We start from the raw sequence: 143,694 nt of genomic DNA, 5'->3' as shown, positions 1-143,694 counted from the left end.
TGGCCTGTAAATGGTAGACTATAGGCCTATTGGAAAAGTATAAACGCCTAATGCTATAAATAGACAAATGTTAGGCTATAGACGTGACAGGCCAACTTGTAAATTGGAGATATTTATTTGTATCGGTGTGCAATTTGTTTGTCAGTTTCAAGAGAAAATGTAAATAAAGATAGCTGACTAAAAAGGTATTACGAAATAGCCTTCATTGTAACCATGGTGCTGAGTGTTTTTTAAACCGCAGAATAATTTGAAAGCAATTATCTATTCAAATTATTTATCAAATGATTAGGCCTACCTCAAGCAACATTTTTAAAAGTAATACTAAGAAATTACTAATTTGTCTATAAAAAATATATATTTTCTTGGTTTTTCTCTCCCCGAAACTGTATGATGTTTCATTTTATTGTTTTTATTTTATTAGGCCTATATATTAATTCTTAAAATGAAAACACACCCATCAGCCAATCAATAAATAAATTACTACCATGACGCTTGATGCAAGAGAATAATCAATAATTTAATTAATTTGACTGGATTAGATTTCTAACTTCAGAAAATAAAATTCTAGGCTATTGATCTATTCATCAATGAAAAGTCTGGATCATATTCATGTAACTTACAACTTAAGACAGTACAGGTGTTTTTAGTCAATACATGAGCGAGCCAATAAATCCGATAGTCATATAACTTGATAATCAATTGTGGATGTACTTTTAGTTGTGGATGACGCATACTTTAGAATTCAATCAAACGCATTGTGTTCGAAACGTCATTAACCGCGCATTGGGCCTATGTTTGCTGAAGTCGTGTCAATAAAACCCATACTTCCCTAATAAATGTGTCATTTTGGAAAGCAAACTTATATTTGCGATCCAATTTTGATCCAATATTTTTGATGAGGTCCAAAAGACATATCAACTGCGTTGAATGACAGGTTGACATCAACAGAGGCTCAACATGTAACCCAGGGGTTCACTTAGGTGCCAAAAGAGCGCGTATATAAGATACTTACCCATTTAGAAATGAATCTTTTTGTGTCCTAATATTTTTTATTTTATTCTAAAAGTATAGCAGCATATTTTACATTAACTTTATTCAGTCATTAGCCTACGAATGCATCCTAAATGTCAGGGTCAGAACAACTTTGTGCACTTATGCTTTTATGGCTTACACAATTTTCTAGTCATTTGACTTTAGTTTTGAATTATTTGACAGTTTAATATTACACTTGGACGGCCTATAGGCAATATAATATGTTGCACGTAGGCTATTTGTAACCAGTCAAACAATTAAAAAACATTTAGAATCAAACGCCCAATAAGATAAACAATTAGCCTAAATTACTGTACTTCGGTTCACACTGGTCTCAATTCAATTAAAGCAATATATTATAATACATCGCAGATAGATTTTGCCCTAGCCTAGGCTAACAATTGAAGAGTATCGACTTTTCGATGCATCGAGTTTTCAGATTAAAACACACGTGTGCAGCCAGGTGCAGCTGTTGGCTAAAGTTATGGCATAAATGTTATCAACATAAGGGTCTTCGATAAAACAACATTTTGGAGTTGTTTTAGCTTAGTTCATTTAGCTTAGTTCAGTGTGTGTGTGTGCGTGCGTGCGTGTGTGTGTTCGTGCGTGTGTGCATATTTGTTGATGTTTAGCCTAATCAATATAGGAATCTTGCATATTTATAAATGTAGACCTTAAAATCACAACGCTATTATAGTTAGAATAATTACAGGCATCCATTCTTTATGTTAATGACATTATCTTATTGCTAATGTTTGCTTCCCGAAAGAGGGAAAAACGTTTTAATATGCAACATTCTACTCGACGGGTTAGAAGGGTCGATATAGTTTCGCTTTGTTTTACTCCATAGGCTCTGGTACACATCTTAAACTAACTTTGTAGGAGTTCTGTAAAGTTTGAACAATAGCATTAGGCTACTCAACAACTGACTTTCCTTGTGCAGCTGGTAACATAGGCCTACAGGAACAAATGAGTGCATTAGCATTAAACACAGTCAAATTGGTCTTGTGTACCTAAAACCCCAAAGTTGTATGAAGAAAAATGTCTCTTGTCAAAGGTAATGTGATATAAATATTGCCTTTAGGTCATGGTTACAATCTCACCGTATTCCTCCTGGTCAATAAAATATTTAGAGGCATCTTTTTGTTGCATAACTTTAAAGCCACAGTCTGGGATTTGGGAAGCTGTTCACCAGTCATTTAATGATCTTAAAGGCCCAATGCAGCCGTTTTCGTATCAATCTCAAAAAATCTGATTAACAATTAAGTACCTTACTGTAATATATTAAAATGGGCAAAGCTTTTTTAGCAAAAAACTATTTCTCAAGCAAGAATTTTGCTAGGTCTGTCTGGGAGTGGTCTGAGTGGGGAGGGGAAAACTGAAAACTAGCTGTTATTGGCAGAGAGGTTTGGAACTCTCTTTCTTATTTGTCTATTATCTATTATTATTTGTCTGTAAACCAATGTATGACGTCACCATGGAAAGCCCATAATCCCACTCTGTCACAGTTCTTGTGTCTTGAGCGGTGTTTGAATTTGAGAGGGGTTACATTTCCCTAGCCCCATCCCTCAGCTGTATACCAAAACAAGTGTCAGGGACCCCATTTTGTTTCTTTTTCAAATCCCAGAATATAGTTTTAAAGAATCAATGCATGGTACCTACTGAAATTATACAATTTTTAAAAACTATTTATGATTCTTCTACAACAAATCTAATAGAATATCAGAAAAGATTCTGATTGCGCAACACCACACGTTTTATTGCAACCTATTGCGGCTAATGCCTTTTGATTGTCTTGTGATACCTATGACTATGTTGATGCGATATCGTTTGGATCTTGCATATTCTATTTGATTTTCTATTCTACCTATAGTTAAACAGATTTGATTCCAAAGCAAACTCACATGAACACCCCCTCTCCCCCTCTTTCTTCCTGATCCCCCTCCTTCTCTCGCTTATCTTCTCTCTCTCTCTATCCCTCTCTCTTCTCTCTCTATCCCTCTCTCTTCTCTCTCTATCCCTCTCTCTTCTCTCTCTATCCCTCTCTCTTCTCTCTCTGTCTCTCTCTCATGCTCTATCCCCCCTCCCCCCCACACACACACATTCACACAAACAAACCCTGCCGTTCTATCATCTCCCTCCTTGCATGCCCTCCACACCTTTCAGTCCCGCTTGGAATAAAAACCCATTTCTCAGAAACATTCATAACCATCTTATGAATTCCCTAATCATAACTGCTTAACAATGTATGACCATTTGCCACTGTGCATTAGAGATACCACTTATGAAACATTTACATGTAGATTAGCATCATACGTACTGTTCTATTTTCTACCATGATGATGCTTGCCTTGGCCTGTCAGCATGAGAGTGTGTGTCTCTTACAGCCAAGAGTGTATGAGTCTTTGCAGGTCAGCTCAGTGTCGTCCAGTCGGTGCTGTTTAGAGTTTCAAGCCATCAGCGTCTCTCTCGTCTGTTTGCCTGTCAGGTCAGCACCTGCATCCATTTTCCCCTCCTCTCCCATCCTCCGTTCCGCAGCCGCAGCCTGCTCCGGAGCTCTCCTCTCCTCAAATTATCCCCTGCTTTCCGTTCCTTGTCCTGTTTTTTTAATCCATTCTGCATCCTCTGCCTGAGCTCTGTCTCCCTGCTTGCGGCAGGGCTCTTCTGTGTCCCAGCTGCATATGTGCGTCTCTCTCCTGCCTACCGGTTCTCTCCCTTCTCTCTTTAATCAGCATGTTAATAAGAAAGGTAACTAATCAATACATTCAATGGCCTGGCCTGGCGATTGATACTATCTCAAACACCCCCCTCACTCTCCCCAGCCAAACACACACACACAAACACACAAGAGTTCAAGCACTCTTGCAACAGGGGCTCTCTGTGGTAATTGTAATAAATGATCATTTTCCAAATGTTTGGTGCAAATTTGTCACATCAATCTAATTACACAGAGTGAAAGGCTGACTTTTCTTTCTCACTGTTTCTTTTTTCTCTTCCCTATCAGTGAACTTCACATTTGGATGTCCGTACTGGAGCTCTTAACTGCCCATATTCTTCCTTTTTCTGTAGGCTGGTACTGTAGTGTTGTTTCAGTTATTCGGGCAGGGAGGCCTACAGAATCCTCAGGGCAGAAAAAGGTTGGTCTCAGAAGGGATACAAATGTTTAAGAGAAAATCTACTCATACAGCTCAGGGCTTTTAAAAAAAGAGGAAAGAACATCCTGCCTTGTACCAAAGCAAATGCATAACCACATTCCCACCCCCCACTATTATTAATAGAAAGAAAAACTTCCAAAACCGTCCTCAGGATATGGACTCAAACACAGAAATAAAACATGTCTCTGCAACTACTGAGGCTCACATGAGAGACATGGCAGAAGATAAAGGGAAAGGATTCATGCAGGGAGGAGACAATGCTACATTGGCAACTCTACAATACAAGGTGGCCTTTTATGGCTGACAGTATGGGCTTATCCCCCTGACCTTAACCCAATGTGGTTTTGCCTTCTGGTAACTTCACTGCCGAGGCCAGAATGGTGTAGATCCTTTTACATCTGTCTGTGAGTTGAAATGTTTCCCCCCCCCCTCCGTATCATTTGACCCTCTCACGGTGTGCAATCAATAAGAACAAGGCTGCAATGGTACCTATTGTATGAATTATAACTGACAATGTGTTCTGAATCTATTGTAAATATTTTTTATTATCATTGAGTCAAGATAATAACTATATTTTTAGTTGGGGTAACATATATTTGTACCGTACAATGTATTTTAGAGCTGAGAGTTTTAAATGATTAAATAACCTGTCCTAAGGGTCTCGTCTTATTCGTTTTTTGACCATTTTAGAACAGAATTGAGGTATTATAAATTCCCACTTCAGATTGTTGTGTTATGTGGATGGAGGGTGATTGTTATTACATTGGTTTAGAAACACCACAAAGGAAACTGAAGCCTAATATAATGTCCCCATAATGTTTATACATTTTACGTGCATTTCTAATAAACAGTGGCCACTGTTTAGTCTGGATAGAAAAGCACTTACATTGTATTTGAAACATGCATGTTTGAAACCTTAAAAGGCTGAAGAGAACATTACTAAATGTCCAGTAAATAGCTACCTTCTGGTTGCTTGTACATTTGGGGAATTGTTCTTATATCAACAGTTTCCAGGTAAATGGCTGATCAACAGAATCCAGGCAATGGGTAGGTATCAAACCTGCCTCAGCCATGTTTATGCAATATCCTTGCTTACAAACAACCTGCACATTCATGTCTGATTCAGAAAACTGGAAGCATCTACTTGAGAGGGGGGAGTCCATGTTGTATTGATGTATCCTAACCCATTCTGCAAAGGTATTAGACCAGGGTGGAAAACCTATGCTGCATAAACACTGCAATGCGTATTCAATTGATTTGAGCCGAATGTACAGAAAGCTGTGAATATCACTGGGAGATTCCACATCTAAGGCATTAAACGCCTTATAACACATATTCATGCTTTGCAGGATACCTCTATAGCCCATATAGCCTATATCCTGTTTCATTGCATTATCTGCATGTCCGAAGCCTCCCACAGGGGCTCAGAATGACCACTGGCCCCAGTGACCCTCAGCTCTGCTGTCACCCTTCATCATCTTGTGCTCCATCTTGGATGGTGTGGTCACCTAGCAACGGAGGCCAGGGTTCGCGGCTCATGGACCAGAGGCTATTGGGAAATTAATCGATACTCCTCAGCCAAACTCAGCTCATCCCCTTCCCCCCCTTATTATGGCCAAATGAGACGAGGCAGTTCTCACTTTTCTATACCTCTATTTGTGAGGATATCCTGTTACAGGACAAGAAATGGCTCTGCTTGCCAACGGCCTTCAACGAGGATGCTTATCTATGTATCTGTCCCTTCATCCAAGGGACAAAGAAAGCACATTTTTTTCACATTTTTTTCTGTTCAATTCATGAAATCGTATTAAACAACTCTCCGATATGAACACACCAATAAAGCAGAATTAATAAATACTAATAGGATGTTGGATTGGGAAATAAAGGTGAAGCTGAGGTTAGGTATATACTGTAGCTAGTGCTATCTAGCAATCCAGATCTGTTTTGCAGGATCCCTATTTATTATGAAGGTCCCCAACCTTTATATTCAGGCAAGGGTCAGTCACCTTTGATCCCCTCAGACCATACTGGGAGGATGGGCAAAATTCGATCACCTTAAACAGTTTAAGACAGAAGGGCAGAGAAGGAGAGGATGATGAAAGGTTGGGGGGAGGGCAGAGGAGTAGGAGGAGGAGGAGGGGTAACAAACCAGTGCTAATCTGTTCCCTGATCAGAGCCATCAAACTGAATGGGGAGAGTAAAGTAGATCTGGTAGTCCATCTGTGATGATTTACCTCCATTGTTTTCCACACTAAAAAGAGGAACACCATTTCCCCATCCCTGAACAAATGATTTCAGGATTCAGAGATTTCACCCTAAAATCACTGCAGCCGATGTTGAACATTTTAATATGGTTCTGATCATATCTATGTCTCACATGTGGAATACATGTGTGACAAACAGAAACTATCTTCATAGGACAGAGTATTCACAGTCATTAAGTGCAGATGGAGCACAGTAATAGTTGTAATGCTGAAAGCAACAAAGCATTGTATTAGACTGCAGATGCACACACCGAGGCAGCTGTGGCAGTAGCCATCTTTTGGAGGTTCTCCACAGATTAGGCAAACAGATTTCGTAACTTTTGTTGGTCATCCCGATAAGAGGATGCCGCATACACACAGATGGCTGTCCAGCGCGTGGCCGGAGGTGGGCCGTGAAATGACCCCCCAGCTGGACACTGTGGACAGGTCACTGATCTCCAATCCCTTCCTTTTGAGCCAGCTGCCATTGGGCCATGCTAATGGTGAACCCCTCCCCCTCAGAGGCCAGGCCACAGGGAGTGTCCAGCTGCACCCCACTCCCCGGCCTTTCACTGGACACCATAGAGCCTGAGGGGGTGGGGTCCCACAGGAGAGGCAGATGAGAGCAACAGCCACAAGGATGAAGCATGGGCATGACAAGAGAAGAGAAAATAACCTTTAAACCATAAAACTGAGGAGACGCCTCTGGAAACTGGTGAGACAGTATGTGTTTGTGTGAGAGTGCGGCTCCCATTGTCCCTGTTAAATGTCCAGTTGAGGATAGAATGGTGGATGATACAGAATGGATGGAGGAGCTCTGGAAAAGGCATTGGCTAAGCGACACATTCCATTTGGATGTGTCTGCTGCTAATGTGATGCTCTTACGACCAGTGCTGTTTCTAGTTTGATGACTTGGCATGGGCCCATCCTGTACAGGGGGTGGTAGCTCTACTGAGCTGGAGCCTGGCTGCCTACTGAGAGAAAGCTTTTGGGTTTGGTTGCCTGGAGTAATGTCGATAAATCAATAGGACACACGTCACTGCAGGCCTGAGAAGCCACATGAAACTGTCATTGATCGGAATAAGGTGTAGCGGAGGAGAGAAGGCTTGAGGGGCTGAACCGAGGTGTTGGGATGGGAGGTACGAGGAGTCGAGAACCCGACCCCCACAATGAAGGCCTGGGTCAAAGGTCAAGGCAGTGGCCAGTAGCCCCTGAACAACTCTGCAGAGCCACGTGCCCATCAACACCACTATGTCACAGCTTACAAAACAGGAACAGCCTCTCCTACCCTGCTCCCTCCCTCCATCTCAGCAATACAATGCAATGGTGCACTCTGACCCACTACTTGACTACCTGGCACTGTACAATACAAATGTAGCATATAATGTTACATTGTAGTTGTTTTCACTGAAATAGATCATGTAATAGTGTCAGGAAATACATAATCATTTAGGAATTTGCATGTGATTTAATTTGATGCAATTTTCATTAACAGAAAGCTGCATGAACTTAAACCAAACTAGATTGAAGGAAAAATATTTTTAAAAAGGCCCTCAAAATACAGTACATGGTTTTCCACCACTGTTTCCTCCGACTCAATGTCCATGACCGCAGCATTGTACACCAGATCCACTGTAGCAAGTCCCCACAACCAATTCCCCTCTCCTCCTGCATTTTCAGCAGTAGCTTCGATTGTCAATCAATACAACAACACATGATCAACACAGGCCAGATCATGATATCCATCCCCCTCACTTAGGGCGGACCAGTGGAGCACCAGGAGCCAATGAGTCCCTTGTTTAAAGTGTGATAAGTTCAATGCACACTACAGACAGACAAGAGTATGTCTGGTGTCAAGTTCTCTTGACATTCTGTCTGGCTCTGGTGCAGCGTTTTGATCTTCAGTGCTGACCAGGAGGAAAGCGTAGGCAATCCCTCAACCACTCCCTCTCTCTCTCTCATCCTATTTCTCTCTGCTCTCTGGCCTTGCCCCTATTTTTGCTCATGGTGAGCTAATGGCCAGCACATTGATCATGCTTGCTCGACCTCCAAATTGAGGTCAACAACGAAAGAAGCCCTCTCCAATGTCAGGAAACAACTGCTGATTTCAACAGTACTATGTGCATTATTAGCTTTTCTGAAATAATCAAATGTATTTTAGTTTTTTTCTATTACCACATGAAACCCCTATCGTTAAATATCTGTCCCATTACTATTTTCTTATTTCGGCCTACTCAAAGGTATTACACATTGTATCATTTATTTAAAAGTGGAATATATATAAATTCCAACATCGTTGCAATTATTTCCCGGACACTTTCATTATCACCATAGGTATATGAAATAGGCAGGTGTAAATAAATACATGGCAGTCTCTGTCCTTGCTCTGCGAGTTTCCATGGAAACGGCTGATAGAGTATCTTATCGATTGGGTGTCCAGTCTGAATTGTGTAGCCCTCTGAACCGACTTTTTTTCTGCAGTGATGGGCGTGGATCAATATCCCAATATTGTATGCTTTTCTCGCCTTCCGTCCTCCATAATAGCAAAAGATAGAACAAATAACTGGACAATGTCAGAGATACTATTTCTAGAAAACTCTAATGATCAACTGAAATGCTTCAATGTACATTCAAACGAGCATTGAAATGCATTTTATCTAAATGTGTAAGTTTTCGGGGGCAGAATAATGTTCGCACAGCCCTCAACATTCTGTCACAGCATAATAATCATAAGCATAATCACCCATTTCCTTTAGTCTCAATATTTACGCATAGCCTACAGTCAGGGTGCATTCACCCAAATTTGTAGCCATATTTACCCAAATTGTCTCTCTATAGTCGAATGAGTATATTTAACCAACTGCTAAATAAAAGTCTATTCATCTCTTGTAAACATAATGGTGTGAGAGGAGCCGCAGCGGACCTGGGGGAGCTCATTTAAATCCTGCCTGAGGGATCCCCCCAGCCAGGGGTCATGGTTGAAGTCATGGAGCATCGGATTTAAAGGTGGGCGCTCCTCAAGGTGTCTCTGTCGCCCCGAGGCACGGTCATCACAATTCCTAGATAGGTGGAAATGGAAGTGCAGAGTGGACAAAGGCTTTTGGACACTTCTAGAAATGTTAGCCAATGAGCTTGGTGATGGTCAACCACCTTCAATAAAAGCACCTTGTCCTTACCAATACACTATAGGCTTGTACTGTTTCACAATTCATCTGGTCTCCAAACCAAAAGAATTTCATGACCTATTGATATGGGGGGGGGAATTATTATTGTAGTGTCAGTTTCATTCAGTGTGAGGCTGCTAATAAACAGACAGATATGCTATTAGGTTTTGAAAAATATAGTAAAATAATATGGCCTATTTTACTTCCATCATGTCATGTAGTCAGTCAAAGTAGGTTATGGATGTCAATGTTTACAACAAAGAAAGGGAACATAGAATGCATAGAAGCGGGCTGTCGGTGGTTTGTAAGTTTGTAAGTGGACTGGTGCTGCTTATTTTTTCTTGTCCAGTACCAACCTGATATATATACAGTCTCTCCCCACACAGAGATGTCAATATGTTTGGTCTTCACTGGGTGGAATGCGCCCTCAGGCTCCCATATGAAATTAGCTGACCATTCCCATGTTGGTTCCTTTCATGCCCCCTCTTAATGCTGTATATACTATTGTATCAATAATTCAGCCACAATTTAGTTGTAGTTGTGCCACATGTTATGGGGTCAATTGTAATGGTTAGATTGGACTGTATGCCCCATATATTGTCTAGACAGAACCTTTGTGGCAAAGCCATATCTTAGAAAAAAGTAGAACCATTTAGGTTCTTCGGGTTTGTCCCCATAGGGGAACCCTTTTTGGTCCTAGGTAGAACCCTTTGCAGAGGGTTCTACTTATAACCCTCTATGTAGGGTTCTTCACAGAACCCTCAGTTTTTTTAAATTTTTTATTTCACCTTAATTTAACCAGGTAGGCCAGTTGAGAACAAGTTCTCATTTACAACTACAACCTGGCCAAGATAAAGCAAAGCAGTGCGACAAAAACAACACCACAGAGTTACACATGGGATGAACAAATGTACAGTCAATAACACAATAGCAACATCTGTATACAGTATGTGCAAATGAAGTAAGGAGGTAAGGCAATAAATAGGCCATAATTACAATTGAGCAATTAACACTGGAGTGATAGATGTGCAGATGAGGATGTGCAAGTAGAAATACTGGTGTGCAAAAAAACAGAAAAACAAAAACAAATATGGGATGAGGTAGGTAGTTGGTTGGATGGGCTATTTACAGATGGTCTGTGTACAGCTGCAGCGATCGGTAAGCTGCTCTGACACCTGATGCTTAAAGTTAGTGAGGGAGATATAAGTCTCCAACTTCAGTGATTCTTGCAATTCGTTCATTGGCAGCAGAGAACTGGAAGGAAAGGCGGCCAAAAGAGGTGTTGGCTTTGGGGATGACGAGTAAAATATACCTGCTGGAGCGCGTGCTATGGGTGGGTGTTGCTATGGTGACCAGTGAGCTGAGATAAGGCGGAGGTTTACTGAGCAAAGACTTATAGATGACCTGGAGCCAGTGGGTTTGAGGATGAATATGTAGCGAGGACCAGCTAACGAGAGCATACAGGTCACAGTGGTGGGTAGTATATGGGGCTTTGGTGACAAAACGGATGGCACTGTGATAGACTGCATCCAATTTGCTGAGTAGAGTGTTGGAGGCTATTTTGTAAATGATAGTCAGTTTTACGAGGGTATGTTTGGCAGCATGAGTGAAGGAGGCTTTGTTGCAAAATAGGAAGCCAATTCTAGATTTAATTTTGGATTGGAGATGCTTAATATGAGTCTGGAAGGAGAGTTTACAGTCTACCCAGACGCCTAGGTATTTATAGTTGTCCACATATTCTAAGTCAGAACCCTCCAGAGTAGTGATGCTAGTCGGGCGGACGGGTGCGTGCAGTGATCGGTTGAAGAGCGTGCATTTCATTTTACTAGGGTTTAAGAGCAGTTGGAGGCCACAGAAGGAGTGTTGTATGGCATTGAAGCTTGTTTGGAGGTTTGTTAACACAGTCTCCAAAGAAGGGCCAGATGTATACAGAATGGTGTGGTCTGCGTAGAGGTGGATCAAAGAATTGCCCGTAACAAGTGCGACATCGTTGATAACAGCAGAGGTGTATTTAGAGGGCAAGTTGGTCAGGATGATATCTATGAGGGTGCCCATGGTTACGGATTTAGGGTTGTACCTGGTAGGTTCCTTGATAATTTGTGTGAGATTTAGGGAATCTAGCTTAGACTGGAGGATGGACAGGGTGGTAAACATATCCCAGTTTAGGTCACCTAACAGTACGAACTCTGACAATAGATGGGGACAATCAATTCACATATGGTGTCTAGTGCACAGCTGGGAGCTGAGGGGGGTCTATAACAAGCGGCAACAGTGATGGACTTATTTCTGGAGAGATGGATTTTTAAAAGTAGAAGCTCAAACTGTTTGGGCATAGACCTGGATAGTATGACAGAACTCTGCAGGCTACCTCTACAGTAGATTGCAACTCCGCCCCCTTTAGCAGTTCTATCTTGACGGAAAATGTTGTAATTGGGGATGGAAATTTCAGAATATTTGGTGGCCTTCCCAAGCTTTCAAACACGGCTAGGACATCAGGGTTTGCGGAGTGTTAAAGCAGTGAATAAAGCAGACTTAGGAAGGAGGCTTCTGATGTTAACATGCATGAACCCAAGGCTTTTACGGGTAGAGAAGTCAACAAATGAGAGCGTCTGGGGACACACAGGGCCTGGGTTAACCTCTACATCACCAGAGGAACAGAGGAGGAGTAGGATGAGGGTACGGCTAAAGGCTATAAGAACTGGTCCTCTAGTGCAAGAATAAAGGGAGCAGATTTCTGGGAGTGGTAGGGTAGATTCAGGGCATAATGTACAGACAAGAGTATGGTAGGGTGCGAGTACAGTGGAGGTAAACCTAGGCATTGAGTGACGATGAGAGAGATTGCATCTCTGGATGCGCCAGTTAAGCTAGGTACGGTCTCTGCATGTGTGGGTGGTGGGACAAAGGAGCTATCTGAGGCATGTTCAGCGGGACTAGGGGCTCCGCAGTAAAATAAAACAATGAGAGCTACCCTAAACAACAGTATACAAGGCATATTGACATTAGAGAGACCACCCAGACCAGTCGTGATGGATTGGCAGGGCTACATGTCAACAAAGGGTCCAGGCCAATTGCCAAGGGAGGTATTGTAGTTGGTGTACTTCGTTTGCTAGCCGGGAGATGGGCCTAGCTCGAGGCTAACTGGTGCTTGCTTCTGGACAAGGGCATTAGCCACAATAGCCACTCGGTAGCAGCAAGCTAGCTGTGATGATCCGGTGTAATGGTCCAGAGCTTGCGGCAAGAATCCGGTAATGTAGTCCGGTATGTAGTGGAATAAAGCAGTCCAATATGCTCAGGGCTGATATCGCGCTGTGCAGACCGGCAGGTATTATCCGGGCTAAAGTGGCTGGTGTCTGAGCTAGAGGTAAAGACCGCTAACAGTGGCTAACAATGACTAAATAGCTAGTAGCTAAATAGCTGGCTAGCTTCTGATGGCTAGCTTCTGATGGAGGTTCCAGTTATAAGGTCTAAAAAATAGCAGTTCTGTACCACATTGGGTGAGGCGGGTTGCAGGAAGGTATATTTAATCTGAAAATTGAAAAAATAGATTGAAATATATAGAAATGTAATATTTTTTTTAATGAATATTTACACGGGACTAAAACAAACACGTCTTACTGCTACGCCATCTTGGTTAGTTCTAGGTAGAACCCTCTATGAACGGTTCCACCTTTCTTATTAGCCTTTCAAATGTAACCTTTTATGACAATATCTTACATATATCATATATCAAGGCTTTTCATTGAGGGACTCATTATACCCTAACACGGTGGTATTATGAAACTAATGGTTTACATGCCACATCACTAGATTTTTTACATTTTAGTAATTTTGCAGACGCTATTATCCAGAGAGACTCACAGTAGCGAGTGCATACATTTTCATACTTTAAAAAAACATTTCACGCTGGTCCCCCATAGGTATTGAACCCACAAGTCTGTTTTTCAAGTACCATGCTCTACCGACTGAGCCACACAGGACCATTGTGCTGGCTTGCAAAGTGATCTCTAATTCCTATTAGAATCCAGCCAGAGTGAGAATATCCAACAATTTGAACTTTTAATCACCGGCAACCTGCATTCAGAATGACTGCCAAGGTAGGGGAGATTGATAAAAGAGACTAATGAAATCATCTCAACTGGAACAGCCATCTCAGTAATGGGTGCATTAAATCCTAATCGGATTTGATTAGTTTAGAAAAATGTATCTTATTTATCTTTGTGTAGCATAAGATCAATCAATCAATCAATGTACATGCAAAAACACAGATACTGAAACAAACAATTCTAAAAATCAACCTGCAATAGCGCATGCTAGAAAATATGATAATGATGGGAATGGTTGTAACGGCTCTCGTTGGTAGAAGGAAGAGTGGAAAGTGTTCATGATTTTTATTTTCAAAAAACACTCAAACAAAATAACAAACGTGAAAAAGAAAGTGCACAGTTCTGTCAGGTACAGACACTAAAAAGAAAACAAGATCCCACAAAACCCAAAAGGAAAATGACAACTTTTATGTGGTCCCCAATCAGAGACAACGATAGACAGCTGCCTCTGATTGGGAACCACACAAGTCCAAACACAAAGAAATAGAAAACATAGACTTTCCCACCCGAGTCACACCCTGACCTAACCAAACATAGAGAATAATAAGGATCTCTAAGGTCAGGGCGTGACAATGGTTTTGAGTATTTTACTCTACACAGAGTAAAAATGACACAATCACACACTTACACACTTATTAACACCAACACTCAGGATATTTAAAACTGAAATATCTTATTCGCATAAGTATTCAGACCCTTTGACATGAGACTCGAAATTGAGCTCAAGTGCATCCTGTTTCCATTGATCATCCTTGAGATGTTTCTACAACTTGATTGGATTCCACCTGTGGTAAATTCAATTGATTGGACATGATTTGGATTTAGAAAGGCACACAACTGTCTATATACGGTTCACAGTTAACAGTGCATGCCAGAGCAAAAACCAAGTCATGAGGCCGAAGGAATTGTCCGTAGAGCTCTGAAACAGGACTGTGTCGAGGCACAGATCTGGGCAGGGGTACCAAAGAACACAGTGGCCTCTATCATTCTTAAATGAAAGACGTTTGGAACCACTAAGACTCTTCCTAGAGCTGGCCGCCTGGCCAAACTGAGCAATTGGGGGAGAAGGGCCTTGGTCAGGGAGGTGACCGAGAAGACAATCATCACTCTGACAGAGATCTAGAGTTCCTCTGTGGAGATGGGAGAACCTTCCAGAAGGACAACCATCTCTGCAGCACTCCACCTATCAGGCCTTTATGGTAGAGTGGCCAGACGGAAGCCACTCAGTAAAAGGCACATTACATTTACATACATTTAAGTCATTTAGCAGACGCTCTTATCCAGAGCGACTTACAAATTACATGACAGCCACTTGGAGTTTGCCAAAAGGCCCCTAAAGTCTCTCAGACCATGAGAAATAAGATTCTCTGGTCTGATGAAACCAAGATGGAACACTTTGGCCTGAATACCAACTGTCATGTCTGGAGGAAACCTGGCACCATCCCTGCATGGTGGTGGAAGCTGTGGGGATGTTTTTCAGCGGCAGGGATTGGGAGACTAGTCGGGATTGAGGCAAAGATGAACGGAGCAAAGTACAGAGAGATCTTTGATGAAAACTTGCTCCGGAGTGCTTAGGACCTCAGACTGAGACAAAGGTTCTCCATCAGTAGTACAACCTTAAGCACACAGCCAAGACAATGCAGGAAGGGCTTCGGGACAAGTCTCTGAATGTTCTTGAGTGCCCAGCCAGACTCCCCATCTAACCTGACAGAGCTTGAGAGAATTGTTTCAGTATGATATGTTAGATAAAGGAATAAAGACAGACACCAATGTCAGGTTCAATAGCCTTGTTTGTGCATTGTACAAATCCCTACAACTGGAGTCCGGGGAACAGTCCGGCTAGTCTGTCAGGTTCAATAGCCTTGTTTGTGCATTGTACAAATCCCTACAACTGGAGTCCGGGGAACAGTCCGGCTAGTCGATTACCTATCAACTAGACTCCGTAACAAGAATCTGCATAGACGAATGGGAGAAAATCCCCAAATGCAGGTGTGCGTCATACCCAAGAAGACTCGAGGCTGTAATCGCTGCCAAAGGTGCTTCAACAAAGTACTGAGTAAAGGGTCTGAAAACGTATATAAATGTGATATTTCATTTTTGATCAAAAATTTGACTTAGCAAATATTTCTAAAAACTTGTTTTTGCTTTGTCATTATGGGTTATTGTGTGTAGATTGATGAGAAGAAAAAAACAATTTAATACATTTTAGAATAAGGCTGTAACGTAACAAAATGTGGAAAAAGTCAAGGGGTCTGAATACTTTCCGAAGGCAGTGTAGCTACAGTTTAAAACATTATCATACCTATCCTTTTAATAAACTCTAAAGCGTTAAAGTTTAAACATTGAGATAAACACTAATGCTTAGGCACTATTTAAAATATATATATTTTTAAATACAATGAAAACATATTCAGATTCAGAAGTGTTCTTGCCTTCCAAAGAATCCTTTTTCCAAAAACGTTTTTTAGGATGAGAAAGGTTCTAGGTTGAACTCTTTTCCTTACAAAGAATCCTCATCTTCCAAAAAGGGTTCTTCAGATGAAGATGGTTCTTGGTTGAACCCTATCCCTCTGCAAATAACCCTTTTCAACACCTTTTTTCTAAGAGTGTATGAGCTTCACGCTAAAGTGGCTGGTCAAATTCATTGTAGGCCATACTGTGCTTTGTGGCACGGTTCTGACACCAAGTAGCTGAGCCTGAGGTCCATGCTCCATAAAGGAGCAAAAGGCTGAGAGTGTGTCATATGAACATACTTAACTTGGGATGTATCCACTATCCACAGGACTTGTGGGTCCAGACAGGTCTCAGGGGTTCTTCCTATGCCATCTCCATTCCTGTGTTGGAGACTTGCCGTTATCTGGGCGGCTACCTCAGCTCCGGGTGGTTACTGTTAGCTCCACACACTACAACAGAAATGGAAATCACTGTAGTGTTTGTGCGTGCTGGATGGGAGGAGGGAGAAAGAGGAGGAAAGTGTCTGCCCTCGCATCCCGCTGAGATGAAAACCCTTCAGCCTGGAGAGGAGGAAACGCTACCAGGGCAGAAGTCAGCCTCCCCGGGCCTCGGCATGTGGGAGAGAAGGAGAATCAAGGAGTCAAACTTTTCTCACCCTCCAGCAGATTGTGTGTTAGCTGTCAAAGTGAGAACCTGGTGCTAAACTTCAGCTGCTCAGCTTCATTTGTACATGCAAACGGAACTTCCTGAACATACTACAGTTTACTATAGAATACTACAGTACTTACTATAGAATTCTGTATTAAACTGTAGTATACTGTACAATACTATACTACATACTAGTATCCCTCGATCATGTATAGTACTTAGTATAGAATTTGTAGTATACTGTAGAATACTATAGTAAATACTACAGTATTATCCACAAATAAACACTGTAATAAATACTACAGTTTTTGTCAGCAAAAACACTACAGTCCGCAAAAAAAAAAAAAAAACTATAGTAAATACTACAGTATTTCATTCATTCATTGCATACACCCTGCCCATTCCCCTCGCCCATAAGACAATTTGCGCCACCCATATATTGTGTTCCTTAGAGCAGAATCTCTGAACTATCCTTTCAGAAGCCCGTCCTACCTACTTACAGATTATGGACAATTTCTCCAGTAGGTTTCCTCAAGGAGATAGCCTCCACTTCTATATCACAGATAATAAAAACATATGTTTTTTTACTGTAATGACCCCCAAAACACTACAGTAAATACTACAGTATACTGTACGACATCCCCCCAAAACACTATAGAAAATACTACTGTATGCTACAGTCCGCAAAAGCACTACAGTCATTATTTAAGCAATAAGACCTGGGGGCGTGTGGTATATGGTCAATATACCATGGCTAAGGGCAGTTCCTAAGCATGACGCAACACGGAGTGCCTGGACACAGCCCTTAGCCGTAGTATATTGGACATATATCACAAACCCCCGAGGTGCCTTATTGCTATTATAAACTGTTTACCAATATAATTAAGGCAGTTTTGTCATACCTGTGGTATAAGGTCTGATATACCACTGCTGTCAGCCAATCAGCATTCAGGGCTCGAACCACCCAGTTTATAACATAGTATATACTACTATTTTTTTCACTAGAGTATTTATACTATAGTAAACTGTAAATACTATAGTATAATACAATAAATACAAAAGAAGTCTGCAAAAACATTCCTACCATAGTATACACGATTGTCTTTTTTCATGTGGGATGTACTGTATGTTCAGTTTTCTACAGTAATGCATTAAAGAAGGCGTAGCCTACACCTTCAAGGGCTTTACTGCGTGTTAGATCTGTGCTGGCCCTGTTGTCATGGCTCTATAAAACTGGTATAAGGGATGTCACCCAAGTCATCTGACCATCAGCATGCGTTCCCCTGCCTAGCCTTGGGTACTGTAGGTACAGCAGTCAGTAGTTATTCATCATCCGTAATGTTAACGATTACAGCATGTCGATAGCAAACCCAGGAGTTAAATGAGTTTGTGCATTCAGCTACGCCTGTGCTTGCAGTTCAAGGTCATTCCCTTGATCCTGACAGAGGGATGATTCTCGGCTATGTTAGAAGCACACACATCTCGCCCAAGGTCAAGTGTGCCACTATTTAGAACAAATAGATACATGAAACACTCAATCTTGTGAGTGGGTAAAGAGTGGCCTCAGACCTTGGCCAGGGTGAAGTCACCAGCCACTCATAGATTTTGTTCGTTGCTTGTATTTCAAGTTGAAGTTGGTCTCGTCAGTTGGCCTTTTACGTTTCCAAGTTGGGTTGAATGTAATTCAATGGAAAAGTTTGCATAGATTTTGTCACGTTTAAGGACATGCTAGAGTGCAATGTGCAGAACGATCTCAAAGGCTCCAGGTGACATATAGAGCATTTTTCATGCACCTGCTGACCAAATGTATATCCGAATTCCTTAAAGCTTTTCAACAAAACGTACCATGACCAGGACTGCTTTTTCATAAGGATAAAAGCATTGTGTTTAACCAAGTTGGACAGGCAGTTCACGTGGCGAGAGGATACACTTGATTTGGAGTCAGTTAGCAGCTCATGCCTATCGTAATGGACAATGGTGAGGGCAAGTGTCTCTCCCTCCCTCCCCTTTCTCTCCTGGCGTGTTCCCCCCAGAGACACGAGCCTGGCCAGGCGCTCTGATGACCAAGCGTGACATTTAAAGCCCTGCCCTCCGGTGGCTTTGGGGGAGGGTGAGGTCCATCTGAGCACAGAGAAAAGGGGTACAAGGCAGAAGCTCTCCCTTCAATCTGCCCTTCTCCTCCCTCCCACTCCCGCAGAAATCCTCAGTGTCAGAACTCAGCCATTGTAAGTGTCCTGAACTGAAGAAAGGGCCTTTGGTAAACAATTCAGCTGTCTACTTGGATCACAATGGAAGCACATCTTTGAGCATCTGTTTCAAGTAGGTAACACTACTGCTCAACACTGACCATGTACACAGATTCAATCTCATAATCTGTTCTCCCTGGAAACACCTGCTCACATGGAATCTTATTTAACTTATTTTATGCAAATCAAATAGGAATAGGCTATCACTCTGCAGACAGTGCTTTCTATGGCATCACAAAACAAATCATTTTAGAGAGTTTCATTTGTGATTCAAATGTAATGCAGTTGGAAGTGAATACAGTGGAGAAATAAATAAACCTGTTCATTGGTGCAAGTACATGGAAGTATTTGTCAATAGTTACATAGGCCTACAGATACTGCATCCTTTATCATTTTGGCCTGAGTCTCATAATATTCTGTAGCAGCCTATCACCCCCTTGTGGTCATTTTCAAAACTACCAAACTGCAAATTACAGTATAGTATGTTTTTGAAATACTTTTGTAATACATATTATTTATACTAGTTTAGAGCTATTCAGTGTGTTTTTCTCTAATTTAGTTCACGGCTCCCCTATGGTTTATTTTTGCAGACTTTAATCAATATATATCAGGCTTACCCTCAAATTGTTGTTATTGTTCATAGTCATGCTCAGATACAATGTCATCTATATTCAGAGGAGACTCCCCCAGTTTCCTTTTACCTTATAGCAAAGAGATCACATCAGCCACGATGCTCTGTTGAAAAACTGCTAATCAGCTAGGAAACATTTGCTGCCCTTCTGGCAAGGTCGAAGGGGTCACGGTCCCTGGCTGAATGTCCAGTCCTCTCCCCCGCTCGCCTCTAAACCCCAACCGCCTCTGGGGCCCACAGGCCCTGCAGGCATAATCCTAGCACCCCCTACATGCAGCCTGAGAGTCTTTCTAATCTAAGGCCCAGGGATGGGCCAGTCCATCCGTCTATCAGTCCCTCTGTCTGTTTGTCTGACAGGGCTTCCCTCCTCATCACACGAACCGCATCGGCCGGGTTCATATTGACTCAGAGACCCGGGCCTTGGCTCCACATAGGGGGAGAGACAGCCTCTGAAACCAGCCTCATGTTTGACCAGCTGATTGATCTGTTAACTCTTGCCATTCGATGTGTGTCCCTGAATTTAATTTCAGAATTCATTTCTTGTTTGAGGGAGTGGAGGTAAGTAGCATTGTAATTCAGATGTTGTCTGCTGATGTTGGCGTGTCGTTTTTGATTAATTTGTGCACTTTACCTCATTGGAGTAGGCTGAAGAGCTTCACTCATACTGTATTTTCTCTGATGTGTCACACACCTGATATACACTGCAATTCAGCTTTTAGACACTAATGTGTACAACAGCAAATAAACCTTACTATAAACTACACATTAAAACTGTAGCTACATTTTAAGTCCCATCAATGCCGTAGTAGCCAGTTGCCAATAATTACTAAGCAGTGGAGGCTGGTGAAGGGAGGACGGCTCATTGTAATGACTGGAATGGAGTGGCTGGAATGAAACACGTTTCCATGTGTTCACTCCATTCCAGCCATTACTATGAGCCGTCCTCCCTTCACCAGCCTCCACTGTTACCAAGCGATTGGAGTTAACCTTAAATTATAAAAGCCACCTGTTCAATGTGCACTATTAGATTAAGTATTGGTTAGAATAATCAACCTGGATACAGGTACTGTAACTACAATATAGTATAACATGACTAGAGAGACTTTCTTATTGTCATTTTATGACAGTGGGCTGTCGATATAATAAAAACAGTTGAAAAATGCTTTTCACAGCTCATTCAGATTGTCAATTTGCTGCTATGTGTGTATTGTCAAAGGCGCAGAGGGCATTGCACTAGATTTTGCAGTCCATTCCACTTTCCACTTGAATGTTATCTCCAGTGCCCATAAAAACAAGAGACAATGAAATGAGGTTATTCTCCAGTGTCGAAGACAAGCCCTGTTTGGATGTAGGAGCTGATTTGATGGACTCTCCCGCTCCCACCAGCCGATGTGGTGGAGAGAAGAGAGGGCCTGTTTGGATATGCATCACAAAGGCTTCCTGCAGTATTGATCTGCAGTGGGTTAAGGCAGTCTATCAGCAAATGTCCCTCTCTGGGAAAAATAACAGCTGATTAAAAACACACAGCAGCCTGGCAGAAGGCTGCTGATGGTCGGTTATCTCAGCCCAAAGGTCAGTGTGTACAGAAATAATCCACTTTCACTTAACAGCTTAATTTAAGTCACACCTCATGCAAATGCTGCCATTTGGCAGTCCCTTTATTTAAGGTTGGCTATTATTTAATAAGGTTATACGGTATTGTAGATTTTTTTGCGCTCATGCTAACAGCATCAGGTCTTGCAGACAGGAAGCTGAAGCTCTTTGATCTTGAATTGTAGCAAGAACTTTTTCCAACCACGACACTAAAACAGGTGCACCCAGGTTTGCTGCTGATGGAAGCAGTTATATCTGAGGTTCAGCACTAGTGTGTAGAACTCTCTGCTCTTAACGATACAGACCAAAATTACAAACCTTTTTCAAAACTGAGAAAAGGCACTTTAATTTATTAGAAACTTACATTTAATCAAATAACTTACAACTGGAGGGTACTGTATATTGATACATTATATAACAACACAAAATATAAACACAATTTTGCACAGTGTAAAGTTCATGGTAATCATAAAACAAACTAAATTTAAAAAACAGTATTGTCACAATAAAAATGCCATCCTTTGAAATAAATAAAACTGTGAGTTTCGCACTTCACAGACCCCAATATACAATTGTAGAAAATACATTTCCCCCAGTCTCCATATCACACACTAGCATGAAACTCAATAATGAAAAAAAAAATTATAAACATAAACAAGGTGGACTAGAAAGAACCATTTCCTTTATCCTTTCCATTGTAACAACAGAATGCAGCAGTACTATGGTGGTGTTGGCCGTGGGCACTACACCTTTCCTTTAAAACAACTAAAAAAGACTAGAGATTTTGCCCATGCAAATTAGAAAATCGGTTCTTGTCTTGAAAGGTATCTTATAGGTAAAGTGGAAAGGTCAGAGGTCAGTAGCGTTCCTTGGGTTCGCTGAACTTGCGTTTCTTCGACACAGAGGCCTGGACATCCTGACTGCAGGGGAACTCGAACTGCGATATCTGCTAATCAGAGAGTGACAGACAGTTTACTAACTAATGCAAGACTCTAAAATGAATAATGATTGCCAAACAATATTCTGTATACATCTAGATGGGATGGATTGAATGAGTCATATTGACTTGTTAAAAAACATGTAGGTCAGGGAACTTTTATCTTTAAAAGACAATTTGCACATTATTATCAGACAATTTGCACATTATTATCACTCCTGTGAGTATGTGACAAATAAAATTTGATTTGATTTGAAGACTGGGGGATGAAATCTATGATGCTCGAGGGGGGGTGTCTCCCACCATTTTGTCTTCGATGGGAGAGGGCTTCTTCTTGCTGACGCTGTGCACCTCAGTCTTAGCCTTTCTCTCCTGCACACACACAGACCAAAGACAGTAAATCACAGAATGCAGGGAAGTGCTTGTGAAGCTAGTCCCATAGATATACAGTTGAAGTCGGAGGTTTACATACAACTTAGCCAAATACATTTAAACTCAGTTTTTCACAATTCCTGACATTTAGTTCTAGTAAAAATTCCCTGTCTTAGGTCAGTTAGGATCACCACTTTATTTTAAGAATGTGAAATGTCAGAATAATAGTAGAGAAATTATTCATTTCAGAATGTATTTATTTCATCACATACCCAGTAGGTCAGAAGTTTACACACACTCGATTAGTATTTGGTAGCATTGCCTTGAAATTGTTAAACTTGGGGTCAAACGTTTCGGGTAGGCTTCCACAAGCTTCCCACAATAAGTTGGGTGAATTTTGGCCCATTCCTCCTGACAGACCTGGTGTAACTGAGTCAGGTTTGTAGGCCTCCTTGCTCGCACACACTTTTTCAGTTCTGACCTCAAATGTTCTATAGAATTGAGGTCAGGGCTTTGTGATGGCCACTCCAATACCTTGACTTTGTTGTCCTTAAGCCATTTTGCCACAACATTGGAAGTTCAATTTTTGTTTCATCAGACCAGAGGACATTTTTCCAAAAAGTACGATCTTTGTCCCCATGTGGAAACCTTGGTCTGGCTGTTTTATGGCGGTTTTGGAGCAGTGGCTTCTTCCTTGTTGAGAGGCCTTTCAGGTTATGTCGATATAGGACTCGTTTTACTTTGGATATCAATAGTTTTGTACCTGTTTCCTCCAGCATCTTCACAAGGTCCTTTGCTGTTGTTCTGGGATTGATTTGCACTTTTCGCACCAAAGTACATTAATCTCTAGGAGACAGAACGCATCTCCTTCCTGAGCGGTATGACGGCTGCGTGGTCCCATGGTGTTTATACTTGCGTACTATTGTTTGTACAGATGAACGTGGTACCTTCAGGCATTTGGAAATTGCTCCCAAGGATGAACCAGACTTGTGGAGGTCTTATTTTTCTGAGGTCTTGGCTGATTTCTTTTGATTTTCCCATGATGTCAAGCAAAGAGGCACTGAGTTGGAAGGTAGGCCTTGAAATACATCCACAGGTACACCTTCAATTGAATCAAATGATGTCAATTAGACTATCAGAAGCTTCTAAAGACGTGACGTAATTTTCTGGAATTTTACAAGCCGTTTAAAGGCACAGTCAACTTAGGTATGTAAACTTCTGACCCACAGAATTATAAGTGAAATAATTTGTCTGTAAACAATTGTTGGAAAAATTACTTGTGTCATGCACAAAGTAGATGTCTTAACCGACTTACCAAAACTATAGTTTGTTAACAAGAAATTTGTGGAGTGGTTGAAAAACGAGTATTAATGACTCCAACCTAAGTGTATTTAAACTTCCGACTTCAACTGTACATCCTTCGTGGTCATTTTTACATTACGCTATACAAAAATGTCTTCCATTTGAACAGGGCCAGTAGGAGTTAGATAGGGTTGTATGTTTTGGGGGGCACTGACCAGGGTGGACCTGGTGACGCGTCCGCTCCTGGTCCTCTTAATGGCCACTTCCAGGTCAGATGTCCTCTTTACCAAAGTATCCATCTGAGACAGACAGGTCAATCAAACGACAGACCGTTACCTTCACAACTGGAGCAGCACCTATATTACTTTATATTCATACAGTACTATCCCACCTATATATTTGTATTGTTCTGTATTGGCATTTGCTTGATACAAAGGCCTATCTTAGTTGTGACTATGCAGAATGTACATTTTACTGTTATTTTACCTGAGAGTTCTCTGTGCTCTCCTCACACACCTCCATCTTCTCCTGGCAGTTCACCTGGACCTCTTTGAGCATCAAACATGATGAAAACACAATAAAACCAAACATGGATTTCAGACTGCATTTGACTTATTAAAAGAGAAAATAGCACTACTGTTATCATGTTCAGCGAAACTGCTTTATACTAAGATTTGAGAGAGGAGGTCCTACCGGAATTGTCCAAGTAAAGGTCGTTGTCCGGATTTTCCATTACTTTTATCATGCGAGTCTAAAAGTAGAAACCCCAATAAAAATGTTAGACTATAGGTACATCCTATGGGATGGACAGCAACACCCCCTACTGGGTTAAAACAATAGCGCCATGCCATCGGCACCCAGTCAAATTAGCCTAGAGGCCTCAAGTCTCACCTGCTGACTGCTGATCTTGGTCACTGTCCCTTCCTCCATCTTCAGCTCCCACTTGTCCCTCATGCAGATTGTCTGCTCGTCATCGACCTACAGAGAAAAGGGGACAGCTGTTAATCAACGTGTCACCTGCCAGTCTGGTTTACATTACTCTGACTAGTTATTTCCCCCCTTTCCTTCATACCTGCTCCAGCCTTTCTCTCTCTGTGGTCACGTCCACCTTCAGGGTGTGGAAGGGAGTGACCACCTCACCCATGGTCAGGTTGACAGGCTCCTTCTCAAACTGCATGCTATCGCCGTCCCCCTCCATGAAGCCTGGGGGTTGGTAGTCCTGGGGAGTGACTGAGATATATACACACATGCAAACACACACACAAACACTTTATGTGTTAAAAAAACAAACATATACTTGTTATACCCTATGAAAGTTGCGCTTCAATTTTACTTCTGTACTCCGCCCGGGTTTTGTAGGCTAAGAATGGGCTTAAAATGTTTATTGTCAAATTCATAAAAACGCGGTCATTTAAGATATATATTAAAGTGTTTTTGTATATATTTATATACCATATGCCGGTTTTCAACGTATTTGACGCTCAAGAAGCGGAAAAGTTACAACCGTTTCATTTGAACTACACACACAAACTACAAATCAAAAGGCAGTAGTTGGCAACTTTCAGTGAAAAACACTCCCAGCTAATCTAATATAAAACACATCAAAAAGCCTGGAACTAACAGGTTGTTACCTTCCTGTAAGTCCTCAGCTCAAACAGGCATGCTCCAGCATGCTAACAACGCTGCAGGAGATGTAGTTCAAATTAGACTTTTCTAACTTTCGTGATGTGTCTTACTTATTCAGCTTCAAATATTTTGATAAAAGGCATCGGGTATGAGCAAATCAATACACAATTAAAAACTGGGTGGTTCGAGCCCTGAATGTTGATTGGCTGAAAGCCATGGTATACCATGGGTATGACAAAACATTTATATTTACTGCTCTAATTAGGTTGGTAACCAGTTTATAATAGCATTAAGGTACAATGGGGGTTGTGCTAGGACACAGCCCTTAGCTGTGGTATATTGGCCATATACCACACCCCCTCGGGCCTTATTGCTTAAATATACACTCAGTATACAAAACACCTGCTCTTTCCATGACATATACTGACCAGGTGAAAGCTATGATGCCTTACTGTAACTTGTTAAATTCCCTACAATCAATGTAGATGAAGGGAGGGTGACAGGTTAAACAAAGGATTTTGAAGCCTTGAGACGATTGAGACATGGATTGTGTATGTGTGCCATTCAGAGGGTGAATAGAAAATACGAAAGATTGAAGTGCCTTTGAATGGAGTATGGTAGTAGGTGCCAGGCACACCGGATTGTGTCAAGAACTGTAATGCTGTTTCCGTGTGTATTAAGAATGGTCCACTAGGGCCTCCCGGGTGGCGCAGTGGTTAAGGGCGCTGTACTGTCGCGGTCAGGACAGAGCCTGGGCAGTACAGGCTCTGTCGTAACCGGCCGCGACCGGAGGTCCGTGGGGCGACGCACAATTGGCCTAGCGTCGTCCGGGTTAGGGAGGGTTTGGCCGGTAGGGAAATCCTTATCTCATCGCGCACCAGCGACCCCTGTGGCGGGCCGGGCGCAGTGCGCGCTAACCAAGGTTGCCAGGTGTACGGTGTTTCCTCCGACACATTGGTGTGGCTGGCTTCCGGGTTGGATGGCGCTGTGTTAAGAAGCAGTGCGGCTTGGTTGGGTATCGGAGGACGCATGACTTTCAACCTTCGTCTCTCCCGAGACCGTACGGGAGTTGTAGCGATGAGACAAGAGTGTAGCTCTAAAAAAAACAATTGGATACCATGAAATTGGGGAGAAAAAGGAAAAACATCCAGCCAACTTGACACAATTGTGGAAAGCATTGGAGTCAACATGGGCCAGCATCCCCGTGGAATGCTTTCGACACCTTGTAGAGTCCATGCCCCAATGATTTGAGGCTGTTCTGAGGTCAATGGGGTGTTCCTAATGTTTGGTATACTCAGTGTAATTAAATGAATTTGATCATATAATCTTGGAGCCCATTTAAAAGACCCAGGACATTACCCCGGAAGTATGATGTCATTTGCGCAGCGTACTGCGTCACATCATCCCCATCATTGTTTGGTCTTTACCGTCGTCATAGTAAGAGAGTTTCATGTTGAGACAGACATTGTCTGGCAGAGGACCCAGGTTCTGCATCAGTGTGTAGAGTTTACGCACCAGGAGGATGCTGGACTTTTTTGTGTTGCTGCAAGCCATCTTTTCCAGATTCTTGCTGTTTTTGCTAAAACAAGAATAAATGTAAACATTTTTAGACAATTAAAAGTTTCTTTCTTCAATGTTTCTCAATGAAATTCTGCCATGTTATCATTATGTTATACACATTAGGGTTGAATATTTTCCCGGTATTTTACAAATGTTCCATCCCGAGAATAAATCACTTTTGTGAAGCCGGTAATTCCTGCCAAAACCGGATGTGTCATTCAAAAGCATTACAAAGCATATAAATAGACCTATGTCTGGATTTTATTATAGCTTTGATCGAAAATTCATGCCTGATGCAACCTAAACCTGATTAAATACATTTTATGAGCCCTACATTAAAGACATTTAATGAGCCCAAGCCCAAAAACGCCCAAATGATTGTACCGTTATCCAATACAGCTACTGAACATTACATAAGACAGAAAAACATAAAAGCACATAGATGTAACTAGCTATATGCTCTCTTTGGTAAATAAATTAAACAAGCTCCAGTAATCTTTTTGAGTGTGAACTGTATTACTCTACTGCATTGTTTACACTGTATTATATGGGCTAGAATTACACACCTTGTTCAAACCATGATAAAGCAGGGAGAGAACATGTGATTCTGGTGCAGCACATGCAGCCTACAAAGTTACAAGTATAGGCTAGTGAATTTGATTGAAATTTTTCATAATATTTCCCCTAATGTTATTAGCCTACCTCCTCTTTCTCTCTCTAGTGTTGCTTCATTCCTTCCTTGCTTTCAACAGTTAAATTAAACAAGTGTTGTTGTCCTTATCTTCATCATTCTAATGACATGCTTGAATAATATAGGACTAGAATGAGATGCAAAAGCCTTTCACTTCTCTTCACGAGGATTGGATGGTTATGGGTCTGCATAATTAACTGCTATAGCCTACCCCCATCCCGCGTTCACTCTTCTTTCAAACTACCCAAGAGTTCTATTAGCTGCTGTATTTAACATTCGGCAAACAAGAGCTTGTGTCCCTCTTTGAATAGTCTATTGGTATAAGAAATCCAAAAAAAAAGACATTTCCAGCAAGCTATTCTAGTCTAGCTTTTCCTGCATGGGACTCCAAGAGCTAAGGAACATTTTTTTACAGAGTCCAACAGAGCACAGGTGCTTGTGTATTGCGCAAGAGACCGAGGATATAAGTTAGAAACTTATTATGCATTACCCGTCATTCATTACATAAATATAAGAATAATACTGCATTTGGATGTATTTCCTGAAAGAGGTAGGTTAGCACATCTAGAGTGCATTCGAGAACTTTTCAGACCCCTTGAGTTCACTTCTTTTCTTTTCCTCATCAATCTACGCACAATACCCCATAATGACAAAGCGAAAACAGTTTTATTAAAATTTTGGCAAACTTATTAGAAAACCCCCCAGAAATACCTTATTTACATAAGTATTCAGACCCTTTGCCATGAAACTTGAAATTGAGCTCAGGTGCATCCTGTTTCCATTGATCATCCTTGTGATGTTTCTACAACTTGATTGGAGTCCACCTGTGGTAAATTCAAGTGATTGGACATGATTTGGAAATGCAAACACCTGCCAATATAAGGTCCTACAGTTGACAGTGCATGTCAGAGCAAAAACCAAGCCATGAGGTCGAGTTCCGAGACAGGATTGTGTCTGTTCCGAGACAGGATTGTGGTACAGATCTGGGGAAGGGTACCAAAAAATGTCAACAGCATTAAAGGTCCCCAAGAGGACAATATCATTCTTAAATGGAAGAAGTTTGGAACCTCTTATTGACATAACCTGAAAGGCCGCTCAACAAGGAAGAAGCCACTGCTCCAAAACCGCCATAAAACAGCCAGACTACGGTTTCCCCATGGGGACTAAGATCGTACTCCCGGTCGTGGCCGGCTACGACAGAGCCTGGACTCGAACCCAGAATCTCTAGTGGCACAGCTAGACCACTACTACAGCGCCTTAGACCACTACACCACTCGGGAGGCATGGGCACCGGTTAGTTGAGGTAATATGTACATGCAGGTGGAGTTATTAAAGTGACTATGGATAGATGATAAACACAGAGTAGCAGCGGAGTAAGAGAGGAGGAGGGGGGGGGGGGGCAATGCAAATAGTCTGGGTAGCCATTTGATTAGACGTTCAGGAGTCTTATGGCTTGGGGGTAGAAGCTGTTTAGAAGCTGTCTAGACTTGACGCTCCGGTACCACTTGCTGTGCAGTAGCAGAGAGAACAGTCTATAACTAGGGTGACTGGAGTCTTTGACAATTTTTAGGGTCTTCCTCTGACACTGCCTGGTATAGAGGTCCTGGATGGCAGGGAGCTTGGCCCCAGTGATGTACTGGGCCGTTCGCACTACCCTCTGTAGTGCCTTGCGGTTGGAGGCCGAGCAGTTGCCATACCAGGCAGTGATGCAACCAGTCAGGATGCTCTCGATGGTGCAGCTGTAGAACCTTTTGAGGATCTGAGGACCCATGCCAGATCTTTTCAGTCTCCTGAGGGGGAGTAGGTTTTGTCGTGCCCTCTTCATGACGGCAGCGTAGCCTAGTGGTTAGAGCGTTGGACTAGTAACCGGAAGGTTGCGAGTTCAAACCCCCGAGCTGACAAGGTACAAATCTGTCGTTCTGCCCCTGAACAGGCAGTTAACCCACTGACATCAGTCAGGAAGTTAAAGCTTGGTCGCAAATGTGTCTTACAAATGGACAATGACCCCAAGCATACTTCCAAAGTTGTGTCAAAATGGCTTAAGGACAACAAAGTCAAGGTATTGGAATGGCCATCACAAAGCCCTGACCTCAATCCTAGAGAACGTTTGTGGGCATAACTGAAAAAGCGTGTGGGAGCAAGGAGGCCTACAAACCTGACTCAGTTACCCCAGCTCTCTCAGGAAGAATGGGCCAAATTAAACAATTTAAAGGCAAGGTATGTAAACTTCTGCCCCACTGGGAATGTGATGAAGGAAATAAAAGCTAAAATAAATCATTTCTCTACTATTATTCTGACATTTCACATTCTTAAAATAAAGTGGTGATCCTAACTGACCTAAAACTGAATTTTACTGGGATTAAATGTCAGGAATTGTGAAAAACTTGAGTTTAAATGTATTTGGCAAAGGTGTATGTAAACTTCCGACTTCAACTGTATGTAAATGTGATATTTCCTGCCTGTACTTTAGCCTATCGGATTTCCTGTTATCAACCTATTGCCTGATCCCCCGGACGACGTTACTAGCCTTTTCCCTGCCTGTACTGTTGCCTTTTTTGGATCCCCTGTGTATGACCTTCTGCTTGCCCCTGGACCCAGCTACCTGCCTCCTCCTGTGGTCCTTCACAAATAAACACCTGCTGCGCCCTGCGCTTGAAACCAGCTCTGTCTCCCGTCGTGTTCATTACAGTTCTAAATACTTTCCAAATGCACTGTATATATAGGCCTATATATATCAATCTTGAACACGATTATCTATTTTGGATGCAATTTGAATGGAATTGATGGAGAGAGAGAAAGACAGTGAGAAAGTGTTCACTCATGCACTGATTTAAAGAAACGATATAGGAGTGTTTTAAACTCTGCAATCAAAAAAAAAAAAAAACTTTACAATAAAAAAACAAGGTGATCCCCGAACGCCAGATGGTGATGTGCAAATTAGATGTGCATTCGGTCTTTATATTACTGTAGTGTAGGCTATGCTGCAGAAAATGTAGGTCTACCGATCACAATAAAAAAAAGTTACCAAGGGAAGGTCTACATACTGAGATGGGCTGTCGGTTCCCACCCTGAGAGTTGATGATTCATTATGCAGTGACCAGAGGGAAGGCCTTACAGAATCCAGATTTAGACATTGTATATAATTTAACAGTTCCATTTCACGTCATGCTGTTCATATAAATAATTTATTATAATTTACCGGTTTCTCAGTTATTTATCCCGGGAAAAGGGAGTGGTTTTGGGCAGTAAATCTCAGTAACCGGGTTCCTGCCATTCAACCCTAATACACATTCACAAAGCTATACCTTTCAAAGTCAATTTTGGGTCCCTTTTCAGTGTATTGGACTTTGAACTGGTAGCATTCAGTAACCTTCTGCAAAACGCAAAGAAAGACCAGTGTCACAATGAGAAAATAAATATACTGTAGTTTGTTCTAGTGCAGAGAATCAAAGCATTACTATGATCGATACCTAAGGGGTTAAAAAGTTGTCTATTACCTTTGGATTATCTGGGTCTGTGTATATCTATAGAAAGTGGAAGGATACAAACTTTAGCAACTTAAAATGCTTTATATGCTGAAGAAAATATTTGATGAGATATACTCACAGACATAACGACCGTCCGCAACTGTTGGAATACAAGACATTCATTATATGTAATTAATTAACATTAATAACATGTAGATAATAAATAAACAACTAAATGCTAGTGTCTCACTTACGTATTTTCTCTGAAGGGCATCAAAGCATCCCTGCATCCTGGGAGGTGTATAAAATAGTCTTAATTAATCAACCCTGAATAAATAATCTAACCAGGATAAAGGGAAAGGATTTGGCCACAGAGAAAACACTGTACTGGAATTTCCCCACTGAGGCTTGGTGGTGTATACTAACCACTGTACAATCTGACTGGCACCAGGGCAGGTGCGTTCCTCCCTGAGGATCATAACTTTCTGCTCTGTGGCATAGAGACAAGAAAGTGTAAGTCTACTTCTTGAAGATGTTGGCTAGCTACAAACGTTGTTCACATGCCATGGTAGTAATACTAGTTGATAACAAGTTGTCAAATCTACAAAATAAAGATTAATTATAAGCCAAATAGCTAGCTATCAAGGTAAACGCTATGTTGAAATATGTAGCTAGTTAGCTAAGTACTAGTTTACACAGATAGATACAGAAATATTTTATACTAATCTGGCTAGCTAATTTAGCTAACTAGCTATCTACATTACATTTGCTAGCTAACGTAGCTAGCAGCAATACACACAGCCACTGATGTCACTGACTTTACTCTACAACCTATTGTGATTAGTATGAAATTGCATAGCTCACATAGCTAGCTATTACTACCTAGATAGAGCGCAGTCACACAACCTGTTTTTTTGGTTAAAAAATAACTACCAAAAACAAGTTAGCTAGCTAATTTACTAAGAAACTGTTGGATGTTGGGTCAAACTCGCGCCAGACGCACAGTTACCCGCCAAAAAGGACAGCTAAAGTAGCCAATCAGAGGGCAGCCTTAGATAACGTACATTTTCTTGCCACCACAACATACATTGCGTGAATAGAGATATCAAAGGTAGTGATATGTCCTGGCCGAGGTAAACATCAGTTTTAAATGAAGGTGTTTATGTTGCGGCACTGTATGGAATTTGCTCTGTTGTTGGTGTAGTTTGATGCAACGCTGCGCACAAATTGAATATCCGCACTCTATTGGACACAGCCCTGTCAATCAGCATTTCTCTACGAGTAGTAGCATTTCATTGGCTCTCTTGGTATCTAATACAGCGTGTTTCCTTATACAATTGGTTACTGTATATGTCTGTCACAAATGGCAAACCCACACGACGACGTCAGAAATTATTTAGCCTTTTTTTTTTGTCGACGAGTCTTGTTCACAAGAGGCAGGTTAGATTTGTGGAAGCTAGAGGAGCACCCCTGCATACATTCTAACCTGCGTTTTCAAGCAAATCGGACTTCCAGTCCATTATAGCTGCGTAATGTCGTCCGAAAATCTATCAGATACTCAAATGGAATATGAGGATGAAAAACAGGTGGGTTTAATATCATGACTCTATCTTGAGTTTGTCAGTTAGCTATAACGCTAGCTCTGTTTGTTGTAACGCGTTACAAGTAACGTGTTTGAATTGATTGCTAGCTAGTTAGCTTTCGTTATGGCATCAAACCTGTAAACGTCTCTTTTACCAACAATGACAGTGTGTATATATGTTTTGGAAAGGTTTTGAGTAAGATGTACGTGGCTCCCGATAATCAATAATAACATAGGTACTGTATTATTGAGTTATTTATTGAGTTTTCCCTTGTGCCATTGGCTCGCTGGTCCATAGGTTACGAGATATGTCTGGGCCTCATTGGTCTATCCTGACACAGCAGTAGTTGAGGTTGAGTCTACCGGCGTTCGATACTGTCATGCAAACAATAATATTGTAGCCTATCCTTTGAAATCTGTGTTTTAATGGAAACCAGGGTTAATCATCACAGTCACTTATGTGCTAGCTGATCAGTCACACAAAGCTTACAAGGATGTATAAGCTAGATCTATTGATTCATACTCGTTTTCAGTCCTATATACTTTGTGAATGTTATTTAAAGTGTGGCACTGATATTAGGCATAGTTGTATATAATATAGGCATATCTATATCAATATGTGACATCTATCAAATGGAGTACGTTTGAAAAGGCACTTGTACATGCAGCATCCTGAGTGGATGCTGGTGAAGGTCAGAGGTCTATTGACAAACCCACTGGTCATATCAATATGCATTGACTAGCATGTCTACATAGGGAGGTTACTGATGCTATACTTTGTCTTATCAATGATAGTGGGTGCTAATAATACAATGGTATTTTGATACAATGACAAGAAGAGAAACCGGTCATGTGAGAAAATATAATTTCATGGTAGCTAGCTACTATGGGTCTAGTCTAGCAGTTTGGAACTGTTTGAGGGAGTGGAAAGTATCCGGTCCACTCTTGCATTTTCCCTCATTGGGCCTGAATATAGTAACCTTTACACTTTTGTTATGGATCCAATTGATCAGTAACAGAATCTGTTCATTGGATTCTCTACCCTGAGCCACTTATTGTCCCTGCCCCTGCTGGCTTTGCATTCACTGTCCTCTACATTGAATGGCAGATATTCTCATGTACTTAAATTGCAGTGTTTTGTGGGTTTCTCAATGTTTTCTTAGCTTTATTTAGCCAGATAAGTCAGAATGTGTTGTAAGTTAACAATGGGCAATTCCATGTTAACAGTGATGCTGAGACTCATATGTTTCCAATTAAAATGTATGCCAAACAAAAAAACAATGATTGCACAGTTAAAAAAGCATGCATCCACAAGGACTACTTTTTAAGTTTCCAAAAAAATTGACAAAAACACATTTACTTGAAGAACAATGCAGATACAAACAGTATGACGGGTTGTGTTTGTGCTGTAATTATGTTACCAAACTTTGCATCTGCACTGTTCTGTAAGTACATGGTTTTTTTTTGTAAAAGAAATGTGGACATTTTTGAAAGTAGTCTTTCTGCATAGAGTTGTATGGTTTATTTAACTTTGCAATCATTTGATTTTTCACTTTAAAATGTCAAACAAAAACCGTCTCCGCTTCACTCTGTTACTGTGGAATTGCCCCAATAGAGAATGTTTTGCTTACTTCTGCTCAAAGTCTATCTGGACTGTGGGCAATAACAAGGTGTGTCTTGTTAACCCACTTTTCACTGGCATCTGTCCATGGACTCCACACTGGCAGTAAAGGGTAAACCAGTTTGTCTAGTGCAGGAGTTGCCTCCAGTAAATACACCTTACAAAAAGCTTTAGCATGAAGGTGTCATGTGAAAACTAGAACCACTCTGCAAGCTCTGTGTACCTAGACTTTGGTCTGCAATTACTCAAGGCCTGTTTCTGTATAATATTTTTTTCAATAACCATAAAGTAAGGCCACACTTGGCTTGTACATATTTGCAGACAAATGGCTTTATGAGGGGAAAACAATTTGTTTTTATGGCACCAATAACATGTCAGTGATGGGGAAACTGGTAACAAGGCTGTTTTGTCCACATCAGCTGAAGAAAAGTGTGTGAGAGGGGGAAATAATGGATTTGAACTGCTTTCTAGTCACAATTCTTACTCAATCATAACACTCGTCTTCTGTGTGAGTTGTTCATCGCAGGCAACCATGAGGGCGTGAGAGATAGTGTTGCAGGAGAGCATGCAGAGAGTGACTCATACTATGAAGACGCTTCAACTCCCTCAACTCATTTTCATGGCGTTAGCCCACTTCACAGCTGAATATGAGTAGGGTTAGGCTATATGATTCAGATGCAATCCTTTCTGAAGAGCACAGTGCCAGCCCAGTAACCTAGTTGTTTTGTCATCATCAGACCATCTTATAACCTTCTTATTCGTTTTAATTTCACAAGTTCAGTGAAATGTCCTTGTAACCTCAAACCCCAACAATGCTGTAATCAATAACAATGTAATACGAAAAATAATATAGGGTAGAACATAAACACACAAGAAATGGAAATAAGAACACGAGGAAGTAATAAGCATAATATATACAGGATCAGTCAGTTCCAGTACCATATTTACATTGTGCAGGGATACTGGAGTGATAGAGGTAGATAATTGTAGAGGTAAGGTGACAAGGCATCAGGACATGTTACTGCATATCACAAGGCGTTGGACAGTTAAATGGAGAATGTCTATTTTAAAAGCCTATGCTTGTTCTTCTCTGCGCATCATGGCTGACATTTTGATGACGCATATATAGGTGTAGGCTACATAGGCCTATTGTTTAGATGTTTCTCCTCTTTAGCTAAATTCCTTGCACGTAGCAAGTAGTACCCATATGACGGCACATCAAAATGTTTTCTTTGTCTGGACAGGACTCTCAGGAAAAGAATGCCAACCTTGTGAAGGGCGAAGAGGTCAAGCTGAAGGCCAAGTACCCCGGCCTGGGCCAGAAGCCTGGAGGCTCCGACTTCCTCATGAAGAGGCTACAGAAAGGGGTAGGTGGAACGCTTCTCCCGGCGAGCCACAGATAATGCATGCTTTTGATTCAACATGTTAGTGACGTGCTAGGCTGGAACAAATGCCGACAGACCCTTGTTGACCACTTGACTAGGAAATCGCATAGGCTTAGAATATTCTTCTTTAAGACATATCGATACGTTCTGCATTCATGAGGATCTCAGATTGCCTTGTTGTGCCTGTGGCAGTAGCTATGTTCCAATTAACTTGTCCAGTGATACTATTATTATTTTTTGTCCACATTTTAGAGAGTTCACAAAGAAAATAGATGTGACAATTACCTTCTACGGTGCATTTCCATAGAACTATCTTATGTCATTAAAAACAGCTATACTTAATGACCTCGCACCTATAAAAAAAATATACTTTTCCGCGAAAACCTAGTGTCAACTAACAATATAGTGGTTGAGGTGTTTCCATGACCCATTTAGGCAAATTGTCGTCAATCTATTAAAGAGCATTCTCTATGCCCTCCTACATACAGTGGGGGGAAAAAGTATTTAGTCAGCCACCAATTGTGCAAGTTCTCCCACTTAAAAAGATGAGGCCTGTAATTTTCATCATAGGTTCACTTCAAAATGATTAGACAATCACAATTTATTCCAAAAACATTGTTTCCATTTATCATTTGTCGCAATAAAGTTAGACAAAATAAAATCCACCCCTGTTGAATGGATAAAAATGTTGTCGATCTTTAGAACGTTTCTCCTATATGACACGTCACGTCGCAAAGATTTTTTTTGGCGAGATTGCTTTTGGTGAATAAACCGGCGTCAATGGAAACCTGCCAATTAACTTTAACTAGCAGATCTACTCCAGACAACCATAATTGAATTCCTTCTTTCTTGCCCCCACATAGCAAAAATACTTTGACTCAGGTGACTACAACATGGCCAAGGCCAAGATGAAGAACAAACAGCTGCCCGTGGCGGGCCCTGACAAGAACCTTGTCACAGGGGACCACATTCCCACGCCACAGGACCTGCCCCAGAGGAGGTCCTCCTTGGTGACCAGCAAACTAGCAGGCTAGCCTAGCCTCCACCCATCCACCAGGCCCCCAGCTAACGTTCCTCACCTGTCCCCCAACAATGCCCACCCCTAGTCATCTCCAGGCTCTACTTGGCTTTAACATATCGGGGAGAGCTGTGAAAGTCAGTACATATTGCTTGTATGTGGGTAGGGTGGGGAGGTGAGCTGGGACCTTTTCTACCATCTCTCCACACAGCTCTGCCCTCTGCGCACTCTGCTCTACCGCCTCCCTTATGTCTTGGTTTGGTGTTCAGAGGTACATAAAGTAGATGTGCCATCGGGGAGGCTGAGTTTAATGCACTTTGTATTATGTACAGTTCGTTTTTGCATCCCGAACGACACCAAAATATATTGTTGACGAGGGAGTTAGGAACCATGATCGCTCCACATTTTTCGATGTTGTGTTCTCGTCAAAGCTGGGGGTAGATGTTTGCATATTTTGCTTGCACACCAAATCTGGGAGGGAAGGGAACCATGGTGAAGTATCCAAAGGAATGGAGTGGTAATCAGAGGGAAATGTGGAAACTGATTTGAGGTTTCCTTTATCTCATGTTTTGTCAAACAAAAATCCAAGGTCATCCACGCTGACCTGAACGAACGGATATGAAACTGCACATTTTCTGCTCATGTCGCTTTAATTCTTGACTCCCTGTTGCTTTTCTTTTTCTAAATATGCTGCATGATTGTAACATGTAACAAAATGTGCAAATTTGGAGGGGTTAGATGACTCATAGGAAGTAGCAAGCAACCAAATGGAGCCCTGGAATGTCCATGGTCACTCTCCACACCTTCCTTCCTTCCCTCTCAATGTCCTGACAATCCACACACTGTCTGAAGGCTGCCCATGGCGAAAGCAATGGCAAAGCAAACTAAATACCCATTTATCATTTTAAGGCTGGGAAAATAAGCAACTGTATAATACTCACGTTAAATCTCAGTTCTGTGGCTATTACATCACATCAAAAAGCCTAAATGATTTGTAGGGGATCAATTCAGTGTATATTTCTGTATTGTGTTAAGAAATTTGACATTTGGTATGATTTGTGTCTTTTATAATGGGTTGTTTGTTCATTGTCACGCATTAGCCATTTACTACAATCTGGCTCTTCACTGTTAATGGCAGTTCCTGTTGAGAAACTCTTCCAGTAACAGAAGATTACTGCCTAGTTCCCAATTACATTAGTTGCTAAACCTCTCCTCGGTCTCTCCTTCAAATTCAACGTAGCAGGAGCCTCACAGCGTACTGCTAAAGCATATAGCCTCACGTATTTACATTCTAAATAAAAAAATCTGTGGTCAGTAATGGGGTAAACAGTCGGCCACCTGATAAACAGGCAGCCTGACTGGCCCCTGGCTCACACACACCTAACTGGAACACACAGCATGCTTTAGGGATATGCTCACTTGACACATGGCAAAGGGAAGGGATTTTATGACATGAGGAGAGGGGGAAAATTGTGTGTGTATTTAGTTGACCCTGCTCACACCTGTTGGGATGGCTCAACTTGCAAAATAATTATGGTCAGGGGTGTGTTAGATAAATCATACAAAAGTAAAGGCTAGTCGTCCTATCTCAATGAATCACACACTCCACACAAATGATAAAATACACACTTGATCACTCCCATCTTGGCAGCTTTTGAATATTAGACACGGACCTGTGTCCTATTGCAGGGAAGAAGATAGTGTGTTTGTCTGGGTTAGTATGAATGTGCTGCTGTTCTCTGTCCCAGCGGGTGTAAATAGACTTGGGGGTTGAGGATATTTTTTCTTTCTGTTGATTTCACTACTTGTAGTTCAATGTTTCCTTTCTCCTGTCGGTGAAAACACTACTTCTGCTTTTTCTTTTTACGACAGAGACCTTCATCTGTATAATATGAATGTGTAAATGCTGCTGATTCAGTCGATGACAAATCTTAAACTGAGATATTACCCTATAAAGAAAGCCTGTCCCAGGATTCAAACAATTGGACCCACTCCTACCATGAATAATGTCTGCCAATTGGAGACTGACTAACCCCTCCAGGGTTGGGGGTATAATTCCATTTCGATTAGGATATGAATTGAAATTCTACCCATGCCCAATGCAATCCATTTTGGGAACTGGCCAGCAGGAGTTGAAATTTAATTGACCCCAACTTGTTACTTGAATTTGAACAGAAAGACCATTCAGAATCCTAAATAATTGTAGCTTGCCATTGCAGGCTTAAAAAGTGTCCTAATATAATTGGATATGCTGCTGAAATTAAGGTTGTTGAAACAACAGAGGAATTCTTGATTGCTATGTTTTTGTGCACTGTCTGGCTTTGTATGGAGCAATGCAATGAGGGATATAGCAGGGTATGTTAAAATACCATGTCTCCTGTTCAACCATAAGTATGTGCCAGAATGTAAACAAATGAAAATGACTGTGCTGCTTACTGAAACTGTTTTTGGTTTTGCATACAATGAATCTGTTTTAGTGTTCTCTTACATAACTACAACAAAAGTTTATCCTGGCCCAAGATAACTGCAGGGATATCTGGAGCACCCTTGCTCCCAATAACTGGGGGTTTACTTAGGATATGTGTATTGTGGTGCTGGAGACGAAACAAAAGATTGATTTTAAGAAATTAGAAAGTACATGAGTACTAATAATGTTTGTTGTGTGGAAGTAGTGGAGCAAATTTGTCAGTATTTGAAATAAACTTTTACATGAATATGAATTACTTTGGGCTATTTTCAAATATCTTCTCACATTAAATCAAATCAAATGTTATTTGTCACATACACATGGTTAGCAGATGTTAATGTGAGTGTAGCGAAATGCTTGTGCTTCTAGTTCCGACAATGCAGTAATAACCAACGAGTAATCTAGCTAACAATTCCAAAACTACTACCTTATACACACAAGTGTAAAGGGATAAAGATATATGAATGAGTGATGGTACAGAGCGGCATAGGCAAGATGCAGTAGATGGTATCGAGTACAGTATATACATATGAGATGAGTATGTAAACAAAGTGGCAGAGTTTAGTGGCTAGTGATACATGTATTACATAAAGATGCAGTAGATGATATGGAGTACAGTATATACGTATACATATGAGTATGTAAACATTCTATTAAGTAGCATTGTTTAAAGTGGCTAGTGATATATTTTACATCAATTCCCATTATTAAAGTGGCTGGAGTTGAGTCAGTGTGTTTGCAGCAGCCACTCAATGTTAGTGGTGGCTGTTTAACAGTCTGATGGCCTTGAGATAGAAGCTGTTTTTCAGTCTCTCGGTCCCAGCATTATTGATTTGATCACCAGTGCTGGTGAAGTTTACATTAGAAACCAATAACCAACCAACTGTCTCTAGCTACAGTAATCTTTACAACCACAAAGGGCAGGATACCGCCACTTTATGTTGATAAATGACAAAGTCTAGGATCACCGTTTTATATGTTGATAAATGAGTCTATATTACAACCCGTCATTGGCCACTAGGGGACAGCAGAACTCCGCATTCACTATCAATGGTCTCTGAAGGGCTACAGCAAAGTCTACATAAATATGTATTATTTATCTGTACCGCTCAATGCAGAGAAATTCATTTTTATATCTTCTCTTCGTGGAGGTATTTATCTGAATGTTAATGGAAAACCATCCCAGATAGAATTGTGAAACTACTTCAAGGAAGAAGTGGCTGTTCCACTGGATGTCATAAGGTGAAAGCACCAATTTGTAAGTCGCTCTGGATAAGAGCGTCTGCTAAATGACTTAAATGTAAATGTAAATGTAAGGGGAGACCCAATGGAGGAGGCAGAGTCGAAAGTCATCGAAGTCCCTCCCACTTCCCCTCCCTCTTAACTACACGACAAAAGGTTGGTCATTTCCTCTTCGGGCTCACTGTTGTACTTAGCAGTCAATGATGTGGGATATTTGAGCAACAAAGTAGCTAAGCGCTAGCTTTTCGTAAAATAACTGCTAGAATCGTACTTTTATTTTTCAAACTCTTGTTTCCTAACCTTTAGATAAAGTCAAGATGAGTCTGTCGAAGTCGATTACACGAGCCACAACTACGATGTTGAATTTTCAAAATGGAGTCGTTGGAGGCTCTTTGTACTATATCGGCGAGACTGGGGCTGTACGTGCTGGGGCGTCACCGAAGTCAAAAGTGGATACTGATTTGGGTAATGGGACTGGCGACACTCCACCACGACCCACGAAGTTAGGAATGAATGTCGTGAAAAGCAACGTCCTGGGTAATCATTTGTCAGACCGAAGCAACAATGACGACTCTGACGGTTCTTTGCCCTGCACTCCTCAGATGGCGTCAGAATGTGGGCCTGAACTATCGAATTGTCAATCGGGCGATGAAGTATTGGAACATGATACAATACAACTAATTGAAAACGTATTGATGGACTATACAGGACTGTCTCCGTCTCGTTGTAAGCAAAGCAAGGCTCTTACGACGATGAAGCAAGTGGTGAAGGATATAATAGCAAAGCACCGATACGCATACAATGGTACGTAGATTTACAGTAATCATCTCTATAGATCCAAATCACTGGCACTACTTAGCTAAGTAACTGTATAGTCTGTTTTAAAGATGGTATTGAGCTCATAATGCGTTAACTTGGTTAATAACAGAGAAATATTATCAGGAATGTGGTTAGTTCGTTTTTACTCAGACTTATTTTTATTTTTTTAGGTATGATCGCCAAACTTGACTTAGATGACCGATGCGATGACATGAGTTTCATCAATTCTGTGGCCACGACCCTGTTCAGTGATGGGACCACGAACTGGGGTCGCATCGCCAGCCTGGTGGCATTTGGAGCAGTAGTGAGCCAGCACTTGAAGGAGATGGGCAGGGGACACTGCATTGAGTCGGTGGGCCAAAAGATCTCCACATACCTCCTCTCTGACCAAAGGGACTGGCTGGTCAAAAACAATGCTTGGGTGAGTCTTCTATGTGGCCCATGCGTCATTGGCTCACATCTTCAAATCTAAATGAGGACGTTTAATCTTATTTAGCCTACTTGTCCAGTAGCTAATCATAAACCTAACTCTGTATTTTTGTCTCTTACTCAGAATGGATTTGTAGCGTTCTTTCATGTGCAAGATCCAGAGTCCTCAGTAAGGAACACCCTCATAGCCTTTGCTGGATTTGCTGGGCTTGGGGCAACACTCGCCATGTTGATCAGGTGAATTGAACTATAAAAGACATCTTACTTTTTTCAACAAAGAAAATGGACTATTCCCGCAAGTTCTCTGACATCCTTAATATCACCATGATTGGAATGACTACCCAATGATGTCCTGTTTAGTCAAAGAAGAGGGTCAGTCTGTTGGATTATAGTGGCGGACTGAATTGGGACAGTGCTTTGGTGTCAAGCTCAAGTTAGTTATCATGTTTTGGTGCTGTTTTTTTTGTTGTTTGAGTGGCTATTTGAGGATATTTGGTAGTTGTTGGGACAGTCTCCAAATATATTCATCTGACTACTTAAATCTAACGGACTTGTTAAAAAGCTTTTATTTAATGTAAAAAGTACAGACATTTTATTTTTGTAATAAATGTATAGAAACAGTTAATTAATCTGCAAATTTTCAACTCACTCTTTTAAGTAATCAAGATGGAAAAGCCTTAGCTAATAGCTATACTTCACAATGGCAAAGTTCCACCTCTGACCATAAAGTTGGCTCAAATGACTTGTGATATTAGTCATACATGTACAAATGGGGATTGGTGTAAGAAAGGCAGAATCTGCATTGAACTGACCAATAAGGGCCTTAGAATTCAACTAAGGTATACCCAGTTTATGGGCATTGAAAATGTAAAGTTCTTACAGCAGGGAAGACTGTATTCTACATGCAATTAATTGCCTTACATGCATGTCATCTCGCCTACGCCCAATTCGTAGGATCATATTGCTGTTCCTTGGGGTAGATTTGCCAGTGATGCCTGGCATTGCATTTGCGTGGATGTAATGTGACTTCCTGGTTAAGGAAATCTTGTGGCTTGTTGCACTGGGAGGGGGAAGGGGGAACCTATTTTAAAGTCAGTTCAAAATTCCACTCAAGACTATGCTGATTTTGTATTTGAAGCGTTTCATTTCCAAGTTATATCCATGTAAATGCAATGTGCTCACAGGTTTAAGTTTTGAATATGAGCTTAAAGATTGCAAATGGTATCTGGCATTGGTTCAATAGAGGCAAGATGGTCTGCACTGTAAATGTGTACAGCAGTTCCATCTAACAAACTAGCACTAACCCTGATGCATCTTGCTGGCAAATTCCTTTAATCTCCTGAAGTTATATGATTAAAGGATAAAATCATGCAACTTTTGTGACTGCAATGAATAAAGACTGACTTTATTCACTTTGTGGCAGCAATTGTCTGAAAGCAGAAGTTTGGCTGTCAACTTTGAGACTACTTCTCAGAAGGGGGGTTGTGAAAAGACAGCAGTGACATCTGCACTGTGCTAGTTTCTGGTGATAAAGTAACCACATACACAAATTAATTCCTGTGTTGTACATAGTCATCTACACACATGCAGTCAAACATGTTTATTCGCACCATACCCCCTGGACATACACTAAGGTTATTTCCTAGAAATGAAGCTTCTGTGGTAACCATGCCTATATGTGTGTCATAGGCAGGCCACCACTGTATCGCTGCAGCCTCAGTTGTCAGAAACATAATTATTAAATTAAGACTGCCAGAACCCGTTGGGTGTCAATAAAATAAGTTGACAGTAGTCCAAAGATCTTTTACACTTTAGAGATGTTTCCACAAATTGCATCTGACAGTTCATTCTGCACCACAATCATAGCATTGCAACAGTTGAAGCAAATATTAACCACATCCTTTGTTGCTCACACTAATTTACCAGCTAGAGAATTGCTTCTGCATACCAAAGCAGTATTTTATCTCCGAGTGCCACAGGTGAGATGCATCCAGTCTCAATTTATTTAATGATGTGCAAATTTAAAATGACATGACATTGTAACCCTCTTGCGCATAGGCCATAAAATGGCTGATTTGAGCGACAGCCCGGAAATACCACACTTCTCCTTTTGCATATGTGTCCGTCACTGATGTATAGAAAGGTCAGAACCAGACTGGTTATTGTAGATAACGCTTTCCCCTGAAGCTTAAGGAGAACTGGAGCAGATCGTGGGCTAATGGCGGAAGGAAGCATAGGTTAGCAATATACAATCTAATCAGGCATGCTTTTAGACAGCTATGGAAATCAGCCACAGAGCAGGTATTGTTTGACTTCTGCTGGGCCGAGCAAAGTTGGAGATATCACAGGGTAGTGGCGGAAGTTGAGAGGAAATTTGAGTTCACTTTTGTTTGCGCTCTGCCTCATAAGAACCGTTCTCCAAATGTAGTATGTGTAACTCATGAGGTTGTCAATGAGAAAATGACATCTGTAGAAGACTCACTAGTCTCACCTAGGCTAATCTTGCAACAAATTCACATTACCTGTGTCAGAGCATGCCGTACTTCAGATAAAGAGAATTTTCTTTGGTAATGAGAAGTGGTATGGAAACAACCAATATGCTAGAGTAAACATACAATGTACTTTAATTTCATGTGAACAAGGTTGTGCAGGAGGCCTGCAGCTATATCAAGCCTCAATTAAGGGAACCCTTTCAAAGGGTTATGTTGCGCTTAGTCATTAATGATCACTCTGTGTGTGGTAGTTCTGTTTGTTCAGATCTCTTTTGTCGTCTCTGGTTACAGCACAAACACACCCATAGAGGTCTTATGAGGAATCACGGTAGGCCCTCTCCATGGTGACTAATGCTCACTTCAGACCTCCCCTAATCCTCCTGCTAATGAAGTTGGCAACCACCGTGGTTACCATCATCAAAGGGCTAGTTAAAGTGGGCCTTGCCAGGCACTAGCTACATCAGGCCTGGGCAACTCCAGTCCTCATGGACCTTATTGGTGTCACACTTTTGAATCAGTCCCAGCTAACACACCTGACTCTAATCATGATCTTCAGTTAAATGCAATTAGTTTAAATCAGGTGTGTTTGCTCGGGATGGGGGGAAATTGTGACACCAATCAGGTCCCCGAGGACTGGAGTTGCTGAGGCAGCCACGTATTACACCATAAAAATAGATTGATAGTAAGCACAAATCACATATGACACCGTAACTAAACTGTTATTTCAGAGTGGATTATTTTTTTTAAGGTAAAGAGTAGTTCCCACAGGCATATGGCGCCAGGATAAAGTGTCTAAAGGCGCCCGCATGCTTCACATCCGGAACAGTTTGTGCTAATGACATTTTTATTTTATCTTCGACAAGGGTTTTATCATCTGTGCAAATTTCTCGCGGCAACCCGAATTTTGGTCACCGAAGTCTATGCCTTTTTGTTTGTCATTGGTCAACAGTAGGGATTCTTCAATTACGTGTTTGTCATTCAACTATAAACTACTTGTTTTCATCCCCCAAAAATGACTTCAGAAATACTTCACCAACACGACTAAAATATTAACTTTGCAGAAACACCTAAGTTAATAAAATGTATTGAGTCATCTTAGATCAATTCTGACTATTTTGAGAAAGTGTGTATCAGCTTTAAAAGTCTGATAGACTTTGATCAGCTTTAATATTGCGGATAGATTGATGGAAGCAACAATGTAATTGTCTGCATAATTTCCAATCCCCCATATTTTTGGGATATATATATATATATATATATATGCATGCTATGTCGTCTCAAGATGGGCAAACGGTGTTGCCACGTTTCTCGTTTTTCTAGCAAAGGTTTAAGGGTGTATGCGAGCACATTCGTTCAGTTCAACTAGCCAAGTTCTGCTGACGTGTGTGGAAGGAAGTCTTAGGCCAGTTGAAATGGCTGAGGGGCATAATTGTGGGGGTTTCTTGCATTTGGAATTATATTATACTTCTATCACACTATGCCACAATAAATATAAAGTTCAAATGCCGAGACTCAGAGACCATTGAGTACTTTTGAAATGACAGGTTGGCGGGAAATCTGTAGCCTATCTCCGCTGCGTTGTATCAGCACAATGGACAGCGTCCTATAGACTACAGCAAGGCCATTTTGGTAATGAATATAGGCTACAAGATTGATATGGTAATTCACCTATTACAACAGCCTATGTGAATGCAGCAGTACACATGCTGAAAGTAGTAGCCTAGTTATTCATGCATGCAAACAAAAATACTGAATAGCAGTTTGGCTTAGAATACCGACACAACTGGGAATGCAAACGAATGAATGCGATCAGAACAAAACAACCGTACCAAGTAGGCCTAGTAAACAAAAAATCAGATCGATAATCGCATGGCACGGCAGGTAGCCTAGTGGTTAAGCGTTGAACTGAAAATCATGCCGCTCATTAGTACAACAACCCGAAATGTAGCTATACCCAGCGGTGTTATTTGGATTCTTACATTGGAATTATATTAAATTCTGCATTAACCAAGTATTCCAACCACTCTCTTTCTATGAACCAGTTGCTATTCAATTAATGTTTTTGGACAGAATACCTGTGGCTAGGGTACAAGCATTTCGCTACACTCGCATTAACATCTGCTAACCATGTGTATGTGACAAATACAATTTGATTTGATGATTTGATTTAGGGTAGGATTTTACACTCTTAGAAAAAATTATTCCAATACGGTTCTTTGGCTGTCCCCTTAGGAGAAACCTTTTTGGTTTAAGGTCAAACCCTTTTGGTGTTCATGTAGAACCCTCTGTGGAAAGGGTTTTACATGGAACCCAAAAGGGGTTTTCAAAGAGTTCTCCTATGGGGAAAGCAGAAGAACCATTTTATGTTCTAGATAGTCTACACCACTAGAGGGATATCTTCAACCCACCAACTTACCAGGCTGAGTATAGCCCACGAAGATCTCCGCCACGGCACAACTCAAGGGGGGCGCCAACCCAGACAGGAAGACCACGTCAGTGACTCAACCCACTCAAGTGACGCACCCCTCCTAGGGACGGCATGGAAAAGCACCAGTAAGCCAGTGACTCAGCCCCTGTAATAGGGTTAGAGGCAGAGAATTCCAGTGGAGAGAGGGGAACCAGCCAGGTGGAGACAGCAAGGGCGGTTTGTTGCTCCAGAGCCTTTCCGTTCAACTTCACACTCCTGGGCCAGACAGTCTATAGGACCTGCTGAAGAGATGAGTCTTCAGTAAAAACTTAAAGGTTGAGACTGAGTCTGCGTCTCTCACATGTGTAGGCAGACCATTCCATAAAAATTGAGCTCTATAGGAGAAGGCCCTGCCTCTTGTTATTTGCTTAGAAATTCTAGGGACAATTAGGAGGCCTGCGTCTTGTGACCGTAGTGTAGGTATGTAAGGCAGGACCAAATCGGAAAGATCGGTAGGAGCAAGTCCATGTAATGCTTTGTAGGTTAGCAATAAAACCTTGAAATCAGCCCTTGCCTTAAAATAAAGCCAGTGTAGGGAGGCTAGCACTGGAGTAAAATGATCAAATTTGTTGGTTCTAGTCAGCATTCTAGCAGCCGTATTTAGCACTAACTGAAGTTTATTTAGTGCTTTATCCGGGTAGCCGGAAAGTAGAGCATTGCTGTAGTCTAACCTAGAAGTAACAAAAGCATGGATACATTTTTCTGCATCATTTTTGGACAGAAAGTTAGATTTTTGCAAGGTTACGTAGATGGAAATAAACTGTCCTTGAAACAGTCTTTATATGTTCGTCAAAAGAGACATCGGGGTCCAGAGTAACACCGAGGTCCTTCAGTTTTATTTGAGACGACTATACAACCATCAAGATGAATTGTCAGATTCAACAGAAGATCTCTGTTTCTTGGGACCTAGAACAAGCTTCTCTGTCCGAGTTTAAAAGTAGAACGTTTGCAGCCATCCACTTCCTTAAGTCTGAAACACAGGCTTCTAGCAAGGGCCATTTTGGGGCTTCACCATGTTTCATTGAAATGTACAGCTGTGTGTCATCCGCATAGCAGTGAAAGTTAACATTGTTTCCGAATGACATCCCCAAGAGGTAAAATATATAGTGGTCCTAAAACGGAACCTTGAGGAACACTGAAATTTACAGTTGATTTGTCAGGACAAACCATTCACAGAGACAAACTGATATCTTTCCGACAGATAAGATCTAAACCAGGCCAGAACTTGTCCGTGTAGACCAATTTGGGTTTCCAATCTCTCCAAAAGAATGTGATCAATGGTATCAAAAGCAGCACTAAGGTCTAGGAGCACGAGTACAGATGCAGAGCCTCGGGCTGACGCCATTAAAATGTAATTTACCACCCTCACAAGTGCAGTCTCAGTGCTATGATGGGGTCTAAAACCAGACTGAAGCATTTCGTATACATTGTTTGTCTTCAGGAAGGCAGTGAGTTGCTGTGCAACAGCTTTTTCAAAAAAAGTTGAGAGGAATGGAAGATTTGATATAGGCCGATAGTTTTTTATAATTTCTGGTTCAAGTTTTTGCTTTTTCAGGAGAGGCTTTATTACTGCGACTTTTAGTGAGTTTGGTACACATCCGGTGGATAGAGAGCCGTTTATTATGTTCAACATAGGAGGGCCAAGCACAGGAAGCAGCTCTTTCAGTAGTTGAGTTGGAATAGGGTCCAGTATGCAGCTTGAAGGTTTAGAGGCCATGATTATTTTCATCATTGTGTCAAGCGATATAGTACTAAAACACTTGAGTGTCTCTCTTGATCCTAGGTCCTGGCAGAGTTGTGCAGATTCAGGACAACTGAGCTTCGGAGGAATAGGCAGATTTAAAGAGGAGTCCGTAATTTGATCTAATGATCATGATCTTTTCCTCAAAGATTTTATTACTGCTGAAGTGAAAGCCATCCTCTCTTGGGGAATGCTGCTTTTTAGTTAGCTTTGCGACCGTATCAAAAATAAATTTCAGATTGTTCTTATTTTCCTCAATTAAGTTGGAAAAATAAGATGATCGAGCAGCAGTGAGGGCTCTTCGATACTGCACGGTACTGTCATTCCAAGCTAGTCAGAAGACTTTCAGTTTGGTGTGGCGCTATTTCCGTTCCAATTTTCTGGAAGCTTGCTTCAGAGCTCTGGTATTTTCTGTATACCAGGGAGCTAGTTTCTTATGACAAATGTTTTTAGGGGTGTAACTGCATCTAGGCTATTGTGCAAGGTTAAATTGAGTTCCTCAGTTAGGTGGTTAGCTGATTTTTGTCCTCTGACGTCCTTGGGTAGGCAGAGGGAGTCTGGATGGGCATCAAGGAATCTTTGGGTTATCTGAGAATTTATAGCACGACTTTTGATGCTCCTTGGTTGGTCTGAGCAGATTATTTATTGCCTTTGCAAACGTAATCAAATGGTGGTCCGATAGTCCAGGATTATGAGGAAAAACATTAAGATCCACAACATTTATTCCATGGAACAAAACTAGGTCCAGAGTATGACTGTGGCAGTGATTATGTCCAGAGACATGTTGGACAAAACCCACTGAGTCGAGGATGGCTCCGAATGCCTTTTGGAGTGGGTCTGTGGACTTTTCCATGTGAATATTAAAGTCACCAAAAATTAGAATATCATCTGCTATGACTACGAGGTCCGATAGGAATTCAATGAACTCAGTGAGGAACGCTGTATATGGCCCAGGAGGCCTGTAAACAGTAGCTATAAAAAGTGATTGAGTAGGCTGCATAGATTTCATGACTAGAAGCTCAAAAGATGAAAACGTCTTTTTTTTTTTTTTGTCAATTGAAATTTGCTATCGTAAATGTTAGCAACACCTCCGCCTTTGCGGGATATGGTCACTAGTGTAACCAGGAGGTGAGGCCTCATTTAACACAGTAAATTCATCAGGCTTAAGTCATGTTTCAGTCAGGCCAATCACATCAAGATTATGATCAGTTCATTGACTATAACTGCCTTTGAAGTGAGGGATCTAACATTAAGTAGCCCTATTTTGAGATGTGAGGTATCACAATCTCTTTCAATAATAGCAAGAATGAATGTATTTATTCTAGTGAGATTGCTAAGGCGAACACCACCATGTTTAGTTTTAACCAACCTAGGTTGAGGCACAGACACGGTCTCAATGGGGATAGCTGAGCTGACTACACTGACTGTGCTAGTGGCAGACTCCACTAAGCTGGCAGGCTGGCTAACAGTCTGCTGCCTGGCCTGCACCCTATTTCATTGTGAAGCTAGGGGAGTTAGAGCCCTGTCTATGTTCGTAGATAAGATGAGAGCACCCCTCAAGCTAGGATGGAGTCCGTCACTCCTCAACAGGCCAGGCTTGGTCCTGTTTGTGAGTGAGTCCCAGAAAGAGGGCCAATTATCTACAAATTCTATCTTTTGAGAGGGGCAGAAAACCATTTTCAACCAGCGATTGAGTTGAGACTCTGCTGTAGAGCTCATCATTCTCCCTAACTGGGAGGGGGCCAGAGACAATTACTCGATGCCAACACATCTTTTTAGCTGATTTACACACTGAAGCTATGTTGCGCTTGGTGACCTCTGACTGTTTCATCCTAACATCGTTGGTGCCGACGTGGTTAACAATATCTCTATACTCTCTACACTCGCCAGTTTTAGCTTTAGCCAGCACCATCTTCAGATTGGCCTTAACGTCGGTAGCCCTGCCCCCTGGTAAACAGTGTATGGTCGCTGGATGATTAGTTTTAAGTCTAATACTGCAGATAATGGAGTCGCCAATGACTAGGGTTTTCAATTTGTCAGAGCTAATAGTGGGAAGCTTCGGCGTCTCAGACCCCATAACGGAAGGAGTAGAGACCAGAGAAGTCTCGGCCTCTGACTCCGACTCGCTGCTTAATGGGGAGAACCAGTTGAAAGTTTGTCGGCTGAATGAGCGACACTGGTTGAGCATTCCTACAGCATTTCCCTCCAGAAGCCATGAGAAAGTTGTCCGTCTGCGGGGACCGTGCGAGGGGATTTATACTACTATCTGTACTTACTGGTGGCACAGACGCGGTTTCATCCTATCCTACACTTAAATTACCCTTGCCTAACGATTGCGTCTGAAGCTGGGCTTGCAGCACAGCTATCCTCGCTGCAAGTCGATCGTTCTCCTGTATATTATGAGTACAGCGACTGCAATTAGAAGGCATCACGTTAATGTTACTACTTAGCTTCGGCTGTTGGAAGTCCTGATGGACCATGTCCAGATAAAACGTCCAGAGTGAAAGTTGAATGAAAAAAAAGTTGAGTGAGGGAAAAACTACAAATATTAACGGTAATTAATAAGTAAAAAACGCAAAGTTGTCAGGTAGCAAAGTAAGGTTGGCAACAAAACGCACAGCAGCACGTAAACAAGTCCAAGTTGTGACCGGAAATGTGATGTCTACAAAAGATGAGATGTTTTTCCCGCTTTTTATGGAAACCCAGTGCTAGCTGGGGGCACAGCTAGCATAGCGATGCAGTGCCCTAGACCACTGTGCCACCCGGGAGGCTTTTTAGCTATTTTTTAGATAGGAACATAAAACAAAAATTGAGGGGGCACAAGTTTCTCCGCTCCTGGAGCCAGGCCTGAGTTCTCATGAAAGTCCTACTCATTGTGACCAGGCTCATTGTTAAGGTTGGGCAAGGAAGTTTCAGTGTAAATTGTACCAGATTGGCTTCACGTCACACATACTTCAGTGTCCAGGCGATCCACCCTACGCAGTCCTAGACTTCCTGATGCGACTCAAGTGTTAGACAGCTAGGGATACAAAAATCCTGAAGTTGTTTTGGATGAGAAAGTCCAACAGTTCTATTGGAAGGGGGTGGTGCTCAGGGGGGCCATAAGGTGATTGCCATGTGGGTGTGAGTGAGAGACTTTCCAGATTCTGAAGTCAGGAGGACTTCGCAGACTAATGCAATCCACGCCCCCCACCCCCCAAACACTGTTGCATTTAAAAAAATAAATGTGTGTCATATAAAACCTTATTTGCATCTATTCATATGCACTCACAAGGACCAGACTGGAAAACCCTGTTAACATACATGTACATTTGGTATCTTTGTGTAATAATTACTGTTCTTAATCATGCCTCATCTCTGCCTGGTCACTCCTGTGAAACTAGCCAACCACCAACACAGAATCAAATACCTGTAGCTCAGGAGTGGATTACTAGCATACCTGTGGTGGTGTTCTCTTCACCCAGTGGTTGCAAGGTAAGCATTCTATAAATGTGACTTTTGAAGGCATGTTTACCTACAGTATGTTAAAGCAGACTTTACCGGAGGAAAGAAAAATAGGTAGTGCACTAGATAAGGTGTCCCAGATTATACCTTTATTCTCTCTTGCCATTTCCTGCCTGTGCATAAAGTCAACACTGCACAGCAGAGGTTTGTCACCTGTAGTGTTATACAGGTTTAGAGCATGTTGTAAACAGGTTTGTTTCTATGCCATCAAAGACTTTGTAGTTTACATGCTTTTAATTAGTTTGTAGCCTTCATTATCTCTTTCTGGAATGTGGAAGATTTACCCTCTCCATTCGGTCCTACCTTTAACATCGAGGAATGTTTTGATCATTGAGTATGATGAAACCATGGAGTTTTGATGTGAGAAAAGAAAATGTCTGACTATAACCACAACAGGCTAAAAGCTACATTTTTTTGTTTTAAATCAGTTCACTATTTTTAATTCACTAAAGTTTCTCTCACACAAAAAAGCTTTTTCTCAACAAGATTAGGATTTAGGCTGTTAGCAAGTTTATGTAACTTCTACAAGAGGGCTGGCTTTAACTGCACTGTTCAATAAAGCAATGTTGAAGATTAGCTGAAAGTTTCTCCACTTCCCCTTAGCAACAGCCAACTAAGTCCCGCCCCTGATACTTAAAAAAGCAACAGTTTCCCAGAAGTCAGCTGACACAGAAGTTTATCTGTGACAGCAGAGAGAATGGAGAGACTACTCTTCTACGCAGTCCATTTACTTCTGAATCAAATGGTGCACTCATACTTTGGATTAATATGACCTGAGATGTCGTGCAGGGCCAGAGCATAGCCTTAGGAAATTCTAGAGGGAGTTTGCCCAGTTCCAGTAATGCTGTAATACAGGCCACCTCAGTGTGAACTCTGAACCCAGTCCCACACACCCAGAGTTGCATGGCCGTTGGGCTGAGATCACATCTCATCCACATGGTACACTGTGTCATGTCATCAAATGTAAAGCACATTCATTGTCTGTCAGTTGAGCAGTTAATCTTGCATTGGACTGTCTTGCTTTTGTAGGAATAACTTGTTCCACTTTTGGACTACCTTGCCTTCAACAGAATAACTTGTTCTTCCACATTTACCAACATTAAGGCCAAGTTAATTTTACACTGAACAAAAATATAAATGCAACATGCAACAATTTCAAAGATTTTACTGAGTTACTGTTCATATAAGGAAATCAGCCAATTGAAATAAATGCATTAAGCACTAATAGATTTCACATGACCGGGAATGCAGACTATCTGTTGGTCACAGATACCTTTAAAAGAAAAGGTAGCGGTGTGTCTCAGAAAACCAGTCAGTATCTCGTGTGACCACCATTTGCTTCATGCAGCTTGACACATCTCCTTTGCATAGAGTTGATCAGGCTGTTGATTGTGGCCAGTGGAATGTTGATCCACTCCTCTTCAATGGCTCTGTGAAACTTCTGGATATTGGCGGGAACTGGAACACGCTGTTGTACAAGTCTATCCAGAGCATCATGAACATGCTCAATGGGTAACATGTCTGGCGAGTATGCAGGCCAATGAAGAACTGGGACATTTTCAGCTTCCAGGAATTGTGTACAGATCCTTGTGACATGGGGCCGTGCATTATAATGCTGAAACATAAGGTCATGGCGGCAGACGAATGGCATGACAATGAGCCTCAGGATATTGTTACGGTATGCCTGGGCATAAGTTGCCATCGATAAAATGCAACTGTGTTTGTTGTACGTAGCATTTGCCTGTCCAAACCATAACCCCACCACCATGGGGACCTCTGTTCACAACATTGACATCAGCAAACCACTCGCCCACACAATGACTTACTTACACACTGTCTAAAATCTGCCCTGTACAGTTGAAATGGGGATTAATCTATGAAGAGCACACGTCTCCAGTGTGCAAGTGGCCATCGAAGGTGAGCATTTGCCCACTGAAGTCGGTTATGACGCCAAACTACAGTCAGGTCAAGACCTTGGTGAGGACGACAAGCACGCATATTAGCTTCCCTGAGACGGTTTCTGACAGTTTGTGCAGAAATTCTTTGGTTGTGCAAACCCACAGTTTCATCAGCTGTCCCGGTGGCTTCTCAGATGATCCCGCAGGTGAAGAACCGAGATGTGGAGGTCCTGGGCTGGCATGTTTACACGTGGTCTGCGCTTGTGAGGCCGGTTGGACGTACTGCCAAATTCTGTAAAACAACATTGGAGGGGGCTTATGGTAGTCAAATGAGCACTCAATTATCTGGCAAAGGCTCTGGTGAACATTCCTGCAGTCCGCATGCCTATTGCACGCTCCCCCAAAACACTTGTGGCATTGGGTTATGTGACAAAACTGCACATTTTAGAGTGGCCTTTTATTATCCCCAGCGCAAGGTGCACTTGTGTAAAGGTCATGCTGTTTAATCATCTAATATGCCACACTTGTCAGGTGGATGCATTATCTTGGCAAAGGAGAAATGCTCACTAATAGGGATGTAAACAAATTTGGGCACATCATTTTAGAGAAATAAGCTTTGTGTGTGTGTGTATAGAACAATTCTGGGATCTGTTCTTTCAGCTCATGAAACATGGGACCAACACTTTACATGTTGCATTTATATTTTTGTTCAGTATAAGTTTACTTTGTCAAACTTATTGGCGCAAGAGATACATTTTAACTGTCCCTTCTCAGTACATGTAGTCTCAGGGAGGGCATTAACCTCAGATGTGAGGGCACATTGGGCCATTCCAGATAGGACCTGTTTCCCCACCCTCTGTGAGAAGACAACAGTGCAGTCCAGAGACAAATATTCCCTACAGTAGGGGTGTAACATGTTCCCAAGAATCCCAACTCATAACAGACCGGAAGGAAGCAGTGGGTGATGTTATGTTACTAAGAATACCAATCCAGCCAGAACACTGCATTCCTTGTGGATTCTAACTTGGAGACCAGGCAACACCCATCTTTGAGGACATTTCCACCCCCTGCAGTGGTTATAGGCTCCTCTAGTGTTTTGACATCCACCATTGTGTTTGTCAATGGTTTACTTTTACCTTTTAATAATTAGTTTCACATTTCATGCATAGGTGGTCATTCCATTTACTGTGTAACTATTTTAAGAGTCACAATTGCATTCTTTCAACTGCCACAGTGTAATGTGTGTTTGTACACAGTGTCACTATGTGTACTTGTTAATTACCATGAAACTAGGTGAAAATGCAGTTTTTAAACTAGACACTTGTTTGACTTTACAGAAACTCATAGGAACCCATTGCACTGTAACCATTTGTGCCTTTGGAATGGTGCCTTGGTGTCATGTTTGCGTAGAGATTCTGTGGCAAACATTTAAATCGACCTGTAGACCTGTTCCATGGCTTTTAGCCTCTTGAGGTCAAGCTGCAACAGGCCAAGACTTGTTTGCCCTCTCAGGTGTGATGTTGTTTTATATGGTGAGTCCATTAAGTGGGCGGGGGTCAAAGGGTTATTTTACTGGGTGGCTTTTACTTTAGTCATTTTATATTAATGATCTTTACTTTAAATGATCTGTACTTTTTCCACAATTTTTAATGGTACATCATGTACCACATGTTCCATTCAGCAGGAAAAGGATCATATGTCTTTGTCACAGGATGTGACTCAGTCTGAATGACTAAGTGTTGGGACATCTATCTAGCACAGGGATCAAGGTTGATGATGAGCCATGGCAATGTCCCCCAAAAGTAGAAGTGACCTCACAATAACTAGTATAATTATTACTATTTTTATTTGGAATCATTAGAGCTGCTGAGCATACACTATTATGGCATGTTTTCAATGTGTAACATTTTGAGGGATTTATACAAGTAAAGACAGAAATGGCAATAGCCTAATTGTGACTACAAATCAAACATCAATGGTCTTGGTTTAATCTCAAATCATCTATAATCTGTTGGGAATCCAAATGCCAGCCTTATTCGTGATTTATTTCAACACTGTAGTCTATATTCAGCAAGTTTAACATGTATTCAATTGTTATGTGGTTTATCTGTGTCTTACCCTTATAAAGACAATAATTAGAGGGTATCTTTCTTATTGTTAGTGTGTGTTTTGTCTCTATAGGCCTACATATGAATTTGGGTCAGCACTTAAGCCTTTTATCTTCCCCCTGTAGATGACTGGGGGATTACAACACAGTCAAAATAAGTGCTTTGCTGATAAGTGACAGAAAAAGCCAGACCAGCTCAAGCCTGTTTCCTTGACTGAGACAGTGATGTTGTCAAAAGCTATTTCCAAGAGTGCCGTTTAACAAATGATCCCTATACTTTGACCTGCTGCTTTTTATGTTGTTGTTCATCTTACATCAGCTACAGGTTTTTCACATGATGAAAAACATAAAATCCTAATCTCCTAAAAGGCTAATACTGATGTTTGTTGGCTGAACAGTAGTTTAACCATGAAACACTCCCACTAGGGCTGTGGCAATCATGACATTTTTGTCAGTTTGGGATTGCCAAGCAATTAACGGGCTCACGGTAATTGACCGTTAATTAACATAAACACGTTTAGCATCTCTTGGCTTCCACTTAGCCTACAAGCCACTGATGCAGACCGTTTGAAACATCTACATTTAAAAAGTCTAATAAGTCCATTTAATATAGCCTCCACACTGTCACAATAAGTCCATGATTTATTTTAGACCGGTCTAAAAAAACATGTTATGATTAGTTGTAATTATGATTGATATGGCTGTGGGCTACACAAGTTCATTTAGCAGAAAAGATTTGCTTAGAATTACATGGCATTATTTTTGTTTTATAGTATGAAGAATACAATTGAAGATAGTTGAATAACATAGAAAGGATATTTTCTCCAAATGATTTCCAAGGAAGTGCGCAGATGCGGCTATAAACAGGTCCTCCTATATGCTTCATTTAGAGTTATTCATGCAACTTTAGTTGTGAAACAAACGTTCGGCTATATGTTTTGATTTTTAATACATTCAAAGGCTACATGATGCAACTCAAATTATGATTTGAAAAAAATTGCATGAAAGGCATGAGCTCTGATTTGTTTCGTTTGCAGGCTGCACACACTTCATCAGTCTCTCATTTACAATTGGACAAGTACTTGATAATAATCTCACCAGGTCTTGAATTTCCTGGGCGGTATCCCAATTGTGTGGCCGTAATGCCCCCTAAAAAAATCCATGCCTTTTGCTGCCAAAGTGGCCGTGGTGCTGAATATAAGTGGCCGTGGTCAGTGAATATAATCATTATAATTCCCTTCCCCTGCCTGCCATGCTCCGAAGCACCTCTCACTCACATCGCTCTCTCAGATATCTCAATTCTTATTCGCCAATGCCTGTCACATGATTAGGTCCTTTTCACAGGCCTTTCAGCTAAGAAGTAGGCTACAAGTGAAGACTGACACATTGGGGACGCAACTGCACTTCTTGAATATCGAATTTCGAGGTGCATATTGACGATGCTGGAAGAACTGTCCACATTTAGCCTATTTTACGTCAGTCAACAAAATTATTATGCCCTAACGTACAGCAAAATCACTGTCATGTATACTCCCTCTCCGGCCTCTAGGTCATCAGGCTGCTGATTATCCCGCACACCTTTCACCATCATCAAGCGCACCAGCGCCTCATTACACTCACCTGGACTCCTTCACCTCCTTGATTATCTCCCCTATATCTGTCACTCCCCTTGCTTCTTTCCTCAGGTGTTATTGACTCTGTTTCATATCTGTACATTGTTTGTGTTTCGTGTTTATTGTTTTGTTTATTTATTGAAACACTCACTCCCTGTACTTGCTTCCCGACTCTCAGCACACTCATTACAGAATAACACCTCACCTAAGGGGTGTCAGTGTAAATTACGTTGGGTCCTTGAGCCGCCTCAGCCAGCTCATCGGGCTTTCATGCCTCAGCCGGATCGCCAGACTCCTACCTCAGCCGGCTCATCGGGCTTTCATGCCTCAGCCGGATCGCCAGGCTCCCTTGCCTCAGCCGGCTCATCGGGCTTTCATGCCTCAGCCGGATCGCCAGACTCCCCTGCCTCAGCCGGCTCATCGGGCTTTCATGCCTCAGCCGGATCACCAGACTCCCCTGCTTCCACCGGCTTGTCAGGATATCATGCCTCAGCCGGTCTGTCAGTTTCCTGCGCCCCAGCCGGCTCGACAGGTTCCCGTGCCTCAGCCGGCGTGACAGGTTTCCACGCTTCAGCAGCGGTGACCAATCTGCTCCTGATCCCTGGGTTTGTCTCCCTTATCGGCGTCCTGCGGCCGGAGCAGCGCGTCAGGGGAGGGGGTAGTGTCACGTATACTCCCTCTCCGACTTCTAGGTCATCAGGCTGCTGATTATCCCGCACACCTGTCACCATCATCAAGCACACCAGCGCCTCATGACACTCACCTGGACTCATCACCTCCTTGATTATCTGCCCTATATCTGTCACTCCCCTTGCTTCTTTCCTCAGGTGTTATTGACTATGTTTCATTTCGGTGAGTTGTTTGTTGTTTTGTTTATTTATTAAAACACTCACTCCCTGTACTTGCTTCCCGACACTCAGCGCACTCGTTACAAGCACTAGCTTATGTCAATCTACTATTCCCATAGTACAAAAGTTTACCTATTATATTGGTCAACTTGTCCTTCTGTGCAATAAATAAATATTTAAAACAATCTCTGGGACAGTTGTCGGATGCAATAGACCCCAATTAATACAACCACTCGCATCAAAAAAACTTCTAAAACGTTTAGCTAAAATTTAAAACTATTAGGCTATTTTTTCACATTATAAACGTAGCCGTACGCTATAAGCATGAATGTTCCAAAATTTAAATCAAATCAAATCAAATTTTATTTGTCACATACATGGTTAGCAGATGTTAATGAGAGTGTAGCGAAATGCTTGTGCTTCTAGTTCCGACAATGCAGTAATAACCAACAAGTTATCTAACTAACAATTCCAAAACTACTGTTTTATACACAGTGTAAGGGGATAAAGAATATGTACATAAGGATATATGAATGAGGGATGGTACAGAGCAGCATAGGCAAGATACAGTAGATGGTATCGAGTACAGTATATACATATGAGATGAGTATGTAAACAAAGTGGCATAGTTAAAGTGGCTAGTGATACATGTATTACATAAGGATGCAGTCGATGATATAGAGTACAGTATATACGTATGCATTTGAGATGAATAATGTAGGGTAAGTAACATTATATAAGGTAGCATTGTTTAAAGTGGCTAGTGATATATTTACATCATTTCCCATCAATTCCCATTATTAAGTGGCTGGAGTTGAGTCAGTGTCAGTGTGTTGGCAGCAGCCACTCAATGTTAGTGGTGGCTGTTTAACAGTCTGATGGCCTTGAGATAGAAGCTGTTTTTCAGTCTCTCGGTCCCAGCTTTGATGCACCTGTACTGACCTCGCCTTCTGGATGATAGCGGGGTGAACAGGCAGTGGCTCGGGTGGTTGATGTCCTTGATGATCTTTATGGCCTTCCTGTAAGGGCAGGTAGTTTGCCCCCGGTGATGCGTTGTGCAGACTTCACTACCCTCTGGAGAGCCTTACGGTTGAGGGAGGAGCAGTTGCCGTACCAGGCGGTGATACAGCCCGCCAGGATGCTCTCGATTGTGCATCTGTAGAAGTTTGTGAGTGCTTTTGGTGACAAGCCGAATTTCTTCAGCCTCCTGAGGTTGAAGAGGCGCTGCTGCGCCTTCTTCACGATGCTGTCTGTGTGAGTGGACCAATTCAGTTTGTCTGTGATGTGTATGCCGAGGAACTTAAAACTTGCTACCCTCTCCACTACTGTTCCATCGATGTGGATAGGGGGGTGTTCCCTCTGCTGTCCACAATCATCTCCTTAGTTTTGTTGGTTATTTTCCTGACACCACACTCCGAGGGCCCTCACCTCCTCCCTGTAGGCCGTCTCGTCGTTGTTGGTAATCAAGCCTACCACTGTTGTGTCGTCCGCAAACTTGATGATTGAGTTGGAGGCGTGCGTGGCCACGCAGTCGTGGGTGAACAGGGAGTACAGGAGAGGGCTCAGAACGCACCCTTGTGGGGCCCCAGTGTTGAGGATCAGCAGGGAGGTGATGTTGTTGCCTACCCTCACCACCTGGGGGCGGCCCGTCAGGAAGTCCAGTACCCAGTTGCACAGGGGCGGGGTCGAGACCCAGGGTCTCGAGCTTGATGACGAGCTTGGAGGGTACTATGGTGTTGAATGCCGAGCTGTAGTTGATGAACAGCATTCTCACATAGGTATTCCTCTTGTCCAGATGGGTTAGGGCAGTGTGGTTGAGATTGCATCATCTGTGGACCTATTTGGGCGGTAAGCAAATTGGAGTGGGTCTAGGGTGTCAGGTAGGGTGGAGGTGATATGGTCCTTGACTAGTCTCTCAAAGCACTTCATGATGACGGAAGTGAGTGCTACGGGGCGGTAGTCGTTTAGCTCAGTTACCTTAGCTTTCTTGGGAACAGGAACAATGGTGGCCCTCTTGAAGCATGTGGGAACAGCAGACTGGTATAGGGATTGATTGAATATGTCCGTAAACACACCGGCCAGCTGGTCTGTGCATGCTCTGAGGGCGCGGCTGGGGATGCCGTCTGGGCCTGCAGCCTTGCGAGGGTTAACACGTTTAAATGTCTTACTCACCTCGGCTGCAGTGAAGGAGAGTCCGCATGTTTTCGTTGCAGGCCGTGTCAGTGGCACTGTATTGTCCTCAAAGCGGGCAAAATAGTTATTTTGTCTGCCTGGGTGCAAGACATCCCGGTTCGTGACTGGGCTGGATTTCTTCTTGTAGTCCATGATTGACTGTAGACCCTGCCACATGCCTCTTGTGTCTGAGCCGTTGAATTGAGATTCTACTTTGTCTCTGTACTGACGCTTAGCTTGTTTGATAGCCTTGCGGAGGGAATAGCTGCACTGTTTGTATTCGGTCATGTTACCAGTCACCTTGCCCTGATTAAAAGCAGTGGTTCGCGCTTTCAGTTTCACGCGAATGCTGCCATCAATCCACGGTTTCTGGTTAGGGAATGTTTTAATCGTTGCTATGGGAACGACATCTGGTCGGACCAGCGTTGGACAGACCTCAGCGTGGGGGCCTCTTGTTTTAATTTCTGTCTGTAGGCAGGGATCAACAAAATGGAGTCGTGGTCAGCTTTTCCGAAAGGGGGGCGGGGCAGGGCCTTATATGCGTCGCGGAAGTTAGAGTAACAATGATCCAAGGTTTTTCCACCCCTGGTTGCGCAATCGATATGCTGATAAAATTTAGGGAGTCTTGTTTTCAGATTAGCCTTGTTAAAATCCCCAGCTACAATGAATGCAGCCTCCGGATAAATGGATTCCAGTTTGCAAAGAGTCAAATAAAGTTAGTTCAGAGCCATCGATGTGTCTGCTTGGGGGGGGGTATATACGGCTGTGATTATAATCGAAGAGAATTCTCTTGGTAGATAATGCGGTCTACATTTGATTGTGAGGAATTCTAAATCAGGTGAACAGGAGGATTTGAGTTCCTGTATGTTTCTTTCATCACACCATCTCTCGTTAGCCATAAGGCATACGCCCCCGCCCCTCTTCTTACCAGAAAGATGTTTGTTTCTGTCGGCGCGATGCGTGGAGAAACCCGCTGGCTGCACCCCCTCCAATAGCGTCTCTCCAGGGAGTCATGTTTCCGTGAAGCAAAGAACGTTACAGTCTCTGATGTCCCTCTGGAATGTTACCCTTGCTCGGATTTCATCAACCTTGTTGTCAAGAGACTGGATATTGGCGAGAAGAATGCTAGGGAGTGGTGCACGATGTGACCGTCTCCGGAGTCTGACCAGAAGACCGCCTCGTTTCCCTCTTTTTCGGAGTCGTTTTTTTGGGTCGCTGCATGGGATCCATTCCGTTGTCCTGTTTGAAAGGCAGAACACAGGATCCGCGTCGTGGAAAACATATTCCTGGTCGTACTGATGGTGAGTTGACGCTGATATTATATTCAGTAGTTCTTCTCGACTGTATGTAATGAAACCTAAGATGACCTGGGGTACTAATGTAAGAAATAACACGTAAAAAAACTAAAAACTGCATAGTTTCCTAGGAACACGAAGCGAGGCGGCCATCTGTCGGCGCCGGAATAACTACTATACCCAAATTCAATCAATTAGTGGGAAAACGCTGTTCTCAAAAGTGACAGCAAATGCCTTTTATTATATTATTATAAAGGTGCATTTTTATGGTGAAAATTATCTTCCCCAAACTTGAAACTCACTCGCCTATTCCAGTTAGGCTCTACACCGGTTGCAAAATGGATAATGTGCTTTATTTTAAGAAGTTATTTGGTCACTTTACTTGTGATAAACATACTGTAGGCCTACGGGCTAGACTACATGAGGTGTGCGACTATGATTTGAAAAAGTCGCAACTAAAAAAGGCACGGCTTGTTTCTTGTCTTACTGCACATGCTGGGCATCATTCACAAGCTGTCTTTACATATACTAAATAAATGTGTCAAATTAGTTTTGATTTAGAACGGAACAGGGGCATGGGAAAAAAATACATGTCATCTATACTTAAATAGCGAATGAAGGACGCTTTCCCCGTTCATTTTCATGCCAGCTAGGTAGGCTATACTCCTGTTGTAAAGCGAAGCCATGTGCTTAATATTAGGAAAATTGATAAATAAATATAGTATATAGAACACTGATGGGATCCTCTTTAATAGAGGGCTTCTAAACACTTTTTCTCGCGCAATTGCAAGGCCTATAGAAATGTTGTGCAACATGAGCTCATGGGTTCTCTTGAAGTGTTTTATTTGATTTTCAAAAACATTTGCATTGATGTCAGAGTGATTGGAGGCACAATAGAGAGCTGAATTACCAAGCAGTTAGCAAGTTTGGTAGGCTACTAATTACCATCAGCAGCATCAGGGATTGGAGAAGCCTAGTTACCATGACTAAACAGTCATGTGGAATTTGACTGGTCATGACTGGTGTGTGTGGAGGTAATAGGGTCAATGTAACAGCCCTAGTCATCACCCAATGTTTTGGAATACACGTGTCACTATTGACAAGTAGTTTTGCTAATGGTTTTAGATGACAGTATAATAAGGATGGTACCATTCACCAATGCATTGGTTATTGTTCAAAGCCAAACCTCCACTGTGTATTTGTGTGCCATAGTACTAGTTGGTTACATATCGTGACAATGAGGTTTGAATGCTGATAAAAGGTGTTTCAGTTTGGCGCATAGGGCTACATGTTTTATGACCATGTTAACCTTTGACAGATCTTGTGGGGTTTTTTTCAGCCAATGAGAGTGCTGATTCTCGATCATAAACTACAGTCAAGGTTACCGGAGGACATTTTGATGAGGTGAATGCTGGTGATTCACCACCACAGGTTATTTCTTTAACGTGTAGTGTAACAGTATAACCCCTCGCCCAAACCCGGGCGCGAACCAGGGACCCTCTGCACACATCAACAACAGTCACCCAAGAAGCATGGTTACCCATCGCTCCACAAAAGCCACGGCCCTTGCAGAGCAAGGGGAACTACTACTTCAAGGTCTCAGAGCAAGTGACATCACCGATTGAAATGCTATTTAGCGCGCACCACCGCTAACTAGCTAGCCGTTTCACATCCGTTACACTAGCCTTAACCATGTGTTTGTAGTTTTGGTCAATGGAGAGCAGTAGGCCTGTACCTGTCTCGTGCTTAATTTGTTGTTTCCTAGTTTTTTTTATATCATAAGCTATGTTATAAACATCATAAATACATGGTTGGAGGTAGTCAACCTCAACAGCACATTGTTGGTAACACTTTATTTGATGGTAGTTTCCACTGGTATTTACTAGGAAATGTGTTGTATCAACTGGTACTTTTTGTAAAATATTAAACTATTGGTTATTAACTTGTACCAAGTGGTGCCTATGGTGTTTATTTTAATGGTGGTTCATGGGTTATTATTGTGTTTTAATTACAATGTTGCCATGTAATTCCTATAAAAAACTGTCCATTGTTACACCATCAAATAAAGTGGTAACCTTTATTTTTTACTACATAGTGTAGCTGTTGGTGTAAATCTAAATGAACAACTGTATAAAATAGAATGTTATGACATCATAAACCAAAAATACTTGAGTTGTATTCAATTTAAGAAATTAAATGGATTAAGAAGTGACCATAGCTTCACATCTTAACTGCTTTCAATATTGATTATAATGGTTTCAGCTTGCAGTGCAGCATGGTTTGTTTTGTACATCTAGAAGCTTAGGTGGTATCAGGTGAAGGTGACTGGAAAATAGGTAAATAGTGAATGCATCACGTGAAAATTTCACCTGAGTACTGTCCAACCCTAATCCCTAGGTGTGTGTGTTTAGCAGTTTGTTTATTAGCATCTCTCCTAGTTTACATGGAGGTAGTTTTCTCATCGGTAACTCTGATAACTTTGCTTCCTGGAGCGCTCCCACCCATGGGAGGGAAATAGATTGAGGGAAAACAACAACCCCAAAGACCACATGTGAAAGACAGTCAATAAGGAAACAGTAGTTTCATTGACCCCCCACTTACCTAGGGAACAGAGAAACTGAACACCACTGTCTACTATCGTCATCCTGCTACTCAACCAAAGTTGTATTATTCATGTGAACAAGGTATCAAACCCCGGACGTATTTCACAATTTAATGCCCATATCGATAATTAAAGCTCTATTTATGACGTGAGTCTGTGCCCATTCAAACCAATTCCATTCAATCCCACACCCGCACACCCTTTCTGTGGGTAACTAATCCTATGTGATTCCTGAATTGAGTTGAGTTTATCAAACAAACATCCTTGAGCAGAATCTGCCCGTCCAAAGTTTTAGAACACCCACTCATTCAACTGTTTTTCTTATTTTTTTACTATTTTATACATTGTAGAAAGTAGTGAAGCCATCAAAACTATGAAATAACAGATATTGAATCATGTAGTAACCAAAAAAGTGTTAAACAAATCAAAATATATTTGAGATTCTTCAAATAGTCACCTTTTGCCTTTGACAGCTCCGCACGCTCTTGGAATGCTTTTCCAACAGTCTTGAAGGAGTTCCCACATATGCTGAGCACCTGTTGTCTGCTTTTCCTTCACTCTGCGATCCGACTCATCCTAAACTATCGCAATTTGGTTGGGGAATTGTGGAGGCCAGGTCATCTGATGCAGCACTCCATCACTCTCCTTCTTGGTCAAATAGCCCTTACACAGCCTGTGTTGGGTCATTGTCCTGTTAGAAAAACAAATGATAGTCCCACTAAGCGCAAACCAGATGGGATGATGTATTGCTGCAGAATGCTGTGGTAGCCATGCTCGTTAAGTGTGCCTTGAATTCGAAATAAATCACGACAGTGTCACCAGCAAAGCACCGCCACACCATAACACCTCCTCCTCCATGCTTTACGGTGGGAAATACACATGCGGAGATCATCCGTTCACCCACACCGTGTCTCACAAAGACACAACGGTTGGAACCAAACATCTCCAATTTGGACTCCAAAGGACAAATGTCCACCGGTCTAATGTCCATTGCTCGTGTTTCTTGATCCAAGCAAGTCTCTTCTTCTTATTGGTGTCCTTTAGTAATGGTTTCTTTGCAGCAATTTGACCATGAGGGCCTGATTCACAGTCTCCTCTGAACAGTTGACTACTCCTCTGAACATGTCTGTTACTTGAACTCTTTGAAGCATTTATTTGGGCTGCAGTTTCCAAGGCTGGTAACTATAATGACCTTATCCTCTGCAGCAGAGGTAACTCTGGGACTTCCATTCCTGTGGCAGTCCTCATGAGAGCCAGTTTCATCATAGCGCTTGATGGTTTGTAGCGACTGCACTTGAGGAAACTTTCAAAGTTCTTGAAATGTTTCGTATTGACTGACCTTCATGTTAGTAATGATGGACTGTCATTTCTCTTTGCTTATTTGAGCTGTTGCCATAATATGGACCTGGTCTTCTGTATACCCCCATACCTTGTCACAATACAACTGATTGGCTCAAACGCATTAAGAAGGAAAGAAATTCCAGAAATGAACTTTTAAGAAGGCACACCTGTTAATTGAAATGCATTCCAGGTGACTACCTCATGAAGCTGGTTGTGGAAATGCCATGAGTGTGCAAAGTTGTCATCAAGGCAAAGGGTGGCTATTTGAAGAATCTCAAATATTGTCACGACTTCCGCCGAAGTCGGCTCCTCTCCTTGTTCGGTCGGCGTTACCGGTCTTCTAGCCATCGCTGCTCCACTTGTCATTGTTCCATTTGTTTTTGTCTTGTTTCCCCGCACACCTGGTTTACATTCCCTAATCACACTACATATATATTCCCTCTGTTTCCCCCATATCTTTGGGTGGAATTACACGTTTCGTGTTACGCGACAGGCTGGTTTTTCTCTTGGTACCGTGTTGAACCCGAGTGTGTTTAATTGTTTAACTTATGCATTATTGTGACTGTTGTCACGCTTTGCACTTTTGCCATTTTGGCTGGAGGTTTTTTGATGCAGTTGCGTCCGTCTGTTACTTCTGCCAATTAAAGTGAGCGCCTGATCACAACTCTCCGCTCACCTGCACCTGACTTCTGACCAGTAGCGCACAGCCTGACAAATATAAAATATATTTAGATTTGTTTAACACTTTTTTGGTTACTACATGATTTCATATGTGTTATTTCATAGTTTTGATATTCACTATTAATCTACAATGTAGAAAATAATCAAGAAAAACCCTGGAATGAGTGTGTGCTCTTAAACTTTTGACCGGTAGTGTATTTGCAACTCATTGTTTTGAAGCAAGTTTGTTTTGGTCTGGAAATATGCAAATCCAGGTACACACGAGCACATGTTATCAGCACACATTAATGGCATCAGTGTTTAAAGTTTAGCCTTCAGCACAATGGCTAATAGCTCACTCTTTTAAACAGGCACTACTAATAACAGCTAGGGGCTGCACCTGCAAAGTGAGGTACTGACTCTTTGACTTGTTTGGTACTGTACTTGCTGTTGGTGCCTTAGTGTGGAAATCTACAAGCTACTCTTATAAATCAAATGTTGACAGCTTGGCTTGTCGTGGTTTTCTCTATCTTGAATGGATCCAAATCATATTGTTTAATTGATGTTTACACTTTGGTGAAATTACATTATGTCAAAATACTCTACATGTGGACACTTACTCATCAACCATCTCATTCCAAAATCATGGGCATTAATATGGAGTTGGTCCCCCTTTTGCTGCTATAACAGCTTCCACTCTTCTGAGAAGGCTTTCCACTAGATGGTAGAACATTTCTGCGAGGACTTGCTTCCATTCAGCCACGAGCACTAGTGAGGTCGGACACTGAAGTTGGGCGATTAGGCCTGGCTCGCAGTCGGCGTTCCAATGCATCTCAAAGATGTTCGATGGGGTTGAGGTCTGGGCTCTGTGCAGGCCAGTCAAGTTATTCCACGCTGATCTCAACAAACCATTTCTGTATGGACCTCACTTTGTGCACAAGGGCATTGTCATATTGAAACAGGAAAGGGCTTTTCCCAAACTGTTTCTGCAAAGTTGGAAGCCCAGAATCGTCTGGAATGTCATTTTATGCTGTAGCGTTAAGATTTCCCTTCGCTAGACCTAAGGGGCCTAGCCCAAACCATGAAAAACAGCCCCAGGCCATTATTCCTCCTCTACCAAACTTAACAGTTGGCACTATGAATTGTATGGCCTACCACTTTGCTGCTCCTATACATTTCCACAATAATAGCTCTTATAGTTGACCGGGGCTAGCTCTAGCAGGCATAAATTTGACGAACTGACTTATTGTAAAGGTGGCATCCTATGACGGTGCCACATTGAAAGTCACTGAGCTTTTCAGAAAGGCCATTCTACTGCCAATGTTTGTCTATGGAGATTGCGTGGCTATGTGCTTGATTTTATACACAGTCAGCAATGGGTGTGGCTGAAATAGCCGAAGCCACTCATTTAAAGGGGTGTCCACATACTTTTGTATATATAATATATGATAAGAACGTGTCATTGCTTGCTTGTAGATTTTTCGGAATGAAAATATGTTTTTAGCATGTTAGACTTAGGTTGTTTGATGTGACCAGACATGATCTTCTTTACCCAGGGACACTGTTTCACTCTCTTTCTTTCTCTCTCTTTTTTCAACACAGGAATTCAGCAGATTAGCAGGTTCTTGAGAATGGAACCAAACAACCCAGGACAAGCAATTTCCCACAATATGGGAACAAAGTAAATACTTGAGGGGAAGAGAAACACATTACATTGCAGAGAGGATAGGCTGACAGATCTACTAAATGAAAAAACACAAAACAGTTATAACATGTAAAAGTCAACTAGGAGGAAAGTTGTAGATAAGGGGAGGGTTTTCTAGCCAGTGATGGTTCAAGAACATACTATCCCTGCGTCCTATGTCGTTGACCTTGCCTCTAGATTTCAAGGAGGTGAGGTGAGGTGAGGTGAGGTGAGGTGAGGTGAGGTGAGGGGAGGGGAGGGGAGGGAGGTGTAGATAGCCCTTCACAGACTCTTGAATGAGCTGCCAAGAGAGAAGGTCAAATAATCCCATGAATGAGAACAGAACGGAGTGTTTTTTTTTGCAGGATCCCAAAAGTACATAGTGAAATGGAGCAATTATTTTGGTATGTTTACAATTTGTTCTAGAAGGGGGATCTTTCCTCTGTTAATTGATTAAAGTTGTATTTTTGCACAAGTATTTTCCCACTTTGTTTTGATATAGGAAAACACCCTCCTTTATGATCTGTACTTTTTATTATGGTCTGGTATTTACCCATCTCTGAACTGAAACCCGCCTTCAGGCGTTAACACACCTCCAGGGTTTTTGATCAACTTCTGGCTCTCCCACTCAGTGCTAGCTTTATTAAAGGCCATTGTGTTGGAGTCTGTAGACTGAGAATTTACGTCTACGTTTACAGAAAATGACAGGTTGGCTCGGCTCACCGCATGCTTTCACCTCCCACGCACAGTCTCTTAAGGAAGCGGCTCTCAAGTTTCAAACACACTCAGGCTTTTAGACACACTTCACTACACCCACACAATATTCAGTGTTTTACCTTACTGAATCTCTGTGGCACTAAAGGCCAGTCTATGATTCACCCTAAACATTCCAGTGGTGTTATTATGGTTTGGATGAGTAAGCATAGACTGATGCTCATGAGACTTCAATAGAACTGTTCTGGTGTGCTGTTGTCTGGTCATGTCCCCTTTTATAAATGGCTGGCCAACTCTTTGGATCTCTTTTTCTTCTGTCACAGTAGCAAAATAAAAATATCTCATATTCTAGCTAACATGTCTGCCTGGTAGTACTTTTAACATATTTCAGCTCACATCAACAATCTTCAACAAATAAACTTCTCATTGTGTGTTCCTGGATTCATATTTACTTCCTGCTTTTTTCACCCTTCCCCTCCATTGTCACAGTCACCTGTCTTGTCCTTGCCGTGACATTTGACACTGACAGTAAATATAATGTTATTTTCAGAAATGTAAGTGTCAGTCAATATTCTCTCCCTCTCTCCACAGCCTCCACTTTTCTTCCCATAGGCGTTCTGTCCTTCTCCCCACTCCTTGCACATGATGTTTGCTTCCTCCTAAAACAAATTTACCCCGGCTAGTTTACCAGTAGGCAGGCATACAAGAGCAGGCTTGTCTGTGGTGAAGCCATATACCAGGAAATGAGATTTAGCACACACAGCTCCTCTCTCATCTGATGTGTTGTTGTCTTCTGGTTATGGCCCTTGATAAACCATGTTCAGTAACATAGTCTTCCCACTGAATAAGATGGACAGTATGTGTAAGCAATAAGGCCTGAGGAGGTGTGGCGTTTGGCCAATATACCATGGCTAAGGGCTGTGCTTTTGCACGACGCAACACAGAGTGCCTGGATACATCCTTTAGCCTGGTTATTATTGGGAAAATATCACAAATCAATGAGGTGCCTTATTGCTATTATAAACTGGTTACCAGCGTAATTAAAACAGTAAAAATAAATGGTATACGGTCTGATATACTGCGGCTTTCAGCCAATCAGCATTCAGGACTCGAACCAGCCGGAATAAAATAAGAAATAGCTTATTCTCTCAGATACTGTTTTTGTGACTGTTTGTTTAGTGAGTAGTGCTTGGAATGGTAAGCATGTACTGTAACTGTGTGGTAATGAAGTTTCTGTCCAGGCTGCCAGCAAAGGCAATGGAACTGTGTACTGGAGGAAAACAAGCTCTTTCATGTGTATTTATTACAGAGTTTGGATTAGTGATTAGATTTGCAGGACAAATTGAATTAGGATGGATGTTTGGAGGCTAATTCAGTTATGAACCCGAGTTGAGGTTAATTTCAGTTCCTCGGAGTAGTACGATGATTTGGGCTACACTTGGGCTATGCTCACTACTTTGAATGTCTATATATCACACCCTTTAGTAAACATTAGTAATCAAACGAACTGCTGGCAATGCCGCTGCAATTAGCATCCTCTTTCAAGTCCCAACATGCTCAATTCATTGTTGTTATCACCCGTTCTGTTTTGGGTATGGGTGGCAGGTGGAGGAGGGTTATTCCTAACCAGCAAGATAGGAGCAGGATTAGTGCAATGTGAGGTATAGTCTTGCCTGAGCTCTTTGTTAGCTAGCTGCATCTGGCTCTAAAATACAGTGTTCCCACGCCTTTCTCAGGAAAATGAGCTGTTTTTGCTTTGTAAGCACCTTAGGGAAAAACATCGTCAGCTGACACTGGGAGAGAGTCCTGAATCCTGTGAAGAGCAAATTGTGTTGGATTATGCAGGTCCTGGTAGCAGACACCACGCTGTACTTACCCAAGGGTTTGGGAGATGTTTGCTTGGAGTTTGACTTTGACAAAAAGTATTAGGTGTCAAGTCAACATATTCTGGATCTTTCAAAATGTTTCTATATTTTGCTTGTCGCATACTTTGTTGTTCACAGTCATGCATGTTGAAGTTAATTATAGCTGCCGTGGGAACGAAATTGATAAGGCATTCTAAGTATGTGGTAATGACGTTTTTTCCCCATTCCATTATCTTTACAGCATTAACAGTGACTGTTTCAGGAAGTCAGTGCCATATATGGCTAGGAGGAAGTGACTCCAGCCTAATCACTAAAATATCTATTTTATTGGTCGCATACACATAATTGTCAGTTTTTATTGCAGGTGTAGCCGAAATGCTTGTGTTCCTTACTCCAACAGTGCAGTTAAATCTAACAATACACACTCATTTCAAAAGTAATATAATGGAATTAAGAAATATAGAAATATTAGGACGAGCAATGAGTCCGGAGTATAAATACTGTATATACAGTACCAGTCAAAAGTGTGGACACACCTACTCATTCAATGGTTTTTCTTTATTTTTACTATTTTATACATTGTAGAATAATAGTGAAGACATCGAAACTATGAAATAACACATATGGAATCATGAAGTAACCAAAAAAGTGTTAAACAAATATATATTTATATTTTTGATTCTTTAAATTAGCCACTCTTTGCCTTGATGACAGCTTTGCACACTCTTGGCATTCTCTCAACCAGCTTCACCTGGAATGCTTTTCCAACCATCTTGAAGGAGTTCCCACTTATGCTGAGCACTTATTGGCTGCTTTTTCTTCACTCTGCGGTCCAACTCATCCCAAACCATCTCAATTGGTTTGAGGTTGAGTGATTGTGGAGGCTAGGTCATCTGATCCAGTACTCCATCACTCTCCTTCTGGTCAAATAGCCCTTACACAGCCTGTAGGTGTGTTGGGTCATTGTCCTGTTGAAAACAAATGATAGTCCCACTAAGTGCAAACTAGATGGGATGGTGTATCGCTTTAGAATGTGGTGGTAGCCATGCTGGTTAAGTGTGCCTTGAATTCTAAATAAATCACAGATAGTGTCATCAGCAAAGCACCATCACACCTCCTCCATCCTTCACGGTGGGAACCACACGTGCGGAGATCATCCGTTCACCTACTATGCATCTCACAAAGACACAGCGGTTGGAACCAAAAATCGCAAATTTGGACTTCCACTGATCTAATGTCCATAGCTAGTGTTTCTTGGCCCAATCAAGTATCTTCTTCTTATTGGTGTCCTTTTTTAGTGGTTTCTTTGCAGCAATTCGACCATGAAGATCTGATTCACACAGTCTCCTCTGAACAGTTGATGTTGACATGTCTGTTACTTGAACTCTGTGAAGCATTCATTTGGGCTGCAATTTTTGAGCTTATCCTCTGCAGCAGAGGTAACTGCTGCAAACTCATCATAGCGCTTGATGGTTTTTGCGACTGCACTTGAAGAAACTTTCAAAGTTCTTGAAATGTTTTGCATTGACTGACCTTCATGTCTTAAAGTAATGATGGACTGTCATTTCTGTTTTCTTCTTTGAGCTGTTCTTGCCATAATATGGACTTGGTCTTTTACCAAATAGGGCTATCTTCTGTCTACCAACCCTACCCTGTCACAACACAACTGATTGGCTCAAAAATTAATTCCACAAATGACCTTTTAAGAAGGCACAACTGTTAATTGAAATGCATTCCAGGTGACTACCTAATGAAGCTGGTTGAGAGAATGCCAAGAGTGTGCAAAGCTGTCATCAAGGCAAAGAGTGGCTACTTTAAAGAATCTAAAATATATTTTGATTTATTTAACACTTTTTGGGTTACTTCATGATTCCATTGGTGTTATTTCACAGTTTCGATGTCTTCACTATTATTCTACAATGTAGAAAATAGTAACACTAAAGAAAAACCCTTGAATGAGTAGGTGTGTCCAAACTTTTGACTGGTACTGTATATATGTGACGGGATGTATAGACAGTTTAGACAGCCTATGGATAGATTATGTAGTATATCCTAATAATAGTATATGTACAGCAATAGTTAAATAGGATTGGCCAGGACTAAAATACAGTATATACATATCAAGTGGGAAAAGCAGTATGTAAACATTATTTAAAGTGGCCAGTGTTCAATGACTATGGTCATAGGGCAGCAGCCTCTGGTGCATGGTAGAGTAGCCAGGTGGTAGCTGTCTAGTGACTGTAACTAAAGTTCAGGGCAGGGTACTGGATGGGGGCTGGCTTGTTCTACCAGTTAAGACAGCTGGAAATCTGAAAAAGGTCCCTCGGTGGAATTGAAAGAGACATTTCCGAAAGGGGTAGAATGCGGTAAAACAGACCACTATTAGTGTGTGAGAGTGTACAGTTAGTTAGCGAGAGGTTTCAGATCAACCATCATGTCACAGAAAGCTATTAGGTGGAGCAGAAAAAGTTAGTGACCCATATACCTACTTGGTAGTTGTGCTTTTACAAGAGGAAAGTACCCATGCTTGCCCAGAAAGTACCCATGCTTGCCCAGAAAGTACCCATTTTGCCCAGAAAGTACCCATTTTGCCAGGTGGTGCACAATCAAAGTATATTTGTGAGGAATATGGAGCGATTTCAGTGCCAACAGAAATTGTACTTGAATTCCAATCATTGTTTTTTTGTATTGGTAGAACAAGTGCACTGAAATCGCAACATAGAAGTTTAATTCTAAAACGCTATATTTAAGCAATACTGCCCAAGAAGGTGTGGTATATAGCCAATATACATTTATTGAAACCATCAAGTGATATTTTTTTTTTGTTTTGTACTTTCACCCCTTTGGCTATATAACAATGTACAACAGCTACGGGCTGTTCTTAAGCACAACGCAATGCGGAGTGCCTGTACACAACCCTTAGCCGTGGTATATTGGCCGTATATCACAAACCCCCGAGGAGCCTTATTGCTATTATGAACTGCTTACCAATGTAATTAGAACAGTAAAAATGTTGTCATACCTGTGGTATACAGTCTGATATTCCACGGCTGTCAGCCAATCAGTATCCAGGGCTCAAACCACCCAGTTTATAAATATATTGAAAATGTAATTTTACTGCTGTAATTACGTTGGTAAACAGTTAATAACAGCAATAAGGCACCTCAGTGGTTTGTGATATGGCCAATATACCACGGCTAAGGGCTGTATCCAGGCACTCTGCATTGCGTCATGTCTATGAACAGCCCTTAGCCGTGGTATATTGGCCTTATACCACACCCCCTCGGGCCCTATTGTTTAAATTGCTTTATTGTTTAAAGAAATTATAAAAGAGATCCAATCATGGCATGGGGTTGTTCAATGACAGACATATATTTGTTTAAAATCTATCACTTGAGCTGGACGGTGTTTCCTCCGACACATTGGTGCGGCTGGCTTCCTGGTTAAGCGAGCAGTGCGTCAAGAAGCAGTGCGAGGGCCTCCCGGGTGGCGCAGTGGTTAATGGCGCTGTACTGCAGCGCCAGCTGTGCCACCAGAGGCTCTGGGTTCACACCCAGGCTCTGTTGTAACCGGCCGCTACCGGGAGGGCCGTGGGGCGACGCACAATTGGCCTAGAGTCGTCCGGGTTAGGGAGGGTTTGGCCGGTAGGGATATCCTTGTCTCATCGCGCACCAGCAACTCCTGTGGCGGGCCGGGCGCAATGCGCGCTAACCAAGGTCGCCAGGTGCACAGTGTTTCCTCCGACACATTGGTGCGGCAGGCTTCCGGGTTGGATGGCGCTGTGTTAAGAAGCAGTGCGGTTGGGTTGGGTTGGGTTGTGTATCGGAGGACGCATGACTTTCAACCTTCGTCTCTCCCGAGCCCGTACGGGAGTTGTAGCGATGAGACAAGATAGTAGCTACTAAACAATTGGATACCATGAAATTGGGGAGAAAAAAGGGGTAAAATAAAAATAAATAAAAAAGAAGCAGTGTGGATTGGCAGGGTCTTGTTTCAGAGGACGCATGGCTCTCGACCTTCACCTCTCCCGAGTCCATAGGGGAGTTGCAGCGATGGGGCAAGACTGTAACTACCAAATTGATATCACGAAAAAGGGGTGACAGTACAAAATATAAAATACATTTCCAACACTTGGTTTCACATCAGAGAGACAAATGTTTTGCTAAATGCTCACTATCAGAGAAATACACAGTCAAATGTAACAAATATCTACGTTTTTAATAAAGACATTTACAAATGATACATTTGTGACATCAATATATATATATTTTATACTTCAATACAGTAATATGAGATCTGAATGTAAAACTTTTACATTTTAGTCATTTAGCAGATGCTCTTATCTTACAGTACTTACAGTAAGTGGTCATTCATCTTAAGATAGCTAGGTGAGGCAACCACATATCACAGTCAAATTTACAGGATAAGAACATTCCACATGTACAATGGATATACAAAAAATGCATACACCTCTAAAATCTACGATTTAAGAATCTGATAACAGCAATATTTTACAGACACATGAAGGTACCCAAAAGCAATCATTTCTGATGGAAAAAACACAAATGTGAAAAATTGGTGTCTATAGCATTTTGTAAATAAACTCTTCAAGTGCTTAAGTACATCAAATGGTATAAAAACAATTCAAATATTGAGAATATTAATACTTCACCACTACTGGAAATTTTGACCAAATCGTAATGACCAATTTGGTCGGTCGGACTCCGACATGAATTTGTGTTTAAAAAAAAGTGTTAAACAAATGAAAAGAAATAAGGGATATTCAATGGTTTGTGAGGAGCTATAAAGGACCATAATTGTGTATCCGTCTCCGGGTACAGCGCAGCACCTTTATCCCAGGGTTGCTGTCTGTTGTGTCATTTACTCTGACACTCTGCCAGATCCCATGTTTACAACAGCTGGTGAGAAGGATCAGAGCTATAAAAGAAAAAAAGACAAAAATCTGCGTGAGCCCCACAGTGACGAAATGTAAATGGGCAGATGCACCAAAGGAGCGGATGAAGGCTCTGCAAAGTGATTAGTCTCCAAGCCAAGGTGATGTGTGTACACATTCAAACCCAAGATTTCGATATGGTCTCAATAATGTTAATGTGTGTTGTGTTCCAGTCGTCAATAAAGATATATGGGTTTATGTCTTATATGAAGGTTTGGGTTTGTGTCTAAGGGTTATCTCAAAGTTTTTAGTATCCAAGACCATACAGTACATGAACACACTTTATGGGCTATATATATTATACAGTAAATATAGCCAGACCTACACTGAGTGTACAAAATATTAAGGACACCTTCCTAGTATTGAGATTGTTAGAGTCTTACATATCAACCAAGCTATTATGCCACGCTGCACCCATTAAAACAAACTAAGGATGGTTGAAATGTTCTTAAGTGAAAGATTGAACAAAGAATGGAGCATACACCTTCTTAGTCATGTGGCAGTCATACAGCTCCTTCAAATCACCTGCAGAGGCACGATTGTTTGTTTTTAGATTCGAAGTACCAGGATGTTTTCCTGGTTTCTTAATTGCAATGAAATTGTTCATTGTTGAATATACTCATAATTGTCTTGTGCAAATTTGACTAACGAGCTCTGCCTGAAATCCATCCAGCACTTCACTTGATTCATTGTTTTTATTAGTGATAGAGATATTTAGGCCTATGTGCTTTTTCAATTGTACCCAGGGCTGCAGATGGGAGTTACATGGAATTTATCTGGTGGGTAATGGGTAGATTTCTGTGGAAGTTTGGCAAGGTTCCACAGACTATTTTGCCGTGGAATATCTACGTTCACAAGTCACACAGCCCTCAAACCCATGGAATTATGTTTACCCAATCAGTTAAGAACAAATTCTTATTTACAATGACGGCCGACCAGGGAACAGTGGGTTAACTGCCTTGTTCAGGGGCAGGACGACTGATTTTTACCTCGTCAGCTTGGGGATTCATTCCAGCAACCTTTCGGTTACTGGCCCAACGCTCTAACCACTAGGCTACCTGCCACTCCTAGTATTAACCCTCTAAAAAGGAACATAACATGAGCCGAAAATGTCATTTCAGTGGTCAGGTCAGGGTCTAATATCTATGACCTATGAACACTATCAGATGTAGATACAGTAAACATGCAATGTTTTTACACAACCCATCTTTCCCCCTAGTCTATGCCTGCACTGTCACTGTACCATATGTGCCCTTGAGCAAGGCTCTTAACCCCCCAACAACAACAGCTCCCTGGGCGCCCAGTGTGGCAGCCCCCCACACCTCTCCAAAACCTGTAAAAGCGGAAGACAAATGTTGGTTGGACCTTGTATGCAATTGACAAAAAGTAATCTTCATATGACAGCACTGTTACCGTGCGTTGTTGTGCACGAAGGAGTGAACACGAGACCAGCTATGTGAGTGTGACAAAGCCAAATACTATGGGAAAGGAACTTGTTTCAGCTTGTTTTCAGACTCATGGATGCCTAATGGAACCTTTGCATCACTGGCCAAAGGAGGAACACTATGTCTCGAACAGCAGTTAGGAATCCAGCATTGGGCTGTGCCTGCATGGGGAGCATGCCCCGGCTTGCAGGAGGAATCTTACATAAGAGAGAGGCGGCGCCCCTTTAACAGACATTACGTGATGCTGAAATGACATGAAATGACATGGTCAGTTCATCCTCCAGCGTTAGGCAGCGGAGGGCACGTATGATGACATACCACTGCAGCAAAACAAACAAACACCCTATTATTGGTGCTAATCATTCTTTAGTAAACCGTCAACATGTTTAACGTACCTATTCAGACACCGTAATCCTACTTCATTTCAGGGGTCATATGTCATGCTGCTACAGAATGAGGACAGTATTATGGAACTAAATGTACAGTGGTAAGGCGGACAGTTTGTTCCAGACAGAAGATGTGCATTAGTTTCAAAACATGGCGTAACAGCTCACCATGATGAGAAAATGAGGTCATGGGAATTTGGGGAGGATTGCACTCCATAACTTCATTAGCTTAACTTTTGCATTTTCTGTTTTGTTTTGTTGTTGTTTTCTCAATCATGACGTCACACTTTCACTTTCTGTGTTTCATTATTTAATCATATTTTGTATAGACTTGTCTCTTGTCTGTTATGTTGCTTTTGTTGATGTAATTTTCATGTTGTGATATCATCTGTTTTTGTGTGTATAACCTACTGGTGCTTTGCGCCACCGTCCTTGATAACGCATCTGATTTCCTACTGTATGACCATCGTGATTTCCATCTTTCTGCCTCTCTCTCCCTCTCACCTGTTGACTGTTGTCAATATACTATTGTCTTTTAAGTGCTTGAGAAGTGTGAGCTTATTCATTTCAAAGGCCAATAAGGTAAAGTGAACTGAAGTGAACAAACTGAATCCTATCCAACACATACAGTGCTTTCAGAAAAGCTTGACTTTTTCCACATTTTGTTACATTACAGCCTTATTCTCCCGAGATGTTAAATCGGGTTCAAGTCCGGGCTCTGGCTGGGCCACTCAAGGACATTCAGAGTCCCGAAGCCACTCCTGCATAATTTTGGCTGTGTGCTTAGGGTCGTTGTCCTGTTGGAAGGTAACCTTCGCCCCAGTCTGAGGTCCTGAGCTCTGTCTGTACTTGGCTCCGTTCATCTTTCCCTCGATCCTGACTAGTCTCCCAGTCCCTGCCGCTGAAAAACATCCCCCCCAGCATGATGCTGCCACCACCATTCTTCACCATAGGGATGGTGCCAGGTTTCTTCCAGAGGTGACACTTGGAATTCAGGCCAAATACTTCAATCTTGGTTTCGTCAGAGCAGAAGATCTTGTTTCTCATGGTCTGAGTCCTTTAGGTGCCTTTTGGCAAACTCCAAGCGAGCTGTCATGTGCCTTTTACTGAAGAATGGCTTCCGTCTGGCCACTCTACCATACAGGCCTGATTGGTGGAGTGCTGCAGAGATGGTTGTCCTTGTGGAAGATTTTCCCATTTCCACAGAGGAACTCTGGAGCTCTGTCAGAGTGACCATCAGGTTCTTGGTCTCCTCACTGAACAAGGCCCTTCTCCCCCGATTGTTCAGTTTGGCTGGGCGGCCAGCTCTAGGAAGAGTCTTGGTGGTTCCAAATTTGTTCAATTTAAGAATGATGGAGGCCATTGTGTTCTTGGGGACCTTCAATGCTGCAGAAATATTTTGGTACCCTTCCCCAGATCTCCGACTCGACAGAATCCTGTCTCTGAACTATACGGACAATTCCTTTCGACCTCAAGGCTTGGTTTTTGCTCTGACATGCAATGTCAACTGTGGGACCTTACATAGACAGGTCTGTGCCTTTCCAAATCATATCCAATCAATTGAATTTACCAGAGGTGGACTCCAATCAAGTTGTAGAAACATCTCAAGAATAATCAATGGAACAGGATGCACCTGAGCTCAATTTCAAGTCTCATAGCAAAGGGTCTGAACACGTATGCACTGTAAATAAGGTATTTCTGTTTTTATTTTTAATACGTTTGCAAAAATGTCTAAACCTGTTTTCACTTTGTCATTATGGGCTATTGTATGTCGATTGATTTATTGTTATTTATTGGATTGTTTTATTCAATCAATTTTAGAATAAGGCTGTGGAAAAGTCAAAGGGTCTGAATACTTTCTGAATGCACTGTACAGCTACTTTAGGCTCATCTAGACTTTTAGGTGTTTTTATTTTGCTCAAGGTTTTCTTCTGATTTGTTTATAGTTCTATTTCATTTTGGTTTTTTGGATTTCCCCTCTCCGTTTTGATTGATATAGTGGTTCTTTTTTTCTCCCTCCACTCTTCATCCACATCCTTTCTACTGACAAACTACTTCTTTCACTTTGTCCTCGCTCCTTTTCTCTTTCTTTTACAGTGTACCAATGTTTTCTCTCTCCCTTGATTTCTCTCTGACTACTTTCACACTGAGTTTCCAGTAAAGTTATTTTTTTCTCTGCCCCCCCCTTCTGTGTGGCATGTGGTCTGGATTCCTGCCCAAGGACTATTCAGTAGGGAGAACAAGGCCCCCCGTACGATCTGTTTTCCACATTCCACAGCCCTTACATCAGTCTGGCTGGAGGAAGGACGCTGAGGGGGTTCTTGTAATGCTGCTCAATGGCGCCTGTGTTACGGGAAGAGGCCCCTGACCCAGGCAGACCCTGTTAGTCTGCAGGAGCCTCTCAGACAGCCCACTAGCCTGAAAGGAGAACCCACTCACAATACATTCAAATGGATGCTTTACATACCACATGTTGTTTTCCAGTATAAATTGGGTGCAATCGTCTCAATCGTTAAAATGTATTATCCTATAGTCTGGGGAGGGTATAGAAATTCAGGTCATGTGTTTTTTTAAAATGTAAATAAAAAATACATACCAAATACATACCAAACCCTGCTAGGAAAACTTAACGGAATAGCACAAATACTCCATTTTGTGCCTAGACATTTTGTCCTAAAGAGGTGTGTTTCGTGGTACATTCAAGCATACTGCTAATTCAGTAGGATTTAGAGCCACGGCAGATGCTGTTTTATATCAAGTTTCTCTGTATTGCTTGAACAGAGGGTGGAAGGGGGGGGGGGGGGGGGGTGGTAAGGGGAATAGGGGGAGCGGTGTGGGAGGAGGAGACATCAAACAAGAGGGGAAATCGGATCCCCTCTCACAGACAAAGCACCCTGTGAGGTTCAGGGACAAAGGAAATACGATCAGCCATGTGACCATGAACGCTATGTCCTAACTCATAGATCACATACCCATCTCCATTCAGCTTTTTCCCATTCACCTTTATTTATTTATACATGTATTTATTTACAAATGTATCTTGATGTTGCCTGCATCATACTACCACCAACTGAACTATCTGGACTGCACGTGCTCAGAAGAAGAGAAAGGTAGGTGACAGGGAGAGGTTTAAAATGAATTGGCTTATCTCAGTTCTAAAAGCTGACTCTTTACGTGTTTGAAACATGCAACTCATGGTGGGACCTCATAGCCATAGCATGCCGTCTTTATCAATCCCATATTACTTACCTCCCTATAGGGGCGGCAGGTAGCCTAGTGGTTAGAGCGTTGGGCCAGTAACCGAAAGGTTACTAGATTGAATCCCTGAGCTGACAAGGTAAAAATCTGTCATTCTACTCCTGAACAAGGCAGTTAACCCAGTGTTCCTAGGCCGTCATTATAAATAAGAATTTGTTCTTAACTGACTTGCCTAGTTAAATAAATAAAAATATGGCAAACACAAAGGTAATAACCCTGCCCTGTGGACAGGTGATATCATAATCATGCGGCAAGGACAGAAATTCAAAAGGTTATTGATATCTCAAGAAATATTTAAGGTCATTTACACACGATTGGAGTCTCGGTTGCTGTGCTGGCAATACTCAGACAACACAAATATTCAGCTCAACGCTATTTATGTGTTACAACATTCAAGTAATGTAATTCCACCCTGAACACTGCCCAGATCTACAATGTACCTGATAGTCACTAGACTTTGTATAGGCATTTAGATGAGTCAAAGGGAGCGGCCTTCATGCCATTCAGAATCTACTACTGATCCTAGTCAATGATCTGGTACTTTAACAGAGTTACCACCATGAATTGACCTATCACCAAGGATACAGCTTATACAGTACACACACATTGAACATTGTGGTCTTATATTCCATGTAGCCTATGGGTGAAGATGTTCTTCAACCATAACAAACATGGAGGAACATACAGTCAAGTCCAAGAAGGACAGAGCTTGTTTACTGTAAACACAGCACCAACTGCTCTGATCCTTCTATGTAGGCTGCTACACCAGCTCTGTGGGAACATTCCTTGGGACAAAGGCCTATTGTCAGTTATGGGCTCACCATGTTCCATCCTCCTTCTAAACTCAGCAAAAAAAAGAAACGTCTTCTCACTGTCAACTGCGTTTATTTTCAGCAAACTTAACATGTGTAAATATTTGTATGAACATAACAAGATTCAACATCTGAGACATAAACTGAACAAGTTCTACAGACCTGTGACTAACATAAATGGAATAATGTGTCCCTGAACATAGGTGGGGGTCAAAATCAAAAGTAACAGTCACTATCTGGTGTGGCCACCAGCTGCATTAAGTACTGCAGTGCATCTCCTCCTCATGGACTGCACCATATTTGCCAGTTCTTACTGTGAGATGTTACCCCACTCTTCCACCAAGGCACCTGCAAGTTCCCAGACATTTCTGGAGGGAATGACCTTAGCCCTCACCCTCCGATCCAACAGGTCCCAGATGTGCTCAATGGGATTGAGATCCAGGCTCTTCGATGGCCATGGCAGAACACTGACATTCCTGTCTTGCAGGAAATCATGCACAGAATGAGCAGTATAGCTGGCGGCATTGTCATGCTGGAGGGTCATGTCAGGATGGGCCTGCAGGAAGGGTACCACATGAGGGAGGAGGATGTCTTCCCTGTAATGCACAGCGTTGAGATTGCCTGCAATGACAACAAGCTGAGTCCGATGATGCTGTGACACACTGCCCCAGACAATGACGGACTCTCCACCTCCAAATCGATCCCACTCCAGAGTACAGGCCTTGGTGTAACGCTCATTCCTTCGATGATAAATGCGAATCTGACCATCACCCCTGGTGAGACAAAACTGCGACTCGTCAGTGAAGAACACTTTTTGTCAGTCCTGTCTGGTCCAGCGAGGGTGGGTTTGCTAGTGATGTCTGGTGAGGACCTGCCTTACAACAGGCCTACAAGCCCTCAGTCTTTCAGCCTATTGAGGACAGTCTGAGCACTGATGGAGGGATTGTGCGTTCCTGGTGTAACTTGGGCAGTTGTTGTTACCATCCTGTACCTGTCCCGCAGATGTGATGTATCGATCCTGTGCAGGTGTTGTTACACATGGTCTGCCACTGCGAGGACGATCAGCTGTCCATGTTGTCTCCCTGTAGCGATGTCTTAGGCGTCTCACAGTACAGACATTGCAATGTATCGCCCTGGCCACATCTGAGACACGTTCACGCAGATTACCAGGGACCCTGAGCATCTTTCTTTCGGTGTTTTTCAGAGTCAGTAGAAAGGCCTCTTTTAGTGTCCTAAGTTTTCATAACTATGACCTTAAATGCCTACCGTCTGTAAGTGTCTTAAATGTTTATGATTCATTGAACAAGCATGGGGAACAGTGTTTAAACCCTTTACAATGAAGATCTGTGAAGTTATTTAGATTTTTATCTTTGAATGACAGGGTCCTGAAAAAGGGATGTGCTGAGTTTTTAAGACAAAGGCCCCCTGTTTAGCTCAGTCCTATTTCTGTCATCGAAAATAGGTTTCTACATTCAATTCACAGCCTTGAATGGGGAAGTGTGTACGTTCCTGTGTATGTGACTTCTCTTTTCTAGTTAGCAGGTAGTTGTGTGACGGTAATTCATGGGGAAAATACACCCACTTCTTATTCAAAGTGGTGATCTTAGGGCCATTGGTTACTATTAAAACAGGAGAGGTTTCTTCTGTAATATATATATATATATATATAAACAGAATTTCAGAAACCACTTCATTTGCTTAGGTCAGTGGGGATCGGGTGCGGTGTGAGTGTTTGAACGTCAGGGGAGAGCCCCATTCTACCAACTCTAGTGTAGTTTCCTGTTGACTGATAATAGCCCTGGCGTCTCTCTCTCTCTCTCTCTCTCTCTCTCTCTCTCTCTCTCTCTCTCTCTCTCTCTGTCTCTCTGTCTCTCTCTCTCTGTCTCTCCCTCTCTGTCTCTCCCTCTCTGTCTCTCTGTCTCTCTCTCTGTGTGTCTCTCTCTCTCTGTGTCTCTCTCTCTGTCTCTCTCTCTGTGTCTCTCTCTGTCTCTCTCTCTGTGTCTCTCTCTCTGTGTCTCTCTCTGTGTCTCTGTGTCTCTCGCTCTCTCTCTCTCTGGTTGGGGGGGTTGAGTGATGCCAATGTGCAAAACAAATCATGAGGTTTAGTTGAGTTTTACATTGAATGATCAAAACAGTATGTGATAAAGAGCCTCAAATGATCAAAAAACGTCAAAATGAAACCAGAGAGGGTGGAAAACACAACCTTGAAGCAAAACAACATCAGACTGATACTGTGATAAGACGTCGATCTTGGTAGCAGGTTGTTTGATTAAACTGCTCTAAGTCAACAAAGAAAATACTTGGAAACACCACCTTGACGACCTGGCACCTAGCTTTGGAGAAGGCAGTTTCCCTACATTTAATGATTGATTTCATTCAACAGTAAACCAACCTATTGTTCATTCAAAAAGGCAGAGGACTCTATGTCAAGCCATATATGTTGGGATCCTAGCAACCCGATACAACCCAAAAACATCATACTATCAGAAACAACCCCCAAATACAAGAAACTACCCATATTAACTCTTATAAGTCATAAATCATTAGGACACACTCAACTTTGAGTATGTGCTGCCACCGTGTGGGCATTTGTTAGACTGTCTCTTGCACCTGATATCAAACCTGCTGTACTGAATAGAGTTTATAGAGGCGCAATTAAATCTTACAGATGGGCCCAGGGCAGTTCTTGGTGCTTAGCACACAGTTCCTCACAGTGAAGAAAACATGCATCGACAAAGAGAATGAATCAAAGTTGGGAGAAAGGATGGCAAGGAATATATCTACATAAGGGAAGAGATAAAGACTGTAGTGACAGTTATTAGAACCCAGGTCTAAAATCCTTATCCTGTCCCTTAATCTCTTCCTAAAAATCTCAACTGATGGTAACACTGACCCCTAGAGCTACTTTGTGAAGCGTGCATTAACCCAAACATGTAACCTGTTCACTTACGCTTAGGTGGCCAACCCCTTGGAACTCTCCTCCATGTCATGTTCTGTTTGTTTCAGGTCACTGGAAGTTCACAGTTTAGGTCACCCCAGTGTTGGTCAATTTGATGGACTCATCTGATGACCCTATTGGACAAGGAGGCCCCTCTGATACTCAAATCACATGTTGTTGCTAAATGTGGTAGCCAAGCATATTATTAAAGTGGAGTCTGGGCTGGAGATGTCGAGTAAAGGTACGATAGGAATTATGAATACCACAGAGTACCACTGTATACTGTCTTAACCTGATAAACTGTAGTTACAACTTTTGTCAGAGATTCAGAAAGCACCAGTAGATGTCACTGTTACCTACTACACTTGGTTGGCTCTCTATTAATTGAGGCACTGATTAGTACATTGGCATCACTCAACCCCCTCCCTTCATGTCTCTCCCTCTCTCTCTCTCGCTCTCTCCCTCTCCCTCTGCTTAGTGATTCACAGTCACTCTTGCAAAGCCAGAGTAATAAAATGCTGACCTCTCAAAGTGCTGCCAGTATCCATGTCTCAGCATAGAAGGCTGGACAGCAAGAGAAGAGAGGGGAGGGGGAGATAAGAGGAGGGGAGAGGAGGGGGAGATAGGAGAAGGGAGTGGAGTGGAGGGGAGGGGGTATAGAAAAAAGACAACCGGTGGGAGGGGATAGAAAAAAGAGAACCACCATTCTCAGGTTCCAACAGCAGGCTTTGCCTTGTAGAGGGCTCCAGCACTGCAACTCTGTGAAGGTAGGTGGGAGGCTGCTTCTCTCTCAACTGTGGGGATACCGTTGGCATGAGGGTGGCCCTTTCTTTCATCTCTCTCTCTCTCTCTGTCTGCTTGGGGCTAAGCTATACCCAATGTGCATGTGTCTGTGTGTGAGAGACTGTGTCAGGGACAGAAAAGTTAGGGAGACGAGTTTGTGAATATGGTTTGACAGCATTAGAATTGAAACAACTTTATAGCAGGTTCATTTCATCCAACATTGGAATATGTTGGTATTGCTTGAATACTTAACTTTGACTGTAGAAGTTGGTGTGTTGGTCTTCTAATTGCCTTGGATTATTTTGGCCACGGCTTTGACAGTTGACAGTTGGGCATTTCCAATGGGAGTCCAGTGCTCTGATGAAGGTTGACTGACCGAAAGCTCAGCCACAATTAAAAACATTCGCATCTGACTGGAAGTATGCAGAGACGTTTCCTGTTTCTCCTATGGGAGTCCAGTGAAACCCTAAGCTAAAGTATTGTCACTCAATTGAAGATCTTTTTATGGTATGCTGGGGTTGAGTCATCTCATAGCTGTCCATCGCTCTACACTTTTGTGGTGTTGTCTCAGGGGATGGTAGATTTAAGGGGTCGTCCCTCAACCCCACTCCCAGCTAACTTCACTGCAGCACATGACGTTTGAATAGCTGTATTGGCTGGATCAAGTCGTCTTTAGAGCCAGTTGCAGCTGATTTGTGCTAAAGTCTTTAAAACAGGCACAAAATGTGTGTATTCACCGTGGCTAAAGATGTGGACTTACGGCAGCTTAGAGACGCATGGAGCTGAATTACAATGTCCTTGTATTGCTGTAAAGATATATTCCCACCTATTAGATAGTTCTTACTATTTTCTGAACAGTTGCTTGTACTTTAAAAGCAATTCTACTTGCATTCAGGCTATGAAAACTTCCATATTGATGTGTTGTCATCAAAACATTGTAGTTATGGTGAATGGCAAATACCATGGAAGCCAAGAACATATGTTCATACAATGTAGATGAGAACAGTTTCCTCAGCTAAATAAAAAATATGAGCATTAACATTTTTCAGGTACCTTTGCCTCTTTTTCCTCCCACAATTCAGTGGAACAACAACCCTTCCATGTTGGACAGTAGACGATATTCTCAGACAAGTTGCTTTAAGTCCTCCAAGTGGAACTCCAGTGTGTGGTGAATGCCGCAACCAAAGCCGGGAAAGATTTACACCGTTGGAAGTAGCTGACCTGTGAAGCTAAAATTAAGCTGCGGTTGATTTGGAATTTTACACAATAATGTGAAATATTTTGACCTGTCAAACGGAGGAGTGACTCACTGCTTTGACACTTTGGGCCCTCTCTCTAATGATCTTTCCAGTATCACCCAAGTCATGTGGTTTGTCAGAACATTGTACGAACAGTCACTTTTGACTGTACAACAAGACAGTGGTTTTGTATGAGTTGTTGTAACTTTGTACCTCTCAGAGACTTGGACTTTGTAGGATATTAAACTTGGAGTGGACATCACCATACAGCTTGTGGACCCTTAATTTGGTCCCAAGGCTCCACAAGCTTTTAGTGGACCTGCACAGAGTAGCTGAGATTACAAAGTGGGAGTGAGCGTTGTCAGAACCAGATGACACTAGTGGAAAAAGCAGAGCCTCTCTAACACAACAGCGTGTGACACCATGGCCACCATGCCATGCAGTTGATGGGAAATGAACATAAAGCCATGATGAATATAAGTGGATGCACCAGTTTGGTGGTCCCCACTCCTCTCAACAGATGTGCTCCGAGTGGCTATCTGTGCAGCCAGGTGTCAATTTTCTGAAGTTTTGATTGGCTGAACCAGAGGTCCCCCGGAGCGGCACAGGTCGCTGGGATTTTGCTAACCAACTCCTCAGATGGTTAGCGGCCACAACTAAGATAAAGATGCTTGAAGTGGTATGTGGTTAGGTAGTGTGTAGCGATTAAATAACTATCTTTACCAAGAGAATATCTTAGCCAGGCATAACCCAGGTGCAGGGAATGGTTGAGATTCCAGATTGAAAGAAATGTCCAGCAGGCTTTGTCAGGTGACACTGTTCCCCTCAGATACTAGGTTGGTTGGTTCCCATAGGAACCCAATGAGAATACTATGGACCGGTGTGTGCGCACTACTTTCCAGTCTGACATCTTCCAGGAATATGAAACATGCTCATTAAATCCTGAAAGCTATATGTTTAAAAGCGCATTAAAATCACATAATGAATCAAAACATGGCATTCTGCCTCTTGAACACTTATCAACACATTTGTCAGAAGGCTTTTTAAGGTTTCAGATAGAACACTTGTTGTGCTGAAATGGTATAGTCTTATTCATACACAGTAAAACTTCTGCACTTGGTAGTGTTGTATACTGAGGCAAGGATGTTGTAAAACTCAACTTCACGCAGCCTATTTATTCAAACAAACCTCGTGGGCTCAAGGGCTTTGGTGCAGTTGAATCAGGAGATTCATGTTTGAATGTTGCCCTGTTGTTGCCCCGTTGTGTTACACCTGAATGTAGCTCAATGAAGTTGTAAGTCTGTTCTCATCTGTCCATACAAATGAGAAAAGGAGAAAGCCGTGCTGCTTTTGCATCCAGTCAAGTCCAAGTTGTTCCTGCAATGTGCAAGAGAACAAACAAAATGCCAATGCTTCTTGGCACTACGTCCTCATCAGGGAAAGATGTAAACTTAAAGGTACATACAGTTGTTTGCTCCATAATCACTTCCATCTTTTTACACACTCAGCTGTTTGATCCAATGTTTGTGTCATTGGCTTAACACGTTAGAGCTGCATTGTGCTGACGAGGTGTCCCCTCAGCACAATGCAGCACAAACATACATGGACACATGCCGTCGTCACACACGAAAACACTTCACACACTTGAAGTTATTATACACACCCTTTACAATATTTCTGTGGTAATGGTATGTTTTACTGTAATTCTATGATAACTCACTAATTACGACATGGCAAAACACACGTGCGCACACACACACACACACACACACACACACACACACACACACACACACACACACACACACACACACACACACACACACACACACAAAGGGTATTGTCATCCCCAGAGCATTATTTACAGGTAGACTAAGCATTCAGTGAATGCAGTCTATTCGTTAGTCACAAGGTGTGTCGGTGTGTGTTTGCAATAAGTCACAAGATGTGTGTGTGGCCACTCTAATAACGTTTGACATTGTAACTTGATCTAGGGCTGCAAAGCACACCACTGTTACCTTTGCAGAAAGGAACAAGGTTAGACACCACAACAATCAGCTGCTAATGGACTTGTTCAACACTCAGGACATTGATTTCCTATTGATGGATGAATGAGGTTTTCTGTTATTGACTTGGAGTGTTAAATTGCCAATCATTGACTTGAGCTTGTCAGTAACCTTGAATAGCTCTCATAGAACTGTTTCGGTTTCAATGGTAGACTTACGGTTCCTCACATAAAGGTCCAATTTTGTGTTTTATTTACCATATAAGTGGTCAGGGTCAACAATTAGGGTCAATTCTGAAAACATTTCCTAATAAGACTAATATGAAATAAATGTGGATTTAAAATTGAAAATGTAAATGGCTTTGACCCTACACTTGATAGGTGCGTCACTCATACCTGAGTCACCTGTTTTGCCAGAGGTATATACAGTATGATATTGTTGTTGTATTTATTCCACTGAGTGCCAAGGCTTTGTGTTTGTTTCATGGTTGAGATCATCTCTCGCTTGAAACTGACCTCAGATCTGTGTTGTGTCTCTATCGGGGCTTGTCCACCGGTGGGTGTAGAGGGAATATGGGTGGGGCCGCTAGCGGGTGTCAGCCAGTGATAAATAAGGGAACGCATCCCTCTGCTCCGCTGTCCTCGCCTCTGTAACTCTAAACCCCCTAGCTCACCACATTGGAACTAAGAATAGCAAAGAACCTGCACTCTCTCTCTCCCTCTCCTTCACGTTTTCTTTCCTTCTCCCTCGCTCTCTCCCTCTACCTTTTGAATCCATAGCTTCAGTTCTATAGGAGTGTGTTCAGTTCAGTTTCCGGAGGGAAAAGGAGTGCTCAGTTCAAATGTTGCAATGTTTTTGCATTATAGCCCAGTAGTGCTTATTTGTGCATTCATGTGTACCGCAGGGTTCTCCAGTGAAATGTGTGTTGATCACTGGAAATACAGTTATTATTACCATCATACCCTCATAGAGGCAACACTGTGGACTGGCAACAATAATACTCAATGGAGATCGTAAGTTGCTCACGAGACACAGTCCATGAAAATAGTCGGTGTGCTTAAGTCCTAGCTACCCAGGTTCTGTCACACTGGCTTGTTCTAACAGGACACCAACACATAGTATCCTTCACTGTTATTATCAGAGGTCATATCTGTCAAGAGCTGTCCAATCTGTATCCCTGTCTCACAAGTGCACCCTCTCCTTTCTCTTGCCTCTCCCCACAGACAGTGCCCTGCTCTACCCCAGGGGTGTGTGGTGTGTTTGTGACCCTAGCTAGGAGCCCAGCCAGCCTGCAGACATGTCGAAAAGCGACCCCCGGGACATCGACGAGGATGCCATCCTTAAAGGGATGAGCCCTGAGGAGATAGAGGCGCTAGAGTGTGAGCTGCAGGAGATGGACCCCGAGGTACTGAGGGCCCCAGAGGGCCCCTGGTGACAAAAAAAGAGAATTAATTGTAGAAAAGATACCTCCAGCACACAATATATGGGCATGGGGGAAGTCTTTAGGACTCAAAGACTGAGGAATGCACAAGGCTCATAGTATAATAATAATATGCCATTTAGCAGACGCTTTCCAACCAAACGCGACTTAGTCATCCATGCATACATTTTACATGTGGGTGGCCCTGGAACCGAACCCACAATCCTGGCGTGCCTTGTACAACAGATTCACTGATACACATAGAACACAATCCCCATGTTATCCTGTTCTCTGACATTGTAAGACTTGGGAATTCCCTGGGGATTACGTAGCTTTATACTGTAGTCATAAATCATATAAATCAATGTTTACAACATCTTTTACCTTTATTTAAACAGGCAAATCAGTTAAGAACACATTCTTATTTTCAATGACGGCCTGGGAACAGGTTAACTGCCTGTTCAGGGGCAGAACGACAGATTTGTACCTTGTCAGCTCGGGGGTTTGAACTCGCAACCTTCCGGTTACTAGTCCACCGCTCTAACCACTAGGCTACGCTGCAGTCTCACACAACCAGTTACTAGAACCCCAGAGGATTCAGAACTCTTTGTACAATGTCCACATGCCCTCTGACCCCTACTGTTTCTGTCCCAGAATGCCATCCTGCCAGCCGGGTACCGCCAGCGTGACCAGACCAAGAAGAGCCCAACGGGGGCGTTTGACCGTGACGCCCTGCTGGATCACTTAGAGAAAACAGCTCTGGAGCACGAGGACAGAGACGACCTGGTGCCCTTTACTGGCGAGAAGAAAGGTACGGTACACTACACTACTGAACAACACTACTGACTCCACTACTCCACACTACACCAGGGGGGCTCTTATATGAGTAGCTTTTGGGTCCCGACCCACAGTTTCAGAACCACTGCTTTAAACTGAAAAACAATCCAAGGTTTTGAACTTTATAAATAAGTAATGATAAGTGATGACTTAAAAGTGTCATTTTAGCAGTTTGTGTAACATTGATAGGGAAATGAGATGCATACAATTATACAATAGAAAATGTAGTTTATTGGAGTTTATTCACAAAGCCCATATAAACCAGGGTGTTCTTAGTGTTTTCAGAAACAATCCAAATACTTTTTTTTTACCACAACACAAACAAATCCACTGTAAGGGGCATATTACAATCATGGCAATTTTTATAGTCTCAAAGAATGTTATATGATACAAGATACTTACTGAGAGAACAAACATTTTCCCCTCGATTGTACCAAACAAACACGTGTGCTACACAGTCTGCTAATGACCCCTTGGATACTTGTTGCCCTGACAGTCCCTTTGTATGTGTGCCTTTCTCTCTCCTTCTCTCCTTCTTCTCTCTCTCTCTGTCCCTCTCCAGGGAGAGCATTTGTTCCTAAGGAGGGCCATGGAAAGATCCCCGACCATGAGCAGATCACCCTGGAGCCTGAGCTGGAGGAGGCTTTGAAGAATGCCACAGACGCTGAGATGTGTGACATCGCAGGTGAGAATCTATAATTTAAAAAAACATTGTTTGTCATTTAGCAGATGCTCTTGTCCAGAGCGACTTACAGGCGCATTTAGAGTTAAGTGCCTTGCTCAAAGGCACATCATCAGATTTTTCACCTAGTCAGCTCAGGGATTCCAACCAGCTACCTTTCTGTTACCTGGCCCAACCGCTAGGCTACCTGCCGCCCTATCCCTCTGTGTCCTTACATTGTTTCAATGTGATGTTGCCCAATACTCCCAGCCGGTAGATAGAACATTGTGGCCCCGCCCACCTTAGGGGAAAACAGCCCATGGTTACCTAGGCTACCTGCCGCCCTATCCCTCTGTGTCCTTACATTGTTTCAATGTGATGTTGCCCAATACTCCCAGCCGGTAGATAGAACATTGTGGCCCCGCCCACCTTAGGGGAAAACAGCCCATGGTTACCTCATTGGCTCACAGCCAGCCCTGTGTATTGGAACCCAATTGTTTACAGTGACCCTGGCCTATTTTATTATTTTGTCATAGACCCATATTATTCCATTGCTCATTGATCCATAGTATTATTGTTCCAGTGCTTCACAGACCCAATCCCACACATAGAGACATGCAGAGACATGGGATGTGGGACATGGCATGGGGGGGGGCTCCAATTCCCTGCACTCAGCAGCAACACGAAAATAAGCTGGCCAAGAGCCACCAAAAGAAGGAAGGAATGGAAAGAGGGATGGGGAGGGAGTCAAAGACTGTTGGGTAAAGCTACTATATCAATTTATACCAAACAAGAGGCAACCTTGTTTTAAAGGTAATTCATTGAATCAACAAGTTTTCTTTTTTTTTCATGTTTACCCCAATGGAGATGTGAAATGAGTTCAGTTCAGCTTGAACATGCGTTCAACAGATATTTTGGTCTCGTGCGGTCAACACTTACAGTACCAACCAGATTTGTTGGTTGTTTTTACACTCTCACTGTGCTTACTTCATAACAATGCCTAACAAGGACTTCATCATTTACTGCATCTGTGCTCTCTGACATTGTTTTCAAAACAACAAAGTTATTTATGGTTCAATTTGATATAGGCGATTTTCACCCAAAAAACACACAGTACATTGTTTCCAAATGATATCTAATTCGATGAGAATCCTCTTTTAAGCTACACAACCATTTGAGACCATAACACCCTTATGCATATATCATTCAGAGTATGGCCCAGAACAAACACTGTTTATCACAATAGTTAAATCCCCCGTCCGTATCCACCCACTGTGCAAGGGAGCCAGGCCTGCCTCAGTCCGAGGGGCAGGCCTCCTAACTGCTTTTCCTTTAATGGCAGAGCCACAGCCACAGAGCATAGGCATCTGGAAAGTGACAGTGGGGGAGTTTGGGGAGTGGAACTGTATGTCCACATAGATTAGCCTGTCATTAACCCCCTCATTGAGAACAAAGTTTTGACCCTGGAGGGAGTCCAGGTGAGGATTAAACTTTCGTTAGCCTCTGTCACTCTTTGTTTAGGGCTGGAGTCCACAATAGCATAGCTGCCTGGCCGGCTCCACCAGCAGCAAGGGAGGGAGACCTCAGTCGGTAGAGATTTAATGGATACTTTTTACTCTTAATAATACTGATGGTATTTTGGGAATTGTTGTTATTATTGAGAGGCTGGGTTGTACTGTAAAGCTACTGTAGAGTCAAGCCGGGTGACATTGGCACATTTTGCACCAGACCAGCTGACTCTGGATCCCTCTCTCCTCACAAGGCCTTCCCTCCCATAATTCCCAGCCTGCCCCAGGTCGGAGCCCGGGGGCAGGGGCCGGTGGGGGTTTGCTGTCACAGCAGTTGGTGTGTGACACAGTTTGGTGGCGAGGGGCCGACTGTAATGAGACTGGGAGAGGCATTCAAAGTGCTGCCCTCTACTGGAGATTTGAGCAAAGCAACAGCAGCACCAGTCTATATTTTTAGGAGCCCATTGTTCTACATACTACGTCCCATCTTGTAAAATTAGCAGTGCTGAGCTAACTCACCCGCATATTTGGAATTCAAAGTACTCGTCCCCAGGGCATGGTGTCAAACTGAACAATACAATGGCCTCTATGTCTATGTATGCATCTAAATGAGGGGCCGAATAACCATTCATTACGTGTTGGCACATTTTCAGTTAGAATAACATTGGGCTTGGTGTGTCTGCATGGCTCACATTCATGTTTGGTGTCATAACGTCCTTAGGGCCTGGAGGCACTGAGATTAAAGACAGGGACTGCAGCTCTCTCTGTAAGAACTGAGGAAAGGCTACAATGTCCTTATCTGGTCAAGCAGACACAGAGTAGGCACGTGCATAACATGGTAAATACTGTACCTAGTATTTCTCATGATACAATGTACTGCACAGTGTTGGGTGTATACTGTAAACGTACAATTCAGTTGTTGAAATAGATACACCTCTCTACGTGAAGATGTGTAGAGTATAATTGAGATTGGGAGACCTGCCTGTCAAAACAATGCCCTCATAAATAATTGCAGTCACATACACTCTCAGTTTAGTTATAATTAAGGCCTTGTGATTACTTACTAGGAGAATAACATGCTAAAGGTCTCAGCTGACAGCTACCATTAATTATGTTGAACTGAGGAAATATTACTGGATGGTGAATGAGAGTTCCAGATATATAAATCCGTCCCATTTCTTTGCAGCTATTCTGGGAATGTACACACTGATGAGCAACAAGCAGTACTACGACGCCTTGGGCACCACTGGTACCATCGCCAACACAGAGGGCATCAACAGTACGTATGACAAGGTTGACCAGCAGAGCAGAACATACCTACTACGGTATTCAGTATATTACATGTTTAGGAAAGTCTTACACTAACCTGTGATACTCCTGTGCTTTCAGGTGTGGTAAAACCAGATGCATTCAAGGTCTTCCCAGACGAGCCCCCCAACCCCACAAACGTGGAGGAAACCCTTCAGCTGATCCAGAAAAACGACAGCAGCCTGTTTGATGTCAACCTCAACAACATCAAGGTGAAGCCAGTGGGCTTTAGATCCTATGGTCTGAACGTACACAGTGACCAATTCTACAATGGAGGATGAGATCCCTTGATGGTAGCGTGTAGCCTCGTGTGTTATGGCGTACTGAATCAGCATACAGTGATTGACGTCTGTCTGTCCTGTAGGACGTTCCCATCCCAACACTGAAAGAGATCTTTGAGGCGATGAAGGGCAACACCTACGTGGAGTATCTGAGCATTGCCGCTACCCGTAGCAACGACCCCGTGGCCTATGTGAGTACATCCTTCTCCCGCAGACTAGCCACAAAGAATCCTCATTTTCACATCCTTATTGCAATTTTCACCTGTTACTAATGAATGTGACTCTAGTAGCATAAGTTTGGATGTGTGTGAACCAGGCTGTTGCTGAGATGCTCCAGGAGAACACCACTCTGCAGAGTCTTAACATCGAGTCCAACTTCATCACCTGCGAGGGCATGAATGCCATCGTCAAGGCCATGGCCAACAACAACACGTTGACCGAGATCAAGATCGACAACCAGGTCAGACACCCATACAGAAAGTATGCTGTAGTATGAATACATGCATTTGAATAGTGCTACATACTGTATGTAGGCTGTATAAACAACTGAATATAAAACAAATTCCTTGAGTTCCTCAAGAGACACGAAAAGACTTTGGAGAGAGAAAAAACAATGATAAACTTATAACAAGACAATGCTATGATTGTATTGTGTGGTTATGGGGTTATTGCAGTCCTTTTCATCCTTTGACCCACCCCACTCCTAGAGACAGAAACTGGGGGACTCCTGTGAGATGGAGATTGCCACCATGTTGGAGAACAACTCCAGCATCGTAAAGATCGGCTACCACTTCACCCAGCAGGGGCCTCGGGCTAGAGCAGCCATCGCCATCACCAGGAACAACGACATAAGTGAGTGTCTGGAGAATGCATGCATACGGTCAATTATTGTATTTCAGTTGTGCGTCATCTGCCATGGTCAATGTTAAAGCGCTTGACATTCTTCCTGTTGGGGTTTTTGTGACAAGGCTGTCATAATACCCTCAGAAAGTGGCAATAATTCTGAGATAATGACAGATTACATTTCAGTTCATGTTTAGTTGTCCTAGGTGTTCTGCATGTTCTACCTGTTACTGAGGTATTTCAGCTTTCGGATGACCATTGATAATGTACTCTGGCTGACTCATATCGTTCCTTTTCTTTCTCTATCCAGTTCGTCAACAGAGAGTAAGATGAGACGAGAGTGGAGCAACAAGACATGACCATTGATAATGTACTCTGGCTGACTCATATCGTTCCTTTTCTTTCTCTATCCAGTTCGTCAACAGAGAGTAAGATGAGACGAGAGTGGAGCAACAAGACATGACCATTGATAATGTACTCTGGCTGACTCATATCGTTCCTTTTCTTTCTCTATCCAGTTCGTCAACAGAGAGTAAGATGAGACGAGAGTGGAGCAACAAGATAGGCTCACGTCTTGATAGGCTCACGTCTTGAGAGCACAATCAACTCAGCCCCTTGGACCTAACAACTCTAAAAACGGCCATTGACAGCTTTGCGCTAGCTTTGTCAATGGGGCGCAACTAGCCTTTACAACCCCTCTGTGCCTCATCACAAGTCCGGGTGTTCATTTCTATTTCTGTGTCCAAGCATTTTGTTTACCACAGCTTTTTGTAGACCATTGAATTCATCATAAAAGAATACATAGGTCACATTGTTGTAAAGTGTCATTTATGCTTCTAGAGTACGCCATGATAATACTCCGAAAATGGAGGTGATAAAACTCCTACATGGTAGTGGTGCTATATCTAGGAAAATAATATCTGTAAATACTTTTAATAAATGTTTAAATAATTCATTGTTTTAATGGGCTGAATGTGATATTTTTGCCATTTCAACATTCATAATGTCTATGGTTCAAAATTCAGAGCTGACACAAGGTACAAGATGCGAGCAGATACAAGAGTACACTGTGTGCTCCGAGATCGTGAGAATCGTAACTATTCAATACCTCATTGAGCCCGCCGGATCCCCCAACCCCAACCTATTTTTACCCCCCTCTATTGGGTATGTAACCTAGTCCTCAGAGTTTGAGTTACCCTGCTCAGAATATACCAACTTTTAAAGGGTCTGAAGGGGAGGGGGCACCCATATGCACCCAAGGAGATTCATGAACCCTCACCAAACAGCTGCTAACCTCTGAGGATTTTCACAGCATTGGAGTGGCTCCATTTTCCATGTACACATTCATTTTATACCTTTATTAAGCAATGCGTTTTGATTATCATGCTCAATTTAAGCAACCTTCAGAATTTCTTGTAAAGAAATGGCACAGGGACCAGGCTTGTAGTGACTTAAGGTCAGTATTGCCATACCAGATGCTATTCCCGGGGTTATTTATTCCCCTTTGATCATTCAGCCACAGTAAAGTGCATGTGTATTTATAGTTATGTAGGGTACCATGCAAGGTATTTAGTGACTGACCTGGTATACAGTTCTAAGTTAGGTGGTGCTTTATTTTACTCCCTTGTATCTGGGTTATTCAAACAGACATTGTTAGCAGTGGAGGACAATTGTTTTGTTTAGTCATCTGAAAGTACAAGTAACACGATAGAGTCAACATGACTTATTGCATTGACAATTTAACTCCATAACATCATCAGCCTTGATGACACACAAGACAGTTGTGCTCCTGTGTCGATGCAGTCAACAAACATTCCAAACGCCTTGTGGCAGTCACGCAATGAGCTCACAAATAATAATCAGGTACTCAAGTTTGACACATTTTAACGTCATCGTTTTAAACTAACCCACGTTACGTCCGCACGCTCGCTTTCTCTAGGGGGGGGGGGGGGGTGTTATCCAATATATAGAGTGGTCTAGGGGTGAGCCACAAATAAGAACCTTCTGAAGAATGTTAACCGGTGGTTACACTACCAAGATTAGCAGTAATATTGTCCTATCTGCTGATGATTTATGGTAAGCTCACAGCTTAGCCTTAACAGGAGGTGTTGGACCTAAATAAAATGGGCGAACGGAATAACACAAAGGGTGCTGAGAATCGTCCCCCTTCCCACCCCTCGCAGGGTGACAACAGTCAAAGCATTGTCTCAAGCACCAATGTGTCTACCCTGAGATAGAGTAAACAAAGGAAGCATGGAGGCAGTTCAAGATGTTCTAGTGCTGCTCTTCTAGTGTTGTCAGTACTGCAACAGAGTGCCATTCATAATTGTTGAGTCAACAGATGTATGGGACTTTTGTGTCAGCAGCAGGGTTTGAGGAAAGGGCTAGGGATTTTGGGAAGGTGCTGGTGTTGAGGTCTGGTCCCTGCTGCTCATCTGGTCAGCCCTCTGAGTCAGTGGGAGGATGGGAGGGTTCCTCTTCATCTGAATCAAATTCCACATTCTCATCCTTTACCCACGGGTCACTCCTGTCCTGCAGCCGTCCCGCACTGAGGCAGAAAGTGAAAGAGCGAGGTGGTAGAAAAGTTAAAATGGCATACTGAACTCTAGGTGGTGAACTTGCATAACTGCAGCCTTCACATTTGAAAAACAACTCAATTGAATAACGATGTCACACTACCCTGCTAATGTTCACATGGGGAAAGGCAAGTTTAATAAACTATTCAAATATGCATGAAGCCAGTGAGAAATTGGAATCAACTGACAAATGCAGATTAGCGGTGACGCTGAATGAGAGTCAAGACTTTCTAGTTACATAGTACCGTTTCAATGTAAGGTAATGCTCCTCCTTTGAGCTGTCATAGGTTCCGACTCCTGTGTCGCCGTTGGCTGACTCCTTCTTACACACTTCCTTATTTCTCCCAATTAGACACGATCCCTGATTGACTAGTGAGGATGAATGGCAATGAACAAAAGGGTTAGCGGTGGACACCAATCATTATAGATTTGTAATATGATAATGTTATTTACAATAAATCTAGACTTTACCTGGTGTATTACTGTTGGAACTGGGTAATGACATGATGTCTTATCATTGTCCACTGACGTTTGGTGTGGTGATGATAGTCTTGTGCTGGAGGGGCTGATGTCACAGTCTGGAATGGAACACAGTCCGGAACTAGTACTTAGTACTGGAAATACATCTTTAAAAAGATCAATGAAAATGTGATTGTAATAATAACTACTCACAATAACATATCACTTTCAGCATAGAGTACCTGGTCTTTTTGTGCCAAATGTTGTATAGCACAGTCTTCAGTAAGGCGTGGTGGGTGAGTTTACGTGTCTGTGTCAACAGGGTGGCAGAACTAGAGGGTTCCTATGGGGGAAACAACATGACGCATAGTCAACACTCCGGTTTACACTAGTCTAAAGCCTCAGGTTTACAAAGACAAAATATTTCACTGAGTAACTTAGCTAGCTATATAGCTTTACCTGTCGGCTATCTTCAGCTTGAACATAGTTTTCATGGTTTCGTTAAGATATCTCATTTTTCAGTCGAGTTTTCTTTCCATAAAACCACTTCATCCCTGGCACAGAAAGGATTAGTGTTGGCACATTCAGCCTTCACAGGTGGTTTTGATATGGCTTCCTGCTTGGGAAAATCATTTATCATTCATATGCTGACATTACACAGAAAAGGTCTTTTCCCCTTTCTGTGTAATGTCAGCATGTTCAACTGTATCAAAAACAAGGCAGTATGAACACACAAGGTGTATCTTGAACGGGAATTAGGAAAAATACAGATGCTCATGAGAAGTGCTTAGTCTGCCAAACGAAAACAACAGTAAGATCTGGGTAAGGATTCATTCCAGTTGACAGCAATGATAACAGTGTTATGCAGAAAATCTCCCCCTGCCAGACTTGCTTGCTAGTTGAGATTTCTGATCACGGTAGGTTGCATTTCATTAGATTTTTTATGTCAGTTTGATCTTGGGGGAGGCACTAGACTCACCTAGTGCTACTCATTGGACCCTATGATCACTCGGCTACACATGCCTCTCCCTAATTTTTTTAATCCATTATTTTACCAGGTAAATTGACTGAGAACACATTCTCATTTGCAGCAACGACCTGGGGAATAGTTACAGGGGAGAGGAGGGGGATGAATGAGCCAATTGTAAACTAGGGATTATTAGGTGACCGTGATGGTTTTGATGGCCAGATTGGGAATTTAGCAAGAACACGGGGGTTAACACCCCTACTCTTACAATAAGTGCCATGGGATCTTTAATGACCGCAGAGTCAGGACACCCGTTTAACGTCCCAACCCAAAAGACGGCACCCTACACAGGGCAGTGACCCCAATCACTGGCCTGGGAAATTGTGATATTTTTTAGACCAGAGGAAAGAGTGCCTCCTACTGGCCCTCCAACACCACTTCCAGCAGCATCTGGTCTCCCATCCAGGAACTAACCAGGACCAACCCTGCTTAGCTTCAGAAACAAGCCAGCAGTGGTATGCTGATGGAAATATGTCAATATGCTAATGTCAACATGCCTTGTCTATTGCTGTTTTGGTTAGTGATTGTTGTCTTATTTCACTGTAGATAGCACTTTTGTCTCACCCCCCACACATTGGGTGACCTCACCTGGCATAACTGGTGCCGCTAGAGACAAAACCTCTCATTTTCACTCAATGCCTTAGTTTACCTCCACTGTACTCACATCCAACCATACCCTTGTCTGTTTATTATGCCTTCCGAACACATTAGATGACCAGTTCTTATAGCCTTTAGCCATACTCTTATCCTACACCTCCTCTGTTCCTCTGGTGATGTAGAGGTTAACCCAGGCCCTGCAGCCCCCAGCAACACTCTCATTCCCCAGGAACTCTCATTTGTTGACTTCTGTAACCGTAAAAGCCTTGGTTTCGTGCATGTTAACATCAGAAGCCTCCTCCCTAAGTTTGTTTTATTCACTGCTTTAGCACACTCCGCCAACCCTGATGTCCTAACCGTGTCTGAATCCTGGTTTAGAAAGGCCACCAGAAATCCTGAAATTTCCATTCCCAACTACAACATTTTCCAACAAGATAGAACTGCCAAAGGGGGCGGAGATGCAATCTACTGCAGAGATGGCCTGCAGAGTTCTGCCATACTATCCAGGTCTGTACCCAAACAGTTTGAGCTTCTACTTTTAAAAATCTACCTTTTCAGAAACAAGTCTCTCACCGTTGCTGCTTGTTATAGACCCCCCTCAGCTCCCAGCTGTGCCCTGGACACCATATGTGAATTGATTGCCCCCCCATCTATCTTCAGAGTTCGTACTGTTAGGTGACCTAAACTGGGATATGCTTAACACCTCAGCCATCCTACATTCTAAGCTAGATGCCCTCAATCTCACACAAATAATCAAGGAACCTACCAGCGATCACTACCTCATTGCCTGCGTCCGTAATGGGTCTGCGGTCAAACGACCACCCTTCATCACATTCAAACGCTCCCTAAAACACTTCATGCGAGCAGGCCTTTCTAATTGACCTGGCCCAGGTATCCTGGAAGGATATTGACCTCATCCCATCAGTAGAGGATGCCTGGTTGCTCTTTAAAAGTGCTTTCCTCACCATCTTAAATAAACATGTCCCATTCAAAAAATGTAGAACTAAGAACAGATACAGTGAGGGAAATAGGTATTTGATCCCCTGCTGATTTTGTACGTTTGCCCACTGACAAAGAAATGATCAGTCTATAATTTTAATGGTAGGTTTATTTGAACAGTGAGAGACAGAATAACAACAACAAAATCCAGAAAAACATGCCAAAAATGTTATAAATTGATTTGCATTTTATTGGAGGGAAATAAGTATTTGACCCCTCTGCAAAGCATGACTTAGTACTTGGTGGCAAAACCCTTGTTGGAAATCACAGAGGTCAGACGTTTCTTGTAGTTGGCCACCAGGGTTGCACACATCTCAGGAGGGATTTTGCCACACTCCTCTTTGCAGATCTTCTCCAAGTCATTAAGGTTTCAAGGCTTTTCGCAACTCAAACCTTCAGCTCCCTCCACAGATTTTCTATGGGATTAAGGTCTGGAGACTGGCTAGGCCACTCCAGGACCTTAATGTGCTTCTTCTTGAGCCACTCCTTTGTTGCCCTGGCCATGTGTTTTGGGTCATTGTCATGCTGGAATACCCATCCACAACCCATTTTCAATGCCCTGGCTGAGGGAAGGTACATGGCCCCGTCCATCATCCCTTTGATGCGGTGAAGTTGTCCTGTCCCCTTAGCAGAAAAACACCCGCAAAGCATAATTTTTCCACCTCCATGTTTGACGGTGGGATGGTGTTCTTGGGGTCATAGGCTGCATTCCTCCTCCTCCAAACACAGCAAGTTGAGTTGATGCCAAAGAGCTCCATTTTGGTCTCATCTGACCACAACACTTTCACCCAGTTGTCCTCTGAATCATTCAGATGTTCATTGGCAAACTTCAGACGGGCATGTAGATGTGCTTTCTTGAGCAGGGGGACCTTGCAGGCGCTGCAGGATTTCAGTCCTTCACGGCGTAGTGTGTTACCAATTGTTTTCTTGGTGACTATGGTCCCAGCTGCCTTGAGATCATTGACAAGATCCTCCCGTGTAGTTCTGGGCTGATTCCTCACCGTTCTCATGATCATTGCAACTCCACGAGGTGAGATCTTGCATGGAGCCCCATGCCGAGGGAGATTGACAGTTATTTTGTGTTTCTTCCATTTGCGAATAATCACACCAACTGTTGTCACGTTCTCACCAAGTTGCTGGGCGATGGTATGGTAGCCCATTCCAGTCTTGTGTAGGTCTACAATCTTGTCCCTGACATGCTTGGAGAGCTCTTTGGACTTGGCCATGGTGGAGAGTTTGGAATCTGATTGATTGCTTCTGTGGATAGGTGTCTTTTATACAGTTAACAAACTGAGATTAGGAGCACTCCCTTTAAGAGTGTGCTCCTAATCTCAGCTCGTTACCTGTATAAAAGACACCTGGGAGCCAGAAATCTTTGTGATTGAGAGGCAGTCAAATACTTATTTCCCTCATTAAAATGCAAATCAATTTATAAAATTTTTGACATGTGTTTTTCTGGATTTTGTTGTTGTTATTCTGTCTCTCACTGTTCAAATAAACCTACCATTAAAATTATAGACTGATAATTTCTTCGACAGTGGGCAAACGTACAAAATCAGCAGGGGATCAAATACTTTCCCCCCTCACTGTATAGACCTTGGTTCACCCCAGACTTGACTGCCCTTGACCAGCACAAAAACATCCTGTGGCGTTCTGCATTAGCATTGAATAGCCCCCGTGATATGCAACTTTTCAGGGAAGTCAGGAACCAATATACAGTCAGTTAGGAAAGCTAAGGCTAGCTTTTTCAAACAGAAATTTTCGTGTTGCACTAATTCCAAAACATTTTGGGACACTGTAAAGTCCATGGAGAATAAGAGCTCCTCCTCCCAGCTGCCCACTGCACTGAGGCTAGGAAACACTGTCACCACCGATAAATCTACGATAATTGATCATTTCAATAAGCATTTTTCTACAGCTGGCCATGCTTTCCACCTGGCTACCCCTACCCCGGCCAACAGCTCTGCACCCCCCGTAGCAACTTGCCGAAGCCCCCCCTGCTTCTCCTTCACCCAAATCAGACAGCTGATGTTCTGAAAGAGGTGCAAAATCTGGATCCCTACAAATCAGCTGGGCTAGATAATCTGGACCCTCTCTTTCTAAAATTATTCGCTGAAATTGTTGCAACCCCTATTACTAGCCTTGTCAACCTCTCTTTCGTATCGTCTGAGATCCCCAAAGATTGAAAGCTGCCACAGTCATCCCCCTCTTCAAAGGGGGAGACACTCTAGATCCAAACTGTTATTGACCTATATCCATCCTGCCCTGCCTTTCTAAAATCTTCGAAAGCCAAGTTAACAAAACAGATCACCGACCATTTCGAATCCCACCATACCTTCTTCACTGTGCAATCTGGTTTCCGAGCTGGTCATGGGTGCACCTCAGCCACGCTCAAGGTCCTAAACAATATCAAAACCGCCATCGATAAAAGACAGTACTGTGCAGCCGCATTCATCGACCTGGCCAAGACTTTCGACTCCGTCAATCACCGCATTCTTATCGGCAGACTCAATAGCCTTGGCTTCTCAAATGACTGCCTCACCTGGTTCACCAACTACTTCTCAGATAGAGTTCAGTGTGTCAAATCGGAGGGCCTGTTGTCCGGACCTCTGGCAGTCTCTATGGGGGTGCCACAGGGTTCAATTCTCGGGCTGACTCTTTTCTCTGTATATATCAATGATGTCGCTCTTGCGGCTGGTGATTCTCTGATCCACCTCTACGCAGATGACACCATTCTGTATACATCTGGCCCTTCTTTGGACACTGTTAACAAACCTCCAAACGAGCTTCAATGCCATACAACACTCCTTCCGTGGCCTCCAACTGCTTATAAATGCATGCTCTTCAACTGATTGCTGCCCGCACCCGACCACCTAACTAACATCATTACTCTGGACAGTTCTGACCTAGAATATGTGGACAACTGCAAATACCTAGGTGTCTGGTTAGACTGTAAACTCTCCTTCCAGACTCACATTAAGCATCTCCAATCCAAAATTAAATCTAGAATCGGCTTCCTATTTCGCAACAAAGCCTACTTCACTCATGCTGCCAAACATACCCTGGTAAAACTGACTATCCTACCGATCCTTAACTTTGGCGATGTCATTTAGAAAATAGCCTCCTACACTCTACTCAGCAAACTGGGTGTAGTCTATCACAGTATCATCCATTTTGTCACCAAAGCCCCCATATACTACCCACCACTGCAACCTGTATGCTCTCGTTGGGTCTGTCAGGGGGGTGATTTTCGGCACAACAGGTACTCCACCTTCCATTTTTCATCAAGGCTACCTCATCCTCTGGAATGAAATTGGACAGGAGTTCTGCAACACGCCGTTTCTGGGAAATAATCAATTAACGTTAGCTAGCTATGTTAACTAACTAGCTAGTTAAAATGACAAACGTGCCCGTTTCGCATGTAGCTAGCAAGCTAAAGTACAAATTGATTTCTGTGTAAGTAACAACTAATAAGATGGCTCGCCTTGAGGATATTCGATTGACTCTGATCATTGCCCTCTCTTTTAAACGACATTTAGATTAATAGGTTTAGCTAAATATATTTGTTAGTAAGGTCCTTATTTGCGAATCGCTGGCTAGATATTCCAAACATCTTCAAAACCGTTTGTAATCTAGCTACTTCCTGCTTTCAGTGAGGATTTGTGGGACTTGGTCATACCACGGCAGCCATGGAAATAGACAGCTGACTGAATACATTTTTCCTATGGCAAGAGTTTGTTTAGAAGCTAACTAACTAGCTAGTCGACGAGATAAGGTAAACTAGCTACATGCACTTAAACTCATGTTATTATTAGCTAGCTACCACCTCTCTACAATAACGACGATACAGGTTTTCTAACTGTATAGGCAATTTAGCTAGCTGGCAAACTATAGTAACTACTATAGCCAGTAACGCAAACTGGTTTACGCTAGCTAACGTTATTGCTGATTTAGAAAGTCAAGAGGGGGGCTAGATAAGCTCAACCATGTTCCACGGGGAACGGGCTCCTCTTTCAACGGGTGGAGCCGGTCTACTCCCCGTTAACCGCACGAGGTCATACGGCAGTCTTGTACAATCCAACCTTTCTCCGGTACGACAAAGACGAATTGAACACCGAGTTCAGCCAGGAGAGACGTTGCAAGGACTCGCGTTGAAATATGGAGTATCTGTGAGTAGTTAGACATTGGCATTGCCATTCTTCCAAAATGTTTGAGTATTTTAAATGTTGCCCCAGCACACATCCTGTCAAGGAGGAGTTTTAACTGCATGAAAATTTAAATGGGCAATTTGTGGACTTATGCTATGGTGATAAATGTGTTTACCTTCATAAACCCACATCTGCAATTGTATCTTTTTAACAGATGGAACAAATCAAAAGAGCAAATAGACTGTACACGAATGACTCAATATTCCTAAAGAAGTATATTTCTATCCCTGTGCTGTCAGACTACAACAGTGATGCTAATATTGGGGTAGATGTGACTGAGGAGGACTCCGGCAAGGTACAGGACAGTACAAGTAAAAAAGTCTCTACTCAAAATGGGAAGCCAGTGAACAATTCTGAAAAGACACAAGAAGAAGGTACATCAGAACTTTCTCCAATGAATTTCTTGAAAAGGATGGATCGTATGATCAGCCAGACCAAGCAAGCAGCTGTGAAAAGATGCCAAGAGGGAGAGAAAAGGTAAATTCACCCAGATAACTTCATCACTTTGTATTATTCTGTCCTGTCACAAACTAGTGGTCAGTCTAGTTTATGATGCACTATGCAAAATCGCTCCACCATTTTCTAGTTGCAAAAAATCTAATAGGTTGCCTAATTTCAGATTGTGACAAAACAAGCAAGTATAGTGTGGAGAATCAATGTACCATCTAAACTGCTGTGAAATGCCTTTTCCATAACCAAAAATATTGTTTTCAACTGTTGGAAGATGGTGTACAAAACCGAAAGAGAAAATATGCAAAAACGATCTTAAGAAAAGGAAGCATAGAAATAGCTCACATAGAACAGATACTGCTGCAGCTTTAACTCTGATGAAATGATAATATCCATCTAAACGAGTAGGGTGTCAATGTGATGATGTCATGACATCAGTAGCATGTAATTATGTCAAGGGTTCCCAATTTTATTTGGCCCTTGACCCCATTTTGAAAAAGAAAAAAAATGTGCTACCCCACCATGTAAAAAAGGGTATCCAATCAACAGCCAATGTTTCTTTTTTAAAATTGTGACTAAGACAGTACTTTTGACAGTATTTCAATCTGAAGAAAGTATGGTTTGAAGTGACAGAAATGCAACAGAAAGGTATTGGGAAGTTCAGAAGATGATCAGGCAATATTTTCGTATGATCTTCTGTCTAAAAAATGTCTGATTTAGTTCCTGGTCTTGTCCACTCTGATAATTATTCCAATGCAGCATTGTGGTCATTCTAGAAGGAAACAAAGTCTTGTCTTTGAGTGATGGGGTCATAACATTTTGAAGCTTAAACGGTTCAAAAGATGGAGACATATTTGTAGGAAGAAAACAGAAATCGTTCTGTTAATTGCATCAAGTGGCAACCGCAATTTAAAACAAATGTATTTACATTTTTCTCGTGACCCCATAGTTTGGACAACACTGTGTTATGTGCTTAGCTCTTCATACAATACTTGATTTTGTCAAGGTTCTGTTTATTTCACCTGTTGGGGTTTTCCATCACAGTTTGACATCTTTGGAAGCAGCTTGTACCAGCAAGACAACAGACCGTCGATTTACAAGGTCAAACAGTGCCACGGTCGTCACCTCTCCCAGAATGCATCAGCAAGCCATACTTGGTGCAGTGCCCCTCACCATCACCAAATGCACCAAGAAACTGTGAGAAAGAGAGGATGAGATCTTTGAGTTGTGATTTCATTGCCTCTGTCAGGCAGATCATGGGACACGTGGTACTAATACAAAAACCAAAGGGATAGACGTCCAAGCTAATCTGGCATTACAGATTTAGGAGAGTTCTTATTTTCACTGATGAGTAACTTGCTGCTCTATGGACTTGGTAGTTGAAAGTTGGTTGTTAGCACTGTTGATATAATTGATTTGCTCATGGCGTGAGTTTCATTTTGACATAAGAACACTTCTTATTAGGCAAGAAATAACTTGGTAGTAGTTAATTAAAAGTTGTAGTACATTGATTACGTATTATATATTTGCCATGTCCAGAACAGCACTGTCTGGTTGTCTGTTTACTACACAAAACGAGAGTCAGAATGTGGTACTTTGACTTGTGTTTGTATGTTAGTGTGATCATGTAATTATCCAAGTTATGCTTGGCCACAGGCGCTAGATCATTTGAGTTATGCTACCTTGTAGTGTCTTATGCAATGTCAGAAATGTGAAAAAAATGCTAGTCTTGGAGAACAATAGAAGTTGACTCTAAAAAATGTATTTATTATTGAAACCAATGTGAGTTGGTATAGCCTAGTCTTCATTGGGTGTTTGTTACAATTATGCAATGATGTACATATTTATTTTTAGAAGAATACTGAGCACTGCACTTTCATTTTCTAATCCTGGCACTAGGTTGTAGTAAGTGGTAAGGTTGCCTTGGTATTTAATTTAATTTTGCCAACCAACTGTATTGTTACAGTACTGAATTGGCTATACTCAATCAAAGTGAGGAACTTGTTGTTTCTCCTTGCTATTTCAACGAAAGACAAAACGATATTCCTCTGGTATGGTTTCCTTTTTGTTTCACACTGTAAACTTTTCTGCTGTTTAAATAAATCCAGAGGTGTAGTTTCGAAGTACAATATATATTTGATTTTGCCTTAGTTATTTCAGAAGCATCTGGCCTGGTTACTGGTTTTTATATGTGATGTTACTGTTAATTCACAAGTTTGTCCATTTTTTTACCCAGGTATTTCCATTTAGCTAACCACCTACAGTATCAGTCAAAAGATTGGACACATCTACTCATTCCAGGGTTTTTCATTATTTGTTATATTTTTTACATTGTGGAATAATAGTGAAGACATAAAAACTGAAGACATAATAACACACATGGAATCATGTAACCAAAAATAGTTAAACAAATCAAAATATATTCTATATTTGAGATTCTTCAAAGTAGCCACCCGTTGCCTTGATGACAGCGTTGTACACTCTTGCCATTCTCTCAACCAGCTTCATGAGGTAGTCACCTGGAAAGCATTTCAATTAACAGGTGTGCCTTGTTAAAAATGTATTTATGGAATTTCTTTCCTTCTTAATGCGTTTGAGCCAGTCAATGGACATTGACCGGTGGAAATCTGTCCTTTGGTCTGATGAGTCCAAATTTGAGATTTTTGCTTCCTAATGCCATGTCTTTGTGAGATGCAGAGTAGGTGAGCGGATGACCTTCACATGTGTGGTTCCCACCATGAAGCATAAAGGAGGAGCTGTGATGGTGTGGGGGTGCTTTGCTGGTGACACTGTCATGATTTATTTAGAATTCAAGGCACACTTAACCAGCATGGCTACCACAGCATTCTGCAGCGATACACCATCCCATCTGGTTTCCGCTTAGTGGGACTATCATTTGTTTTACAACAGGACAATGACCCAACACATCTCCAGGCTGTGTAAGGACTATTTGGCCAAGAAGGAGAGTGATGGAGTGCTACATCAACCCAATTGTGATGAGTTGGACCGTAGAGTGAAGGAAAAGCAGCAAACAAGTGCTCAGCATATGTGGGAACTCCTTCAAGACTGTTGGAAAGTCATTCCTCAGGAAGCTGGTTGAGAGAATGCCAAGAGTGCAAAGCTGTCATCAATGCAAAGGGTGGCTACTTTGAAGAATCTAAAATATATAATATATTTTAATTTAACACTTGTTTTTGATTCCATATGTATTATTTCATAGTTTTGATGCCTTCAATATTATTCTACAATGTAGAAAATAGTAAAAAATAAATCAATTTTAAAAAACTTGAATAAGTAGGTGTGTCCAAAACTTTTACTGGTACTGTATGTACACACATTGCTGTCAATTTATTGATAAATTGCACATATTGTACATTTAATAACATTAACTAAAGATGTGAAGTCAATATATTCACAAATGGACAATAAAAAAAAGGCACTAATTTACAAGGCATTTATTTTTTTCCAATCCTATGATTTATAAGGCCCAAATTATTTTTAAATATTCCAATCCAGTTTCTCTTTGGGCCTTATGAAATTACTCTCTTGTATCTCCACAATAAATGTGCACTGTTTTCTCCATAAGCGTTTATATTTTCTTCGATACATGCAGTACTGAGTCATTACCAGCTAGACCACTAGATGGTAGTACTCTATTCTTATATTTCACCGCTTGCTTTTAACCCTTGTTTTCATTCTGTCAGTCAGTATTGTGCAGTCCTTGAGGTTTATCTTTCCCTATACAGTACATAATATGGCGAGCAAGAGAGAAAAAACGACAGAAAAACTATAATAGTAAATGAGTATGTGAAACCTTGGACGGAAATTCCACTGTATAAAATCAGGTGGTTGACACAATCTTAACCTAATCCTGACTTTCCAGGAACTCCATTCGTGGAGACACAATTCATCAGGAGACATTAACTATACATCATCCTGCATATTCTCATATTCTTTCACTTTGGGCAGTACCCTTTTTGGAAATTAACAGATCAGTGAGTGACTACATCAAGTAAAACTTGGGTCACAAATCTCGCCAGTTCTCATTTAGAGCATGGACACTTCCTGTCCTTACACACAGTCCTCTCTTGAGTTCTAAGCAGACCCCTTCAAGCAGATCTCCCAGTGTCTCTCTCACAATCATAGACTTGCTCACACTCTCATAATGTCCCCTCCTCCAGCAGACGGTTGAGGCCGGTGCAGATTTTGGTGAGGTTGGGTTTAAAGGATCCATCAGGGTTGTAAAGCTGGGTCAGAAGCTCTGGATCGGAGTAATGGTTGAATACGTGGTTGATGCGACCATGGGATTTGGGCGTGAGGTGGGAGTCGACTAGCTTCAACAACAGATCTCTGCATTCTGTCAGGATCTCCGACATTACTGTCTTGTCAAAGGTGAACTCCACCTGAACAAGAAGAAGTGAGAAATAGAGATCGGATAACAATGTTGTCATCGTCTTATCTGTTTTGATAGAGAATGATGAGCCGTTAATGCATAGAGGTCTATGATCAATTAACTCACTGTAACATTATAGAGTTATGCAAGATGCCGGCATGTTTACCTCATAGAAGCTGATGGCTGTCATGGCTCCTTGATGTAGCTTCTTCTTGAAGTCCTGGGCCAGACTCAGCTCCTCTGGGCTGAAACGGTTGTGTCTGAACAGCACGCCAATCTTCACTGCTATCTTGATCAGGTCCTTCACCACCTTCTGGGCCTCTGAGCGGTTGCCTGAATACTCTTTGGAAACACGGTAGAGCTCGTCCAGAATCTCACTGCTGGTGTCGTCTATGAACATATGGACCACAGACTTGTTGGCCATGTGGCTGAGGATCTTCTTCTGGGCCTGCATGGCCATTTCCTTGGAGCTGAATGACTCCATCCTTACCTGGGGGTTGGGAGAGAGAAGTGAGCAGAGATGGCTTATTATGTTATTTCTAACTCCTAGCTCAGCCGTGCCACAGGATCTCCCTCAGTTCAGTTTTCTGGGCTTTTTGTTTTCGTATCACAGAGAATCCAACTGAGACATACATTAAGCTCAGGGGATGTTCCATGGGTAATACCCATGGTGGAAGAAGTACCCAATTTTCATACTTGAGTAAAAGTACAGATGCCTTAATAGAAAATGACTCAAGTGAAAGTCACCTAGTAAAATACTACTTGAGTAAAAGTCTAAAGATATTTGGTTTTCAAAAGTATCAAAGTAAATGTAATTGCAAAGATATACTTAAGTATCAAAAATAAAAGTATAAATCATTTAAAATTCCTTATCTAAAGCAAACCAGACGGCATCATTTTCTTGTTTTTTAAATTTATAGATAGCCAGGGGCATGGTCCAACACTCAGACATCATTTACAAACAAAGCATGTGTTTAGTGAGTCCGCCAAATCAGAGGCAGTAGGGATTACCAGGGATGTTCTCTTGATAAGTGTGTGAATTAGACAATTTTCCTGTCCTGCTAAGCATTCAAAATGTAATGATTACTTTTGGTTGTCAGGGAAAATATATGGAGTAAAAAGTACATCATTTTCATTAGGAATACAAGTTGTCAAAAATATTAATAGTAAAGTAAAGTACAGATACCAAAAAAAACTACTTAAATAGTACTTTCAAGTATTTTTTACTTAAGTACTTTACACCACTGGGTAATACCCACCGAGGCTACAGCCTCTCCCCACACCGTGTCCCTGTCAGGGGAGTGAAGATACAGAGAGCTAACCCTCATGGGAGGACATGAATGCACCTACATCATGTAAACACACACAACTGTTGCACCACACACCATTTAACAGGACTAGTGTCATTGCAGCTTTGTCCTGCAGCTGTGTTACAGGTTCATTTGATGTATTCATATCAAATTAACACAGTAGGTTCCATGGTACACCTATGGAATTGGGCCTAACCTACAAGTAACACATAGTCTAATGCCCAGAAGGTACCACTTTTTAGTATACGCCTTTATACATGAAATAGATCATTTTTTGTGTAACTTTACATTGTGGCCAAATCATTTTCAACATTGTAAAAATGGATACGAACTATGTATAAAAGGTTACGTAATTCCTACCATTGGTTTCTGTTACATGTTGAGAGCATTCACAATCATCCTGTGGTGATAATTTCAGGGCTGAATCTCCACTTAAAGCCTGTGTGGACAAGTATGTGAGAGAGGCAGGTAGACTGCATAGCTCAGGCAGGTTTCTACAAGTGCTCCTAGATTGCATCAGAACAGGGGGAATGGAGCAAGTCATGGCCCTAGACCCAATGGCTATCCCATAGGAAAAAATATTTTTGGTTACAGGTAGAACCCTTTGGCGTTCCATGTAGAACCCTCTGTGGAAAGGGTTCTACCTGGAACCAAAAACGGTTCTTCAAAGGGTTCTCCTATAGGGACAGCGGAAGAGCCCTTTTAGGTTATAGAAAGCACTTTTTTTCCCCAAGAGTGTATATTTACTGTCTTGGAATCCTCCCTTCGGCAAAATGTCTTGCATTGAGGTATCCTTTAAGTGACAACAAGGCCTTCACACATACGGGTGTTTTTAAATTACTTCAGGGCCTTTATTCACAAAGAGTCTCAGAGTCCTGATCTAGGATGAGTTTAATATTTTGGATAATAATTAAAAATATTATATTGACAGACAGGAAATGGTCCTACATCAGCACTCCTATACTGAAAGGCTTTATGAATACGGGTCCAGGTGTGTGTGTACTCGTGCATGTGTGCGTGATCCTAATGACAGTCGTCTATCTGACTCACCAATAAATCAAATGATCCTGACGTACTAATAGGCATACCTCGCTAATAGCCTATGTTCCACAATCAGCAAACACACATCTCCCATATGACATCCCACTGGGTTTTTATTACATGCATATCCAGTGTCACATTTCTAATGGTACGCTCCAGTACAAAGCCTCTGCTCTCTGCGGGAACATTCATTAGATTAATTTCCCTTAACGATGATAATGGAAGTGGAACAGCATGATAGCTATTTCAGATTCACTCTCAATCTCATTCCAGTGCAAAAAAGCCCAGTGTGGATTGGGAGACGAGCGCACCCATCAGCCATGTATCCTCCCTCCAGAACTATGGAGCCACAGCTGGCTCTTTGGCTGGGCTTAAAGGAAAAGTCACTCTGTTTATTTTACTAGTCTGCTAAGGGTCAATTGTTTACAGTAAGAAATATGATTTTTGGGTTGTCTTCATGCGACAGCCCAGAGTACAAGAAAAAACACTCTCCCGTAATGGACAGCACAGGGCAGACTGATAACGCTTTTTTATGTTTACACAGTTCATGTGGAGTACAGCAACAATGACCATGTACACATTTAGAGAGCACTCAATAAGGTACATTTGAGTTGCTATCCATTAGGCAATGGATAGAAGAGCACTAACTTATCCTCTAACAAAAGGAACCAATTTTATCAAACCAGACATTAGTACATTTTCAGGAAATGGAAAAGCCAAGCAATGTGGGTCTTCCATGACTCCAGTGTTAGGAGGGCAGGTTGTGTGGATCAAGAAGAGCTGTGCTGACTGACTTGGAGATAGTGGTCGCTGATTGTAAGATTGGGGAGGGAGAGGTAAATATTTAGCATTCCGTAGATGACTGCTGAGGGTGTGTGTACGAGTGTGTGTGTGTGTGTGTGTGTGTGTGTGTGTACCCACAGGGGTTAGCAGGGGAATTGGGGAGTCCCTTCCACTTCCCTGGACAGAACGTGACTTCTACTGCTGCTATTACAAAGCACCAGGTCAAGCAGACATGTTCCACCAACACTAGCCCTATAGGCTTATGTCACCTGCTGCCTGTCACCAGACTTGAGTGGTATTATGGGGCATTGAGGCCTCCCAGTTCCTATAGTGTCTATTCAGAAGGGTGAAATGTTCAGGGTATTTCAAATAGAAATATATCATATAGGATGGACATGACGTTTAATCATATGACTTTTAGTCACAGAGAATATGTGCAGTTCTACCACCTCATTGAACACACTCCTGGTGCCATTATCATGAGCTCAGGTCCAGACCTTTCTTTTCAATAGAGGACCTCACAAAGTGCGGAACTTTCCAGTTTTTCTCTCAGCATTTAGTTGGTATGGGTTTCTAAATCAGGCTATGTCCCGTGTGTGTGCAGGTTCAGCATGTGGCACAATAATGGACCAAAAAACTGGCATCACAACGGTATTGCTTCATTAACAATAGTGTTGGACTGAATGCTTGCTGTTTGATGCTGGCAGTTTCTCATTCAAAAGTGTTCATACAATATAATTTTTGCACATGTTTTGTCAGTCTTGTAATGTTTCTCAACATCTTTGAAGAGTTGTTGTTCAAGACTGACACACAACTCTGCTGGCTTATTAGGGAAGCGAAACAGAGCAGTTGGTTTGTGGTGACCAATTTTGTTTTTACCTCTTACTGTCTGTCCAACACATTGATGTGTCATTTCCATGTCTTTGTCTTTCGCTCTGACTGGCTCTCTGGCACTCTCAATCCGTGTAGGCTAGTATAGAGGAAAATCAAGTCCACAGCTCGTTTGATTGTGCAAGCTCCACCAGGCACAGATGGTTTCTCTCCTCACATATACAGCTGTCTGTCAGGACTGGGTTCCGTTTGTACCTGTTTCAGCATGACTGAGTGTACGTACATACACGTCTCCCACGTCCAGTGTAAGTTAGAAAAGTATCGAAGAGGAATTCACACGATCTTATTTGTTTGTTCAGTACCACCTTCCTTCTCACTTTATCCATATAGGTCTAAACTGGTATTGAAAGATGTAACAAAAAACGACAAGCTCGCTATAATAATAACACAAGTGTTATATTTGCAAGACCGTATGTTATTTCTGTCAAAGGTAGAGCTAACTGTGCATAGAAAAGACATGGTTGAGTTGTTATCAGATAGAGAAATCCCTGAGAGTCTTCTTACCTGTGTGTGAGAGAGTCCCCCTCCCTCTTTCGTGTCAAACGTCTCAGTCCCCACGGCACGTGGCTCAGGTTGTCAGCATTGAGCACTCGTTAATGGAATCCCTTCATCTTATCAGGTGAAAATAAAAGAAAATCCCTCTGTGTCGCGTCTATCTGTGCTGCTCGCCACCATCTCAAGATAAATGTCAGTTGTACTTCCTTGAGGAACTAAATTGCTATGACACACCCCTTAGTGTTTCTATCTCTCTCCTTATTTCTCTTGTATTTCCTTATAAAATTCAAATTAAAACTTTTGTTCCTCTTCAAACTACAGTATCTATCTCTTGCTTTCCTCCCTCTTCATACTTTATCAGTCTCCCTGTTTCTTTTTGTTTCTCTCTCTCATCCACTCTGTTCCCCTCTCTCTCTCTCTCTCTCTCTCTCTCTGTCTGCTGACAGTGGGCCTCTGCTTGTCCTGACAAGTGAAAACACCAGAAAGAATTTAGCAATAATCCAGTAACACAGTCATTTGAAAGGGGAGCGGCTTAACCCTTTTTGTGTTCATCATTGCAGGAATGCAGCTTCTGTCAGCAATGGACTCCATGTCACCTCTGCTCTCCAGCAATGTATAAATTCATATAGTTCATCCTAAACCTTTAACATTTTCACTGCTTTACTTGTGTCAGAATAATTTTGACCCTGGTGACATAGTAGAGTATGGATTATACCGTATGGAGTGTATACTGTATATACTGTATTATAACTACATTGGCATGAATGAACAGTGTTTCAAAATACTCACATTGGTTTGAAATGGAGGGAAGTCAGTAAAGACTGATGGCTATATAAGACCTATTTACCAGCTTTGTTTGCATTGGTTGCCATAGATTTTATCTCTCCTTGTGTTGTCTTAGTTTCAATTGATGTTGAATTTGTGAAAAGCAAATACATAGACATAGGTAGACTGAGGTAAAATAATACAGTGCATAGTGAAAGTCTACACATCCCTTGTACATTCTTCACATTTTGCTGCCTTAAAATACATTCAAAAAAGGCATTACATTTGAAGTGAAAGAAAGTGATAGAAAATTATAAGATTTTTTCCAAATTAATAAAAATGAGTAAAAATACCAAATATGTTTTGATTGTGTATGTCTTCACACCCCAGAGTTAATACTTGGTGGAAACACCTTTGGCAGCCATTACAGCTGTGAATCATAAGAGTCTACCGACCTTGCACAACTCTTAGTGTAAGTTATATCCATTGTTTTTGTCACAATTGCTCAAGCTCAGTAAATTTGTTTTGGAATCATAATCATTGATGGACAGCAATATTCAAATCTCGTCTCTGACCTTCAAGCGAATTTAAGTCAGAACTGACATTGGGCCACTCAGAAACACTCAACATTTTGTAATTAACATTTGTGTAATTGTTCCTCTGAAAAGTAAAATTCTATCCCAGGGTTAGGTTTCTATAAGAGTGAGGCAGGTTTTTCCCAAACATTTTATTTGACCCCCTTTTTCTCTCCAAATATCGATCGTCTCATCACTGCAACTCTCAAACGGGCTTGGGAGGCGAAGGTAGAGTTATTCGTCCTCCGAAACATGACCCGCCAAACTGCACTTCTTAACAAGTGCAATACACCAAATGAAAGATAAACTTCTTGTTAATCTACCCATCGTGTCCGATTTCAAAAAGGCTTTACAGCGAAAGCACAACATATGATTATGTTAGGTCAGAGCCAAGTCTCAAAAACACACACAGCCATTTTTCCAGCCAAAGAGAGGAGTCATAAAAAGCAGAAATATAGATAAAATGAATCACTAACCTTTGATGATCTTCATCAGATGACACTCATAGGACATCATGTTACACAATACATGTATGTTTTGTTCGATAAAGTGCATTTTTATGTCAAAAAATCTCAGTTTACATTGGCGCCTTATGTTCAGTAATGTTTTGCTTCCAAAACATCCGGTGATTTTGTAGAGAGCTACATCAATTTACAGAAATACTCATAATAAATCTTGATAAAAGATACAACTGTTATTCACAGAATTAAAGATATACTTCAGTCGCTAGAGTGTGATGAGCCAATTGAAGCCCCCCCAAAAGTTTTATTTTACCCCCCCCCCCCCCGGCCGCTAGCAACTGTATATTCCAGATATCCTAGTCTCAGATCTTGAGTTATAAAGGGGGTGCATTTGATACATCTCAACAATTCCTACTAAGGGAAATGTGTTTCGTGTTTACACTGATCACAATTCATGAATGCTCTGATTCATAACAGGCTTGGGATTTTCTAATTCAAAAGCTCTGTTTATTTGTAGGTTTATGTGAACGACATCCAGCTGGACCAGCCTGCTAAGGCTCAACCCAGAGAAAAAAAGCTCCATCCAATGGGGCCAAGGCCCTTGAGCCAATTATTGTTTTCGGGTGTCAGGGTGAGCGGTCAGACCAAGGCCCAGTTGAACTGAAGGGAGAGTCTGAACAGATAAAAGCCCACAGTGTGCAGTGGGGATTCAAAGACACCTGCACCTTTTGTGTTTTTCTCTTTCCTCCAGCAAGAAATTAACTGACTAGAGATAGTCAACTGTAAAAGTGGGCCTGTCACCATGGCAACAGACAGGAAATAGGGCTTAAGCGGTTTCCTGGCTGCTTCCTCTTAATCATGTAATGACATCTCTCTCAGAAATGTCTATAAGGAGAGTTCAGATGCGTGTGTGGTAGGTAGGCCTGTAGCACTCACTAACTGCTAAGTATTCATACCCCTTGACTTGTTCCACATTTTGTTACAGCTTGAATTTAAAATGTATTCAATCTTTTTTTTTTTTTTACCCATCTACACTGCATAATGACAAAGTGAAAACATGTTTTTAGAAATTTGACAAAGTGCATTTTTTGGGGACATTTTAGCACATTTATTGAAAATGAAATACACAAATATCTAATTTACATACACTACCATTCAAAGGTTTGGGGTCACTTAGACATTTCCTTGTTTTTGAGAAAAAAGCACATTTTTTGTCCATTAAAATAACAAAATTGATCAGAAATACAGTGTAGACATTGTTAATGTTGTAAATGACTATTGTAGCTGGAAATGGCAGATTTTTTATGGAATATCTACATAGGCGTACAGAGGACCATTATCAGCAACCATCACTCCTGTGTTCCAATGGCAAGTTGTGTTAGCTAATCCAAGTTTATCATTTTAAAAGGCTAATTGATCTTTAGAAAACCCTTTTGCAATTATGTTAGCACAGCTGAAAACTGTTGTTCTGATTAAAGAAGCAATAAAACTGGTCTTCTTTAGACTAGTTGAGTATCTGGAGCATCAGCATTTACAGGCTCAAAATGGCCAGAAACAAAGAACCTTATTCTGAAACTCGTCAGTCTATTCTTGTTCTGAAAAATGAAGGCTATTCCATGTGAGAAATTGCCAAGAAACTGAAGATCTCATACTACCTTCACAGAACAGAAACGGGCTCTAACCAGAATAGAAAGAGAGAGACTTGTGATGTGGCAAATATCTGGGGAAAGGTATAAAACAGTTTCTAGAGTGTTGAACGTTTCCAAGAGCACAATGGTCTCCATCATTGGAAGGGAGGTGACCAAGAACCCAATAACTACTCTGACAGAACTACAGTCTCTACAGCACTTCACCAATCTGGGCTTTATGGGAGAGTGGCCAGACGGAAGCCACTCCTAAGAAAAAGGCACATGACAACATGCCTGGAGTTTGCAAAAAGGCACATGAAAGACAGAGCATAAGGCAAAATATTATTTGGTCTGATGAGACACAAATGAAACTCTTTGGCCTGAGTGCAAAGTGCTATGTCTGTAGAAACCAGTCACAGCTCATCACCCGTCGAACAGCATCCCTACCGTGAAAAATGGTGGTGGCAGCATCATGCTATGGTGATGCTTTTCAGCAGCAGGATCAGGGAGACTGGTAAGGATAGAGGAAATAATAAATGGAGCCAAATACAGGCAAATCCTTGATGAGAACCTGCTTCAGAGTGCAAACGACCTTAGATGACCCCAAGCATACAGTCAAAGCCATGCTGGAATGGCTTCAGAACAATGTGAATGTCCTTGAGTGGCCCAGCCAAAGTCCAGACTTGTGGAAAGACTAAGATTGCACATCTCGATTTGGGGAGCAGCGGTGAACAGTAAAGCGGATACAGACATACCCAAGACGACTCAAAGCGGATACAGACATACCCAAGACGACTCCAAGCGGATACAGACATACCCAAGACGACTCCAAGCGGATACAGACATACCCAAGACGACTCAAAGCGGATACAGACATACCCAAGACGACTCAAAGCGGATACAGACATACCCAAGACGACTCAAAGCGGATACAGACATACCCAAGACGACTCAAAGCGGATACAGACATACCCAAGACGACTCAAAGCGGATACAGACATACCCAAGACTACTCAAAGCTGATACAGACATACCCAAGATGACTCAAAGCTGTAATCACCGCCAAAGGTGCTTCTATAAATGATTGACTCAGGTGTAAACATTTCATTTTCCCAAGATGACTCAAAGCTGTAATCACCGCCAAAGGTGCTTCTATAAATGATTGACTCAGGTGTAAACATTTCATTTTCAATCAATTTGCAAAAATGTCTCAAAACATGTTTTCACTTTCATTATGAGATAGTGTGTGTAGATGAGTGAGATATATATGTTTTATCAATTTTGAATTCAGGCTGTAACAACAAATATGGAATAAGTCAATGGGTATGAATACTTTCTGAAGGCAATGTACCTTTTCTTTGAGCACAGCTTATGTATAATATGTTACCTCCTTAGTTTAAAGATAAAGGACATTGGGCTTCCCACCTTATATGAATTTCTTCACTAAGTATATTAAATAAATGTCATGATGGGATTTCCATTTGGACATTAATTGAGCTCAGTGTAGGCCTAAAGTCTTTGTATTTTCTGACTGGTGCTTAGCAGTTTTCTGAGCACACATAATCTCCGCTAGCTGTTTTATCTGATACGGGGCCAGGTAACATCTAGATAACAGTGTGTCGGTTTAGAGAAGATCCTTGATATAATCTTATATGTCTGCAGCTGACTGTGACTAGCCTTTTCCCCATCACGTGCACTGATGAGCATGTTATAGAAAAAAGTTACTATCCCCAGTTCTATAGAGCCATAGCTTCCCTTTGTTTACATTTACATTTAAGTCATTTAGCAGACGCTCTTATCCAGAGCGACTTACAAATTGGTGCGTTCACCTTAAGACTTCCAGTGGAACAGCCACTTTACAATAGTGCATCTAAATCTTTTAAGGGGGGGGGGGGGGGGTGAGAATGATTACTTTATCCTATCCTAGGTATTCCTGAAAGAGGTGGGGTTTCAGGTGTCTCCGGAAGGTGGTGATTGACTCCGCTGTCCTGGCGTCGTGAGGGAGTTTGTTCCACCATTGGGGGGCCAGAGCAGCGAACAGTTTTGACTGGGCTGCGCGGGAACTGTACTTCCTCAGTGGTAGGGAGGCGAGCAGGCCAGAGGTGGATGAACGCAGTGCCCTTGTTTGGGTGTAGGGCCTGATCAGAGCCTGGAGGTACTGAGGTGCCGTTCCCCTCACAGCTCCGTAGGCAAGCACCATGGTCTTGTAGCGGATGCGAGCTTCAACTGGAAGCCAGTGGAGAGAGCGGAGGAGTGGGGTGACGTGAGAGAACTTGGGAAGGTTGAACACCAGACGGGCTGCGGCGTTCTGGATGAGTTGTAGGGGTTTAATGGCACAGGCAGGGAGCCCAGCCAACAGCGAGTTGCAGTAATCCAGACGGGAGATGACAAGTGCCTGGATTAGGACCTGCGCTGCTTCCTGTGTGAGGCAGGGTCGTACTCTGCGGATGTTGTAGAGCATGAACCTACAAGAACGGGCCACCGCCTTGATGTTAGTTGAGAACGACAGGGTGTTGTCCAGGATCACGCCAAGGTTCTTAGCGCTCTGGGAGGAGGACACAATGGAGTTGTCAACCGTGATGGCGAGATCATGGAACGGGCAGTCCTTCCCGGGAGGAAGAGCAGCTCCGTCTTGCCGAGGTTCAGCTTGAGGTGGTGATCCGTCATCCACACTGATATGTCTGCCAGACATGCAGAGATGCGATTCGCCACCTGGTCATCAGAAGGGGGAAAGGAGAAGATTAATTGTGTGTCGTCTGCATAGCAATGATAGGAGAGACCATGTGAGGTTATGACAGAGCCAAGTGACTTGGTGTATAGCGAGAATAGGAGAGGGCCTAGAACAGAGCCCTGGGGACGCCAGTGGTGAGAGCGCGTGGTGAGGAGACAGATTCTCGCCACGCCACCTGGTAGGAGCGACCTGTCAGGTAGGACGCAATCCAAGCGTGGGCCGCGCCGGAGATGCCCAACTCGGAGAGGGTGGAGAGGAGGATCTGATGGTTCACAGTATCGAAGGCAGCCGATAGGTCTAGAAGGATGAGAGCAGAGGAGAGAGAGTTAGCTTTAGCAGTGCGGAGGGCCTCCGTGATACAGAGAAGAGCAGTCTCAGTTGAATGACTAGTCTTGAAACCTGACTGATTTGGATCAAGAAGGTCATTCTGAGAGAGATAGCGGGAGAGCTGGCCAAGGACGGCACGTTCAAGAGTTTTGGAGAGAAAAGAAAGAAGGGATACTGGTCTGTAGTTGTTGACATCGGAGGGATCGAGTGTAGGTTTTTTCAGAAGGGTGCAACTCTCGCTCTCTTGAAGACAGAAGGGATGTAGCCAGCGGTCAGGGATGAGTTGATGAGCGAGGTGAGGTAAGGGAGAAGGTCTCCGGAAATGGTCTGGAGAAGAGAGGAGGGAATAGGGTCAAGCGGGCAGGTTGTTGGGCGGCCGGCCGTCACAAGACGCGAGATTTCATCTGGAGAGAGAGGGGAGAAAGAGGTCAGAGCACAGGGTAGGGCAGTGTGAGCAGAACCAGCGGTGTCGTTTGACTTAGCAAACGAGGATCGGATGTCGTCGACCTTCTTTTCAAAATGGTTGACGAAGTCATCTGCAGAGAGGGAGGAGGGGGGGGGAGGGGGAGGAGGATTCAGGAGGGAGGAGAAGGTGGCAAAGAGCTTCCTAGGGTTAGAGGCAGATGCTTGTTTGTTCTTTGCCTTCAGCTGTCCCTCTGACATTGTGAGCGAATCACAATTCGCTATTAAGCAAAACATTTAAAGATATCGACAAGGAAACGAACACTTGACGTGCTTGTCTGTACAGTTTTTATGGACAAAGATATGCTAACATTCAGTAAACGTGCAACAAATTACAAATACAAAACAGAAAGGTAAAGCACTTAGAGCATTAGGAAAAGCGCTATTATATAAATGAATATTAAAGTCAATATTATTCCATCATTAAACACAGTATAAGAACTGTAACTTGGGTCAGACTTCTCAGAACTAGTTTATGCAAATAAAATACAACCATCTCTTGACATCTCATCTTACTCTGTATACCAATCCATTGTGATCCTGTAATGTTTGTTTTCACCGACAGTAATAAACTGAACTGTACATTTATTGACATGTCCTTTCAACAACATGCACAAATCTGTGACATTAGCCAGGTGCTTGTATTACCAAAAGAGGCCCACTGTTTGACATGAGTATCGGTATATATTTGTTGGAAGATTTTAAAAAATTCAGCAATGTCACATTTTTTTAATTTTAGGGGCATCAATGTTTCCTCTATTAATACTTAAGTGGGGTGGTCCGCCCTGTCTACCTCTAACTCCACCTTGAATAAATGGATGAATACATTACATTAGGTGTGGGCTGCCCTGAATGTTGCTGTGGGGACACTCAGGTCCTGCCTAAGGAAAAACATAGGATAAACAACAGGGCGTCATACAATATATTGAACAGGAAGGCTGGCCAATAATCTGAGATGAGAGGTCTTGAACTCTGGTCTGGTCCATCTCACAGTAGGGAAAAACAAAAGGGATGTGACTGACCAGCGAAACCATGTTGAATTTTCTAATTGGTTAAGGTTCAAGGTTAGGGTCAGTTTCAGGGTTTGTCTTCACAGGACTGTCAATAAGATGCAGGCCAGTCACATTATTTTAGCCTCTCCTCTCACAGTAGGCAACAGGAAGTGCTGTGCATGGGAAGGTGTGCGGGCAGCTTGGTATGCTGCCTGAAGCTGTTCCTCTTGTTGTTGAGCACTGGGGCGGCGGTGGCCGGGGGGGCTGTGGGGGTCTCCTGGGCAGCAGCAGGAGGCACTGCACTCTCCTGCACCACATTGACCTGCTGCGGAGGAGCTTCGGGCTTGGCCGCGCCCCCTTTGTTGTTGTTCTTAGTGTTCTTTTTGACTTTCTTCTCCTGTGGCTCGGTGGGGTCTGTAGAGTCTTCGGGGGCGCCCTCTAGTGAAGGTAAGGGCTCTGCAGGCAGCTCTGTGGGGGTGGGCTTGCCCTCTGCCTGCTCCTCGTTGGGAATGTTCAGGTTGGAGGTGGAGCGCTTGGTGTTGGTGCAGGTGGACCTGTGTGTAAAAAACTTATTAAAAAAATGACCACATACAGTAGGTACAAAAGCAAAGCAAATTAGTAGCAGGTGTGTTTTTCTTATGCAAGCCCTTCTCTCCACAAACAGGCTGATGTTGGAACATTACTAACTATACAGTAGTGAAATTCAATGAACAGTTCACAGTCATATGACATAGGGCATCTTGCAGTATATCCCTACAGAAGAGATTGGTGTTGCCTCCTCCCCTGCTCCACTTACCCATTGGAGCTCCTGTCCTCTGAGTCCTTCTGTTCACTGCTGTAGCGGAGCTCTGCTGGAGTCTTAAACGATAGGTCCTTCTTCCCCTTCAGCCAATATGTCTTCATGTAGCCTTTACCCTGTGATTGGACAGAATTTAGGCAGAAATAGTACCGTGTTCATGATCCTTATATTCAATAACTGTCATAACTCAGCCAATGGATGGGCTGCAAATGACCATTTCAAGAGTTTTATCAAAATTCAAGTCTTGAAATGGTCATTTGCAGCCCATCCATTGGCTGAGTTGATCTCATCCATTGGCTGAAGAGATCAAAATATATTTTAATAGATAGATTTTAAAAATAGATTTAGTGTGGTGCATTTATGTCTGTTTGGCAGGTAGAGCATCACACGGTGCCATGATGGGACATCATACACATACCTTCACAAAGATCTTTCCCCTCTCCTCAATTATGTAGGGCTCGTGTTCCAAGTGGTCTTTGGTGGTCTGGCTTATGTGGATCTGCATGCCCTGTACAGACAGACACACAGAGGTTGATGGCTGACATAGTGCTAACTATTCAGCTCACTCAATGTCACATTGGCCTACTTACAAAATAAATGATTTGCTATACAGTGCTAATTGATCGTGTCTATTGGGTAAATCCATTTAAATTCAATCAGTTTTTGACAGCACCCTTTTTTTTAACAAATTTTCCATAAAAATGTATACATTGTAGAAGTGCTCAGAAAGTGACCTTTGGACCTGAATGCCAAAACATTCAAGAGATAAAGTTGCTCAAAGTTGACCTATTCTGCATACCCCAGCATACCATGACATCCATGTCTTCATCACTGGGAAATAGAAACAGTTGATAATTGGTATAATTTAAAAGCTTACAAACAGGGTTGTCAAACTATTTGATACTTTTTTTTAAAGTATGTAATTCTTTCTTTAACCTTAAACATCAATTATCAAAAAATACATTTACTCAATTTTTTAATTTTTTAATATTCACATACATTGTAGCTTAGACCCTATTTGACATCTGAGGTTTTTGTGTTGTGACCAATGTTCCCACTAAGCTGCACATGGGCACGCAGCTCCCCGGGACTGCCACTCAGAAGAAATATCAGCCTGCGCAGAGAAGCAAGAGATTGACCTTCACTCAACTATCTAGAGTTTTCCCCATTAGTTAACACTATCAACATTTCCCCATTACTGTGGGAATTGTGATTGAATCAATGCAATATTAGCCACATTCAAGGCAATATACTGAAACACAACTAAGTATGCAAGACTTAGTATGCAAAACTACCTATGCAAGAGATTTTGTTGTAGGCAGAACACAGAGTAAGTTTCTATTGCAATGACAGGCACAACTCAGGCCCTTACTCTACACAGACCAGTGCATAACCAATCAGAGCTGCAGTAGGCATATATGCAAATAGACCATTGCCATATATGAATATAAAATGTATTTATATAGCCATTCTTACATCAGCTGATATCTCAAAGTGCTGTACAGAAACCCAGCCTAAAGCCCCAAACAGCAAGCAATGCAGGTGAAGAAGCACGATGGCTAGGAAAAACTCCTTAGAAAAGGCCAAAACCTAGGAAGAAACCGAGAGAGGAACCAGGCTATGAGGGCTGGCCAGTCCTCTTCTGGCTGTGCCGGGTGGAGATTATAACAGAACATGGCCAAGATGTTCAAATGTTCATAAATGACCAGCATGGTCAAATAATAATAATCACAGTAGTTGTCGAGGGTGCAGCAAGTCAGCATCTCAGGAGTAAATGTCAGTTGGCTTTTCATAGCCGATCATGTGCCATTCACTTTGAACTGGACAGTGTTTACAGCATGAGCGGTTGTGAGTAGATGCACTTGTTTTGAGATTAAAGCACATTTCTACGTGTTCATATCATTTGCTAGTTAGTGAGTTATTAGCCCGGTTATAGATCATTTGTAGTCAGCAATAGGGGAGTGATTGCTTCCTACAAGAGCACAAAACATACATTTCTAGACATCTTTGAAAAGCGAGTCAGGTAAAGAGATTTTTTTTTTGTCTTAAAGAGGCAGTTTTGTATTTTGAGATAGGGATGAATAAGCTAAGTAGCCAATAGGCAGAGGGTAGCATAATTTGTCTGATTCTCTGTAATAATGGTACGGGTATAATTATGAGTCTTATTTTGTAAAGTGGTTTCTTGCATCAAACACATCATTTTCAGTCACCTCCTTGTCTGAAGGACAAGTGGATAAACAGGTTAATGTCAAGTCCTGCATGTTTTTTTCTCATGGACTGTAGGCCTATATTGAACACCACACATTGGCTGCTACTATTTCCATGTAAACATTTTATGGGATGCATTTTCTCTATTGTTTTTGATGGTAGGCCACTTTGGTAGGCCTACATTATGATCAAATAGCCACAGTAGCCTACTTGACCACTGTTAAAACTAACTTAAACTGGATACAGCATCAGTGTTCACAGTAAATGCGAGCTGGAAGTTACACAGAATTTTCACAACGTTCAAGTTTGCGCTCAGCAGACCTGAAATTTGTTCAGTGCCTACATTTTCTTGAGGGAACTTTGGTTGTGACCACCATTGGTTGAGACACAACATGCTCTTGAATACAGAGTGGGTGTCAATCATAGAAATATAACATGTATGGAAACTTTTGTTTAAATCAAAAGGAATGCTGTCAAAAAGTGATTTAATTCACATGGATTTACCCTATAGTGAGATTATGTTCTAATGTCAGAACTCACCACCCCGTTGCTCTCCATGCGGGAGGCAGTGTTGACGGTGTCTCCAAACAGACAGTAGCGAGGCATCTTCAGCCCCACCACCCCAGCCACCACCATCCCTGAGTGGATCCCTGAAGGGAAACAACACACAATGAAGTTAAACTGCTTTACTGAACCTGGATCAGTGACTAGATTCAGGGTGCCTTAAGGAGTATAAATCTGGCAGCATTAACTGAGGAGCACAGTCAGGACATGGCAAGACAATATCAAGCCTTTGACTTCCTTTTGACTGGATTATAAAGAGACACTGTACAGTATGTGTATGCTTTATGTCTGTCATATGCAGGGTTGGGTAGATTACTATATAAATGCAATCTGTTACAGTTACATGACCAACATTGTAATCAGTAATGTAACTTTTGTATTACCCAAACTCAATAATGTAATCTGGTTACTTTTGAATTACTTTCCCCTTAAGAGGCATTAAAAGGAAGACAAAAAGGATCCATCAAACACATTTTGGTGTGTCATCATAGTGGTCTCTGACTTGTGGAACAAACTTAAACTTGCACCTTTTTGTCAATGTTGAATTGAATGTCAGTGAGAAAACAGAAAGGTGTCATAATGTATTTTGTTCCGCAATCGTCCTTTATGAATTTAAAAGTAATCCAAGAAGTAATCATCTAGTTTTTCAAAAGTATCTGTAATCTGATTACAATATTTCTGCTAGTAATGTATTACAGGTACAGTTTTTTTGTAATCAGATTACATGTAATAATTATATTTCTATGGTAAGGCCCACTCCTGTCTACACTGTCTGTGCCATAAGAAATAGAGTGACTAGATTGTATTTAAATGGTCTCTGCTCACCGACTCTGATCTGGATGTTGTCTCCAGTGGAGGGGTCTTTGAGGTGGTCGATGGAGCTCAGCATGTCCAGGGCCATGTCACATATGTGGTGGGCATGGAAGGTTGTCTTATTGGGCACGCCTGCCACCACCATGTAGGCATCTCGGATGGTCTCCACCTGAACCCAGGGGAATAAGAGTCAAGTAGTATGTTTAGATGCATTACTGTATACATTATATCCTACCGATGAAATAAACTAAACATTCCACTTTGTAAAACATTGCAACAGCCACTCAATGCATGATAATAGAGTCTGTTCTCCTTTTTGGTCCAGCCAACCTTGGTTGAGTATTCAGGCATATTGTTCCCACAGAGGCCCTTGTTTTGTATTGTTCCCACAGAGGCCCTTGTTTTGTATTGTCCCAGTCATTCACCTTGTAGACGTTGTGCTTCTCGCTGAGCGTGTCGAAGACGATGTAGATCTCGTTGAGCATGTCCACCACCTGCATGGGCGTGATGTGGATGCAGATCTCGTTGAACTTCACCACGTCGCTGAATAGGATGGTCACGTCCGGGAACACCTGGGAAACGGAAAGGAAATACCAGCACACTTAAATGCTTGACATTTTACTGTGGTGTTTCTTCTGGCTTGATAGAAATGAGGTGGCTAGTTGGCTCCAGAATCCAATTGAGCCTTAATGTCATTGAATGTTTTGAGCCAACATGGAGGATAGTTTCCTCTACAAACTCTATGGCTGTGTCTGAAATGGCACCCTATTGCCTATATCCTGCACTACTTTTGACCAGAGCCGGGGCCTATATAGGGAATGGGGTGCCATTTTGGATGCACCCTGTATATCTGTATATGTATCTGTAAATGTACGGCTAGTACCTGACATGTCTCCAGGGCCGTGATACCCTTCCTGAGCCGGTCAGCCACAGCTTTGGGGATCATGGCATAGAGGAGGGAGTCTCCTCTCTTCTTCTCCTCGTCAAGCTTCTTGATGATCTCCTGGAGCTGGGCGTACTTCTGCTGCTCCTGGAGTGCGAGGAGCCACCACAGAGAGAGAGAGAGCTTTCAGTCAACTAACTCCTCCTCATCCTCCTTCAAAGGCCTATCCAGCCCCGCGCTTGAGATGGTATTTGCCTCTGCCTTTCAGTGTGAACTATACACTGCATATGTCTATTTGTAACTTTGAAAATGAAGCTGCCTATGAGCAGGACTGTGTGTGGGTATAGTAGTATGTCTTGCATTCTTAGATGAGGCAAACTTGGGCCAGTTAGTAGAGGAGTTATCTGATAACGTTAACAATGTACCAAGGTACGGTTGTGTGCTGTTCTAAAGGGTGGTATGTCATATATATGAAATGTGTATGGCTTACCTGGTCAAGAGCCAGCTGAAGTTCAGCCGACTGCTGTGTTCCGGCTAAGATGAGCTCTCGGCTGGAGTCATGGAGGTTCAGATCATTCACATAGACGCCCATTTTAATCATGTCCTCCACTGTCTCTATACTGGAAGAGGAAGAAAAAAGTGGAAGTGGAATGAGAGAGACAGCAAGGATGGGGTGAGTGGCTGAAAGGGAGATAAGAAGGGATTGGAAAGGTAGAGGGAAGTGGATAAATGGAACATGCAACAATTTAAATTATTTTACTGTTACAGATCATAACTAGCATAGGCCCACCCAATTGGGAGCCAGGCCCGGCCAATCAGAATTAGTTTTTCCCTCACAGAAGTTGATGTGGAGCTCCTGGGCTGGTGTGGTTACACGCGGTCTGTGGTGATGAGGTTGGATGTACTGACAAATCGTCTTAAACTTACTGGCTTATTGTAGAGAAATTAACATTCAATTCTCTGGCAACAGCTCTGGTGGAAATTTATGCAGTCAACATGCCAATTGCAAGCTCGCTCAAAACTTAAGACATCTGTGCCATTGGGTTGTGTGACAAAACTGCACATTTTAGAGTGGCCTTTTATTGTCCCTAGCACAAGGTGCACTTGTGTAATGATCATGCCGTTTAATCAGCTTTTTGATATACCAGACCTGGATAGATTATCTTGACAAAGGAGAAAATACTCACTAACAGGAATGAAAACAATCTTCTGCACAAAATTTGAGAAAAATAAGCTTTTTGTGCATAATGGAACATTTCTCTGATCTTTTATTTCAGCTCATGAAACATGGGACCAAATACATTATATTATGCATACTGCACATATCTAGAGGCATACAGTAATATTATAAATATTGTATGTCGTTTTTATTATTTTCATATGCTAATAAACACAGACACAGCATACGAAGCCAAATTCCCTAACGTTCAGTCTCATTATGAACGTTTATGGCTTGTCTTATTAAAATCGTAAAATATAGATTTATTGAAAACTGTCACATCTGCTCTCTGTGTATCATTACGCACACCTGTCACCATCATTACGCACATTAGCGCTTCATTGGACTCCACTCCATCGTTATTAATTACCTCCCCTATATCTGTCACTTCCTCAGTTTCTTTCCCGAGTCAGCATTAATGTCATTATGTTTCCCTTGTCCAGATGCGGTCTGTGTTTTGTTTCATGTCGGTTATGTATTAAATATTTTTTTATTTTTTTATTTTTTTATTTGACCCCTTTTTTCTCCCCAATTTCGTGGTATCCAATTGTTGTAGTAGCTACTATCTTGTCTCATCGCTACAACTCCCGTAGGGGCTCGGGAGAGACGAAGGTTGAAAGTCATGCGTCCTCCGATACACAACCCAACCAGCCAGCCAACCAGCCATACTGCTTCTTAACACAGCGCGCATCCAACCCGGAAGCCAGCCGCACCAATGTGTCGGAGGGTACACCGTGCACCTGGCAACCTTGGTTAGCGCGCACTGCGCCCGGCCCGCCACAGGAGTCGCTGGTGCGCGATGAGACAAGGACATCCCTACCGACCAAGCCCTCCCTAACCCGGACGACACTAGGCCAATTGTGCGTCGCCCCATGGACCTCCCGGTCGCGGCCGGTTACGACAGAGCCTGGGCGTGAACCCAGGGACTCTGATGGCACAGCTGGCGCTGCAGTACAGCGCCCTTAACCACTGCGCCACCCGGGAGGCCCATGTATTAAATATGAACTCCCTGTACTTGCTTCTCGTCTCCCAGCGTCTGTTCTTACAGAAATCATGTTTTGGGATTTCTATTATGGTTATCATGGGTATTTGAAAGCAATCAAATCAAACTTTGTCACGTGCCGAATACAACCTTACTGTGAAATGTTTACTTGCAAGCCCTTAACCAACAATGCAGTTCAAGAAAGAGTTAAGAAATATTTACCAAATAAACTAAAGTAAAAAAAATATTAAAAGTAACACAAAGTAACAATAATGAGGCTATATGCAGGGGTACCGATACGGAGTCAATGTGCGGGGGTACAGGTTAGTTGAGGTAATTTGTGCATGTAGGTAGGGGTAAAGTGAATATGCATAGATAATAAACAGCGAGTAGCAGCAGTATTAAAACAAATGGGGGGGTGTCAATGTAAATGGTCCGGGTGGCCATTTGATTAATTGTTCAGCAGTCTTATGGCTTGGGGGGAGAAGCTGTTAAGGAGTCTTTTGGTCCTAGACTTGGCGCTCTGGTACCGCTTGCCGTGCGGTAGCAGAGAGAACAGTCTATGACTTGGGTGACTGGAGTCTTCGCAATTTTTTGTGCTTTCCTCTGACACCGCCTAGTATATAGGTCCTGGATGGCAGGAAGCTTGGCCCCAGTGATGTACTGGGCCGTACACACTACCCTCTTTAGCGACTTACAGTCAGATGCAGAGCAGTTGCCATACCAGGCGGTGATGCAACCAGTCAGGATGCTCTCGATGGTGTAGCTGTAGAACATTTTGAGGATCTGGGGACCAATGCCAAATCTCCTGAGAGGGAAAAGGTGTTGTCGTGCCCTCTTCACGACTGTGTTGGTGTGTTTGGACCATGATAGTTCGTTGGTGATGTGGACACCAAGGAACTTGAAACGTTCCACTACAGCCAGGTCGATGTTAATTGGTGCCTGTTCGGCCCGCCTTTTCCTGTAGTCCACGATCAGCTCCTTTGTCTTACTCACATTGAGGGTCTAGGGTATCTGGGATGATGCTGTTGATGTGAGCCATGACCAGCCTTTCAAAGCACTTCATGGCTACCAACATGAGTGCTACGGGGCGGTAATCATTTATACAGGTTACCTTTGCTTCCTTGGGCACAGGGACTATGGTGGCCTGCTTGAAACATGTAGGTATTACAGACTCGGTCAGGGAGAGATTGAAAATGTCAGTGAAAACACTTGCCAGTTGGTCCACGCATGCTTTGAAAGTACACGTCCTGGTAATCCGTCTGGCCCCGCGGCTTTGTGAATGTTGACCTGTTTAAAGGTCTTGCTCACATCAGCTACCGAGAGCATTATCACACAGTTGTCCGGAACAGCTGGTGCTCTCATGCATGCTTCAGTGTTGCTTGCCTGGAAGTGAGCATAAAAGGGCATTTAGCTCATCTGGTGGGCTTGCGTCACTGGGCAGCTCGCGGCTGGGTTTCCCTTTGTAGTCCGTAATAGTTTTCAAGCCCTGCCACATCCGACGAGCGTCAGAGCCAGTGTTCAATCTTAATCCTGTATTGACACTTTGCCTGTTTAATGGTTCGTCTGAGGGCGTAGCAGGATTTCTTACAAGCGTCAGGATTAGTGTCCCACTCCTTGAAAGTGGCATCTCTAGCCTTTAGCTCGATGTGGATGTTGCCTGTAATCCATGGCTTCTGGTTGGGATATGTACTTCGTCGATGCACTTATTGATGAAGCTGATGACTGAGGTGGTATACTCCTCAATGCCATTGGATGAATCCCGGGAACATATTCCAGTCTATGCTAGCAAAACAGTCCTGTAGCGCAGCATCCGTATCATCTGACCACTTCCGTATTGAGCGAGTCACTGGTACTTCCTGCTTTAGTTTTTGCTTGTAAGCAGGAATCAGGATGATAGAATTATGATCAGATTTGCCAAATGGAGCCTCACCTGGGCACACCCCCTTCTTCCCATGTTCCCCATCCCTATACCTATTTTGTGGTTTGGTATTATCGCTCAGGTAGGTCTTGATGGTCTATAGTAGATTAAATCTTTGTTTGTAAACTACCTTTTTATTTGTTTTTATACTATCAAAGCTTTGGATTCTCCTTTTTTGGTTGCTTTGTAAACGTGTCTGACCGTGGCATCACATAGCTGTAGCCTCAAGGCAAGTTTTGAATTGGATTACGTATTGTACTGTAAGGATGTTGTGGGTGGTCTTACATGGGCGTACTGAGGAAGATGAGCGAGTCCCACTGGGGGACGTACTTCATTTGACCCTTCAGGTGGAGGGGCTTCTTGGGAGGTTCCCTCATATCCTCAAAGATAGTTTCACTGCACTTTCCTGGGGATGACGAAGAGCAGGGTGGGGTCATCCACAGACATAGAACTTGGAAACATTGGTTTAAATTTAGAATTGTCGTCTGTGCCATATTGTCACCAACAATTCCAAGACCATTTACACTCTAGTTATTCAAAATGGTATAGTTAATACTTCATTCAAAATAGACAGGGCAATCACTGATTCTGGCATTGTGTTGGATTTCTGTACCCCTTTCAAATGTAGGAGAACAAAGCTACCGTAATTTCCGGACTATAAACCGCTACTTTTTTCCCACACGTTGAACCTCGCGGATTATACAATGACACGGCTAATTTATGGATTTTTCCCGCTTTCACAAGATTCATGCCGCCAAAAAACTGAGCACCGTCACATAATGTGACGTAAATCGAGCGCGCTCAAACTTCCCATCATTCTGATTACGGTAGTAATTTTGTCACCCTCATCATGGCAAAGACACGGAGAAATGCATATGATGCAGCTTTCAAGTTGAAGGCGATCGATCTGGCTGTTGGAAAAGGAAATAGAGCTGCTGCATGGGAGCTTGGCCTTAATGAGTCGATGATAAGACGTTGGAAACAGCAGCGTGAGGAACCGACTCAGTGCAAAAAAGACAACAAAAGCTTTCCGAGGGAAGAAAAGCAGATGGCCCAAAGTATTTGCAGCCACTCGACATCAGTGTAAATCATGCTTTTTAAGGTGGCGCTCCTTGTTCAGTGGGAGGCTTGGATGACAAGTGGGGAGAAATCCTTCACTAAAACGGGCCGCAGGCGAAGAGCATCTTATGGTCAAGTCTGCCAGTGGGTCCTGACAGCGTGGAGCATTGTCAAAAAATCCACTATCATCAACGGGTTTCGAAAGGCTGGAGGGACTGCTGCGTGTTGAAGGGGCAGCATGAGCTCAGCGGGGTATTTGCCTCCGGATGAAAGTGACAATGAAAACGATCCAATATCGGATGAAGCAATTCTGAGGCTATTCAACTCCGACACCGAAGGAGATGACTTCAGTGGTTTCAGTGCACAGGAGGAGGAAGATAGTGACCATTGACTTTCTTGGTAGGCTACTGTTTTAATTTTTGAAAGCCTATTTACATTTTTTAAAGCCTATTTATTTTTGTTACAAGCCGTGTTTTGTTAAAGCCTATTTATTTTTGTTACAAGCCGTGTTTCGTTTAAAGGCTGTGTAAAGTTAATTTGTTTCAATGTACCGGTAGGCACCTGCGGCTTATAGACATGTGCGGCTTATTTATGTACAAAATACATATTTTTAAATAATTCAGTGGGTGCGATTTATATTCAGGTGCGCTTAATAGTCCAGTAATTACGGTATGTAACATGTAAGCTTATCTTGGTGAGCTGGACAGGTGGGAAGATGTGTGAAGGGCGAGGAAGAAGGGGTTCTCACCGGTGACAGTCTGGAAGGCAAGCAGCTCGATGTCCTCTCCCCCTGAGTTGGCTGAGCTGTTGTACTGAGTCAGAGCACTGCTGAACTCCTGGTCCCCCTTCATCTCCTCCACAGACTTCACATCTAATGGGCCAGAGGAAAGGAGGGAATGAATGACGGAGGGAGGGAATGACTGAGTTAGGGAGGGAGGATGGGTGGCTGAGTGAGGGAGTAACATTTGTTTAATGCATTTCACTTATGCGAATAACAGCACTGACAGAGAGATTGGAAGACTTTAAAAGCCCACTGCAGTCAAAAATGTGATTTTCCTGTGTTTTATATATATCTCCACACTATGAGGTTGGAATAATACTGTGAAATTATGAAAATGATGATAATACCCCTTTAGTGTAAGAGCTGTTTGAAAGAACTGTTTGAAATTTCAGACTTTTTGGTGGGATGGAGTTTTGGCCTGCCTGTTGACATCACCAGGCAGTAAGTTAAGTAAATAGACCAATAAGGGAGTTCCAAACCTCTCTGCAAATAACAGCTAGTTTTCAGTTGTCCACTCCCAGACAGTCCTAGCAAAATTCTTGCTTAAGAAATTGCTCTTCGTTAAGAAGCCTCTTTTCATTTTAGTTGAAACAATCACAGTAATATACTTAATTGTTTCCAAGATATGATTTGATATTGAGATAGAGAAAAACAGCTGCATTGGACCTTAATTAATCAAAATCACTTAAACATTAGACATGTGCTAGAGATTGTTAGGGACAAAGTACTCCCCTCTCCTGTCGGTTGACTGTGGCGACGGGCGGACCCTTGACTTCTCTGTACTTCTCTCTTCCTCTCTTTTGGGTTTCTCACTCTCCTCTTTTCCCTCGTCTTCCTTTTCCTTGCTCAGTTTAGGGACATTCACCTTCTGCTTGCTCTCCACCACAGCTTTGGACAGTAGCTCAAACACATTGTTAAGGTGGGTGTAGATCTGAGGGAAAGCATGGGAACAGATGACTTCATTCAAGTCCAGGGCCCGTATTCACAAAGCGTCTCAGTGTAGGAGTGCTGATCTAGGATCAGGTCCACACTGTCCATGTAACCTTATTTATTGTGACTATGAAGACAACATTGATCCTAGATCAGCACTCTTACTTTGAGATTATTTATTCTGAGACTGGCCCGGATACATGCAGACATAGTGAAGTTTAGCACAGTCATCATATTTCCCAAGTAAAAATAGCCTTTGAATGACAAAAACATCGCCCATAATATTTGTACACTATTAAAATGATCAGAATTGAGAAATGTTATCCTTTCTCTCATTTCTAACTATCAGGAAGCCTGAAAGAACAGGCTGAGTGGGCGGGGAGTTTATATTCATGAGCTAGCCTTGACTGACAGCTCTTTGAAAACGCCCTTGTGGTCATTGTAACAAGGTAAACAATGGGCCACGTCATTGATGACCAGGTAAAAATGGGCCACATCTCATTCCGAGTCTAAATTGTAGGCTCAACCCATTTTCTCTGCAAAATGCTCTCATAGTCAACAGAACTGTTGGATATCAGATTAACAGCAGCAACACACAATTGCATTTCTACTAATTACAATATACAGTTCACTGACATACTTCTTCACAAGAATTAGTAAAGCCTGAGTCACCTTAGAAGCTTACACATAAAAGAAAGTACAAACAGCATATAATAAGTGTACTGGACAATTTATTGTTGCCTCAGCATTAAATCAAATAACATTTTATTGGTCACATACACATATTTAGCAGATGTCTTTGAGGGTGTAGCGAAATGATTGTATGTATTGATCAGACATTTATTTGATTATTTACATTAGGACAGCATAGCCCAAAATATTGATAAACATGAACACTCATGAGAAATAATGGTGAGAAATAGTGGTGAGATATCATTTGATAAAAACATTTTTTTTATTAGAGCATAAGCCTAATATAGGCACCCAGCCACCCTAGCGTCCAGGATCCCATTGATTCGTACAATTTGTAACACTGATCTCCTATCCAAATGCTTGGACAAAAAAACATACAAATTAACAAAATGTGATATCATGTAAAAGTTAATTACTTTGGCTTTAGGTAATGCAACTAACCACAGAGATTGATGGGGAGGGGAGTGGGAGAGGAGCATCAACGCCATACAACACTCCTTCCGTGGCCTCCAACTGATTTTAAATGCTAGTAAAACTCTTCATGCTCTTCAACCAATTGCTGCCTGCACCCGCCCGCCCGACTAGCATCACCACTCTGGATGGTTCTGATGTAGAATATGTGGACAACTACAAATACCTAGGTGTCTGGTTAGACTGTAAACTCTCCTCCCAGACTCACATTAAGCATCTCCAATCCAAAATGAAATCTAGAACCGGCTTCCTATTTCGCAACAAATCCTCCTTCACTCATGCCGCCAAAAATACCCTTGTGAAACTGACTAGCCTACCGATCCTAGACTTCGGCGATGTAATTTACAAAATAGCCCCCAACACTCTACTCAGCAAACTGGATGTAGTCTATCACAGGGCCATCCATTTTATCACCAAAGCCCCATATACTACCCACCACTGCGACCTGTATGCTCTCGTTGGCTGGCACTCACTACATATCTGTCGCCAAACCCACTGGCTCCAAGTCATCGATAAGTCTTTGTTAGGTAAAGCCCCGCCTTATCTCATCTCACTGGTCACCATAGCAACACCCACCCATAGCACACGCTCCAGCAGGTACAGTGGGGCAAGAAAGTATTTAGTCAGCCACCGATTGTGCATGTTCTCCCACTTAAAAAGATGAGAGAGGCCTGTAATTTTCATCATAGGTACACTTCAACTATGACAGACAAAATGAGAAAAAAAATCCAGAAAATCACATTGTAGGATTTTTCATGAATTTATTTACAAAATATGGTGGAAAATAAGTATTTGGTCAATAACAAAAGTTTATCTCAATACTTTGTTATATACCCTTTGTTGGCAATGACAGAGGTCAAACATTTTCTGTAAGTCTCCACAAGGTTTTCACACACTGTTGCTGGTATTTTGGCCAATTCCTCCATGCAGATCTCCTCTAGAGCAGTGATGTTTTGGGGCTGTTGCTGAGCAACACGGACTTTCAACTCCCTCCAAAGATTTTCTATGGGGTTGAGATCTGGAGACTGGCTAGGCCACTCCAGGACCTTGAAATGCTTCTTACGAAGCCACTCCTTCGTTGCCCGGGCGGTGTGTTTGGGATCATTGTCATGCTGAAAGACCCAGCCACGTTTCATCTTCAATGCCCTTACTGATGGAAGGAGGTTTTCACTCAAAATCTCACAATACGTGGCCCCATTCATTCTTTCCTTTACATGGATCAGTCGTCCTGGTCCCTTTGCAGAAAAATAGCCCAAAAGCATGATGTTTCCACCCCCATGCTTCACAGTAGGTATGGTGTTCTTTGGATGCAACTCAGCATTCTTTGTCCTCCAAACACGACGAGTTGAGTTTTTACCAAAAAGTTATATTTTGGTTTCATCTGACCATATGACATTCTCCCAATCTTCTTCTGGATCATCCAAATGCTCTCTAGCAAACTTCAGACGGGCCTGGACATGTACTGGCTTAAGCAGGGGGACACGTCTGGCACTGCAGGATTTGAGTCCCTGGCGGCGTAGTGTGTTAGTGATGGTAGGCGTTGTTACTTTGGTCCCAGCTCTCTGCAGGTCATTCACTAGGTCCCCCCGTGTGGTTCTGGGATTTTTGCTCACCGTTCTTGTGATCATTTTGACCCAACGGGGTGAGATCTTGCGTGGAGCCACAGATCGAGGGAGATTATCAGTGGTCTTGTATGTCTTCCATTTCCTAATAATTGCTCCCACAGTTGATTTCTTCAAACCAAGCTGCTTACCTATTGCAGATTCAGTCTTCCCAGCCTGGTGCAGGTCTACAATTTTGTTTCTGGTGTCCTTTGACAGCTCTTTGGTCTTGGCCATAGTGGAGTTTGGAGTGTGACTGTTTGAGGTTGTGGACAGGTGTATTTTATACTGATAACAAGTTCAAACAGGTGCCATTAATACAGGTAACAAGTGGAGGACAGAGGAGCCTCTTAAAGAAGAAGTTACAGGTCTTTGAGAGCCAGAAATCTTGCTTGTTTGTAGGTGACCAAATACTTATTTTCCACCATAATTTGCAAATAAATTCATAAAAAATCCTACAATGTGATTTTCTGGATTTTTTCCCCAAATTTTTCTCATTTTGTCTGTCATAGTTGAAGTGTACCTATGATGAACATTACAGGCCTCTCTCATCTTTTTAAGTGGGAGAACTTGCACAATTGGTGGCTGACTAAATACTTTTTTGCCCCACTGTATATTGCACTGGTCATCCCCAAAGCCAACACTTCCTTTGGCCTCCTTTCCTTCCAGTTCTCTGCTGCCAATGACTGGAACAAATTGCAAAAATCTCTGAAGCTGGAGACTTATATCTCCCTCTCTAACTTTAAGCATCAGCTGTCAGAGCAGCTTACCGATCACTGTTACTGTACACAGCCAATCTGTAAATAGCACACCCAACTACCTCATCCCCATATTATTACTTACCCTCTTTCTCTTTTGCACCCCAGTATCTCTACTTGCACATCATCATCTGCTCATCTATCACTCTAGTATTAATGCTAAATTGTAATTATTTTCACCTCTAGGGCCTATTTATTGCCTACCTCCCTACTCTTCTACATTTGCACACACTGTACATAGATTTTTCTATTTTAATTTTATTTTGTGTTATTGAATGTATGTTTGTTTATGTGTAACTCTGTTGTTGTTTTTGTCGCACTGCTTTGCTTTATTTTGGCCAGGTCGCAGTTGTAAATGAATGAGAACTTGTTCTCAACTAGCCTACCTGGTTAAATAAAGGTGAAATACCCCGCTTCAATCAAGCAGACTTCAGTCACCCACTTGGCTACAGTCATCCCCAAGATTGAAGCGGGACACAAATCCAGCTATGGCCTCCTCCTTGTCAGGCCTCTCACACTGGGCAAAACAGGGAACCTGGGATGGACTGCTCACACAGCTTCCCCACATACTGTAACATGCTGGCTCAAGAGTGACCTTGTTGAAGAGGAGATCCAGGAGCCTGTCTACGGGGCCTGTAATGTTTTTGAAAAGGGAAACGTTTGCTAAATGGGTAGTGAATTTATTTTCCTTTTATATAATGTTCCGAGTTACGTTGCTATCGATTCGTTGATGTAGTGATCTATTAATTCTACAATGTGTTTTCTGGTGTTTTTGAAGTATTCCATTTGAAATATGCAATTGTGCACTTTTTTGTGACATTTTTCAATGTTTGTATTTTTTATTTTTGTCTGCCTGAAATGCTCAATTGGTGCAGATGTGAAATAAATTGTGGGGGTAAAGTACTTAAGTTATTTTTTGGTGTATCTATATTTGTGAACATTTTTACTTCACTACATTCCTAAAAGAAAATAATGTATTTTTTACTCCATTTTCCCTGACACCCAAAAGTTAGCTTTACATTTGGAATGCTTAGCAGGACAGGAAAATGGTCCAATTCACAAACTTACGAAGAGAACATCCCTGGTCATCTCATCTGCCTCTGATCTGGCGGACTCACTAAACATAAATGCTTTGTTTGTAAATTGTCTGAGTTTTGGAGTGTGCCCCAGGCTATTAGTAAATAAAATCACAAGAAAACTGTGCCTTCTGGTTTGCTTAATAAGTAATTTGAAATTATTTATACTTTTACTTTTGATACTTAAGTATATTTAAAATGAAATACTTTTAGACATTTAGTCAAGTAGTATTTTACTGGGTGACTTTCACTTTTACTTGAGTAATTTTCTATTAACATATCTTTACTTTTACTCAAGTATGACAATTGGGTACTTTTTCCACCACTGGAAATGAATAAATGGCTTACAGTATTTTTGGTCTTTCTTCACATGTTTCACAGCATTCCTGCTGTGGTGGTTGCCTGGGAAGCTGTGCAGACAAAATAGATGTTGGATTTTTAAAACTGTCTATCATTACAGCTTGATGATAGTGAAAAGACAAAAGTGAAGTGAAAATAATAATGACACTTAGATTATGGTCAGCGCTTGCAAGATCCACTGTTCTAATGTCAATGATGGTATTGCATCCGTCTTTTAGGATTAGCTTCCTGGCAAGACCAATCGAATGTTCTCCACAATTGATAAAGCAACTTCGCTTGAAATGTGCACTGCACACCCGTGACATAATCGTAATTTTCATGCAGCCTGTCCTCACAAAATTAAAATGAGACATTGCTGTCGGATATTTTCATTCTTCAGAAAAATAGTGTAACGTTAAATGTACACTATAGCATCCTGTTACAATGTGCTTTTTGCCGGCATGCGGGTAAGTAGCTTGATAGCTAACCGTCACACCACAGATAAAAGGCTACCAGTATATTTAAAATATATATATATTACTTGGTCACGCGTTCTGCTTGAGCTAGCTATTAGCACCTTGCCTACAGTTTGTAAACAATGCCAAAGCAAGGCCTAGGAACACATGCAATGACGCTCTTAAGGCGGTACAAATTTAAATTAGTTGAGATCATAAGACGCTACCATTGGTGTATTACATTTTCGGCTTTATGTGACGTTGGATAAAGCAGGAAGTAAATCCTTAGTAATGCCTGTCTGAATCCAAGCGTTTGACATGGGGAAGGGGACCAGTAACTTTATTATCAAACTTTATCAGTGTGCCAGCTACAGCCATTTTTCATACTTGGGTTACCTTACTTTGTATTGGTTTCATCCAAATATCATCCAATGTGATGAAAAACACGATTTCCACTGTTTGGACCATTAAAGGGGGTTTTGTAGAATGTAACTAAATAAGCCAAATATCCACTAAAAAACTCTGGATTGACGACAATAGCCTAGGTAAGTGGAAAAACCATACCAAATGTAACAGAACCCTCACCCCTCTCTCTTCTCTCCTGTACTCACGTTGTCCCAGCTGAACTCCAGCATGGGCCGCACCAGGGTGAACTCTTCGTTGACCTTCTTGCCCTGCAGGTCGGAGAAGACCTCCTTTAGACCGTCCCCGATGCGGTACATGGTCATGTCCCGGCGGAAGATCACGCTAAAGGGAAACATGTCGAAAAAGATGCCCCTCTTCATGGGTAGCTTCTCGTACCCCGGGGCCGTCTTCTGCTGGGGCATGCGGTGCTTGAAGGCAGCGTTGTCAAAGTTCATCTTGTAGATCTGCAGCAAAGCGACATCGAAGGTAATCATGGCGACGCAGCTGTGAGGATCTTAAGGTTGTAAAGATCTTGACAATGGGGCCAGACACTATAGTTGTTTGACAATGGGGCCAGACACTAAAGTTGTTTGACAATGGGGCCAGACACTATAGTTGTTTGACAATGGGGCCAGACACTAAAGTTGTTTGACAATGGGGCCAGACACTAAAAAGTTGTTTGACAATGGGGCCAGACACTAAAGTTGTTTGACAATGGGGCCAGACACTAAAGTTGTTTGACAATGGGGCCAGACACTAAAGGTGTTTGACAATGTGGCCAGACACTAAAGGTGTTTGACAATGGGGCCAGACACTAAAGGTGTTTGACAATGGGGCCAGACACTAAAGGTGTTTGACAATGGGGCCAGACACTAAAGGTGTTTGACAATGGGGCCAGACACTAAAGGTGTTTGACAATGTGGCCAGACACTGAAGTTGTTTGACAATGTGGCCAGACACTGAAGTTGTTTGACAATAGGGCAAAGCGTAGCACTTGGAAAGTGATGCACTCCTAGGTCTAGGTCGGAGGAGTTACTTGCACCTGTGCTGGGGTGTACATAACATTGTTCAAAAGAAGTAGCTTCAGATAGGTAGATGTACAGTACATACCACATATGTCATCTTTTCAGTCTCCTCTTTGGACAGTATCTCAACTTCAATGTCTGTGTTGTAGAACTGCCTTCCCACTTGAGACAGCTGGCCTACAGTATGGGAAGAGAGAACAAGTATTTTTACATATTGGGGATGTGTGACATGAACCCTATGTATAGTATTACCAAATATAGTGCTACCAGAAAAATAGTTTTTGCTATGTTTGTCCTCTGTGGTGCTCCCTACCTACCTTTGACAAACTGGGTGAAGCCCTTGCGGGTGCTGCGGTAGTGCAGGGTGAGGCTGGTCTCACACTCCTCCTCCACACAGAAGCTGGGAGGCTGCACCTTGGGGAAGGAGAAGCGAAAGTACTCATGCAGGTTGTCCAGCTCATTGATGAAGTCACGCACATTACGCCCCAACACCTGGATGAATGGATAAGGGATTAATAATGATATTACACACACACACCAGTGTATTGAACATTGATTAGGGCCAATTATGCCTAGTGTTAACTCAGACACTTGAGGAGGGCCACTAAACACTAGGTCACCTTGAGAATCCTCTCGTAGCCGTAGTTCCCGATCCTCTTCACCATGTAAACCCCAAAGGCATACATGAGCTCATCGTGGGTCTTCCCCAGGACCTCGCCTGCTGCCTTGGCCAGCCGCAGGATCAGGTTGTCACTGCAGGGAAGAAGGGAGATACCTAGATATGACATTTACATTGACATTTTAGTCATTTAGCAGATGCTCTTATCCAGAGTGACTTACAATTAGTGTATTCATTGACCGGTTGTCTATGTGTGTGTTATGTATTGATGGTCTATGTAAACTTGATGCGCTTTTGCCAAGTCTGTCAGGAAAGAGATTCAAGTGAAACCTCAAGTGACTTCCCTTCCTGGTAAAGTTAGAATATAAAGTAAATATGACACATATGATGGGTACAGAGAAATAGTTAGCTCCGACAGTTAGATGGGATATGTCCGTACTTGTACATCTGATGGCGGACAAACTTGAGATGCGGTATCTCTGCCCGGGCCTCTATCAGCCTCCATACATCCTCTCCGTATGATTCGTTGATATAATCATTCACCGCTTCCAAGTACAGGCCGTACATCTTAAGGGGGTTGGGAACCTCCAGATTTCTGCCAAGTTGAACTGCTTTACTGAGGAATGGTAAGGAAAGACCTGCAGTCTGAGTCATTTTGCATATAGGATGAACTAGATGTTAAAAACTATGAAGTCCCTTATTATACATTGTCACAAAATGTTTCCAAAAACAATAAATCATCCCTTTTGGGTATCTTGAATAGGATTGACATGAAACAATATGAATGATATTCAGACAGAGCAAGATTCTCCCCTTTGAAATCTTGCTCTACTCTCAGCTCTATTCTAGGACTAGCACATGTGCAGTACTTGCATTTCACATGTAGTATTTAAAAAAAAATCTATCTCACCTATATCACAAACACATTTTCACATGCACACCAATCATGCATACATATACAGGCATAATTAGTTACTTTACACTCTTACCCTGAGGTCTGAGTGTCAGGAAACCTCCTCAAACACCTCCCTACCCAAGCACACTGTTACACAATACTCTTTTGTCAGTGTTGATCAGAAGACTTTTAGAATAGCAGAAGATTATCCTTTAAAGACTCATCTTTAAATAAGACACTACACTGCACAGTACAGCCTCTAGTCTATGGCACCTCACCCCTAAAATTGTCCGGAATCTATGTTCCACAGCATTTAGCCAGCTAACACAAATGTTTCCCCATAGTATATCAAAGGTTTTCCCATAGTATATCAAATGTTTCCCCATAGTATATCAAAGGTTTCCCCATAGTATATCAAAGGTTTCCCCATAGTATATCAAATGTTTCCCCATAGTATATCAAAGGTTTCCCCATAGTATATCAAAGGTTTTCCCATAGTATATCAAATGTTTCCCCATAGTATATCAAATGTTTCCCCATAGTATATCAAAGGTTTCCCC

General features: G+C 42.3%; 8 protein-coding genes across 19 annotated transcripts; 4 read left to right on the top strand and 4 right to left on the bottom strand.

Moving 5' to 3' along the window:
* Positions 1-21,608: 21,608 nt before the first annotated feature.
* Positions 21,609-32,382, bottom strand: LOC115114587 (HORMA domain-containing protein 1-like). 3 transcript variants are annotated; one of them, XM_065009454.1, is made up of 13 exons: positions 31,651-32,382; positions 31,479-31,515; positions 31,364-31,384; positions 31,255-31,281; positions 31,063-31,130; positions 26,934-27,085; positions 24,953-25,110; positions 24,772-24,858; positions 24,574-24,631; positions 24,367-24,428; positions 24,096-24,179; positions 22,510-22,578; positions 21,609-22,218 (listed from the first exon to the last, which is right to left on the bottom strand). In XM_065009454.1, the coding sequence occupies exons 1-13, from the start codon at positions 31,701-31,703 to the stop codon at positions 22,126-22,128; spliced, it is 969 nt and encodes a 322-aa protein (XP_064865526.1). In that variant the 5' UTR covers positions 31,704-32,382; the 3' UTR covers positions 21,609-22,125. The 3 variants fall into 3 exon arrangements, with proteins under 3 accessions (XP_064865526.1, XP_064865532.1, XP_064865538.1); XM_065009460.1 differs by having other exon boundaries at positions 21,609-22,215; XM_065009466.1 differs by lacking the exons at positions 21,609-22,218; positions 22,510-22,578 and adding an exon at positions 22,594-23,680.
* A 260-nt stretch (positions 32,383-32,642) lies between these two features.
* On the top strand, positions 32,643-39,550 carry LOC115103939 (alpha-endosulfine). Its single transcript, XM_029625010.2, has 3 exons — positions 32,643-32,810; positions 35,672-35,794; positions 36,676-39,550. Exons 1-3 carry the CDS (start codon positions 32,757-32,759, stop codon positions 36,844-36,846), a joined length of 348 nt encoding a protein of 115 aa, XP_029480870.1. The 5' UTR covers positions 32,643-32,756; the 3' UTR covers positions 36,847-39,550.
* A 1,151-nt stretch (positions 39,551-40,701) lies between these two features.
* On the top strand, positions 40,702-43,199 carry LOC115103930 (induced myeloid leukemia cell differentiation protein Mcl-1-like). Its single transcript, XM_029625000.2, has 3 exons — positions 40,702-41,343; positions 41,529-41,779; positions 41,912-43,199. The coding sequence occupies exons 1-3, from the start codon at positions 40,857-40,859 to the stop codon at positions 42,026-42,028; spliced, it is 855 nt and encodes a 284-aa protein (XP_029480860.1). The 5' UTR covers positions 40,702-40,856; the 3' UTR covers positions 42,029-43,199.
* A 42,042-nt stretch (positions 43,200-85,241) lies between these two features.
* LOC115103890 (tropomodulin-4-like) lies at positions 85,242-96,421 on the top strand. Of its 2 annotated transcripts, none has more exons than XM_029624920.2 (10): positions 85,242-85,350; positions 89,834-90,015; positions 90,685-90,841; positions 91,430-91,552; positions 94,223-94,315; positions 94,426-94,556; positions 94,709-94,816; positions 94,942-95,085; positions 95,333-95,477; positions 95,987-96,421. In XM_029624920.2, exons 2-10 carry the CDS (start codon positions 89,908-89,910, stop codon positions 96,007-96,009), a joined length of 1,032 nt encoding a protein of 343 aa, XP_029480780.1. In that variant the 5' UTR covers positions 85,242-85,350; positions 89,834-89,907; the 3' UTR covers positions 96,010-96,421. The 2 variants fall into 2 exon arrangements, with proteins under 2 accessions (XP_029480780.1, XP_029480789.1); XM_029624929.2 differs by lacking the exon at positions 95,987-96,421 and adding an exon at positions 95,779-95,942.
* A 639-nt stretch (positions 96,422-97,060) lies between these two features.
* Positions 97,061-115,030, bottom strand: LOC115103907 (tumor necrosis factor alpha-induced protein 8-like protein 2). 9 transcript variants are annotated; one of them, XR_010461019.1, is made up of 10 exons: positions 114,707-114,793; positions 110,344-110,667; positions 109,941-110,187; positions 106,807-106,979; positions 104,331-106,556; positions 98,963-99,119; positions 98,746-98,846; positions 98,516-98,622; positions 98,290-98,413; positions 97,061-98,016 (listed from the first exon to the last, which is right to left on the bottom strand). XR_010461019.1 is itself a non-coding variant. In XM_029624972.2 (3 exons), the coding sequence occupies exons 2-3, from the start codon at positions 110,659-110,661 to the stop codon at positions 109,945-109,947; spliced, it is 561 nt and encodes a 186-aa protein (XP_029480832.1). In that variant the 5' UTR covers positions 110,662-110,667; positions 114,707-115,030; the 3' UTR covers positions 109,225-109,944. The 9 variants fall into 9 exon arrangements, 1 of the variants encoding a protein (XP_029480832.1); XR_010461004.1 differs by having other exon boundaries at positions 98,963-99,122; positions 104,331-106,979; XR_010461002.1 differs by having other exon boundaries at positions 104,331-106,979.
* Positions 105,113-107,917, top strand: LOC115103900 (lysM and putative peptidoglycan-binding domain-containing protein 1-like). The gene is made up of 3 exons (XM_029624942.2): positions 105,113-105,295; positions 105,489-105,811; positions 106,829-107,917. The coding sequence occupies exons 1-3, from the start codon at positions 105,113-105,115 to the stop codon at positions 106,983-106,985; spliced, it is 663 nt and encodes a 220-aa protein (XP_029480802.1). The 3' UTR covers positions 106,986-107,917.
* Positions 115,031-121,911: 6,881 nt separating the features above from the next.
* Positions 121,912-123,549, bottom strand: LOC115103880 (uncharacterized). The gene is made up of 2 exons (XM_029624908.2): positions 123,435-123,549; positions 121,912-123,192 (listed from the first exon to the last, which is right to left on the bottom strand). The coding sequence occupies exons 1-2, from the start codon at positions 123,539-123,541 to the stop codon at positions 122,790-122,792; spliced, it is 510 nt and encodes a 169-aa protein (XP_029480768.2). The 5' UTR covers positions 123,542-123,549; the 3' UTR covers positions 121,912-122,789.
* Positions 123,550-140,738: 17,189 nt separating this feature from the next.
* LOC135564458 (soluble guanylate cyclase gcy-31-like) lies at positions 140,739-141,144 on the bottom strand. The gene has a single exon (XM_065009453.1). It carries the CDS (start codon positions 141,087-141,089, stop codon positions 140,772-140,774), a length of 318 nt encoding a protein of 105 aa, XP_064865525.1. The 5' UTR covers positions 141,090-141,144; the 3' UTR covers positions 140,739-140,771.
* Between the last annotated feature and the right edge of the window lie 2,550 nt (positions 141,145-143,694).

The sequence above is a fragment of the Oncorhynchus nerka genome, linkage group LG3, assembly GCF_034236695.1.
Source record: "Oncorhynchus nerka isolate Pitt River linkage group LG3, Oner_Uvic_2.0, whole genome shotgun sequence".
NCBI classification, from domain to species: domain Eukaryota; kingdom Metazoa; phylum Chordata; class Actinopteri; order Salmoniformes; family Salmonidae; genus Oncorhynchus; species Oncorhynchus nerka.
The sequence above is the reverse complement of the archived record's forward strand: the minus strand, read 5'-3'. Positions and strand labels throughout refer to the sequence as shown.

What these genes read in the sequence shown, in the direction of transcription:
- LOC115103930 (XM_029625000.2), top strand. Translation starts at nt 40,857, where the DNA reads ATGAGTCTGTCGAAGTCGATTACACGAGCCACAACTACGATGTTGAAT. An exon ending in GCACCGATACGCATACAATG is followed by an intron (nt 41,344 to 41,528) that starts GTACGTAGATTT and finishes TTATTTTTTTAG; the next exon opens with GTATGATCGCCAAACTTGAC. An exon ending in TGGTCAAAAACAATGCTTGG is followed by an intron (nt 41,780 to 41,911) that starts GTGAGTCTTCTA and finishes TCTCTTACTCAG; the next exon opens with AATGGATTTGTAGCGTTCTT.
- LOC115103880 (XM_029624908.2), bottom strand. Translation starts at nt 123,541, where the DNA reads ATGAAGACATATTGGCTGAAGGGGAAGAAGGACCTATCGTTTAAGACT. An exon ending in GAGGACAGGAGCTCCAATGG is followed by an intron (nt 123,193 to 123,434) that starts GTAAGTGGAGCA and finishes TTTTACACACAG; the next exon opens with GTCCACCTGCACCAACACCA.
- LOC115103907 (XM_029624972.2), bottom strand. Translation starts at nt 110,661, where the DNA reads ATGGAGTCATTCAGCTCCAAGGAAATGGCCATGCAGGCCCAGAAGAAG. An exon ending in CAGCCATCAGCTTCTATGAG is followed by an intron (nt 110,188 to 110,343) that starts GTAAACATGCCG and finishes CTTCTTGTTCAG; the next exon opens with GTGGAGTTCACCTTTGACAA.
- LOC115114587 (XM_065009454.1), bottom strand. Translation starts at nt 31,703, where the DNA reads ATGATCCTCAGGGAGGAACGCACCTGCCCTGGTGCCAGTCAGATTGTA. An exon ending in TGCGGACGGTCGTTATGTCT is followed by an intron (nt 31,282 to 31,363) that starts GTGAGTATATCT and finishes CACTTTCTATAG; the next exon opens with ATATACACAGACCCAGATAA. An exon ending in CCTTTACTTGGACAATTCCG is followed by an intron (nt 24,429 to 24,573) that starts GTAGGACCTCCT and finishes TGATGCTCAAAG; the next exon opens with AGGTCCAGGTGAACTGCCAG.
- LOC115103939 (XM_029625010.2), top strand. Translation starts at nt 32,757, where the DNA reads ATGTCGTCCGAAAATCTATCAGATACTCAAATGGAATATGAGGATGAA. An exon ending in AATATGAGGATGAAAAACAG is followed by an intron (nt 32,811 to 35,671) that starts GTGGGTTTAATA and finishes TTGTCTGGACAG; the next exon opens with GACTCTCAGGAAAAGAATGC. An exon ending in TGAAGAGGCTACAGAAAGGG is followed by an intron (nt 35,795 to 36,675) that starts GTAGGTGGAACG and finishes GCCCCCACATAG; the next exon opens with CAAAAATACTTTGACTCAGG.
- LOC115103890 (XM_029624920.2), top strand. Translation starts at nt 89,908, where the DNA reads ATGTCGAAAAGCGACCCCCGGGACATCGACGAGGATGCCATCCTTAAA. An exon ending in TGCAGGAGATGGACCCCGAG is followed by an intron (nt 90,016 to 90,684) that starts GTACTGAGGGCC and finishes TTTCTGTCCCAG; the next exon opens with AATGCCATCCTGCCAGCCGG. An exon ending in GCAACGACCCCGTGGCCTAT is followed by an intron (nt 94,817 to 94,941) that starts GTGAGTACATCC and finishes TGTGTGAACCAG; the next exon opens with GCTGTTGCTGAGATGCTCCA.
- LOC135564458 (XM_065009453.1), bottom strand. Translation starts at nt 141,089, where the DNA reads ATGATTACCTTCGATGTCGCTTTGCTGCAGATCTACAAGATGAACTTT.
- LOC115103900 (XM_029624942.2), top strand. Translation starts at nt 105,113, where the DNA reads ATGTTCCACGGGGAACGGGCTCCTCTTTCAACGGGTGGAGCCGGTCTA. An exon ending in CGTTGAAATATGGAGTATCT is followed by an intron (nt 105,296 to 105,488) that starts GTGAGTAGTTAG and finishes TCTTTTTAACAG; the next exon opens with ATGGAACAAATCAAAAGAGC. An exon ending in TGCCAAGAGGGAGAGAAAAG is followed by an intron (nt 105,812 to 106,828) that starts GTAAATTCACCC and finishes TTTCCATCACAG; the next exon opens with TTTGACATCTTTGGAAGCAG.